The 141,311-nt window shown below is 52.3% G+C and overlaps 2 protein-coding genes and 2 non-coding genes across 4 annotated transcripts; 3 read left to right on the top strand and 1 right to left on the bottom strand.

The window, feature by feature from the left end:
* Positions 1 to 59,045: 59,045 nt before the first annotated feature.
* On the top strand, positions 59,046 to 116,449 carry SYNPO (synaptopodin). Its single transcript, XM_029050430.2, has 3 exons — positions 59,046 to 59,824; positions 103,822 to 106,322; positions 113,144 to 116,449. Exons 1-3 carry the CDS (start codon positions 59,434 to 59,436, stop codon positions 113,900 to 113,902), a joined length of 3,651 nt encoding a protein of 1,216 aa, XP_028906263.1. The 5' UTR covers positions 59,046 to 59,433; the 3' UTR covers positions 113,903 to 116,449.
* LOC114807268 lies at positions 62,484 to 62,621 on the bottom strand. The gene has a single exon (XR_003755319.1). It is a non-coding gene; the product is annotated as a small nucleolar RNA SNORA7 (small nucleolar RNA).
* Positions 78,086 to 78,223, top strand: LOC114806871. The gene has a single exon (XR_003754927.1). It is a non-coding gene; the product is annotated as a small nucleolar RNA SNORA7 (small nucleolar RNA).
* Positions 116,450 to 118,889: 2,440 nt separating the features above from the next.
* Positions 118,890 to 140,089, top strand: MYOZ3 (myozenin 3). Its single transcript, XM_029051725.1, has 7 exons — positions 118,890 to 119,034; positions 121,178 to 121,251; positions 121,737 to 121,891; positions 123,386 to 123,448; positions 124,732 to 124,867; positions 126,196 to 126,367; positions 139,589 to 140,089. Exons 2-7 carry the CDS (start codon positions 121,179 to 121,181, stop codon positions 139,764 to 139,766), a joined length of 777 nt encoding a protein of 258 aa, XP_028907558.1. The 5' UTR covers positions 118,890 to 119,034; position 121,178; the 3' UTR covers positions 139,767 to 140,089.
* The last annotated feature ends 1,222 nt before the right edge of the window (positions 140,090 to 141,311 follow it).

Raw genomic sequence — 141,311 nt, 5'->3', positions numbered from 1 at the left:
TGCAGCCCCGAGGGCACTGAACCAATCCTGGTTGTTAAAGTGGGTGGGATGGGGATGTCACGTGCTTCCCAACTCCTGCCTTTCCTCTGCTAGCCGGGACCAGAGAATGGACACCCTGGGTCCCGGGTCTCAGGTGGAGGTGGTTGAGGGGATAGTCCAGAGCCGGTGCTCCTGCCCCATCCCACCTGTCACACCCCAGACCGTGATTTGACCCTGCCACCGGCCCCTGTATCCAGGCCTACTGGTGCCAGGAGTGGCTTGGAGGGTGACTCATTCCCCCTGGAAGACCGTTTGGGAGTGTCCAAGAAAGGAGAAAACAGGGCAGGAGGGAGGCCACTGCAGGGGATTGGTTGCTCGGGCCCCAAGAAGGCGAAGGGTGCGGTACGTGGTTGGTGGGTCTGAGGGTTTGGCTTGGAGTCTCCTTGCGAAGACAAGAGAGCAGGCTCCAGCTCAGGGTAAGGCAAAGGTGAGGGAGGAGGCCGGGTGGGGCAGGGCAGTCAGCATTCCACCCGGGAATGCCTCTCCAGGTGTGAGCCCCGGGGGGCCACTTGGCTGCAGCCACCAAAGTTGAGTCCGGAAAGCAGAGGGGCAAGGGCAGGGCTGTGCCCGCAGGTGACCACCTCAGCAGCCCAAGAGGACGGAGAGAGACAAGAAAGGCCTCCTGACCCTGCTTGGACAAATCTAGAGTGAGGTAAGCCTCCAGCGCCGGTCTTCAGCTGCTCGGTCTTCCGGTCGGGGCCCAGTCTCTCGGAGCACGGGAGAACCTACGTCCTCCTGGTGGCTCCTCCCCCCTCACCCTCTTGGCCGCCCCTCCCTTCTTCACCTGCCTCACCTAAGAGGTATTGGAGCCTTTTCGCCAGGAAATTCTGGGCTCCTAGCCCAGCCCTGGCCTTTCTGCCCTCCGTTCAGGGTCGACGACTCGCTCTGGCCCGCGAGGCGGGCATCAAGCACTCAACCCCAGGACGTCCTGTCCCCTCCCACTCTGCCCTCTCTCTCTCTGCTTAGCCATCGCGCTGTTCCTATTTTTCCATGCTCTCACAAAACAAGACATCCCAACCCAAAAAGAAGTAGGAAGGCAAAATGGAAGACAATCTTGGATTTGCTGCCTTGTTGACATTAGCCCTGGGCATATGGCCCAATATTCATTTTCCTGGCTGCTTTAGCATCTTACCCTCCCCCACCCCTTTCTACTGGGCAGAGTAGGGAAATAATGAGCCTATGATTTGTCTGAGTCAGTGGCATAGTGGGGCTGGGACACAGGAGTCTCGCAGCCCAGGGAACAACTCTGTTGACTTAGACCCCTCCAGGACCTCAGCAGACTCATTAGAGTCAGCTAGATGTCGGGAGAGCCAGCGGCCCTGGGTGACCTACCCTATCTCACCTTGCAGCCTGGACCGAGCAGCTGAAGATGCTGGTGCTTGACCCAGGAGACAAGGTCCAAGGGAGGGAGAAAAAGGGTTAGAACTCACTCTGGGAACCCCAGGTGAGGGGAGAGCAGTTGGAAGCAGGGAGAGAGGAGGTATAGAGTGACTATGTTTCTAGGGGTTCACTGTGGGTCTGCGGGGGGCGCTGGGCTGGAGCAGAGATACGCGACTAGGCTGGGCTCACGGAGAAGGCCCATCCACTCCCCAGGAAGGTGGCTCCCTCGGACCGAACGGAGCGGAGGAAGCAGCTGGACACCTGGGAAGAGAAGGGAAGCAGAGCCAACCACCGGCCCAGTGTGTGCACCGGAGATCTAGAGAGCAGGAGGCTTCTGGCCAAGTGCTTGAGGGTGCGGAACTTGGAGAGAGAGAGAGAGAGAGAGAGAGGGAGAGGGAGGGAATATGAATGAGAATGAGGGAGAGAATTCATTCACTCATTCAATAGTATTTATTAAACCCTTTCTAGGTGCAGAGCGTGGAGAGAGAAAGGGATGGAGAGACAGAGAATATGAATGAGAATGAGGGGCAGAATTAATTAATTCAATAGTATTTATTAAGCGCTTACTGTGTGCAGATCACTGTACTAACCACTTGGGAAAGTTCAATGCAACAATAAACTGTGACAATCCCTGCCCACAACGACCTCTCCGTCTAGAGGGGGAGAGAATGAGACTACACATCTTGAGACTACTCTTGTTGTGGGCAGGGAATGTTTCTGCTAGTTCTGTTATACCCTCCCAAGGGCTTAGTACAGTGCTCTGCACATAGTGAGTGCTCAATAAATACCTTTCCCCACCCCACAAATCCTCCAGTAGTAGGGGCGGGCTTGTTTCAACCCTCCGGGCCACTGTCAGGATGGAAACTGCCTTGGAGGAAATCCCACTTTACAGTCCTGATGGGGTGCCTGGGTTCCTCCCTGCTCCTGCCCTGGAGGGACCCTGACATAAACTGAGCCCAGGCACGAGGTGGCTGGTGGCTAGTCTTTCCTCTGAGTTCCCACTGGAAGGGTCCTAGCATTTAGAGGTGGCGATGGAGGGGCTGGGCTGGCAGAAGGGAGCCTGAGATCACCGACGGGGTTCCCTCTACTCAAAAACAGGGAATGGCTTCAGTCCCAGCCCTCACTCACAGTGTACCTAAAGGGCACCTGTCATTTTCCCAGCAGGGAGGAAGGCAAAGGGGCAGGATTTTTAGGTGGGATGGGGCTAACAGTCTTGGAAGCCCTCATTTCAGATCTTTACAGTCCTGACCGGAAACTCTCTGGCCTTGTCAGGAACCAGGGGAAAACAAGGTTGTGAGCCCAATCTGTCAGTCATTGTGGTATCTACTGAGTGCTTCCTGGGTGCAGAGCACTCTACTAAGTACTCATGAGAGAACAATAGAGATAAAAGACACAGGAATCAGAATTACTTCCCTTGTCCCCATGGGTGACCCTCTGGGAGTATGTCCTCGTGGGTTTGTCTCCCTGGGGAGCTTAGGAAATCCCCTGGGCAACCCCAGGCTTCAAATTACCGGTGAGGCCACCTGCCTTTGGCTTTTAGACACCTCTCACCTTCCCGATTGGGTCAGGTTGGGTTTGTTTCTCCCAGAAAAGTGTCCCTGAATTTCCCCCTGCCCCCCAGGTATCTGGTGGGTGCCTGACTCCCCTCGCCCCTTACCCTCCCATCCCTCCTGGGCCTCCACCCAGCTTTCTGAACAGTGCTCCAGGCCAGGACCACACGGGAGGGAGGGAGGGAGGGAGGGAAAGAGGAGGGGTGGAAGCTCAGGCATCTGATCTTCAGCTGCTGCGAGAGGGAGTTTCCAGAAGGCCTCCCCTGGGCTAGGGAGGAAACAATGTCTAGACAGTGCAGTTGGGAGACAATGAGATAGACTACCCCGCAGCTCCCCTGGGGTTCCTGGCCAGGGAAGGAGGCTCAGGGATGAGAACGGAGACTCTCTGGGCTTGGGGGGGGGAGTGATCTCTGTGGTGATTTGGACTCCGAAGCCCTGGGTGTGTCCACACTGTCCTGGGCTGTTTGTTCCTTTGCCCAGAGTCCTTGTCTTCACCCCGTGGGCCGCTCTTCCTCGTTCTACTCCTCAACCTGTGGGCTGTTCTTCCTCCTCCTCCTCCTCTTCACCCTCTTCCTCATCCTGTGCTCTTCTCTTCCTCCTCCTTCTCCTCGTCACCCTGCGGACTTCTCTTCCCCCCAAAACTTCTCTTCCTCCACCTCCTCTTCCTCATCCTGTGGGCTTCTCTTCCTTCTCTCCCCCTCCTGTATTCTAAGGGGAAAAGTCATAATAATAATAATAATAATGTTGGTATTTGTTAAGCGCTTACTATGTGCCGTGCACTGTTCTAAGCGCTGGGGTAGACACAGGGGAATCAGGTTGTCCCACGTGGGGCTCACAGGCTTCATCCCCATTTTACAGATGAGGGAACTGAGGCACAGAGAAGTGAAGTGACTTGCCCACAGTCACACAGCTGACAAGTGGCAGAGCCGGGATTCGAACTCATGACCTCTGACTCCAAAGCCCATGCTCTTTCCACTGAGCCACGCTGCTTCTCATAAGTCACAGATCAGTCTGCTTCCCTCCAGTGCCCCCAACCCAGAAGTGGCTGAGTGCGCTGATAGGGTGGGCGTCGGTGCCACCCTCTTCTAAAAACTGTTGGGAGTTTCCAGGGAGCCCAAGCTACAGGCCCGCTGCTCTCCTCTGGCACATCCCTGGTCCCAGCCGTGACCACCAGCACTGTCTCCTCCCCTCTGTTAGGGGCAGATAGGATGGAAATCAGGCAGAAGGACCCCTCCCTCCCACCCACATTGAACACCCCCTGCCTCTCCCTTCTGCCCCTTCCTTGTTTGGCATTTAGAGGGTTGTGGTTGGTGGGGAAGAAATGTGTCTGTTACCCTGTATTCTCCCAAGGGCTCAGTGTAGTGCTCTGCACGCAGTAAACGCTCAGTAAATAGAATTGACTGACTGGGGGCAGACGGTGCAGGCCGTGCCATATGTTTATGTTTCATGAGAAGCAGAGTGGATAGAGATCGGGCCTGCGAGTCAGAAGGATCTGAGTTCTTATTCTGCCTCAGGCACTTGTCAGCTGTGTGACCTGAGACAAGTCACTTAACTTCTCTGTGCCTGCCTCAGTTTCCTCACCTGTAAAATGGGGATTTAATTCCTGTCCTTCCTCCTACTTAGACTGTGAGCCCCACGTAGGACAGGGCACACAATAAGTGCTTAATAAATAACGTTATTATGGGGAGTAGGAGGTGGGAGCGCTTAGTGCAGGGCTTTGCACACAGTAAGCGCTTAATAAATACTATTGAATGAATGAGTAGGAGGGACAGCATTGGGAAATGAGAGTCGTGCCCACATTTGGGGACGGGGGGACTCGTACTCTGTCCGCTATGCCGTGCTGCTATCCCTAGTTAGGATGCACTGTGCCTTCATACATTCTGGAGGTCTGACATCATGGGAAGATGAGTCTGCTCAGGTCTGAGATAGGTGCCCATGGGTCCACCCGCTCTCATTCATTCATTCAGTAGTATTTATTGAGAGCCTATACTAAGCGCTTGGAGTGCACAATTCGGCAACAGATAGAGACAATCCCTGCCCAGTGACGGGCCCACAGTCTAAACGGGGGAGACAGACAGCAGAGCAAAACAGACAACACTGTCAAGATAAATAGAATCAAGGTTTTACAAAGGAGCACAGTGCTGAGGGGAGGGGAAAGGGGAGGAGCAGAGGGTTGAGGGGAGGGAGAGCAGAGGGAAAAGGGGCTCAGCTGAGGGGAAGAGGGAAGGGGGAGGAGTAGAGGGTGGGGGGGAGGGGAGCGGGAAGAGAGGGAAAGGGGGGGATAGTCTGGGAGGGCCTCTTGGAGGAAGTGAGCTCTCAGTAGGGCTTTGAAGAAGGGAAGAGAGTTTGGCAGAGGTGAGAAGGGAGGTCAATCCAGGACAGCGGTAGGATGTGGGCCAGGGGTCAACGATGGGTTAGGCGTGAACGGGGGACAGTGAGGCGGTGAGCGGCAGAGGAGCGGAGAGTACGGGGTGGGCAGGAGAAAGAGAGAAGGGAGGAGAGGTAGGAGGGGGCAAGGTGATGGAGAGCCTTGAAGCCTAGAGTGAGAAGTTTTTGTTTTGTGCAGAGGTTAATAGGCAACCACTGGAGGTTTTTGAGGAGGAGAGTGACATGCCCAGAGCATTTCTGTAGGAAGATGATCCGGGCAGCGGAATGAAGAATAGACTGGAGTGGGGAGAGACGGGAGGAAGGGAGATCAGAGAGAAGGCTGACACAATAATCCAGTCGGGATATGATGAGAGCTGGAGCTCTCCCGGTCAGGCTCTCAGCCTCTGGCCCTCTTTGCCTGGTCCTAAGACTCAGGCTTCCTGAAAGTCTGGAGGTCTCAAGCTGGGTTCGACAGGGAGAGAATGAATACGCTCCCTGGATCAGTAGGTGGTTAAAACCAGCTGGCAGAAAGCCGACAGCCCTGGCACCGAGCATACTCTCTCTTGCCAATCGGAAAGAGTGTCAGTCTTTCTTGCCCCACCTATGCCAGTGGGTAAAGAAGAAGGGTTGATCTCCGGGACCCACTCCCTCTCCGGGCCCTCTCTCTGCAGATTGCTGCCTGCAGCGGAGGCCCGGGGCCTGGCACTCAGGCCTGATGAGAGGGTCTGGAGCAATGGCGGTGTCCGCGGAGAACTGAGATCTGTAGCAGCACGTGGACCACCTCGTCAGCAGCAGGGGTGCAATGCTGCTCCTATTTCCTATACCGATCCTCCGGTCTGACTGGCTCTTCCAGGTGTTTCCCCTGGAGGCCCTTTGTGGGCAGCATCCAGCCCGTGGATCCACCCCACGAGCCCCGCCGGATCCAGATTCCTCGGATTCCCCCATTCTCCCTCTATTCTGAGCTATTTCTCTTAGCTCTGTCAAAGCGGGTGTGGCCCAGGACTCCATACTCATGCGTCACCCCCAAACAGCGGAGCACCCAGCTTGGCTTCACGCTGGCTCTGATCTCCTGCACGTGGGCTGAGGCTGGCCAACCCGTAGCGGGCCCGGGGACACTGCTTGGACACAGCACGGGGCTCCCAGTTCCCTCCTCTGACTCCGAAGTAGTGGCTAGGCCTTGAAGGACCAGCCTGGCCCAGGGGTCATTATCACTTGCCCCTGCTTTTCTTGGCCCAGACTGTCCCTCCTCTCCTGCCCACCTCCTGCCCCATCTGCCTCTAGACTGTAAGCTCATTATGGGCAGGGAATGTGTCCGTTTATTGTTGTGGTGTATTCTTCCAAGCACTTGACACTGTGCTTTGCAGACAGTAAGTGTGCAAAGCACACGGTAAGTGCTCAATCAATACGATTGACTGACTCGCCAGTTATCGGACATTTGGGGCCAAAGAGGAAGGACAGAGTCCTAAACTCCTCCAAGGACTGGAAAGGAATTTTGGGGTGGTTACCTTCTTTGTCCTCCTGCTTCCAGGCAGGTCACCCCGGATACATGAGAATGGTCCCTGAGTCCAGGGTCCTCCCAGAGAAGAGTCTAGTGTCTCCCTCTCTGGCTCATAATATTAGGATTTCACGGATCTGGTTCTTCCTGGAGTCTAACCTCCATCCCTTCTGTTTCAGTTCCATTCCTTCTTGTTCTGCCTTCAGTGGAGATGAAGAGTGGTTGGTGTATCCCGCCCCTTCAAGGGCTGGAAGACTCACTGCCAGAGCACTATTCCCACCCCTCCAGGGCCTGGGGAACCTGTCGGGGAAAGGGCTGCCCGGACTCCAGTGGCCGGGGGTCCAGACAAGTTCCTCTGATGGAGCTTGAGGGGCTGGTTCCTTTCAGCAGGGAGCAGAGGTCTCCTTACCGGGCTGCCTTGAGTCTGATTAAGCCTCAGAGCTGATTAAAGGTTTCCCAATCCCAGGCCATGCCATCTACGGACTTGACGCCAGCCGCCCCCACCTCCACCTCATCATCGTCTGCCCCCTCTTTCTTGGCCCTCCTCCTCCATACCCCCTCCTGCCTCACCTGCCACCCCTTGGGCCGCTGTCCAGGGGAACCTAGGGTCGCTCTTACAAGGCCCCATTCATGCGCCTTCCCTAGCCGCTTATTAAAACCAGGTGTTTGCCCCGGCTCCGGACTGGAGCCGCCCACGCCTAGGCTGCCGTCAACTCTGGGAGGGGGGCGGGGGTGTCGGCCGGGGATGCAGACTTGGGGACTGGGGCCGGGGGAGTGGAACTGGGGATTCAGAGCAGGGGAGCCGGGCTGGGGGACTGACGCCAGGGATGCAGGGTCGGAAAGTGGGGCTGGGGATTTAAGTCTGGTATTTGTTAAGCGCTTACCGTGTGCGAGGCACTAAGCACTGGGGTGGATGCAAGCAAATCGGGTCGGACACAGCCCCTGTCCCTCGTGGGGCTCGCAGTCTTAATCCCCATTTTACAGATGAGGAAACTGAGGCACAGAGAAGCAAAGCGACTTGCCCAAGATCACACAGCAGACAAGTGGCAGGGCCAGGATTAGAACCTGCAATGGGGGAATGGGACCGAGGGAGCGGGACAAGGGCGTGGAGCTGGAGGAGAGGGGTGGGGTTGTGGCCTGGGGAGCAGAGCCGGTGGGGGCAGGGATTGTCCCTGGATTGGTGCCTGATTGGGTGGGGGGGAGGGAAGCATGGGTGCAGAAGTTGGGCTGCAGCACTGTTCCCCCATATATCCCCTGAATAGAGGAGAAGCATGACTTGGTGCAAAAAGTCCAGGTTTTGGAGTCAGAGGACCTGGGTTCTAATCCCAGCTCTGCCTCTTGTCTGCTGTGTGACCTTGAGCAAGTCACTTCACTACTCTGTGGCTCATTTCCCTCATCTGCAAAATGGGGATTCGGTACCCGTTTCCCCTCCTGCTTAGGCTGTGAGCCCCACCTGGGACCTGATTATCTTATATCTACTAGTCCTTAGTACAGTGCTTGACACATAGTAAGCCCTGAACGAATACCACAATTCTTATTATCTTCCATCCTCTAAAGCTCACAGCAGGCAGAGGGCTCTGCCGTTTGGAGAGCTAGTTTGGGCTTCAGCTTCAGGAATGGCCCTGGTCTAGTTAGAGTATAGGTGCCAATCAATCAATCATATTTACTGAGTGCTTACCGTGTGCAGAGTACTGTACTATGCGCTTGGGCGAGTACAGTATAGTAGAGTTGGCAGACACACTCCCTTCCCCCCAGGGTGGAGAGGGTCGGTCGGCCCGGCAGGGAGGCGGATGGTCTTGGAATAGACGACAAGCCCTTTGCCAGGAGAAGAGAGGGTCGCGGGAGCCCCTCCCCACGGCTGGGTCACACCCTGCCGGCAACGCCTTGGCGGCTTCTCGGGAGTGGCCATTAACCTACGAGATCTGCCGGGATCATCGCCGTGGGTCGGAGCTCTCCGACCTTTGAACCCCAAGGACCGATTCTGGCCGGAAGCCACCGGCTCAGGGACGTCAGGGGTGGCCGAAGACCGGCGGCCTCGGGTGCTCAAACTCCCTGGGTTCCCCGGGGCGGCTTTGCTTTCTTCCTTCCAGGGGCAAAGCCAGCGTGAATGAGGTAAGGCCTGGCGGGCCCATCCAATTTTCGCCTCCCCATCCCGCCTGGAATAACAGCAGCCGTCTAGACTTCGACTCCGGGAACACAGCTGGGCATTGTTCGGCTGCAGCCGCCCAGCGCCCAGCTGGCCCGGGGCGCACCCGCGCCTCGGAGGCTCCGACCGCAGGACCGCAGGAAGGCAGCGGAGCGGGCGGAGCCCATGCCCGGGCCCAGATCCGGGAGGGAGAGGAGGAGGAACGGGGCGGGAGGGGGAGGGGCCGCTGTTGTTCCGGCTGGTCGGAGAAGGCTGGGGTCATCCCAGCTGGAGAAGCAGCGTGGCTCAGTGGAAAGAGCATGGGCTTTGGAGTCAGGGCTCATGAGTTCGAATCCCGGCTCTGCCACTTGGCTGTGTGACTGTGGGCAAGTCATTTAACTTCTCTGTGCCTCAGTTCCCTCATCTGTAAAACGGGGATTAAGACTGTGAGCCCCACGAGGGACAACCTGATTCCCCTAGGTCTACCCCAGCGCTTAGAACAGTGCTCGGCACATAGTAAGCGCTTAACAAATACCAACATTATTATTATCATCCTGGCGGGAGCCCCGCGGGCAGGGCCGGGGTCAGCCAGTCCAACCCAGGCGCGGGCTCTCGTGCCAACGGGGGCCCTGGGCTGGAGCAGGGGCGAGAGCCGCTCTGGGGTGAGGGGGCCGTGTGGTGCTAGCAGGGAGGCAGGTGGGCATTCCATTAAACTGCCCCCACCGACTTTAGGTCTCCGGGCAGCTGCCAGTGCCCCCCTACAGTGGAATAGCAGAAGGGGACAGAGCAGAAGGGCCCCACTGCAGGGAAAGAGACCCCACAGAATGTGCTTATGCACGTCCGAGACACACATGAGACCCACTTGTTTTCCCTCCGGTATCTGGGAGGAAAGAATTTGTGTGGGATGCACATGTGGTATTTATTTCTGGGCATTTAGTGAGCCCTCAGCTCTCCCCTCTCAATTACCCTCACATCTTCCTCAAGGCTCAACCTCTCTCCAGCCTCCCCTCCCTCCCCTTCCTTCCACCTCCAAGCCCTCCCCATCCTTTCTGGCATCCTTGGAGCCGAGGCCTCGCTTGGGATAATCCCTCCGAATTCTCATTTGTTCCGAAATATAGGAGAATTAGTGAACCAGAAGTCAAGGCTTCTTTGGAAAGAGGCAGGAAGGGCGACTATGAAGGCTGCTGGTTACAGGTCTGAAGCTGGAGTCGAGGCTCCTGGGTTCTCTTCTTCGTTTGGCCACTGGCCAGGTGACCTTGCGTCAGTCACTGTGGCTGTAATCAAATCTATCAATTCATAGCATTAAATGAGCACTTACTGAGTGTAGAGCACTGTACTAAGCCCTTGGGAGAGTACAATAGAATTGGTAGACGCATTCCCTACCCTCAAAGATTTTCACAGTTGAACTCTCTGGCCCTCAGTCTTCCAGAGAGGAAGGGGAAACTTCAGGAGCAAAGAACTTTGAAATATCACAGACTGAAAGAGAATGTGGTTCAGGAACAGTAGAGTGGCCGGCCTCGTGGAAAGAGCACCGGCCTGGGGGTTAAGGACCTGAGTTCTAATCCCAGCTCTGCCTCTTGTCTGCTGTGTGACCTTAGACAAGTCACTTCACTTCTCTGTGCGTCGGTTTCTTCATTTGTAAAATGGGGATTCAATACATATTTTCCCTCCTACTTAGACTGTGAGCTCCGTTAAGTACCGGGACTGTGTCCCACATCATTGTCTTGTACTTACCCCAGTGCTTATAGTACAGTGCTTAGGTCTAGTAGGTACTTAGTAAATACCACGATTGCGATTATTAACTTGGAAGGAGTATGGCCTGGTGGAAAGAACTCGAGCCTGAAAGTCAGGGGATCTGGGTTCTGATTCACCATCATCACATGCCTGCTGTGTGACCTTGGGTGAACCACTTTTCTGTGCCTCAGTTTCCCCATCTTTAAAAATGGGAATAAGATGCCTGTTCTCCTCCCCTCCCCAGACCTTGATCCTCATGTGGCAGCGTGGTACAGTGGAAAGAGCCCAGGCTTGGGAGTCAAAGGTTATGGGTTCTAATTCCGGCTCCGCCACTTGTCAGCTGTGTGACTTTGGGTAAGTCACTTCACTTCTCTGTGCCTCAGTTACCTCATCTGGAAAATGGGGATTAAGACTGTGAGCCCCATGTGGGCAACCCGATCACTTTGTATCCCTCTCAGTGCTTAGAACAGTGCTTTGCACATAGTAAGTGCTTAACAAATGCCATCATTATTATTATGTGGGACAGGGATTGTGTGTGATCTGATTGTCTTGTGGCAACTCCAGTGCTTAGTACGGTGCTTGACACAGAGTAAGCACTTAAGAAACACCACACCATACTATTATTATTATTAGTAGTAATAATAATAATAATGATAATCTGGTCTGCTGTAGGGCCCCAAACCTCTGGTCCAGTGCTGATTGCTCAGAGGGGTGGCCCTCAGGGACAGGCAGTGCCAGACCTGGGGCTGAAGATGCCTCTAGTGGGTCTGGGGGCAGAGGCACTCTATCAGAAGGGAAGTGGGGTCCCCATCATGCGGCCCCTTGATGTGAGGAGTCACCCCCCTCAACTGCTGCTCCCTTCCTAAGTTTCTCCAGCTAAAGAGGTAGGGAGGATCCCAGTCTTTCATTGGCTGGGACCACTCCTGCCTTGCCCAGGGTTCTGGAGGCAGGTGCATGGTGGAAGGGAGACCAGGAGAAACAGCCCACTCACAGTTAGTCCCCGACCCCAGTCAGGGGCCCCTGGCCCAGAGTGGCGGGATGGGGGAGACATGGCTGCCAGGCACGGAGCCCTGAACTGGGTGCCAGGAGTTTCTGGGTCCTATTACTGACCCATAGAGGCAGAGGGCTGATCTGTTCCGAAAGTCCGGGCTCAGAAGAGGAATCATGCATTCGACAAGGGCGTGGGAGGCGGAATGGGGAGGAGGGGGTATTAGACCCTGACTCCCAAAGGCGATGTACCGTCGAGGGGCTTAGGAGAAAGTTTTCCAGTGAAATGGCACTGGGCCTCTCTTGGGTAGAGCCAGGTTGGGCTTCATCAGAACACTCTCGCCCTGCCCCTGCAGGCTGTGAGGAAAGGAAATATCTGCTAAGATATTGTCTCTGGGAGGGCAAGTCCAGACAGCCAAGAGCAGAAGGGAGGTCTACGAGGGACTCTTCTGTTTCCCATCACTTCCTTGGGGTCAGTGGTGGGGTGGAGTCGAGGGAGAGGCTGGGGGAGAGGATGTAGTGACCTCCACTGATTGGCTGCTGGGGTCTGTGACATGAAGTTGGGATGGGGAAGCCTCCAAGTCCCCCCCTGTGAGGGAGGGCGCAGACCAAAGGAGAGCGCCTAAGGAATGGAATTCAGGTCCGGGCCTCTGGAGGAGAAGATCCCAGACAAGCTTTGGCTTCTCCAGCTGCCCAGGGCCCGGCTCCCATGGCCTGATGGTCCCCAGAGAGAGGCGGGGCCAGCTCTGGGTTTGAAGTCCCCGCCCCCATTTGCCCAGAGAGCAGGAGGCCTGGGGAGAGGTAATAAATGGACAGGAAAGGATATTCCATTCCGCTGGAATGTCTGCGAGGCCTTAGCGCCCCCGCCCCCTCCCAGCCCCGGCAGGGCCAGCAGCCTTTTGATGGATGCTATCGCACTGGCCGTGGGCCCAGAGGAAGGAGGACCCCACCGTGAGGGGCTGGATGCCGGCCAGTAGCCAGATGTTCCTGGGTCTTCTCAGGAGGCTGGGGGCGGGGCTCAGGGGCGGGGGAAGAGGGAGCGGGAGGGGACATTCAGCCAGTGAGAAGCCACCCAGATGTTGAGCAGCCTCTCCACCCCTCTCAGTGGCCTAGTGGAAAGAACATGAGCTTGGGGGTCAGAAGACCTGGGTTCTAATCTCAGCTCTGTCTGTCGTGTGACCTCGGGCAAGTCACTTCGCTTCTCTGGGTCTCAGTTTCCTCTTCTGTAAAATGGGGATTCAATCCTCCTCCCTACTAGAAGAGAGAGTCCTTCTTGCCTTTCTCTTCCCTCTTATTACGGGGGAAACATCTTGGAGCTCTTTTCATGGGGAGAAAACCCAGTGAGCCAGGTTTTTTTTTAAATGGCATTTGTTAAACATTTACTATGAATCAGACACTATACTAAATGCTGGGATAGACAGAAGTTAATCGGGTTGGACGCGGTCCAAATCCCAGATGGGACTCACAGTCTTAATCCTTATTTTGCAGATGAGGTAACTGAGGCCCAGAGAAGTGAAGTGACTTGCCCACACAGCAGACAAGTGGCAGAGCTGGGAATAGAACCCAGGTCCTCTGACTCCCAGGCCTGTGCTCTTTCTACTAGGCCACGCTGCCCCCAGGACTTTGACCTTACACCACAGATACTGTTGGATGGGTTTCTGATGTGATGCTCAGCAGGCCTCCAGTTGTTTCTCACGACGTTTCTCATCTTCTACTCCCGGTGGCCATGACTACAGCGGAGGCCGAGGGACCCTCGAAGCCTCCATTGGCTAATGCAGCCTTTTGTAGGGAGGGGTGGTGGTCCTCTGTCCCCATCTCTCTCCAGGTCTGGGGGGCTCTCTCCCTTCCCCAGTTTACCGAAGCCTCGCCTAGATTCTCCTGAGATGGGTTGGCCGGGTTCTCCTGTACGGCTTGGGCGTACTGGGTCCTGCCTGCTGGGGACTGCAATTATCGCTAAACTGGGAACCGCAGCTGCTGCAGGCTACTGCATGCTGGGGAGAGCAGCTTCTGCACACTGGAGGCTGCAGTTCCCATCCAGTCTGCTGTGTGACTGTAATAATAGTAATGATAAGAAAAATAATTACGGTGTTTCCTAAGCGCTTGCTAGGTGCCAAGCACTGTACTAAGTGTTGGGGTGGATACAGGCAGATAGGATTGTCCCTGTCCTGCAAAGGGCTCACAGTCTTAATCCCCATTTTACAGATGAGGGAACCGAGGTGCAGAGAGGTGAAGTGACTTGCCCAAGGCCACACAGCAGACATGTGGCCGAGCCACGATTAGAACCCATGACCTTCTGACTCCCAGGTCCGCGCTCTATCCGCTACGCCACTGAACAGTCATTTTATTTTTCTGTGCCTCAGTTACCTCATTTGTAAAATGGGGATTAAGACTGTAAGCCCTATATGGGAGAGGGACTGTGTCCAACCTGATTATCTTGTATCTACCCCAGCACTTAGTACAGTGTCTGGCACCTAGTAAGTGCTTAACAAATACCACAATCATCATCATCATTATCACACAGCTCCCCCAAACGCTTCCCAGCAATGGGCCAGAGCTGTAGGGAGGGGAGGGAGTTCCCCTTTGAGAGGGACAGTGGCGGGGAGTGAGGGGGGAGCATGTTCCATCTGACTGTGCCTGAGAGACGCTCTTGGCTGGGACAATAACTTGCCCATTTGGGGGCTGCATTATGTGGTGTTCTGGAGGTCCCTTTTAGCCTGGAACCCTTGGGCTTCTCGGGCCCTGAAGCAAACCCTGTAGCCCTTCAAGTTAAATGGAAAGAAGAACTTTCTGGCCCCAGGGATGATTAAACATTAGGGTAGGTTACCGAGGAGGTTGGTGGAAGCTCGTTTCCCAGAGACCTTTCGAAAGGGTAGACGTTCATCTTTCATAGCTGGTATAAGTACAGACGTGCTAGGAGGTGGGAGGTTGGTTAAGATGACCTCTTAAGATCTTTTTGAGCCTCAGGATGCACAGAAAACACAGTTTTAAAAAATGGTATTTAAGTGATTCCTATGTAACAGGTACTGTACTAAGCAATGGGGTAGATACAAGATAATTGGGTTGGACACCAGTCCCTGCCCTAGATAGGGTTCACAGTCTTAATTCCCATTTTACAGATGAGGTAACTGAGGCAGAGAGAAGTTAAGTGATTTGCCCAAGTTCCCCAGCAGACAAGTGGTGGGGCCGGGATTAGAACCCAGGTTCTCTGACTGCCAGGACTTTCCACTAGGCCACGCTACTTCTCTACCTGTTCTTACATTACATCCTTGCACAAAGACAGCAGCTTTTACTTTCTGTGTGTCAGGTGCTCTCTCTCTCTCTCTCTTTCTCGCTCTGTCTCTCCTCCCCCTCAGTCACTGTCCTTGACCGTCCAGGACAAGCTGCCCACCATGTGCAGGCAGCACCCAGCTCTGCAAACACATTTATACAGACTCAGATTGTGGCAGGGGGGAAGGGTGGTGGCCCCTGGCTAAGGCAAAATAAACACCAGTCAGGAAATCACCACATTTGCTAATTATATACCTTTTTCCAGTTTACAAACCTGCTCCCCTGACCCTGGGAGGGGGTAGGAAAGGGAGCGGCAGCTGACACCTACTTCTCTCAACGGTCCTCGGCCTCTTTCCCAGCAGCCCCCTTTGGGTCCTCTCTCCCCATCTGGGGGTCCAGAGCCTTGGACGCGGCAGCGGGAGGCTCTGGCTGGGCTGTGGCTGAGATGGATGGAGCGCCCCGTTCGGAAGAGGGAAGCTGGCAGAGGGATGCAGACATCTGAGGGAGTCAGGCCCTGCCTCATGGAGAGGTTTAATGGTGCACTCTGGGAAGACAAAATAATCATCTGATTTGGATCTCAACGGGCCTCCAGGGACTCACTGAGACGAAAGAGCAACACAGATCTGGTCCTGGGTCAGCAGACCTGCAGGCCACTCGGGAGGAGGGCCGGGAGGCCGGCAGCTCCGGCTGAGAGGGAGCCGGCGGCCAGTGGTGAGTGGGCCGGTTGGGGGGGTGTTCGACAGCAGGGTTCCTATGGAAGGATTGGTTGTTGTCCTGGGCACGGGGCAGCCATCGCTGTTTCCCGCCAGGGTGTGCTCCCATCGGCGACTGCAGGCTGGGACAGGGGTGGGCCTGGAGCCATCTGGAGTCCGCCCAGGGAGCAAAGGTCAGCTGCTCGACCAAGGAGAGTCGCTGGCTCAGGCCATGGAGCTGTGGAGCTGTGGAGAAGCTGCAGCCGGACCCGTCCCGGGGCTTGGGGAGGTGGAGGAGGAAGAGGAGGAGGAGGAATTGGACCCTGCTGCCAATGCCGCCTGTGGGAACAGGCCAGTCTGCCGGGCGAGGGAGGGCGGGCCGAGGCTTCAGGCAGTCATTTATATTTATTGAGCGTTTGATGTGTGCAGAGCACTGTACTAAGCTCTTGGGAGAGTACAATTTAGCAATAAACAGACATATTCCCTGCCCACCATGAGCTTACAGTCTAGAGCACCACTATCCTCCCTGTTTCACAAGCCTGTGTCCTTGGCATTATCCTAGGCTCATCTCTCTCAGCCTGCCAAGATCTGACCATTATGAACCAAATCCAGGCTTTGGTCGGTCAGTCATATTTATTGAGCACTTTGTGCAAAGCTTGTTGTGGGCAGGTAATGTGTCTCTTTGTTATATCGTATTCTCCCAAATGCTTAGGGGCGTGCCCTGCACACAGTAAATACTCAGTAAATACAAATGACTTACCGACTGTAGTTCTGGGGAGAATATAATCAAAATATAACAGACATTTTCCCTGCCCTCAATGGGCTTAATAATAACAATAATTGTGGCATCTGTTAAGTGTTTTCTGTGTGCTTAAGAGCTGGGGTGGATACAAGCAAATTGTGTTGGACACAGTCCATTTTCCCCATGGGACTTACAGATTCAGTCCCCATTTTACAGATGAGGTAACTGAGGTATAGAGAAATGAAGTGACTAGTCCAAGGTCACACAGCAGACAAGTGGCAGAGCTAGGATTAGAACCCACAAGTTTCTGACTCCCAGGACCATGCTCTATTCCCTACTCCATGTTGCTTCTCACTATTCTGCTCCATATGGCCTCTGGTGGCTGCAGGGTTTGGGACAGCGGGAGGGGCTGAGGGCCAGGGTCAGGATGGCAGAGTTGAGCTCCAGCATCAGCACTCAGGCCCCGAGCCCCTCGATGAGGGGCTGCTGCCGGGGAAGACTGTGGCTCTGAAAAGTTGGAGGGTGTTTGGGGTGATCACAAGCCCTTGACTCTGATCTGGGATCGGCCTCTTCCCCTGGGCACACATAGTCCGTCCTCTACAGGAGGGAGGCTACTGAGTGGGGATAGGGGGAGGCCCACGAGTGGCCTCCCAGGAAAGCTGAGAAGACCAAGGAGAGAAGAAGCCCTGAGGTTGATGTTGGAGGGAAGTTGACGGTGAGCTCTTCCTACCCTCCTGCCAACCCTTCCCCATCTTGCCATCTTTCCATTTTTGCTCCCGCTGGATGGGGGCTTCTCTGCTGGCTCCCCATTGATTCCCCATGGATTCTCTGCTGCCTGGGAGACTTTCTGCTGGTATCACCCCTCTTGGGAGGCAGAATGGAGAAGACCCCTACTGCTGTCCCCCAGATTGGGACCCGGGCAGAAGCTGAAGGCCTGACCCCCAGGGGAACAAGCACATCCCTCTCTCTCTCTGCAGTCTCAACCTGCTCAGTAGAAGTTTTTCCAGTCCCTGAGCTCATTCCAAGTCTGCTTTGAAGTATTTCCTCTTGATCCGTTCCCCCGACTTCAGGACAGACGTGGATTCTGGCTCTGAGCAGTGAGGCCAGAGCTTCCCAGGCGACCGAACCCTTCCACCTCCACAGGGTCTGCCGCAAACCGCTCCTTCTAGGGAGGAATCCGAGCGAGAAGGGGTGGGAATTTTCTGTGTTCCACCACACTCTCCACCCATATCCCAGACCCATTCCCAGAGGAGGAAATGTAAATTTAGTATTGGCCCTCTGAGGAGCTCAAAAACACTGTCAAGGTTAAGCCTGAATGTGGGAAGCAGCTTGGCCTAGGGGACAGAGCTCAGGCCAGGGAGTCAGAAGGTCTGGGCTTCTAACCCCAGCTCTGCATCTCTCTGCTGTATGAAATGATAATAATGTTGGTATTTGTTAAGCGCTTACTATGTGCAGAGCACCGTTCTAAGCGCTGGGGTAGATACAGGATAATCAGGTTGTTCCACGTGAGGCTCACAGTTAATCCCCATTTTACAGATGAGGTAACTGAGGCACAGAGAAGCGAAGTGACTTGCCCACAGTCACACAGCTGACAAGTGGCAGATACGGGATTCGAACCCATGACCTCTGACTCCCAAGCCCGTGCTCTTTCCACTGAGCCACGCTGTTTCTCTGGACAGGTCACTTCACTTCCATGTCTCAGTTACCTCATCTGTAAAATGAGGATTAAGACTGTGACCCCCATGTGGGACAGGGACTGCGTCCAACCTGATTAGCTTGTATCCTCCCCAGTGCTTAGAACAGTGTCTGACGTATACTAAGTGCTTAACAAATGCCATCATTATTATCACTATCATGCAGGCATGTGCAGTTGAAGAGGATGGGGGAAGCCCTGTGACAGGCAGTTTCCTGCTTCACAGAACTGGGGCGAGAACACAGCTATTCTCTCCCTAGTTCCCATAGCCCCTGACTCTTTGGGAGCCATGGTGGAGGGATACTGGGCCGGAAGCTGAAAAGAAAAGTGCCGGACATCAAGGCCCCCGCTGCCAAATCCCCGCTGGACAAGGGGCAGACCCGCTAAAAACTGCACAGTCCCAATCCATCAATCAATCATTCATATTCGTTCATTCGTTCATTCAATTCAATCGTATTTATTGAGTGCTTACTGTGTGCAGGGAACTGTACTAAGCACTTGGGAGAGTATAAAATAATTGAGTTGGTAGACTTGTTCCCCACCCACAACAAGTTGGACCCCTGAACAGCCCGGTTCTAGTTCTGATAGTGGGAATGGGTTCCTGGAGTAGGGTTTTGTCTCATCTATTGATCAATCAATGATATTTATTAATAATCATTGTGGTATTAAAGTGTTTACTGTGTATGTTCTAGAGAAGCTGCGTGGCCTAGGTCAGAGGTCATGGGTTCTAATCCTGGCTCTGCCATTGTCACTATGGGACTTTTGACAAGTCACTTCACTTCTCTGCCTCAGTTACCTCATCTGTAAAATGGGGATTAACCTGGGACAACCTGATTACCTTGTATCTCCCCCAGTGCTTAGAACAGTTCTTGGAATCTAGTAAGTGCTTAACAAATACCATCATTATTATTATTATTCTAAGCACAATGCTAAGTTCTGGGATAGATACAAACAATCTTATTGGACATAATCCCTGTCCTACATGGGGCTCTCAGTCTAAGTGGGAGAGAGAACAGGTATTTCAATCTCCATTTTACAGATGAGGAAATGGATGCACAGAGAAGCGAAGCAAGTTGCCCAAGGTCACCCAACAGGTGAACGGCAGAGCTGGGCTTAGAACCCAGATCCCCTACTCCCAGACCCACTGTCTTTCCATTAGGACACGGTATTGGGTGTTTACTGTGTGGAGAACAAATGAGCTAATTGCACTGGAGAGTACAAAGATGAGTGGGGGGCAAGGAGTTTATCCCTTCTGACCCTGGGTCTCAGGTTGTGGCCGAGCACCCTGCTCCACAATGTTGGAGCAGGTTATGTCCCTCGGTGCTCTGCCATCAGAATTCCAACTTTCACCGATACTGGGCTCTGGGTCTCTGAGCCAGGCATTTGGTCAGCACCGTCTCCAGGAGTGACACTATCACCCTGCCCTAGCAGGGCCTTCAGAATAGCATGGTGCCTCTGAGGCAGCATTTCCTGTCCTTCAGGGACCCTCACATCCTGAGCTGACTAAGCCTCAGGGCTCCTAGAAGCCAATGGCATTAATTAGGAAGGTCTTGGGTTTAACGCAGGGAGGGTTATGAATCCACTTACCCTAGGCTCTAGGCATCAGGTGGGACCACATGGAACAGGAAATATCTGGAGAAGGCCACCCCAAGGACTTAACCCTGTGACCTCAGCCAGGCTGGTGAAAGCTCCAAGGGATGTTTGCATCTGTTTACGCCATCTGGGCTCACACTTCCCCTCCCTGCAGGGCTGCTTGGTTGCCCTGCCTGAGGCCTGGTGGTCCAGCAGATTTTCTCATTTTCTGACAGCAAGTAAGTCCTTGAGCATTTCTGTCTTAGTTCTAAATGGCCGAAAGTCTTCTTCCCCAGAGAGCATTCCTACAGATCCTTGGGCAGCCAGATCATGCATCCACAAAGTGGTGTGAGCCCCTTTTGTGCACCAGCCTAGGTGACCAGATCTTGCTCTCTGTGGGTATTTGCCCCACCCCCTGCCCAACCCCAAACCTCACAGGTCCTTTCCTTCTAAACTGTGCTTCAAACTGCAAGTCGCTCTCCCTCCAGGTCAGTGGGCAAGGGACAACCACTGAGGTGATTAATATAAGCAGTCCAGTCTAAGTTCCACTGAGCTTCTCCTAGGGAGCAGAAGTTGGGGGTTGAGATGGGGTGGAAGGTGGTAGAGGGGTGTGGTCGGGGGGGTGGGTTTACCAGACGGAGCCATGGTGTGTGGCTGAGGACAGAAGCCTGAATGTGGCAGCGTCAACCTAGCGCTCGCTGTTTTAATGGACAAAATGTTGAAGTTTAAGGGGCTATCAAACTAAGGGGCGTGGCCAGCATTGGACCTCAGATCTTGAGAGGCAGGGTTGGAGAGAGTCACTTACAACTGGTCTGTCAAGAGCCCTTCCCCCATTTTGGGTAGGTGGCCAGATGAACTGGCAATCTTGAAAGTCAGGTGAATTTTTAGGGGAAGAAATCTGGTCCAATATAACATTAAATAGACATATTCCCTGACCACAACAAGCTTAAAGTCTAGAGAAGCCCCACGTGGGAAAGGGACTGTGTTGATTTGCTTGTATTCACCCCAGTGCTTAGCCCAGTGCCTGGCACATAGTAAGCACTTAACCAATACCATCATCATTATCATCTTGTTCCAGATTGGTTTTCATGGCTCTATGTTTCCCCCAGGACAGAACCAGGGGTGGCCTCACCCCAGAAGGCCTGGACCAGGGGAGACTTAATAAGAGTTTTGTAGGCAGGTAATGTATCTGTTATTATTGTTGTGTGGTACTCTACTCTCCCACGAGCTTAGTACAGGGCTGAGCACACTGTAAGCTCTCAATAAATATGATGATTGATTGATTGGTCCTCCAAAGGGTTCAGAACCATTAGTCCAGTCCCCAGCCCAGGCTCCTGTCTGGCTGATCAAACAAACTTAGGACTGGGAAAGAGGAGGAGAGTTCTTTCTCCCTTTCCCAATCCCAAGAAAACTGCCAACAGTTGGAATTCTAGCTGGGTCAATCAATCGATCGTCAATGCTATTTATTGAGCTCTTATGTGCAGAGCATAGTACTAAGCATTTGGGGAAGTACACTGCGACAGACACGTTCACTGCCCACAGTGAGTTTACAGTCTAGAGAGGGACAGATATTTATATTAATATAAATGTATATTAATATAAATACATAATTTATAAACACAATTTATATATATGTGCTTTGATGTTGAGGGTGGGACAAACCTCAAATGTCCAAAGGTCACATTTGCAAGCGCAGAGACGATGCAGAAGGGAGAGGGAGCTGAGTGGGAAGAGGGCTTAAATGGGGAAGGCTTCTTGGAGCAGATGTGACCTTAATAATGCTTTTGAAGGAAGGGAGAGTGGTGGTCTGATGTATATGGAGGGGGAGGGAGTTCCAGGCTAGGGGGAGGACATGGGAAAAGGGGCGGTGGCGAGATGGATGAGATCGGGGCCTAGTGAGTAAGCTAGCCCTAGAGGAGCAGAGTTTGAAGGCTGAGCTGCAGAAGATCAGTGAGGGGAAGAAGAAGGTCATTCCCAAGAATCAATTAATGGTATTTACTGAGCGCTTACTGTATGCAGAATGCTGTTCTTGGGAGAGTAAAATACAATAGAAGAGCACTCTGGAGACCTGCAGATCCCCCCGCTTTCCTCTGATTGAGGGCCCCCAAATAAGATGGCACTCACTGACTGTGGGGTCCCTCAAAGCTCCCTCTAGATCCCCTTCTCTTCTGACTCTACACTCTTTCCTTCAAGGAGTTTATCCACTCCCATGGTTTCAACTATGACAGCTTTGAGGGTGACTTGGAAATGGGTCTACCAACTCTGTTGAACTGTATTCTCCCCGGGGCTTAGTAGAGTGCTCCATATGCAGTAAGATCTCAATAAATACCATTGATTGACTGATGACTCTTAAATCTACTTCGCTAGACCTGACCTCCCTCCTTCCCTGAAATCTCGCGCTTCCTCCTGCCTCCAGAGCATATTTACATAAATGTCCTGTCAACACCTCCAGCTCAGCCTGTCCTAAACAGCACTCATCTTCCCACTCTAACTTTCCCATTGCAATAAACACCACCACCATCCCCCCGTCCCTGAAGACCTCTACCTTGGCATTATCCTTGACTCCTCCCTGTCTTTCAACCCTCATATTTATTCTGATGGTAATTGCTGACAGCTTTTCCTTTACATTTCCAAGATCCACCCCTTCTTCTCCAACCAAACCACCACCATGCTGGTTCAAGCTTTTTTCATATCCTACCTTGACTTCTGCATCAGCCTCCTCACTGGCCTCCCTGCCTCCAGTTTCACCCCCTCCAGGCCATAGTTCACTCTGCCCATTACTTACTCCTCTCCCAGTCAAGCAGAAACTTTTAACCATCAACTTCAAGGCACTCGGTTAGGTCTCTTTTCTTTGTATTTATCCCCTCTCTTCTTCCACTCTAACCCCGCTCACACTCTTTGCTCTTCTCAAGCTAACCTATTTTCTGTGCCTTATTCTCGTCTCTCCCACCATCAGCCTCTTGTTCGTGCCTTTTACCCCTGCCTGGAATGTCCTACCCCTTCAAATCTGACAGACCACCCCTCTCCCTATCTTCAAAACCCTTCTGAAATCACCTCTCCTCCAGGAGGCCTTCCCCAAATAACTTTTAACCTCCCACTTTGCGTCCCCCCCAAACTACCACTTCAGTACTTCCTGAGCACCTATGCACTCACAACCTCCCGTAGCATGTATACATAATAATAATAATAATAATAGTATTTGTTAAGTGCTTACTATTTGCTAGGCATTGTATTAAGTGCCGGGATGGATACAAGCAAAACGAGTTGGACACAGGCCCTGTCTTATGTGGGGCTCACAGTCTCGATCCCCATTGTACAGATGAGGTAAGTGAGGCACAGAGACATGAAGTGACTTGTTTGAGGTCACAGAGCAGACAGACAAGTGGCAGAACCAGGATTAGACCTATGACCTCTGATTCCCAGCCCCATGCTCTATCTGCTACATCATACTGCTTCTCATCTTCCATGCCCGTTACTGAAGTACTAACTCATATGCATAGCTCCCTTTCCATCTTCCTCCTATCTTTAATTTACTTTACTGCCAGTATCTTCTGCTGGATTAGAAGATCCCTGAGGGCAGAGATCGAGTTCTACTAACTCTATTTTTTCTTCCAAGTCCCTAGCACATTGCTCCCTCTGTTTATTCTGTACCCAGTCAGATGCTCAATAGATGCTACTGAATGATTAATTGATTGATTGGCTAGGGACACAGGGGGTCCCAATACTGAGCTGTAGGATATTTTTGCCCCAAGCCTTAAAGAGCCACCTCCCTCCATCGCCACTTCCTTGCCCTGGCTCTGGGCTCTTCCAGGTTGAATCCCCTTCCCCAGAGCAGCGGGAAACCCCCGTGCAATGCAGAGCAGTGTCCATCCTTCTGGGACCACCCCTCCCTCTGTCTGTCTTGGTTAGGGGTGTGATCTGCCCCCCCATCCACATCGCTCACCACTGGGTCACCCATCGGGAGTTTCCTTGGTTGGCCGTGAGTAGGGTCGGGCACCAACCCCAGGCTCCAGGGGGGTGGAGGTAGCCCCCCTGCCCCCTGCCCAGAGACTCAGAACTGGATGTCTGGAGGGCGCTGGGGCCGAGGGCTGGGGAAGGAGTTAAGTGGGGGGCTGCCCAGCGGCTCTGGGAAAGAGGCCAGGCCCAGAAAGGGCCGGGTTGGGAGAGACCTAAAAGGGCAAGCCAGTGAGCCCCACCTGAGTCTGAGTCAGGTTTCTGCCCATCTGGCTGGGAGTTGGGGACGTGGAGGTGGGGAGAATGAGTGAGTGAGTGAGAGTAGGTGGGTGGGTGGGTGAGCGAGACATTTTCTGGCAAAGCAGAGAGGGCTTGGATTTGTCTTGAAATCACATTTACATGTCTCCAACCCTATGGGCCTCAGAAATAGTTTATCTGAAGAGAGGCCCTGGGCCTGGCAGCTGTTTGTGTAATGGGCTCTGGAGACCTCTCTGGTGGACGAGAACCAGAGGCCTCATCTTCTGCCAGCCTCCCTCACCTCCCACCTCGCCCCTTCCCCCATCTCCCCAGTCCCCAGCAATTATACCCTCCTCTTTTTCTCTTTCTCCCTTCCCCTCCTCCCGCCAGCCTCCAGTGGTTAGCTGGAAAGACAGAGGGATGGAAGAGCCCTGGGCGGGAGGGGCAGGTGAGTCAAAAGCTGAGAAGTGGAAATTCCCCAGAGAGGGAGAGGGGTTGTCTTCCTTTTTCATGGAAGACAAAGGTGTATGTGTTTGCATGTACATGTGTGAGGGGTGTGTGGAGTGTGTGTGTGTGTGTGTGTGTGTGTGTATGTGCTCAGCATGTGTATGATCAGAAAAGCTTGGGGCTGCTGGACCAATCACAAGCTCCTGATTATAGGACAGTCAATCTCTGTGCCTTCCAGACCTGGAAGCTCCAGGATTGCATCAGAAGGTGAAGATTCAGTTTCCTGCTGATTCCAACCCCCTGCCCTGCCCCACAGCCTGAATTTAGGGAGTTCTTATTTGTATGGAGAATGAGAGAAAGAATGACCGTATTCTGGATCTGGGAGAGATTCCCAGGCTCCTCAGATCTGGGGGTTGGTGGGCGGTGGGCCGAAGGCAGAGCTGACTTTGGACATGGGGCCACCTCAAAGTGGGGAAGCGTTTATTGTCTCCTCCTGTACCAGGTGACTTCAGGACACTACCCTGCATAGTAGTTATCACATCCGTGTCCACCCAAGGCCCTGAAGATAAAGCACTTCTCTAGGGGAACACCAAGCACCCCTTACCCCTCGCTCAGAGCCATTGTGTTCCCTCCCAAGACCCTGTCAACGGAGGGGCTGCTGTTGACTGAGGAGAGGATGGCTGGGCCAGGCCCTGCCCCCCGACAGTGTGCCCTGAGCAGCTGTCTCTCTTACTGGTCCTGGCCACAGAACAGTTCTCTGAGGTGAGTTGGGGCTACTGGGATCCGACACATTGCCCAGGTGCCGGGAGGGAATGAGATGTAAAGAGTCAGGGCGCTCCGTGTGGCTTGGCATGTGCTGTGTAGAGCCCATTTTGACCGGGGACCAGTCAAGACCCTGGTTGAAGCAGACAGCTACTAGTCAATCTCGGGAAAATTCCAGATCCTTTTGGAGCTGGGCTGAGGCAGGACCATTCCAGAGGGATCCCTCTTCTGGTATCGGGGAGCAGTAGGGACTGGACAAGGCATCTGGCAAGGCCAGTCCTCCAGTCCCAAGCTCAAAACTTTGGGAGAGGATCCTGGGTGGGCGAGGGATGGAGGAGGCCAATCAATCAATCAGTCAATTACTCAGTGGTATTTACTGAGTTTGTGTTGAGTTTATTGTGTTTGTGGAACACTTTATCAAGTGCTTGGGAGAGTACAACAATAGAGTGGGTAGACATAATCCCTTCCCCCATGGATTTTACAGATTAGGGGGGTATGAACCTAAGTGCTGTGGGTCTGAGGGAGGCTGTAAGCTCGATGTGGGCAGGGAATGTGTCTGTATGTTGTTATACTGTATACTGTTATACAGTGCTCTGCACACAGTAAGTGTTCAGTAAAAGTGATTGATTGACTATCAAAATGTTTAGGGGATGAAGTCCCAAGTGCAAAAATGATGCAAAAGGGAGGGCTTTAGACAGGGAAGTGAGGGCTTAGTCGGAGAAGGCCTCGTGGAGGATTTTGAAGATAAGGAGAGCGGTGGACTGTCGGCTATGAAGGGGGAGGGAGTTTCAGGCCAGAAGGAGGTTGGAGGTGAGCAGGGCGCACTAACTGGGTCCTGGAGGAGGAAGATTAATTATGTTCCCCCAGCTGCTGGGCACAACACTAAGTACCACAAGGAGGAGGGGTAGAACAGCCAGGAGATAATAATAATAATAATGATGATGGCATTTGTCAAACACTTACTATGTGCCAAGCACTGTTCTAAGCGCTGGGGGGGATTCAAGGCAATCAGATTATCCACATGGGGCTCACAGTCTTAATCCCCATTTTCCAGATGAGGTAACTGAGGCACAGAGAAGTTAAGTGACTCGCCCAAAGTCACACAGCTGACAAGGACGGAGCCGGAATTAGAACCCATGACCTCTGACTCCCAAGCTTGGGCTCTTTCCACTGAGCCATGCTACTTCTCTAGGAGGAGATCCGGCCTCCACCCTGGGGGGACAACCAGCCTAGTCTAGGCCAGACAAATAACTGGGAAACATGGCCAAGGGAGTGGGAACCAGACAATCCCTCCGCTGCCTAATCAGCATGGAGGAAGCCTTCAGCTTCCCTTAGTGATTGAGGAAGCCGGGATAGAGGGCTTGTAAGGGAGGAGATTTCTTTCCCGGCCATGGCCTCTGAGGTCCGGACTACTTCCTATGGTTTCCCGCTGGGCTCCGAGCCAGGGGGACCGGTGGGTCTGAAACACGTTCCTGCTCCCTCCACCCACCCCTGCCTCCTCCCAAGCTCCTCACAGGCAAGATCTTCCTGAGGTTTCTTCCTCTCCGGTAGCCTCCGGAATTATTTTCCGGCCCCTGCCCTACCTTGCCATGTTTTACCAGGGCAGGTGAGATGGGCACAGGAGAGTGTGTGTGGAGAGAGGGAGGAGGAAGAAAGAAGGAGAGAAAGGAGAAGGGTGAGGAAAGGGAGAAAGCAGTGTTGTTTGTACAAGCAGTTGGTCTCTACTTTTGGACTGAATTTTGTAACCTAAAATGAAGAAAAATACCTACTCTTGGACTTGAGATCAGCCAGGTGATATGTTAGCAATCTTTTTCTATTTTAATTAGTAGGGCTCTGTTCTGGGTGCCAGAGAAGTGAATGATAATGATAATGTTGGTATTTGTTAAGCGCTTACTATGTGCAGAGCACTGTTCTAAGCGCTGGGGGAGATACAGGGTAATCAGGTTGTCCTACATGAGGCTCACAGTTTTAATCCTCATTTTACAGATGAGGTAACTGAGACCCAGAGAAGTTAAGTGAGTTGCCCAAAGTCACACAGCTAAGTGGCAGAAACGGGATTGATGATGTTGGTATTTGTTAAGGGCTTACTATGTGCAGAGCACTGTTCTAAGTGCTGGGGTAGACAGCTTGTCCCACGTGGGGCTCACAGTCTTAATCCCCATTTTGCAGATGAGGTAACTGAGGCACAGAGAAGTTAAGTGACTTGCCCACAGTCACACAGCTAAGTGGCAGAGCTGGGATTCGAACCCATGACCCCTGACTCCCAAGCCCGTGCTCTTTCCACTGAGCCATGCTGCTTCTCTGATGACTCCAGACTGTCAGCTTGATGTGGGCAGAGAACATGTCTACCAAATACTGTTATATCATACTCTTTCAAGTGCTTAGTACAGTGCTCTGCACATAGTAAGCATTCAATAAATGCTGTTGATTGATCACGAAAGACACAAGGAGCTTCCATTTTAACAGGTAAGATGACTCCCACAGAACAACCGAACGTCTCAGAACAAACAATTAGAAAGCTTCCCTCGAGGCTGTAAGCTCCTTGTGGCCAGGGAACATGTCTACCAACTCTGTTAGATTGTACGCTTCCAAGCATTTAGCACCGTGCTCTACACAGAGTAAGCGCTCAATAAGTAACACTGATTAATTGATTTATTCAACAGTGACAAGTAACACGATCATCCCAACAGTCCAGGGATCAAGATTTGCCTCTGTGTTTTTAAGGTTTTCTTCAAACGCTTAATATAGTGCCCTGCACACAGTAAGTACTCAATAAATATGCTTTGATGCTTTGATGTTGTGCACAGCATGAAGCTCACTGTTGCTTGCTGGGTGTTGCGGGGAGAAGAGGAAGGGTGGGACATGGGCCCGGAAAGAGGGATGGGTCTTTGGATTCATCTTGCCCTGGTCCCTCCTAGTCACCCGGCCCTGAGCTGGATCCCAGGACCTGTGACTTGACTGTGGGGCCTCAGTCCTGCCCTAAAATGGCTTCCCCCGGGGTCAGCTGGGTAGGATGGGAAGAGCTCAAGGGCTAGGACTGCTGGGTCCCTCCTCTCCTAGGCCCCAAAGTTTCAGGAATCTATGGTTCCTAGAGCCATGTGCCGATCTGGCTGCCTCTCTCCTCACAGTCACATCCGCAGTTCCCTGCCGCACTCCACTTCCCCTTGAGGCCCTCCCAGGGCTCTGACTTGTGAATACTTTGGTAGGACAGGCCTTTGTCTGATCTTTATTCAGGATGGGTCTGGGTTTTGCCCTCTTCCTCCTTCCTCCCCCCTCGGTCCCATCTTCAATCCAGCAAAGGTAGTTTCATCTCAGTACCCTAGGTCTGGCCACGGCCCTTCTCCACGGTTCTCTAACTCTGGTTTTTATTAAGCATTGTGCTAAGCACTGGGGTAGATACAAGATGATCAGGTCCCACATGGGGCTCACAGTCCAAGTAGGAGGAAAAGCAGGTATTGAATCCCATTTTGCAGATGAGGGAACTGAGGCACAGAGAAGTTGAGTAGCTCTTCCAAAGTCACAGCAAGTAAGTGGCACAACAGGATTAGAACCCAGGGCTTCTGACTCTGAGGTCCATGCTCTTTCTAATAGACCACACTATTTCTCTTTGAGGTGGGTTTTCTACCCAGGGCCCATATGAATACCAGCCCCCACCCTCCCACCGTCTCACCCTTCTTGCGTGCTCTTTTCTAAGCACACACTTGCTGATCGACAGATCTACCCACCAGCTCGGTAAAGCTCTCCACGGGTGTCGGTGGGCCCCCTAGCTCCAGGGTTCTCTGCCCACAAAGGCACATGTTTTTGGACATACTGTTTCATAATCATAGTGGTACTTATTAAGTCTTTACTCTGTGCCAGGCACTATACTAACTGCCAAGATCAATACAAGTAAATCGGGTTGGACACAGTCCGTCCCACATGGGGCAGTCTCAATCTCCATTTGACAGATGAAGTAACAAGCACAGAGGAAGTGAAATGACTTTCCCAAGGTCACACAGCAGTCAAGTGGATTGGTCCTTCAGACTCCCAGGCCCCTGCTCTACTCACTAGGCCACGCTGGTTCTTTAAAAGCAGGACCAGCCGTGCTGCTCCACCCCCACTCTGGGGCTATGGAGCTGGAGGGACACTGGCCCTATTGTTGCCAATGGAGGCGGCTTATACAAACTGACTAGAGGTGAAAGCAGGGGGCAGGGGGCAGACGGGGCTGCTCCCCTAGGAGTGAAGTCATTAGAAAATGGCAGTGGGGGAGAGGAAGAGGGGAAAAGTTCCATCTCGTTTCCATTTGTGGAGCTGAACAAAGGGGGCTTTCTGTCTGCCACTGCCCGGGGAGGGGAAGGCTGACCTGCGGATGAGGGGGAGCCCCAGAGTGCGTCATAAGTGACCCCCAAGGGTCTGGCTTCCAAAGCCCACAGCCTTTAGGGACCCCTGGAGCCTTCTAGAAGCCCGAGGGGGCAACTAGACTATCCCCCTGCCTTGGTGCGGGGCTGCCCCGAAATCGGTAAGAAGCAGCTGTGGCTCTCCCATGTTCTTCTAGACCTCTGGAGAGGGAGAGTGCATAGTTTGCCTTGGCCATCTTCCCCCTTCACCAGCTCTCACAAGCAGGACATTCTTCCTTCTGTCAGCCCCACGTCCCTCCTTATGTGTGTATCTGTAATTTATTTATGTATATTAATGTCTTTGCCCCCTTTGAGACTGTAAGCTATTGGATGGGAAAGAGCCTGTTTATTGTTATATTGTACTCTCCCAAGTGTTTGGTACAGTGCTCTGCACACAGTAAGTGCTCAATAACTACGATTGACTGATTGACTGACTCTGCACCTCTACATCCCTTTCCAACCTTCTGCCATCTCATTCCAATCCACTCCATCCCTCTTCTCTTCTTCTGTGGCCAATGTTGCTCAGGGCCTGGCTCCCGGGAGGAGGTAATTACCCTGCTCAGGGTGACTGGTGAGATCATCTCCAGGGTGTTTCCTTTCAGGGAAATGGACAGATTCCTAGGAAGCAGGAGTCTCTGCAACCCTGAGTCATGAGCTCCCACGGTTCTCCAAGGGCGAGGCTTCTCTAGCCTCTCCTGCCACCTCTGTCGTAACATCTGCTGCTCCCTGGAGGGTCTAATCTCCCCTGGGTTCAGCATTGGAGTCTTGGGTAAGAAAAGCAGTGCTGCCAACTGGAAAGAGCCCATCCTGGGAGTCAGAGGACCTGGGTTCTAATCCCAACTCTGCCACTTGCCTGCTATGTGACTTTGGGCAAGTCGATTAACTTCTCTGTGACTCAGTTTCCTCATCTGTAAAATGGGGATGAAATCCCACTCCCTTCTAGTTAGACTGAGAGCCCCATGTGAGACAGAGACTGTGTGCAACCTGAAAAACCTTGTACCTACCTCAGTGCTTAGAACAGTGCTTGGCACATAATGAGCCCTTCACAAATATCATACAAAAAGAGTTTAAAGAGACTGTCACCTGAGCATATAAGTGCTGTTTGGGTGGAGAGGGTATGGAATGAGTAACCAAGGGTTTAGGGGGCATGAACTCAAGTGCATAGGTGATGTGGAAGTGCTGAAGTGAAAATGGGGAAAATAGAGTGGGAAGAGGAGAGATTAATCTGGGAAGGCCTCTTGGAGGAGATGTGATTCTAGAATTGTATCTGAGAAGCAACCCTGCCTTTTGCAGTGGTTAAAGGAGAGACTTTTGGAGTTGAGATGGTGGGCAGTGAGGTCCAGTGAGCCCTGGATCATGATAGACTGCAGACCAGAAGTCAGGTGACCAGGGTCTCCAGTGAGGAAGGGGCTGTCATTTGCAGTGGGTCCTTTCAGACACACGAGCAGCTGGGGAGAGCTACACTTCCAGCAGTCGCCTGTATTCAAACCCAAGTTACACACAGCCTGTGGCCTCCAACCCTTGTAAAGCTGGTATGTGTGTCCTTCCTCCAGTTCCAGCCCCTATGCTGTTAGGGTCAACTCTAGGATTAGGGTTAGGGCCAAGGTTGGGTTAGAGTCAAAGTTGGGTTACGGTTAGGGTTAGGATCAAGGTTAGATAGGGTTAGAGTTAGGTTCGACGTTCCCGGCTGGGTCTGTGAGAGTGAGGGAAAAGGATCTGCCCCCTTGGATCTCAGGTCTGAGCCACAGGCCTGGCCCGGCTTTGGGGGTCAGTGGCCGCCGGGAGCTGGTTGGCAGACAGACTCCAGACATTGGTGCGGCTCAGTCGGCCTGCTGATTAGAGTCTTTCCAACCTCCCCACAATGCCCAAGGGATATTTGATCAAGATCTTATTATTTTTTCTTCCTGCAGACTCTATTTTCTTTTCATGCAAACACGAAATGGCCTGAGAGATAAGGAGCCCTGACGAGTTCGCACCAGCGCAGCCAAAATCCTGAGAAGGGAAAAATCCTTCTCCCTTCCCCATCCACGGCCCCCACCTCCCGCCACACAGGCACGCCTGCACACACACATACACACACTCACACACACACACACACACACACATACACACACAACCTTCCCCACATCTAATGGCCCCACCCCACCCATTTCCTCTCATTCTCTCCAAGTTCTCATGACTCCCACAGCCGACTTGGCTGGCCGGGCTCTTCCTGTCAGGAATCAAGATTTCCAGTCAAACGGCAGAGAGGGGACAGGGAAGGTATGCAGCCAGCCGGGAAGGTTCAGTGAGATCACCCTGAGAATGAGTGCTTGCCCAGCCCTGGGTGGGCGGGCTGAATGGGGAGCGGAGGAGACTCTGGGCGGCTGGAGGGGGGTGGGGGAAGATGGGGTTGGGTGGCTCAGAGGGTCAGACACGAGGTCTTGGGATAATTTGTCTTCTTGACATCTCTTTCCCCACCCTTTGGGTGGCAGGGGCTATCACGGTTTATCCCCTTGCCAGTCTCAACTTCGTCCCCTCAGAGACAGTCTAGAGGTCCAGAAAAAAAGTCTTCCTTCTTCTGTTCCGGTGGGAGGGAGTAGAGGAAGGGTGAAAGTGGTTTATCAGAAGCCATTGGCTCTCTCTGGGTCCCTCAGCCTTTCTCCTTGGCCCTTCCCAGCCCTGAGAAAGCTTTCTCCAGGTCTCCCTGCTCAGCCTCAAGGGACTGCGGCCCCCAAAGGCTTCTCTCTCTTCTTTTCCATGGGATTTGTGAACCGAAAGGGAAAGGCTCAGCCAGGGCACTCGGTAGCAGGTACTTTGGTGGGTTGGTGGATTCTACCCTGGGAAGGGATCCCTTTGGGTAATAACTGTGGCATTTCTTAAGTGCTTACTATGTACCAGGCACTGAATTGGATACATTCAAATCAGGTTGGACACAGTCCCTGTCCCACTAGGCACCCACAATCTTAAACCCTATTTTACAGATGAGGTAACTGAGGCACAGAGAAGTCAAGTGACTTGCCCAAGGTCACTCAGAAGACAAGTGGCAGATTCAGGATTAGAACCGAGGTCCTTCTGACTCCCAGGTCAGTGCTCTATCCACTAGACCTCACTGCTTTGGTTGGAAATCCCAAAGTTCAGGGAATCTAGGGGACAAAGGATGAGGTCGCTTTGGGGACACCCAGTTCCGTGCCCACCTCACTGGTCCTTTGTCTTGCCACTCCTCCCTCATCTTCATTCTCCCCTCACTCTCTGTCCTCCACCAACCACCTCCCTCTCCTCCCCACACCCACCGCAAATCCTGGCTGCCCGGAAACACCAGACCTCCATGCCCGACCCTACCGGACCCGGTGAAGTGACGTAGCCGTAGGCTGAGAAGGGGGAGGGCAGGAGGCCGAGACAGGCGGAGGTGCCAAAAGTCTGATCCCGGGTCATCGGGAGAGGAGAAGGGGGCCGGGCCTATGCGGGCCCAGTCTGGCCTGAGAGTTTTTCCACCACATCTGGATCTGCCAACATCCAATGGCTGCTTCGCAGGAAGCCGGCCTGGTGCTCCACATCTGGATGGAATTTCCCTTTGCAAAGCAACTCAATTACTGGCTATCTGATCAGGGCCCGCTCAGATGTACAAAGGGGCCGGGTTCCCAGCTGCCTGTCACGCAAAGTCACCCCTCACCCTGTCCCCTTCCGTACCTGAGCCTCTGAGGGGCTAGGGTAGACCCCCAGAGGCCTCTCTGGGTGAAAGTGCTTCAGTGGAGCGGTGGAGGACCCCCTTGCAGGCAGACCAATGAGGCCTCCTCCTCTCCCCGGTTCCATGGATGTTCCTCTCTGTCTCTCAGGGTCCGGTGGAGGCCACCCATCGATGTAACGGTGGTGGCTGCTGGCTGTCCCCCCATCCAGACTCAAAGTGGGGCAGCTGGGGGTGCCAGTTGGCTCGGTGTAGACGTGTGTGCGACAGAAGGATTCCCTAACCGGGAATGTGGGAGGGAGAGAGCGTCTCACATACCCTGATGGTGCAACCGCTCACGTGTACCTCACGAGAGTGTGTGCCAGGAGGAGAGAACATGACTTCCCTTGTGTGGCAGCTGTGGGGACTCCTTCCCCCTTCCCCAACCCCATCCACATCCCAGGAACACTGTTGCATGGCAACAGCGGGGGAGTGTGAACGCCTTGAGGCCGGCACACCCTTGTCTCCCAGCATGCTCCACACACTCCTCAGAGAGGGAGACCTGGCCAATTTGTAGGCTGGAGATGGGGTTGCCATGGGGAAAGGCACAGGGCCAGATGTCAGAAGAACCAGAGGCCTGGTCTGTGTTCTGTCACCTCCTCTTCTTGCTCCGGAGCTCAGTTTCCCTTTCCGAGAAATGGGGATGATTGCTTCCCCCTATTCTCTGCGTGTTTTGGTAGATGGGAGAGAAGACATATGTTAAGACCTGGAACATCTTGAAAGCAAGGAGCAGGGAGAGCTGTGTTGGGTTGATTGTTTTCACGTGGGCAAACCCGCTTACACTGGCCCGTAGGAGGAGGAGGTAGAGGGGAGTGACCGATCAGAGGGGTGGAGGCAGAAGGAAGTTAGACCTGAAGAGGGCCTGAGGGAAAGAGAGAAGAGGTCTTGTGAGAGATGGAAGACCTCAGAGTGGAGCCTGAGGTCCCGTCTAGGCCCAGCAAATGGCCTTTTATGAGTCTCTCCTCTGGCCCGGCCCCCTGACCCTAGGTCTGGGGGGTCCAGAAACATCTCTTTTTTCCTCCCACCCCCTAATTCTGTCCTGCCGCCACACCCTCCTCCTCCAACATGCTCCACACACTGGTGCTCTGTTGGGTGAAGAAGAGTGTGGCGAGGAGCAGAGAGGTGGGGTTGTCCCCCAGTCCCTACTCTGCCCTCCCCCCAAATAAAGCTTCCCTTGTTTCACTCCTACCACCGGGGTCTGCCCAGGAAAGCCATGCGCGGACTCCAGCGGAGCTAGTGTTTAGCTTACCCAAATCTGTAATAAATTTTCCTTCCTGCCCCCGGCCCCCCGGCCCCTCTGCTGAGGCCCTGCAGGTTTACGAGCTCAGCAGAGCTAGAAAGTCTCTTCCTAGCTGGGGATTTGATTCCAAATTGGAGGGCAAACTGTCTGGGTTCTGGACAAAAGCTGGGAAAGGATTTAGTTTCTCTCCAAACTCCGACCGTGAACGGGACCAGGGCTCCAGACCGCCTGGTGCACCCACAGTCCTTTCTCCCCTGGATTGAGCCCCAAGGATGATCAGCACCGTCTCTGGGCTTTCTCTGTCCCCTGTCCATCTCCCTCCCCTCCTTTGCCAAAGGTGACTCTTACAGTAGGGGAAGGGGTGGTGTGCTTGAGGAAGCGGAACTGGGAATGGTTAGGGAAGTCCCCCACCTGAACGGCAGACCAAGTAGGAGACCGCAGGGCATGTTAGGAACTGGAGCCTCTCAGGTGGCATCGGTGAAGTGGCTGAATGGTTTGTGGGGAGCGCTGAGGGGGCAGCTGAACCACCTACTGGGGGGTTTTGGCTCCCTGTCCCCGTGTGGACAGTTCTGAGTGGACCACAACCACTTAATACAGTGTCTTAGACCTTAGAGCTCTAGACTGTAAACTCATGTGGGCAGGGAATGTGTCTGCTGTACTGTAATATTGTTCTCTCTCCAGTGCTTAGTACAGTGCTCTGCACACAGTTAGCACTCAATAAATACGATTGACTGGCTGACTGCACACAGTAAGTGCTCAGTAAATATCATTAATAATGATGACCATGTCCTTGGCTCTCTCTGGGCTTAGTAGATTGTGAGCTTGAGGCAAGGGACCTTTGTTGAGTTGCTGTTGTAATGATAATGATAATAATAATGGGATCTGTTAAGAGCTTACTATGTGACAAGCACTGTTCTAAGCACTGCGGGGGGGAGGATACAAGGTAATCAGATTGTCCCACGTGGGGCTCACAGTCTTAATCCCCATTTTGCAGATGAGGTAACTGAAGCACAGAGAAGTGAAGTGACTTGCCCAAAGTCACACAGCAGACAAGTGGCAGAGTCAGAATTAGAACCCATGACCTCTGACTCCCAAACCCGGGCTCTTTCCACTAAGCCCCGCTGCTCTCTCAGTCGTGCCTCCCAAGCCCTTAGTAGATGTGGCGTTAGCACTCCTTGGACACTTTCTGGGTGCCACTGTCTTCATGCCTGCCTGTCTGCCTGACTGACTTGACTGTCTGGCTGCTCCCTGTCATTTAGCCTGAGGGTCAGGATTGCAGTAGCTCCCTGGTAGCCCTGGCCCTGGTCTGATTGATGCCGGCCCCCTAGGCCGTGTCTGGGAGTGAGGGAGAGCTCAGAGCTGCTGTCTTGCTCCTCTTAGGGCCCAACTTGGAGAGGCCCTTGGTGTTAGGGAGCTGGGGAGGAGGGATCTGACCCCAAGTCACTGCAGTAAAGCGGAGCTGGGGGGCCATCTCTGCAGGAGGGGAGACCTTTTCCCCCTGTTCCCACCGGGTCTGCCAGTTAGGGTGACATCTGGCTTGAGGGGAGCATGAATGGGGCACCCTCAAACACCTTTACCTTTCAGCGCCTCTGCCCAAATTAACTCTGCTGGAATCCCAGGTCCAGAGAGGCTCTGACTGAAAACCCCAAATCCCCAAAATGAAGCGACAGGGCAGTGTCCTCCACCGGCAGCAGTGGTGGTGGCTACTTTCAGGCCTGTCGGGATCTGTCCTCCAGGGGATTCCCCTGGGCAGTGCTGCTTCCCAGCAGGGCTGACTCCTCCACGCTGGGACTGTGCCCGGAGACCGGGTGGGGACCTCCAGGCCCTGGGGAAAGCTCGGTCTCCAGAGGGAGAGGGCTGGGATCGCTCACACCTGCAATCTCATTTCCTCCTATCTGGGAGCACCCTAGCTAACCTCCCTCTCCTCCCTGCCCCCCACAACCCACTCCCCTTCCTGCACTCGTCCACCGGCCCAGCTGGGGGCTGAAGCCGAGGTGCACGGGGGTCCTGACCCCTCCCCACAACCCAAGCCGTCTGAGCTCCTCTGAAGCCAAGTTCCTTCTCTCACCATCTCCGCTCCAAACCCGGGGGTCCCAGTCCTCCAGCGGCCCTCCTCCGGGGACCCTCTTGGCCTGGGTTTCCGGGAATCGCCTGGCCAGAGGCAGGGCAGGAGCTGGAGAATTTTTAGGAGTGAGAGGAAGAAGATGGCCCAGGCTTCTGGGGGTTGGAAGAGAACAAGAGCCTGAAACTTGAAAACTTTCTATGTGGCCTGTCGCTGAACGTTTTCTTTCTGGATTTGAAAAGGTCCAGAAGTAGGGACAGGATGAGTGTGTGTGAGAGTGTGTGTGTGTGTGTGTGTGTGTGTGTGTGTGTGTTGTGGGGTTTTTTCGGTTGAATATGGGTTGTGTTTATTCTCTAGGCCAAGCACTTAAAAATATAGACGGCTAATGTCTTCAGCATGTATGAAATATACCATATGCTGGGAACAAAAGGGTCTCTGTGTTATTAAAGTTTCATTTCCACACTCTCCCCCTCCTCTCCCTCCTCTCCCCCTTTTTCACCCTTCCCTCCTCTGATTCTGTCTGCCTGCTCAGAGAGAGCTCAGAGAGAAGGAGAGAGCTCGGAGAGGAGAGAGCTCAGAGAAAGAGTCCAGAGAAAAGGAGCAAGTTCAGAGAGAAGGAGAGGGTGAGAGCCAGGCTAGCTCTCTGTGGCTGGGGCTGAAGTGGATGGAGGTAGAAGTGCCCAGACTTGGCTGTTTCCATCCTGGCTCGGGGATCGTATCCCAGTGGAGGTAAGAGCGGAATGGGACGCTCAAGAGCGAGAAGAGTAAGATCCACCTGGAGGTGTGAAGTTAGGAGGCATCCACCAGATGCCTGCTGATATTGGAGGTTTGGGTTGGGGGTGAGGTAAGGGAGTGTGGGGAAGGAAAGACGAGGTGAGAAGCTTCGCCTTCAAAAGGATCTGGAATTGCCCCGGGCTCCACCACTCCAGTACTCCGGCAGCCCGTCCCCGGGCCGGGCTCTGCCACTTTATGGAGGTCGGGGCCTGGGGCAGCCATTCCCTTGGACCACCTCCTCTCCGATTGGGCTGAGGGGGCCGGCATGCTCCTCCTTCGCCAGGCTTTCGGGGGCTCCATGGATTTGGGGATCAGGGCTCTTTTGGCTCTGGGGAAATTTACCTGGTCCAGCTGGGGAGACTGTGTGTGTACTTGCACATGGGGTGTGTGGGTCTGTGTGTGCACATGGATGTGAGCACATAGAATGTGTGTGCATGAGGGCATATGAGGGGAGTGTGCATATACATGTGCATATGGGTGCATATAAGGCAAGTGTGTGTTTGTATGCATGTGTCTGTGCACGGGAGGGGAGCGTGAGTGTGTACTTATATGTGCATTTGCAGGGAGGGTGTGTGTGTTGGGGGTGATATGTGTGTGTGTGTGTGTGTGTGTGTGTGTGTGTGTGTACATGCCCATGAGGTTGAGGTTGTGTGCTGAAGCAAACCTATGAGAACCTAGGTCCGGGTCTAAAGTGAGGGTGCATGGGAGCTGGAGTGGTTGTTCAGGTTTTGAGCCATTTCATGTCTCCCTGGGTAGGGTGAGGGCAGAAAGCCATTCACAGAAAAGCCCCCTGGGCCTCTGCCCTGCCCACCATCTTCCTTCCAAGGCTCAGCTTCTCTGGAATGGAAAGAAAGACAGGTTCCTTGCAGCTTCCTGCAGCGGATGGCCGGGGGGCTCCCCCAGAGGCAGGTCCCAGGGGCCGGTAGTCAGAGTGTGGGGGATGTGTGCCCAGGGATCAGAGCCTGAGTAGGGGGACTGAGTCAGGAGTGGCTGAGCTGCCTGAGTTTCCAGAGTCTCCATGTGGGCTGTCTCTGGAGGGCAGGACGAGCAGAGGCCAAGACCACCCCCATGGGGGGAGGGTACCATATATCCATTGGTGTGTGAAGAGGATCTCTGCAGCTTGAGTATCCTTTCTAGGAGGCCAGGAGCTCTCTCCCCTACCTCCAGGCCTTTAAATTTTCTGCCTTCAGCCTGCTCCGGAGCACGTTCCATTTTCTGGGGATCATGTGGTGACAGAAAAACTATGAAAGCCTGAATTTTCCTAACTTTTGTCTGTATAAGAAACCATCACCCATCTCCCTTGCCTCTTCTTCCTCTAGTCTTCTTCTTCTTCGAAGATGTTCAGAATACTTCCCGGCCCGTTCCGTCCCCACCTCAGCCCAGGCCAAGGACCAGTCTTGTCACTAGGTAGAGGGGCAATTGGAAGCACAAAATAAAGTTAAATTCAGTTTCTTCCCTCTGCCTGTAATTTATTTTAATGTTTGTCTTCCCTCAGTAGATTATAAACTCCTGGAGGGCAGGGATCATGTTTACTAACTCTACTAGGGGAAGCAGCGTGGCTCAGTGGAAAGATAGCCTGGGCTTCAGAGTCAGAGGTCATGGGTTCGACTCCTGGCTCTGCCACTTATCAGCTGTGTGACTGTGGGCAAGTCACTTCACTTCTCTGGGCCTCAGTTACCTCATCTGTAAAATGGGGATTAACTGTGAGCCTCACGTGGGACAACCTGATTACCCTGTAGCTACCCCAGCACTTAGAACAGTGCTCTGCCCATAGTAAGCGCTTAACAAATACCAACATTATTATTATTATTATTACTAGTGCTTCTAAAGTGCCCTGCACAAAGTGAGCACTCACTGAATACCATTGATTGATTGATTGGAGGTGGTAACTCCACAGCTGGGATATGGATAGAATCCAGGCATCTCGGGGCCCATTCCAGGCTCTGGACCCTCTTCCACTTTCTGAATCCCAAGGAAGCTAATGATTCTGGTGGGGTTGGGATCCCTCTGTCATCATCCCACTGTGGTAAAAAAGGGTATGGTTTAGTGGAAAGAACAGAGTACTGGGAGTCAGAAGACCTGGGTTCTAGTCCCAGCTCTGGACTGCTGTGTGATCTTGAAGAAGTCACTTAAGTACTCCATGCCTCAGTTTCCTCATATACTTGATGACATTTGTTAAGTGCTTACTATGTGCCAGACTGAACTGTGCCAAAGTAGATGCGAGATCATCAGGTTCATGTTCCTACATGGGGCTTACAGTCGTAATCCCCATTTTAACAGATGAAGTAACTGAGCCACAAAGAAGTTAAGCAACTTGCCCCAGATCAAATAGCAGACAAGTGGAGGAGCCAGGATTAGAACCTAGGTCTTTCTGACTCCCAGGCCCTTGTTCTATCCATTAAGCCACGCAGCTTCCCATTTATCAAATGGGATAATGTACTTGCTCTTTTGCCCTCTTAGATTGTAACGGGTGTCTTTTTTAAGGATCTTTTAGCTACCCCAGTGCGTAATATAATAAGTGCTTAATAAACAGTAGTTATTTTTGTTATTATGTGGCTTTGGGTTTACACAAACATTACTGTATCTCCTGGGCTGCCAGATGCACCAGGGAAGAGAGCCCTGTAGAAGCAGCATAGCATAGTGGCTAGGCCACGGGCCTGGGAGTCAGAAGGTCATGGGTTCTAATACCAGCTCCATCACTAGTCTGCTGTGTGACCTTGGGCAAGTCACTTCGTTTTTCTGTGCCTCAATTACCTCACCTGTAAAATGGGGATTGAGATTGTGAGCCCCTAGTGGGATAGGGACTGTGTCCAACCCTATTTGCTTGTATCCACAGAGCCTGGCACATAGTAAGCATTTAACAAATACCATTGTTCCTCACCTCTAGACTGTAAGCTTGTTGTAGACAGGGAATGGGGAATGTGTCTGCTTTTTGTTGTATAGTACTCTCCCAAGCGCTTAGTACAGTGTTCTGCACATAGTAAGCGCTCAATAAATATGATTGAATAATACTTTTGGTTTTTGTTAAGTGCTTACTATATGCCAGGCACTATTCTAAGAGGTGAATGAATTGAATGAATTTAATGGATGACTGTGACCCCGGGATGCTTTCTCCAAACTCCTCTGAACTGTATTATTTCTCCAAACTGGATTTCAACCCTCCCCTGCCCATTTCAAACTGCAGTGGGTGTGCCATGAAATTCAGGGCTTAGAGCTGTACTTAAAATGATTGAGGAGTGAAGGTGGCTTCAAAGCCTCAGAGCTGCCGCTGACTCTTCGGGAGTCTGAGGACAGCGGGAAGGAGAAAGAGAAACCCCGAGCGGAGGGAATCAATCGGTCGAACTGATTGAGTGCTTTCAGTGTTGAGAACACTGAACTAAGTTCTTGGGAGAGTTGGTAGACACCTTCCCTGTCCACAAAGCAGGAAAGGAATTTAGAGGGAAGTGGGGGTGGAGGGCATTATTATCCCTAACCCTCTCCTCTGCAGCATCCTGGAGGGGGCCGGGTGGAGGGGGCTGGGGTGGGGAATGGCTGGGAACACCAAGCAGAGAGGGAAGGAGAGAGCCTGGCTCCCTGACAGACCTGGGGAAAGCGAGGCTGGAGCCAGGAAAGGCCATTAAGTCATCCCGGCAGTGGCAGGGTGGATGGGGCTGTTTGGGATTGTTCCCTGCCTGGCATCTTCAAGCACTTTGTCCGGCTCACTTTAAATAACCCAGGCAGGCTTCCCCCCAACCCCCGCCACCCACCCTGCTTCGCTCCCACCCGCCTCGGGGAGACTCCCTCAGCCTCCACCTCCCTGCACCTTCCTGCTATTCATTGTCCCGCCCTTAATCCTTTCCTGGGCTTTAACACATTCACCCTCCTACCACCCCCCTGCTCAGGATTTTGTCCTCCTATGCTCCCTTCCACTTAGCAGGGAGGAGGGCCAGGGCTGCAGAAGAGAGGCAGCCCTTCCGATGAGTCCTAGCTCCCCGGCTGGGCCCACCAGGCTCAGTCCGAGCTGTCGGGCTGAGGAAGGAGTCGCCCTCATAGCCTTAGAACGATGATATGGTGTTGGTATGAAGGGCCTTTCTTCCAAGCCTTTCTGCCCCCATGATCTCTTTTCCCACCCTTCCCTGGGAAGTGGGGAAGGGGCAAGGGCAATCGAGACCACTTCACAGATGGAAGAACCAAGGCAGAGTCAGGGCAGTGATCCAGGTCTCCATTTCCTAGTTCATTGGTCTCTAGAAGCTTCCTCGTAATGAACAACGTGCACATGATGTGCAAATTTGCCCCTCTTCTTTTGGAGAGAACAGCTTTAGTGCTTTTTTGTAAGGCAGCTTGTGTTACTTGTTGAAGTTAACGAAACCTGCAGCGACTAGCCTTGAGGCATCTGATTTTTGGGGGTGGTTACATCCTTCTGTGTGGGAGGGATGATACAACCCTCCCTCCGCCACAACCCTTCAAGGGCCCCAGCGTTCAGGACTGGTTCCTGAGTGTGAATCCAGCTCAGGGCAAGCCTTTGACCAGCTGAGCAGTGACATGCCGTAGACTCTTAGATTCAAGAAGTCATCCGGTCCAGCCACTTGCCTCTATGCCTGAATACTCTCACAGACTGCACTTAGGATCAGAGGGCAGAGAGAAAAAAAGAGAGACAGGAGCCAAGAATGGGAAAACCAGAGATTTGGGGGAAGAAAGGCTTGAGAGGCATCTCTTCTGGTTAAAGAAATCTTTTGGTCTCCTCAAAATGGATTGGCCTGAGAAAGCCACTGGTGGGCTGGGTGGAGGAAGATTGTGGGCAGAGAGAGGCCATGGGGGTGGGGGTCCCCCTCCCAGCAGAGACCTTGACTTCCCCAGGGCTCACTCTGCCTGGTGGCTGTCAGCTCTGAAGGGGTTAAGGAAGAACAGGAAAGGATCAGGATCAGAATCAGGAAAACAGACTTTGGATGAGAATCCTGGGACTTGGGGTTGCTCGGCCTGGCTGATCCATTACCCAACTGTGGGCAATTCCCCTGCAGCTCCGTGCACACGCACACACGCACACAAACACGGCCCCCTGCCCCAGCGCTATCCCTTGCAGACACACTCTCTGAATCCGTGGGCGTACATCTCTTGATCTCTGTCTCACTCGGTTTCTCTCACTCTCTGGCCCTGTCAGTTTCCCTGTCACTCTCTGCCTTTACACAAGCACACCCCCCAACACCTATTTTATCATCCCCACACTTTCTTACACATGTGTTTGCTGTCTCTCTTACACACACACACACACACACACACACACACACACACTTGCACAGAGACACATGTATTTGTTTTCCCTTCAGATTCTGTGCTGGATCTCATCCAGATGGGGTTGTGGCTTTCCACCTGGTCATCCTGGTGTCTCTTGGTGGCCTCTGGAATGCCATCCTTGCTCGTCCCATGCTGTCTGTCATTGCTCATCCAAGGGATCCAGCCACTGTGCTTACCCAGAGAAGCAGCAGGGGCCAGAGAGGACAGCTGCTGCTGCTGCTGCACCAGGCGCATGTCAGAAGGGAGTTCTGGGGCCAAGGTGAGTTGGCTGGGGCCAAGTTCTCTGCCTAAGGAAATCCTCTACTTGGTCCCACCTGAGTTGGTAACTGGATCCCGGCACCCTTCTGGCTTCCTGCCCTGGGTGCACATGGCTGCGTTCCAACTGGCCTCCAGTTGGCCTCCCCAGCTGTGTGCTCCTGCCGCACCTCAACGTTCCTGGGAAAGAAAGGGAGTGGGGCTGGTTTCCCCGATGGACGAAGAGAATTTCCCGGATCTACGGGGAAGCCTCTTATAATGAAGTCGTGTTACTCTTTCTTCACTCCGGCCCTTTTTCAAACTCGCTCCCATTTCCCCTGAGGGAGGAGCCAGAAACCACAGTGGTAGCCCCGGGATGTTGAGGATCTGGTCTAAGAGTGGGAAGAGGTGAAGGAAGAGAAGCAGGAGGTAAAGCGTGGCCTACAGAACTGTGAGGCTGGAGGGGATGGCCATAATTCCTGGGATTTAGGCAGCACCCTCACATCTGTTGCCTTGTTTTAGCCTTTGCCATGCTTGAGAAGGAAGGACTAGAGATTATTAGTCCCATTTTACTGATGAGGAAACTGAAGCCCAGAGAGGACTATATAGTTACAGCCCCAAGATTACATGGAGAGTCAGTAGGAGCAGCTCAGTTTAGAACACTGGTCGGTTTAGTCTTAGTCTTTGTTCCATTAGGGACCAATGAACAATATCTGTCATTCATTCACTCATTCATTTACTCAATCATATTTATTGAGCGGTTACTGGGTGCAGAGCACCGTATTAAGTGCTTGGGAGAGTACAATGCAACAATAAACAGACACATTCCTTTCCCACAAAGAGCTTACAGTCTAGAGCTGAGGAGTCACACGTCAATACTAATAAATTACATATATGTACATAAGTGCTGTGAGGTTGGGGGCGGGGTGAACAACAAAGGGAGCAAGTCAGAGTGATGCAGAAGGCAGTGGGAGAAGAGGAAGGGAGGGGCGCTTAGTCTGGGAGGGCTTCTTGAAGGAGACATGCCTTCAGTAACGCTTTGAAGTGGGGTAAAGAACTTGTCTATCGGATTTGAGGAGGGAGGCTGTTTCAGGCCAGAGGCAGGACATGGGCAAGGCGCCGATGGCGAGATAGGTCAGATCGAGGCACAGTGAGAAGGTTAGCATTAGAGGAGCCAAATATATGGGCTGGGTTATAATAGCAGAATGGTGAGGTGAGGTAGGAGGGGGCAAGGTGATGGAGTGCTTTAAAGCTAATGGTAAGGAGTTTTGTTTGAAGCAGAGGTGGATGGGAGGCCCCTGGAGTATTTTGAGGAGTGGAGTGACATGTCCTGAACATTTCTGTAGAAAATTTCAGTGCTCCCTTCTGGATGTCCACATGCCCCACGGTGGCAGGACAATAATAATGCTTTGGATGACTGACGACGAAGTCTCCCGTCAGTCGTATTTATTGAACACTTACTGTGTTCAGGGCACTGTACTAAGCATTTGAGAGCATACAGAATAACAATATGACAGACAAATTCCCTGCTCACAATGACCTTAGTTGTCTAGAGGGGGACACAGACATTAATACAAATAAAATAAAATTACACTTATGTATGTTAAGTGCGAGGGAGCTGGGAAGGGAGATGAATAAAGGGGGCAAGTCAAGGTGATGCCGAAAGGAGTGGGAGAAGAGGAAAGGAAGGCTTCTTGTCCACGCATCTGCTCTGAGTTATCGGTGACGGGGCCCAGTTGTTTGCCCAGTGCCACTCACGTTCTGGTTTCTGCCAGCCATGTTTCCGCTAGGGCACCAAGTGCAGCAAGCAAGTAGATGGGCAGGGATGCAGCCCAGTGCAAAACACACTTGAGGACTGCTCCATGTGGGATCCGTTTTCAGCCAAAATGACCCCAGAGAAATGCTGAAGTTTTCTTTGGGCACCATAATCCGGCAGGTAGAGGCAGCAGACTTCACTGCACATGTTAGCCAGGTATTTCTCAGAATTGCTGCTGGCTCTGTTCACCTTGCAGAAGACACTAAGTGATACTTGGGTCAGAAAGCTTCACCACCACTGGCAGAGCCCCAGCAGGCAGAGTCAGGATTGGAACTCAGAGCAGTGCTCTGTCCCGTGGACCATCAGTGGGGCATGAGCCTCGGGGCCCAGAAGATGGGCAGGAATGGGGGAGGAATTATATCTTCAGTTTTTATTTAAATTCTCCTTGGACTTTTTTTTCCCTTATTTTCAATGGTATTTGTTAAGTGCTTACAATGTGCCAGGCACTGTACTAAACGCTGGGATTTCTACAAGCAAATCTGGATGGACACAATCAATGTCCCACATGGGGCTCACAGTCGAACCTGTGAATCCCAGTGAGTTGGTCAGGCAAGCTGAGGAGCCAAAGAAGCGACCACTTCATGACTTTTCAGGCTGGATGGTGGTCAGTTAGTATTCTGTATAATAACCGTGGTATTTGTTAAGCGCTTACTATGTGCCAAACACTGTACTAAGTGCTAAGGTGGTTACAGGCAAATAGGGTTGGACACAGTCCCTGTCCCAGGTGGGGCTCACAGTCTCAATCCCCATTTTATAGGTGAGATAACTGAGGCACAGAGAAGTGCAGTGACTTGCCCGAGGTCACACAGCAGACAAGTCTGTATCGGTGCCCACCCTGGCCAGAGTCCTTGATGAGGCCCTCTAGAGAAAGCGGAAAGAGCACAGGACTGGGTGCTAGGAGAGCTGGGTGTGACTTCAGGCAAGACATTTAATCTCTCTGGGTCTCAGCTTCCTCATCTGTAAAATGGGGATTCAACATCTGTTCTCCCTTAGACCGTGAACCTTGTGTGGGACAGGAACTGCATCAGATCTGGTTATATAGTATCTTTCCCCAGTGCTTGGCACAGTACTTGGCACTTGGTAAGTGGTTTTATACCACCATTATTAAAAATCAAATACAGTCCCCACCCTCGGGGAGTTTACAGCCTAAAGGGAGGACAGGAGAGACCCAGCTCCACAAGCATGCAAATAAACATAAAACACATGTAGAAGAAGCCTAAAACATCCCATACATAAAAACACGAATAACAGGATCATATAAACAAGATGGATTGCTCTATGAGCGTCTTTCAATCAAGGCCCCTTAATCCCAGGGCCTCCATCCAAGGAAAGGAAATCCAGCCAGCACATCTGGAAATCACTTTCAGATGCTCGGTCGGAAAACGCTAGAGGGTTAATTACAACGTTGCCATATTTCCTTGTATAGCTACCGCAAGCTTTCTCCCCAAGTTGGCTTTTGGAATCCCACAGATCAAGTGTTCTGATCCAAGGGTTTCCTTTATGTGGTGGCCACTGGAAGCAAGAAAATATGGTAACAATAAGGGGAAACTGAAGGGTCCCTGGGCAGATTCTCGGAGAGGAACTCCAGAGTCCTGGGCAGATTCCAGTGTCCTGGATCAAAGTCTGTTGGAAAGTCTTGAGAAGGCGGTGCTATAGTTGAGGACAAGTAGATGGACCCAATCTGCACTTTCTCCCGGCTGGTGGAGAAAGGGCAGAAACTGGGATTATGGACTTTTCCATTTAATGAGGAATATGCAAATTGGCAAGGAATTCTTTTGGGGACAACAACCGAGCGCTTTGGTGCTGAGAATGCTGCCCCCGGAGAGCCACGTGATCTGATCCTTTTCCCGGACGGGACGTGCTGCTGTCCTGCCTCCTCTCCCATCCACCGGCTGTCCCCGTTTGCCGGGAGCCCAGGTTATTTATAAACGTGACTTCACTCTCTCCTCTTCTCCAGAACCAGGCTCCACGGCACCCGTATTTATAAACCTGGCTGTGCAGAAATAGATATGACGAGAGAAGGAGTTGGGCGATACCACGAGCGTGTCGGAGTCCGTGAATCTGTTTTGAAATGTCCCTGAGCCCGTATGAAGATGGGGGTTAGGTTTGGGTTACAATGACAGTATGGGGGGGGGTCTCCTTCGTAAATGACTTCACAAGCAGAAGCCCAATGGCAGCATTCTGTTTTGTGATGGAGTATCTGACTCTTTACATCATGGGAGAGGTTGAAAGGCTTTCCTCCTCCCCTCAGAGAAAGGACCTGCCTTAATCCTACTGGAGAATGGGAAGAAGGTAGGGGGAAGAGTAGTAGGATGGAGAGAGAGACAGAAGAGCGCAAAGCTCAAGAGATCAAAGCCAGGCAATGGCAAGAGATGATGAAGCAGCTACAGGGGGCTGTAGGTTATTGATAATAATAGCAATAATAGTTATTGTACTTGTTAAGTACTTTCTGTGTTCCAAGCACTGTTCTAAGCACTGGGGTAGATGCAAGGTAATCAGGTAGGATACAGTCCGTGCCTCACTCGGAGCTCACATTCTTAATCCCCATTTTACAGATGAGGTATCCGAGGCCCAGAGAAGTTAAATGACTTACCCAAGGTCACACAGTGACGTGTGGCAGAGCCAGGATTAGAACACAGGTCCTTCTGACTTCCAGGACCGTGCTCAGTAGCTAATGTCTTAATGCTCCAGGGTGGGCCAGATTTATCTGGGGAGGAAGGACATAGTTGGCGGACTGTATGGAAGGGCAGCGGATGTGGAGATGAATAGTTGTGTCCATGTGGTTCCATCCCTAAATAAGCTGGAGGCTGAGTGGGGGCGGCTTCCTGATGGTGATGGGGCAGTGTAGGGATTTTCTGGTGGCTCAGAGGTGAAGCAGTGGGGTAGAAAGCTGGGCAGGACAGAAAATATCAATCAATTAAAGCCTTTATTGAGTTCCTACTGTGTGCGGGGCACAGCATAAGCACTTGGGAGAGTGCAGTACAGTTAATATCAACCAATTAGTCAATGATCTTTATTGAGCACTTACTGTATGCAGAGCACTGTACTAAGTGTTTGGGAGGGTGCAATACAATAGAGTTGATGGATGTGATCCCTGCCCATAAGTAGCTTACAGTTTAGAGGAGAAATGTCAGGGTAAAAATACGTGTGTCGTGGGACTGTGGGTGAGGTGGATATCAAGTGCTTAAAGGGTACACATCCAAGAGCATAGGCAGTGCAGAAGGGAAGAGGGAGTAGGGGAAATGAAGGTTTAGATGAGGAAGACCTCTTGGAGGAAATGTGATTTTAGGAAGGCTCAATTTTGGTAGACAGGATCTCTGTCCTCAAGGAACTTACAGTCTAGCAGGGGAGAGAGACACTAAAATAAATTTCAAGTAGGAGGAAGCAGCGGAGTATAAAGGCACGTCCATAAATGTTGGGAGGTTGTGAGGGCGAGTCTAATGTAGTTAGAAAGGAATTGCTAAAGAGGAGGTAGTGGAGCTTCAAGGTGGGAAGTTTAGAAACATATCTGGGAAGGCCTCATGGATGAGATGTGATTTCAGAAGGGATTTGAAGATAGAGATCTTAGTGACCTGTCAGATGTGGAGGTGTGAGAGTTCCAGAAACGGACTTGATGTGGTTTCTATGATCAGTCAGTGGTACTGATTGAGTGCTTACTGTGTGCAGACCAATGTACTAAGTGCTTGGAAGAATACAGTATGACGCAGCTGGTAGACACGTTCCCTGTCCACGGTGAGCTGCAGTGAGGACTGTATTGTGTAGTGGTGACCTCCACAAAAACTAGGCCTGCTGGTGATCCAGCCCTGGCTTCCGGTGGCTCAGTATGGTGTTGGTGAGGCTGAACTGGGTCTTCTGATGGAACCAAAGCTGCCCAGGTGGCAGTGACCAGGCAGGATGTGGTGTGTGGGTGTGTGGGTGTATGTATGTGTTGGGGAGGTCTTGGGGACAGGGGATGGAGGTGGAGATTGTTGCGAACCACACTGAGGATTATAGAATTACAGGACAGGTGCCCCCAACAACCAGTTCTGCTGCCCGTGTTCAGCAGGGCCTCAGCCTCTCAATCAATTTTATTTATTGAGCACTTACTGTGTGCAGAGCACTGTACTAAGCATTTGGGAGAGTACAATATACCAGTCGCATTCCCTGTCCCCAACAAGTTTACAGTCTAGAGAAGTATAAAGACACCAATATAAATCAGTAAATTAAAGATAGGTACATCAGTGCTGTGAGCCTGGGAGAGGGGATGAATAACGGGCGCAAGTCAGGGTGATGATAAAGGGAGTTGAAGGAAAGGAAAAGAGGGCTTAGTCAGGAAAGGACTCTTGGAGGAGATATGCCTTCATTAAGGCATTGAAGGCGGGGAGTATTTGTCCATCAGATATAAGGAGGGAGGGTGTTTCAGGCCAAAGACAGGATGAAGGCAAGAAGTCAGAGGCAAGATAGACAGACGGGAATGAAAAGACTGTAGTGTGAATGGAGGGTAGGGTCAGATGTCAGTTGCTTTTTTGTGTCCAGTATTTTTGAGCACTGCCAGTGGGACTGGAGTCACAGGCTGACTCATCCAGCCAGATCAAAGCAACCACCCCTTGGCAACCTTCTCGGGGTACCTTTCGCACCAGGCTGCCCTCAAACATGCCTCAGGGAGCTACTTTTCTATAGTATCCCACAGAAAAGATGGATGGGAAGAGGGAGAGGGAGAGAAAGAGGAAGAGAAGGAAAGAAAGAGGGAGAGGGAAAGAGAGATAAAGAGGCCTCTTCTTTCAAGACACACTGGGCTGGTTTCAGGGCTTGACTTTTTTATGGTTTCTGTTAAATACTTACTATGGGACAGACACTGTACTAATTGCTGGAGTAGATACAAGATCATCAAGTTGGATACAGTCCATGTCTCATATGGGGCTCACGGTCTTAATCCCCGTTTTACAGAGAAACTAAGTGACTTGCCCAAGGTCACACAGCAGACAAGTGGCAGAGCTGGGTTTAGATCTTTGATCCTTCAGAAACCTAAGAAAGCCCCTGTTCTGGGTGGGACCTTCAGGGGCCACCTATCACAGTTTGCCAGGGTGACTAACTAAACTTGGGGCCTGTGCCATCCCACCCCTGTCAAAAAAAGAAAATCAGCAATGACTAGTGGATAGAGCATGGGCCAGGGAGTCGGAAGGACCTGGGTTCTAATGCCCACTTCACCACTTGTCTGCTGTGTGACCTTGGGCAAGTCACTTCACTTCTCTCTGCCTTAGTTCTCTCATCTGTGGAATGGGGATTAAGACTGTGAGCTCCAGGTGGGACAGGGACTGTGTCCAACCTGATTACCTGCATCTACCCCAGCATTTTGAACAGTGCCTGTCTCATAGTAAGTGCTTAACAAAAAATATTTTTTAAAATAGGGGGGATTGGAGAGGACAGACGTTATGGTAGTAAATTCAGTTGGGATAGAATTCCAACGGAGCAAACTCAGAGGCCTTGTGAGCTTGGAGGATGGACCCCAGCCACTTATCTCCAGAGGCTGGGCTGGGCCGAGTGACTAGATAACACCTCTAACCAGGCTTGGCTTGCTGGCCCTCACTGGCCCCTCGATGTTCCTGTCTGTTAAATGGAGCACCACTTCTTGCCTCCCTGTGCCCTCTAAATAAATCAGTACCAAGGGTTCCCAGATCCTCCAGGAACCCTAGGCTAAAAGAAAAGGGGCTGATTCGGGGACCCAGTCTCCAGCCTCTAAGCCCAAGCGGGTGGAAAAGCGGCAATCAGCACACAAGTCCTGCTGGGATTCCAGGAGCACTCTTCCGCTTTCCAGTCCTCTCCCCATTTCTCCCTCTCCACCTCCCCCCACCCCAGGATTGGCAGTGCAAAGGCAGCGCCTGCCAAAAATATTTGTGTAGGAGGAGGAAAGTTAACTTCATTTTTCCTCTTCTTTCTTCTTCACTAAAAACCACAGCCTGTGTCAAATCAAACTAAACAGAAGCCAGGATGGAGGGAAGCAGGATGCTGTGGGGAAGAAGAGAGGAAGAGAAGAGATAGAAAGAAAGAGAGAGAGAAGAGAGAGGGAGAGAGAGGGAAGGAGAGTGAGAAAGAGATGGAGGAATAGAGGGAGAGAGAGGGGACAGAAAGAGTATTCCTCCTTCTCCTTTCCCTTTATTTCTCCCCATTCCCTCGCCCCACCCTACCACCTGGCACCCAAAACCTCTATGTCACTGGGGAAGCAGGAGCTGGCTCTAATCTGCACCCCCCACTTCCCAGTGGCAGAAGGCTGAGGGGGCTGGCCGTGGGAAGGTGGGGAAGAGGTGACGTCACCACTGCCCGCCGGTTCATTAGATGGCAGAGCAGGGAGGGCGTCTTCAGAATGGTCTGGTTTGGACTGGTTCTGCTGCTCTGGAGCCTTGCCTGTCACTCTGCCTGGGGGAGAGAGGGAGAGTTGTGGCCTTTTGGGAGGCTGGGAGAAAGTTGAACCCCATGGGGCCTGCAAAGGTCCTCAGGCAGAGGACTGTGGTCAAGAGGGGAGAGCTGGGGACCAGGGTATCTGGGCTCTAATCCCGCTTTGTCCCTGACACCCTTAAGAATAAGTTTTAGAAAGTGGACATTAGGATAGAGAAGCGTTGTGGCTCAGTGGAAAGAGCCCGGGCTTGGAAGTCAGAGGTCATGGGTTCAAATTCTGACTCTGCCACTTAGCTGTGTGACTGTGGGCAGGTCACTTAACTTCTCTGTTCCCTCATCTGTAAAATGGGGATTAAGACTGTGAGCCTCACGTGGGACAACCTGATTACCCTGTATCTACCCCAGCGCTTAGACCAGTGCTCTGCACATAGTAAGCGCTTAACAAATACCAACATTATTATTATTATTATTAATGCTCTACCCCAGAGCCCTTCATCATCTAACCCCCTGTTCATCCCTGAAACGATGGAGGGTCAGGTATTCTTAGCCCCATTTACCAGATGGGAGCACTAAGAGAGAAGTTACAGATCTTGCCTGACATCACACAGTGGGTCAGGGATAGAGCTGGGACTAGCATTTAGGGATCCAAATTGCCAAGTAAATTAGAGCAAGACAGTGCTATTACTCTGTTTGCCAGGCACTCTTCTAAGTGCTGGGATAGATACAAGGTAATCAGTTTGGACACAGTCCCTGTCCCACATGGGGCTCACAGTTTTAATCCCCAGTTTACAGGTGAAGTAACTGAGGCACAGAAAAGTTAAGTGACTTGCCTAAGGTCACACAGCAGGCATGTGGCGGAGTCAGGATTAGAACCCGCATTTTCTGACTCCAGGCCCGTGAATGAGTAGTCCATCTAGTCCAGTGTTCTCTCTCCACACCACTAGCAGGATTTGATGTTTAGAGGGACTGTGTGATGCTTCTTTCTTTATTAAAATGGTATTTGTTAAGCGATTACTATGGGGTGGATACAAACTAACCATCTTGGACACAGTCCATGTCCCACGTGGGACTCACAGTCCTAATCCCCATTTTACATTTGAGGAAACTGAGGCACAGAGAAATTAAGTGACTTGGCCAAGGTCACACAGCAGACAAGTGGTGGAGCTGGGAATCGAACTCAGGCCCTCTGACTCCCAGGCCTTCCCTCTAGGCCATGCTGCTTCTCTCAGAGGGTGCTTGCTTCTAGGATAGCCCATAGCATCATCCATAGTATTTATTGGGTCCTGTCTGTACCCCGAACACCGTAGCCATCTCAAACACTTCTGCACTCATTTAGAGTCAGACCACCATATATATATATGTTTGTTTATTCAGTTATACATTTAATTGTTTATTTTGATTATTGTTTATATATATTTTCATGACTATCCTGACATTCAATTGTTGATTTTATTTAGTTTGTAAATATTCTTATGACTATTTTTCCTGTTATACATACACTTATACATTCAATTGTTGATTTTGATTACTGTTTGCAAATATTTTTATGACTATCTTTCCTGTTAGAGTATGAGCTCCTTGTGGGCGGGGATCGGGTCCCAGTAGCATCCAAGCAATGCTAATGCTCCTCTTCCTCCTCCTCCTATTGTAGCAGGAATCAAAGTCCTAGTCCCTGTCGTTAAAAACATTTTTTTTAATGATATTTGTTAAGCACTTACTATGTGCCAGGCAATGTAACAAGGTAGATACAGGATAAAGAGGTAGTCACAGTCCATGTCCCATGTGGGGCTCACAGTTTTAATCCCCATTTTAAAGATGAGCTAACTGCGGCACAGAGAAGTTAGAGAAGTTAAAGGTCACACAACAGTCATGGACTGGGAATGTGTCTACCAACTCTTCTATTTGGTACTCTCCCACATGCTTAGCCTAGTGCTCTGCACACAATAAATGCTCAATAAAAATGATTGATTTATTGAAGTGGTGGAACCGGGATTGGAACCCAGGTCCTCTGACTCCCAGGCCCGTGCTCTTTCCTCTAGGCCCTGCTGCTTCTCTAGGTTACAATCTAAAGTCAGACTTCCTTCTTTCAGTGCTCCAATCTTCTCTCCCAGCAGTTCTGAGTGGAGCTGGGTGGTTCCTTCCAAGTTGGACAGGGTAAAAAGGTGCCCATGACCCAGCAAGGGTCCAAGCAGGGTCTCTACTAGGATTTTCTTCAGGTCCACACTCGGATGCCGGAGAGGGTTAGGACGGACAGCCTGGTCATTTTCATGTAATATGCACGCCATTTGCTTGTGCCTACATAGACCTCTGAAGCAGTTCTGTTCTGAAGTTAAAACTGTTTTAATCGCTCCTCTGGATGTTGTTGTTTCTTGGTTTTTCTCTCTTTGTTCTTTCTCACCCACATACCACCATTAACCCAGATTTCCAGCCCCAGAAACGTAGGAGTCACCCAGAGCTAGGAGAGAAGTGATGGGGAACGGGGCGGAAGGGGACCGGGCCTCCTCTCGCCCCTGAGACCCCCACCCCTGGTTAAATGATTTGAGTCATCACATTCCTTGCCTCCCTCTCTACTCCAGCTCCAGATAGTGGCAGGTTTCCCAGAAAGGAAACTGAGGCACTGAACAGAAGAGTCACTGGTCCAGCACCAGCTGGGGCCTTGGGAGTTTCATTCTGGCTCCTGCTGCCCCCTCCTGTGATTATACTTTCCCAAGCGTTTAATCGAGGGCTTTGTACACCATATGCACCTAATAAATATGATTGAATGAATGAATTTTTCCTCCGGCTACAGGCTCAAGTGCCCATGGCCTTGGGAGAGAATCCACCTCAGAGTCCCCGCCGGTGAAGCTAACAGTCAACCTGACCCCTCATGGCTCCATAGCTGCAAAAGTCTGTCAACTGGACCCTGACGATTGGGTCCAACGCCCGGGGTGCCCCCTCGTAGCCCCAAAACCACAGACTCTTAAGTAAGAAGTCTATTCTTCATGGCATTCTCAAACTGTGAGTGGTCTGGACCAAGTCCTCCCCCTTCTCTGAGCCTCAGTTTCCCTCTCTGTAAAGGAGGGAAAACTGTATCCCCACCTTCCAGTGATGAGACAAAGCTGACTCTACAGAGAGTTCAGAGGAGTGAAAGGACTTTCTGGGAAGCAAGATGTTGGAGCTGTCAGCTCTGTGCTCTCAGAAATTTCAACAGGTGGGAGTTCCTTCTGGGGTCCCCTCTGCCAAATGAGAATGTCTCTGGGCCTGTCTGTTAGGGTTATCCCTCGGTTTCCCTTCTGCTTTCTTAACCTTCACCTTGACTCCCACCTCTTCCTCCTCTCCTTGTCTGGTCCAGGACTGGACCCATGGAATGCTGGGCAATCCCAGGGGGCAGAGCCCTTGGGGGCTGCTCAGGGCCACCCCCAACTCTGAAACGCTCATTGATAGCTGTTCAGTGCAAGAGGGAGACAGCCAGAAGAATTCACCGCCCCTCCTCCCTGTAAACTTTCGGAGTGGGGAACTTCCGGGAAGATTTTCAGAGTGAGTTAAGCCCTGCCCATGTCCCGTTCAGATAATTACCTACTCCTTACCCTCCCTCTCAACAGACTGGTTCTTGCTCTCTCCTTCCTGGGAGCATCCCTGAACCTGGACCAGAGAGTCACCAGATCCCAATTGGATCCTGTATCTGGAGTCCTGTCAGCCCCATTTCAGTTCTCAGCTTTTCCCGGAGTCATCCTCTTTGGGCTCAGGCTTTACTTTTAAAGAGAAAACTTGTGAGGAGGAAGGAAATAACAGAGGGAAGGCACCCTATGCTCCTTGGGAAAAGAGGCACTAGGTAAATTCATCCTCAGGCCAGAGTTTCTTGAGGCCTTTCCCCTGCCCACATTTTCCCACTCTGCCGGTCCTGTCCCATCCTACCCTGCCTTACCCATGGGGTGGAAGGATTACAGGATCAAGGGGTCCAGCGGCAAAGCTGTAACCTTGGGGTTTATCTGGTGGGCTGAACCAACACCATTCCAGGAAGCCAAAATCCCTCCCTTCCGTTGTCCCCCTTTAAACCAACTATGAACAGAGTCCAGGTTCTGCCTGGTCCAGAACTCTGCTCAAAAGAGGCATTGAGCAAGGTGGGCAGCTCCAAGAGAAGCCGGCTTGTGCCTGGGCCCTGGAGAGGAGCCACGGGGCTGGGCCTCCTGAAGGTCCCTGTTTTCAGCAATGTGAAGCGGTCAGACAGGGAGAGAGAACAAGGAGCTTTTCACTTCAGGTAGGCTATGAGAAGACTCTGTGGAGGGATCCTGGGAGACCGGCCAGGTAGCCCACTAGGGCTTCTCCTGATGGGCGCCAGTGTTCTATTAGAGCTTCTGGTGATGCCAGGTTAATCAAGGTCAGGAATGGGACCGCTGTTACACTTGACTTTCCCCAGGGGATATTTTATCTTTTTAAAAAAAAAAACCCGACATGTGTTAACCACTTACTATGTGCCAGGCACTGTACTAAGCACTAGGATAGAAACAAGCTAATCAGGTTGGACACAGTCCCTATCCCACATGAGGCTCACAGTCTTAATCCCATTTTGCAGATGAGATAGGCACAAAGAAGTGAAGTGACTGGTCCAAGGTTACGCAGCAGATTCGTGGATGATCTGGGATTAGGATCCGGGTCCTTCTGACTCTCTCAGTTCCCTTTCCTTGGCTGGTGGTCTTCCACTTTTGGCTATCCCTAGGTGGGTGAGGCCTTGGGGTCTGCATTTTGAAACAAATCTGAAAGGGATTTGAATGGCAAATCCAGAATTTTTTTTCTCTCCCCCACCCCCAGGTCCTGGTCCATCACCTTCTTGCTCATTCGGTATCTCCCTCTCCAGCTCTGTGACCTCTCTCCTGACCCCTGCCCTGGCATCCCAGGAGGTGCTACCCCACAGGGCCCATCAGCCCACCCTTCTCCTTAATTCTCCCCCAGGGTACTAATTTGCCCTAGTACACACCTGCTGCTACCATATCAGATATCTGATTATTTTTTAGATCACTTCTTCCTGGAATGGGGTCCAAGACTTTCCAGGATGGGAGAAAGATGATCTTCCTAGAGTAAAAGACAAGTTTTTCTCTGATGCCCACCTAGCATCTAGATGCCAGGTGAGTGGGAGATCATTTCCAAAGCCCAGTGGAAACAAGAACCAGCTAAGCAGCCACATCAACAACACCTTCAAACATCTCTATTCTAGCTTTTCGGGGCTTTGCCCAGTTGGCTTGGTCTTGCCTTAATCAAACCCTTGAACTTACTAACAGTTATCAGCTGATCCCTCACCAGGGGATTTAAGGAAAGGTAATGGAGCAGGGTAACTGGTTGGTTGAATGACCTTATATTAGCCAACTGCTTTGGTTTCCCTTTCCTCTCCATCCCTACCTACCAAACTTTTTACCAGAAGCAAAGTGGGCCTTTTCTATTTCACCTTTTTCCTGTGTACCCTGTTAGGGGCTGGGGTGGTAGTCAATGTTGGGTAGCAGCAAAGAGTTGGAGAAATCAGAGATGTGGATAATGCAAATATTAAAGGTACTCATTTCCTGGCACAAATACACACCCCTTCTCCCCACCTCAATCCCTGGGTAATTCAGAGTTGCTGGTAAATAAACTCAGTGGTATCAGGTTCCTTGATCTGGATTCAGATTTTATTCTTCCTTAGAGTTCACTCTTTTTCCCCTCTAGACTGTATGTTCATTGTGGGCTGTGAATTTGTCTACCAACTCTGTTCTCTTGTGCTTAGTACAGTACTATGCACACAATAAGTACTCTAATACCATTAATTGGTTTATCTCCCTTGCTTCAGTGTAGAGGCAGTTAATCATCATAAAAATAACTGTGGTATTTGTTAAGCACCATACTAAACACTGGGGTAGTTCCAAGATAATCAGGTCCCACATGGGGCTCACAGTCTAAGCAGGAGGGAGAAGAGGGATTGAATCCTCATTTGCGGATGAGGGAACTGAGGCACAGAGAATTTATGTGATTTGCCCAAGGTCACACAGCAGATCTGTGGTGGAGTTGGGAATAGAACCCAGGTTCTCTGACCTCCAGGCCCATGGTCTTTCCACTAGGCAATGCTGCTTTTTTGTTTTTTAGAGGTATTTGTTAAGCACATCCATGTCCCACATGGGGCTCACAATCTTAATCCCCATTTTACAGTTGAGGTAATTTAGGCACAGAGAAGTGAAGTGACTTCCTCAAGGCCACACAGCAGACAGGTGGGAGCTGGGAATAGAACCCAGGTCCTTCTGCCTCCAAGGCCCTTGCTCTATCCACAAGCCACACTGCTTCTCTATCATTCCCCAAAGCCCCCTCCTTCCTCTCCCAAACCATGAGACCTGCAATCCTTTCTGCTATATCCTCTAGGAAACTGGTATTATGGCCAACCCCATTTGGCAGGAGAATGAACCCAGATCCAAAGAAGGCAAGTGACTTTCTCAAGGTCACCAGGAAAAGCTTGGATTTGAATTCAGAGGTATGGAATCCCAGCTGGATGGATGCTGGACCACCTCTCAGACCCCACTTACCATCCCTGTCCACCACACACCCACCTCTGAGCTATTCATTGGCTGAATTATTCTATTATCCACCTCCACACACCTCTTTGCCAACTCAAGTCCTTTCCCTCATTCCAGGCTTTCCCTAATTACCCCCACCTGTTTTCATCCCCTACAATCACAGCCGAAGCACTCAGCACTGATGTATAACAGCTTTACACATTTTTGTGCATCTCTCAGTTGTGTCTTTTGTTTGTTTATGTCCTTGTGTGCTGCAATTACAAGTCCTCCTGGCAACTTCCCAAGGGCAGGGATCCTATCCTATTTTTCCCCGCCACCCCCCACCCCAATCCTTAAGTACATATCAAAACTATTGCTTCCCCTACCTGTAATTTATTTTAACAGTGATCTTCCCCACTAGACTATAAACTCTTTACAATCCTCAAGGGAAGGGTTCTGTCTGCTATCCCTATCAAATTCTTCCTAATGCTTAGTACAGTGCTCTGCACAGAGGAAAGGCTTATTGATAATAATAATAATGGTATTTGTTAAGTGCTTACTATTTGCCAAGCACTGTTCTTATTAATGAGTACAATTGATTAATTGATTGATTCCCTTCCCTCCCCAAAGGAAGGACCTATCCCAAGGTCTATGCTGGTGGGGGCTCCAATGAGGCCATTGCCAAGGTGGCCCACCCACTGCTCAGCTATCCGGCTTACTGATGTCACGCTGGCTCTCAGACTCCAGGAGTTTCTGGGACTTAGGTACCCCACTTGCCCCCTTGCCCTCCCACTCGCTGGCCCAAAACAACAAGGCGGCCCCATGCCCATGGTCTGGGCTCACATGTGCTCAGATAGAGTGGATGGCCGTGCCGGTTTGGCAGCAGCTGGTTCCCCTGCTCCGTGCAGGACGGCACAGGCCCAGGTGGTTTTCCCCTGGCTGGCAGCCAGTCTGTCAATGTCCCGGCCCCATCTGCAGCCTCTGGGGAGCCAAATTCCCCTCTAGGCCCTTCCCGCCCCCATCTGACTCCCCCAGAGGAGGCCCAGCAGAGGGGAGGGGAGCCTCTGAGGGAACGCAGTGCTGGGGCAGAATGTGTGGAATTTCCCCTGGGTCCCCGAGTTCTCCACAGAGGCTCGATCCAGCCCCGAGAAGCCACGAAAAAGAAGCGGGGGAGGTTGGGGACAGACCCCAAGACCTGGCAAAGAGGCTGAATTAACCCCTTCCTCGATCACTGAGGGAAGAGGCGAGGGCAAAGGGAGGGTAATGGGGAACCTCTGAGACCCCTTTAGACTGTAAGCTAGTGTGGGCAGGGAATTTGTCTGTTATATTGTTACAGTATACTCTCCCAAGTGCTTAGTACAGTGGTCTGCACACAGTAAATGCTCAATAAATATGATTACTGACTGACTGACTGACCCCCTGACCCCAGAAGGCTGCACAGGCCAGACTGAGCCCTCAACCCTGAGATCCTCCTCTCTCTTGTTTCGGTCTAGGTGGTCTCCTGTGGCTGAAAGACGCCTGCCCCTGTCCTGGGCATAGGGGGGATAGTGAACTGGGGGGCGGGGAGAAGATGGGAGACATAGACTGTAACATGAGCTCGTCGGGAGGGGGAGAATGACTGACAGCAGCCTCATACCTGGCATGCTTCTTTTCTCCCACACAGGTCCACTTGCTTTGAAGCCGGGCCTGAGACGCCACTCGCCGTCGGGAAGGCGGGGGAACCCCTCCTCAGGATTCCCCACCTCGGCACACTCCTCCCTTTTGAAGCTGCCCTCACCTTCTTCCGGAGGAGCCGAAGAGAAGGAGGTTGCAGAGCACTGGAGGCGGGAGAACGAGAGACTGACCTGGAGTGACATCTCCTGAGATTGGCCCCCCCAACCCCCGGTTAACAGGCTAGTAGCCCCCCTGCACCGGAGGCCCCGACAGCGGCTTCGGGCTTAGGGTGTATTTCTCCCAACAGTGTTGGCAGAGTCTCTGGGACTCCGACCAGCAGGACGACCCGGGCCCCGGGTCCCCTGGCCTACATCCCTGCAACCCCTGCTCTTACTTCCAGGATGCTGAAAGCCTCCCTCATTCAGCCCCACCTCCAGCCTCAGCCCCTCTGCTCTGGCCCCAATGATGGGGCTCTCCATTCTTGGGACTTCGGGGCCCCTGCAGAGGGCTACGGGCCCTTGGCTCAGGAAGATGGGGCCCGTGCAGACTGCCCCAGGGCCCCGGCTCTTGGGGACCCGAAGGGAGAGGAAGGGTGGGGACTCCAGGATAGAGACAAGATCCAGCTGGAGTCCGGCAGCGCCAATGGAGGCCCGTCCCCGCCTCCACCCCCACCCTGGGGCCTTCCCGCAGCCGACGGCAGGAACGCACCCGTGAGAGACCCTGACCAGGACTGGAGAATGGTGAAGATACAGCAGGTCATGATTTCCAACCCCAGCCCCACCCTGAAACCAAGTAAGCATCCGCTCTTTCCCCGCTGCCCTTCCTTTCCGATTCCGCCGGGAGGCTTTTCTCTCTCTCTTCCTCCACTTTCACCCCGCTGCCCTCTCCCACACCCTGAGCTGGCTCACCCAGGCTCCCGTGTGGAGTCCCCTGGGCACGAGGGCGGTAGGCCAGCTCTCCGGGGAGGCAGGGAGAGCAAGCTGACTCACTCCCAAACTGCGGGAGCTCATGGAAATGCCTTCCCAGAGGAAGAGACATGTGTGGGGCCCAGGACTCCTGCCAGGTGGTTCTCCAGGGAAAGGAGTCAGGGCTAGGGAGGACACCACCAGTCCTATCCACAGAATAGAGTGGATTCACTCTAATCTAATCTAATCCACTGAGAAAAGAAAAAGGGCATTTTATTATCGACCATGAGCTGGCACCCCTGTGCTCTCTTCCCAGGAGGACTTCCTTCTTTGGAATTTTAGGCATCCCTCCTGATGCTGATGGCAGAGGCCTCTCCTCTCCTGCTTTCTTGGTCATCGGGAGGGCCGTTGGTACAGCGTGGCCTAGTGGATAGAGCCTGGGCCTGAGAGTCAGAAGGACCTGGGTTCTAATCTCAGCTCTGCCACTGGTCAGCTTTGTAACTCTGGGCAAGTCACTTCTCTGTGCCTCGGTTAACTCATCTGTAAAATGGGGATTACAACTGTTAGCCCCATGAGGGACATGGACTAGATCCAACCTGATTAGCTTGTATCTATCCCAGCACTTAGTACAGAGCCTGGCACATAGTAAGTGCTTAACAAATACCATAAAAAAATAGGTGTCTAAGGGAGGCTGGGGAACTCGGCTTCTTGGAAAGTAGAGTATTTGTCTTCCTGGAATGGTTTTAGTCATGCTCCTGTCCAGAGGCAGGAGGATGTACTGGATGGATCCCTCGTTATCTGGTTCAGCCCCGGGATTTGGTGGTCTGAGCCCTCCTGCTGGAAGAAGGGCATTAGGAGAAGAGGAAGAGAAGGAGGAGGAGGAGGGAAGGAGGAGGAAGAAGGAGGGGGAATGAAGAGGAGGGAGGAGGAGGAGGAGAAGGGAGGAGGAGGGGGAGAGAAGGAGGAGGAGGGAGGAGGAGTCCTATAGTCAAAGTTGGTGGTGGAGGGTCTTAAAAGTGGAAATGCAGGAAGCCTGGAACCCAACACCTGCTTGTGAGTCTCTCTCCCAGTACAGGGAGTTGGCCAAAGTCCGGCAAGAAGAGAGTCACGATCCATCTACGGAGATCCGGAGGTGGAAGGCGCAGGGTCTTGTTATAGACTTACACAAAGCGTAACCAGCCTTGCAGATCAGAAGTGTCTTCAGACAATTACACCCATCCTGACACAATTATAACTGCCTCCTCAACATTATAATCATTGTGCTGGGATTCTAACCACCCTTATGTTAATGCACCACCCTGCACAGCTACCGCCACCCCCTCAGATTATAAGAGCCTCAGAGCTCAGAGAGGAGGAGCCCGGGGAGGTGGACTTCATTCTCCTGCCACCCCGAGGGACCCAATTCCAAGCCCCTCCACCCCCACAGAAGATTTAGGGGAGCAGAGGAAGGGGAGGAAAAGGGGACCCCAGCTCCGGTCCCCATCCAAAAGGCCCCTCTAGGAGCAGCTCCAGAGGCAGGCAACGATTAAGAGTCCCTGTGGTTGCCGATCTCTCGTCACGGTCGCTGGCAAGTGGAAGATGTGATGTGGGCGTGAACTGAACGAGTGGGAACAGTTCTGGGGCCTCTCCCTACTCTTGGGTAAATCAGCTAACAATCTACAAGAGATCTGCAGTCCCACTCCTCCCAGGGCCCTGCATCCACCGTGCAAATCCCACCCGGGAACACCCCCGGCTTTCTCCTGGTCTGATACATCACGAGAGCCCCCACCCCTAGAAGATGGAGAGATGGAAAGCCTGAGGACTTCCCCAACCCTCCCCCCTAAACTGACCTGAGCTGTTCTTCCCTGCATGAGGATGGAGTTAGAAATGTGGTCACGGTATCCCCATGTATTTTCAAGCCCAGACTGGTAGTGCTCAACCCCACTCCCATCTGTATTTGTGCTTCTGAAGCATCTTTTAGGGGTTTTTTTCCTAAAGTGCTGGGACTCATCTTGCAATGCCTGTACTGCTCCCCAAAACTGCTGGCCCAGTCTTGAAAAAAAAACAACCCTTGGCTGGTCTAGATGCCATCTGGAAAATCAGCAAAAACAAAGCCAGACCCTGCCCTCTCGGAGCTTACGGATCAGAGAGTCTAGACAAGAAAAAAGTATAAGGCGGTAATGGAAATGGGCCCACCCCCAGCTGCCCATCGTGGAAAAGTAATTAGGTGCGGCTGGAAGGAAATCAGGCAGCAGACTTAAAAGAATTTTAACAGCCTCTTCTTCCCCTATAATAACAATGATTTTTTTTTTTTGCAAGTGCTTTCGGTGTGCCAAGCACTGGGGTCTTGTCTTATGTCGAGTCATCTCCGACCCATAGTGGTTCCAAGGACACATCTCTCCCAGAACACCCCAACTCCAACTGCAATCATTATGGTAGTGTATCCATAGAGTTTTCTTGGTAAATATGTGGAAGTGGTTTATCATTGCCTTCTTCCACGCAGTAAACTTGAGTCTCCACCCTCCACTCTCTCCCATGCTGCTGCTGCCCAGCACAGGTGAGTTTTGACTTGTAGCAGATTGCCTTCCACTTGCTAGCCACTGCCCAAGCTAGGAATGAAATGGGTAGGCCTCTGCTTGACACTCCCTCCCATAGCCAAGACTGGTAGAATACTAGAAATTCTCCAGGTGTGATCCTGAGAGGGGGGAGCACTGGGGTAGATACAAGATAGACATCATTTTTATCTCAACTGGGGCTCAACGCCTAAGACGGAGGGAGAACAGGTATTTAATTACCATTTTTCATATGAGAAAAGTAAGGCACAGAAAAGTCAAGTGACTTGCCCAGGGACCTACAGCAGACAAGTGACAGAGCCAGGAATAGAAGCCAGGTTTTCTGGCTCCCAGTTTTATGCTCTTTCCACTAAGCCTTCATTTATTTTCCTTGTTGGGGAGGAGTGGGGGTTCTGAGAATATTGATTCCCTGCAGAAGCTTGGGTTCTCTCTGCTGGTGAACTGAGGGGAAGGGTTGTGGGGAGAGGAAGGGGCAGCAGCAGAGAATTGTGGATGGGACCCATGTAGACCGAAAAGAATTTCTGCAGATTTCACTGACTTTGTCCAAATATGTGCAAGGCTGGCAAAAGGAAGGATTAAAAGCAGAAGACGAGGTACAGAAATAAACAGATAATAATGGTAATAATTATGGTATTTGTTAAGCTCTTACTATGTGTCAAACACTAAGTGCTGGGATAGATACAAGCTAATCAGATTGGACACAGTCCCTGTCCTGCATGAGGCTCACAGTCTTAATCCCCATTTTACAGATGAGATAACTGAGGCCAAGAGAAGTGAATTGACTTGCCCAGGGTCACACAGCAGACACGTGGTGGAGGCGGGATTAGAGCCCAAGCCCTCCCAGGCCCATGCTTTAATCACTAGAGCCAGTCTGCTTGGTAGTCCTTCAATCCTCACATCTTCTAAATCCGCCAGGGCTCTCCGGACCACTTTTCCCTACTTTCATTCAATAGTATTTATTGAGCGCTTACTATGTGCAGAGCACTGTACTAAGCGCTTGGAGTGTACAATTCGGCAACAGATAGAGACAATCCCTGCCCAATAACGGGCTCACAGTCTATCTACCCCAGTTTGTTCCGGAGAAAATTAGAGTATTCTGCTCTGGATTCCCCAGTGAGCCCAGGAGACATCAGAACAACAAAATATGCAAGGAGATCTTTTCACTTATGAGCATCTTCAGCCTTTTCACTTTGGGTTTCAAAATAAGAAGTTGTGTTTCCCCAGGAGAAAACAATTCCAGCCTCTCACCCTCAAGTTTTCAGAGGGTCTGGACTCCATCTTTCCCTCAGTTCCACTACCTCTTGACAGATAAGGGACAGGAGGGAAGAAGGGGGAAGCTCGACAGATAAGGAGAAGTGGTCCTCTTGCAGTCAGTTTGAGCCGTAAGGAAAAAAGGGACTTCGTCTTGGTGCTTCCCCTGAGGTCCATGTCTGAAAGTCGGTCCATCTAGTGACTCTAGCTTCTGCTTTTTATCCTGCCTCTTACTGAGTGGAGCTTTTATCTCTTTCTCGCCCTTCTGCGGGTCCTGTTCCTGAGAGAAAAGAAGTAGATGATGTGGAGCTTGGGAAGCCTGGTCAGAGGGAAGCAGAAGGCATTGGAAATTCTCAATACTGTGCTTTCATCTTTTCTGATTCTCTGTTCACCTTCTCTAGAGTAAGGGTCTTAGGGATATTGAGAAGCAGCAGCAGAGGCTAGCGGAAAGAGCACGGACCTGAGTCAGAGGACCTGGGTTCTAATCCCGACTCTGCCAAATACTTGCTGGGTGACTTTGGTCAAGTCCCTTCACTTCCCTGTGCCTCAGTTCTCCTATTCTCCCTCCTACTTCTGTGAGCCCCATGTGGGACAGGGACTGTGTCCAACCTAATTCACTTGCATCTACCCCACTGTTTAGACTAGTGTTTGGCACATAGTAAGTGCTTAACAAATACCATTAAAAAAACGAATGAGCTGATATGCTCAGGAGTGAGATATCAGAAAAATATCTGGAATGGTTTGGCGGTGTTCAGAAAAACCTGAGTCAGGAGTAGAGTTGAAGAATCCCTAAAATCAAGGACCATGTAGTCAGCAGAGACAGGAGACCTGATCCCTGTCTTGAAGCAGTTGATGTTTGGATAATTTAGGGTGGAGTCTCTGGTTGTAAAGGAGCGGCAATCAGCCTAGGTCCAGTCATAGAGACTTCAGGGCTGAGAACTTGCCCGAAGGAACCGATTAAAGTGCTAGTGATTTGACCAGCCCCGCCCTGCACTTCCCAGACCCGTGCCTGTCAGGGCCGTGTGTGGTGAGCGAGTAGTTGTGCAGGGGTGAAGCCCTTTGAGGAGTGCACGCAACAACTTCAGGTACAAAACCCATTTACTTAAACCGATGGCAGCATAGTGCCGCTGCTGGGTCATAGCACCTCTGGGGTGCCATGGTCAAGCAGGCGGAGTAGCCGCTTTGGGTTGCCTTCCTCCTCTCTCTGCCCCTCGCCTCCCTCCCCTCCTCTTCCTCCACCCCACCTTCTTTTCTCGGATCCCCCCCAGATTTTGAAGATGGCCCTTCTCCGTCCTGCTGCATTAGCAACTGAGGGCCAGGGCCATGTTTATTCTGGTCTACAGGTGGCATGGTGCCATCCCCCCAGGGCATTGACTAGGCAGGATTTAGTGCTGCTGTTCTTGCTGCAGAAATGCCTCAATTCAGGTTGCCCCCCAAACAACAGGGTAGTGACCTGAATTTGGAATGGAGAGCCAGTTGCCAGCTGGTTCCCCCCTTCTCTTCCCTTCCTTAATATTTATGGTACTTGTTAAGTACTTACCATGTGCCAAGCACTGTTCTAGGCACTGGAGTAGGTTCATTCCTGTCCCACTTGGAGCTCACAGTCTAAATTGGAGGGAGTAAGATTTAATCCCCGTTTTACGGACGGGGCAACTGAGGCACAGCGAAGTGAAGTGACTTAATAATAATAATGTTGGTATTTGTTAAGCGCTTACTATGTGCAGAGCACTGTTCTAAGTGCTGGGGTAGATACAGGGTCATCAGGTTGTCCCACGTGAGGCTCACAGTTAATCCCCATTTGACAGATGAGGTAACTGAGGCACAGAGAAGTTAAGTGACTTGCCCACAGTCACACAGCTGACAAGTGGCAGAGCTGGGATTCGAACTCATGACCTCTGACTCCCAAACCCCTGCTCTTTCCACTGAGCCACGCCAAGAAGACATGTAGCAGGGCCGGGATTAGAACCTAGGTCCTTCCGACTCCCAGGCCCATGCTCTTGCCTCTGGGCCATGCCACTCTCCTTGTCTGCTTCCCCTTTATGCCTGAAAAAGTAGGGGAAACAACCCCCACTGGCCACCCCGACTGCCCCTGGACTGCAGTAGCATGATAATCCTCTCCCAGGGCCATTCCACCCAGCAGAGCCCGCAGCCTCAGAGGAATGAAATGCAGAGCCATGAGGTCATTTTGCATTCTGGTGGCAAAGAATGAGTGAGCGAGTGAGAGAGAGAGAGAGAGAGAGAGCAGTATGTACCCAATGTCATGGAACATCATAAAAACCTTCTGCATCTCCACCACCACCCAACTCCGCACCTTGCCGATTGGGAGGAAAGTTCGGCTAGGCTGGCTTTGCCCACCCAGATCCATTTCACCTGTTTTTTCTCATGCTTCCCGCTGCCTTGCCCACCTCTGGCCCCGCCAAGGCTCCGGCCCTTCCCAGCCCACCCCACCTCGTCCTCCAGAGGCAGGCAGCGAGGCGTCGACAGCCTGATTCCATCTGTCCTTGTCGACACTCTCCATCTCGGCCAGGGGAGAGAGTTCTCCCCCATCCCCCGGGAGCTACCCGGAGAAACTCCCTCCCAGCCAAAGCGGAAGCGAAAGGGCAGACAGGGTCAAAGGAGTGGGCAGGGGCAATGAGTTTTGGTCATCTTGAGACTGACGTGAAACAAAAAGAACGCACACACTCACACATACAAAGCCAAACCTAGGAAGTTGGGAGTGTGTAGGGGGGACACAGTGATAAAAGAGGGATGGAGAGAGTGGGAGGGGTGGAGAAATCAATAGGGGACAGTGGGAGGGCTGGGGAAATCAAAGGGGGAGAGAGGGAGAGATGGGGAAAAGAGAAGGAGAGAGGGTGACAGAGGGGTGTGGGAGAAAACGGAAGGGAAGACAGAAGAGAATGGGAAGAATGGAGGGGATGGGGAGAGAGGGCAAAAGAGTAAGGAGGGGCAGAGATCGGGGGAAAGGCAGTTCCAGAGAGACAGAAGGAAACCCAGGAGAAAGAGGGAGAAAAAGGAAGGGATGGGGAGGAGAGGCAAAAGAGTAAAGAGAGGGGCAGAGCCAGAAATAGAACGAATGAGATCGGTGGAAAGGCAGTTCCAGAAAGAGAGAAGAAACCCAGAAGAAGGGGGCAGAAAAAGGAAGCCGTGGGGAGGAAAAGCAAAAGAGTAAGAGAAGGGCAGAGCCAGAAATAGAAAGGAAGAGATCGGTGGAAAGGCAATTTCAGAAAGAAAGAAGAAACCCAGAAGAAGGAGCGAGAAAAAGGAAGGGATGGGGAGGAGAGGCAAAACAGTAAAGAGTGGGGCAGAGCCAGCAATAGAAAGAAAGAGATCAGGAGGAAGGGCCGTTCCAGAAAGAGAGAAGACAGCCCAGAAGAAGGGGGCAGAAAAAGGAAGCCATGGGGAGGGAGGGCAAAAGAGCAAAGAGAGGGGCAGAGCCAGCAGTAGAAAGAAAGAGATCGTGTGGAAGGGCAGTTCCAGAGAAAGAGAGAAGGAACCCAGAAGATGGGGGGAGAAAAGGGAAGCCACGGGGAGGGAGGGCAAAAGAGCGAAGAGAGGGGCAGAGCCAGCAGTAGAAAGAAAGAGATCGGGGGGAAGGGCAGTTCCAGAGAAAGAGAGAAGAAACCCAGAAGAAGGGGGGAGAAAAGGGAAGCCACGGGGAGGGAGGGCAAAAGAGTGAAGAGAGGGGCAGAGCCAGCAGGAGAAAGAAAGAGGTCAGGGGGAAGGGCAGTTCCACAGAGAGAGGAGACCCAGAAGAAGGTGGAGAAGAGGGAAGCGATGGGGAAAGAGAGAGGCAGGGGGGAGAAAAAGCGAGAGCGCGGGGCCGGGCGGTGGAGAACGGACTGGCCCCGGCCGCCGGGACGGTCAGCGCGCTAGGACCTCCCGGGGAGCCGCCGGCCCGGGGCAGAAAGGACGGGCGTGGGGAGGGTCGGGGAGGGGAGAGGGGAGGGTCGGGGAGGGGAGGGGCGGGACGAAGGGCGGACGGGGGGTGGGGAGGGGCGGAGGGGAGGGGCGGCCGGAGAGAGGGGCCGCGCTGCGCTGCGCTGCGCTCCGCTCGGCTGCGCTTCCAGGCGCCCCGCGCCGGTCCGGGGAGAAGGGCGCCCTGCCCACGGCTTTGACGGACACGGCCAGTTGCTGTGCACCGGTCACCCGACCCTCTCCGCCCCGACCTCGCCCGGCCACAGCGCTCAGCGGGTCCGGAGCCGCTGGGGCCAGGTAAGGACCGGCCGGACGGGGAGGAAGGGGGCCCGGGGGCCCCAGAGAGGCGCGCGGCCGGAGCTGGGCAGCCGGGGCGAGAGGACCGGGCGAGGGGCAGGAAAGGGGGGCTCCGGGGGGCTCGGGGGGGGCTCCTCCAGCCCCTTGCATTCGAGCCGTCCCGTCCGACCTGCCTTTCGGTCTTCGTCCCCGAGCATCTCAGCGGAGGGAGGGACTGGTGCCCGAGCTGCCCGCTGGAGAGACGAGGTGGTGGCCTGCGTGACCCCCGGCAAGTGGCCCACGGCTCGGTTTGGCGGCCACTTGGGCCGGAATCTCCTTGGCCGCCCCCGGCGCCCCCGTCCCCAGCTGGGGCGGGTCGAACCGGGCCCGGAACACCGGGGGTCGGGCCACTAGCCCGGCAGGAGGGGCTTGGGGGTCCTCGCCCTCCCCTTGCCCGGACGGTGCCCTCGGACCCCGGAGGGGCGGCCTGGGGCTGAGAAGCAGGGTGGTCTGGTGGCAAGAGCCCGGGCTTGACAGTCAAGAGGCCGTGGGTTCTAATCCCGGCTCCGCCACTTGTCGGCTGTGTGACCTTGGACAAGTCGCTTCGCGTCTCAGTGCCCTCATCTGTCAAATGGGGCTGAAGACCGTGAGCCCCACGTGCGACAACCCCGTGTCTACCTCAGCGCTTAGAACAGTGCTCAGCCTGTAGGAAGCGCTAAAGAAATTCTCTTATAATTACTATTTATTATTATGTCACCGGCCGGACCTTGGGGCGCATTCGGGGGGAAGCTGGGGGACGGGGAAGCGGGGACGGGGGAGGGGAGAGGGTTTGGATAAATTCTCTGTCGCAGCACATGGGAGACGAGCGAGCTACGGCTAGACTTTCTCAGAAAGCCGCTCCTTAGAGGGACAGCCCGAGGGGCGGGGAGGAGAGGTGCCGGAGAGATGACCGTTGGCCTTCTGAGGTTCCTCGGGCGGCCTGTAATAATGCTGGTATTTGTTAGGCGCGTACTATGTGCCCAGCACCGTTCTAAGCGCTGGGGTAGATACAAGGTCATCAGGTTGCCCACGTAGGGCTCACAGTCTTCATCCCCATTTTCCAGACGAGGGAACCGAGGCACAGAGAAGTTAAGTGACTCGCCCAAGGTCACACAGCTGACTAGCGGCGGAGTCGGCATTAGAACCCATGATCTCTGACTCCCAAGCCCGCGTTCTTTCCACTCAGCCATGCTGCTTGGCCTGTGCGACCGAGGAGGTGGCCACCTGGGCGGGAGGGTCCGCGTGCCACTTTCCGTGCTGTCAGCGAGTCCCGGGGAAACTGAGGAAGGAATGCAGCTGGTCCCCTCGGGAGGAAAGCGGGGATGGGCTCCGTTGCCTGGACACCGGGATGGAGATTTGCTCTCACTGCTGGGGGGGGGGGGGGACCAGCGTGGGGCGGTGGTAGGGTTCCGTGGGGAACCACTGGGGAGGGGGGAGTTGCTAACGATAATAATTACTATTATTATGTTATTTGTCAAGCGTTTACTATGTGCCAAGCGCCGTTCTAAGCGCTGGGAGGAGATACAAGGTAATCAGGTTGTCCCGCGTGGGGCGGTGGTGGGGCTCCGAAGGGAAGCCCCCGGGGAGGGGGGAGTTAATAACAATAATAACAATTATTATTATGTTGTCAAGCGCTTACTATGCGCCAAGCACAGTTCTAAACGCTGGGGATTTATCAAGGTAATCAGGTTGTCCCACGTGGGGCTCCCAGTCTTAATCCCCATTTTACAGTTGAGGTAACTGAGGCCCAGAGGAGTGAAGCGTCTTGCCCAAGGTCACACAGCAGACAAGTGGCGGAGGTGGGATTAGAACCCAAGTCCTCTGACTCCCAAGCCCGGGTTCTTGCCTCTAAACCACACCGCTTCTCGGTGAGGGAGTTCGCTGTGCGGGTGCTGAGTGCTGCAGTGTGGGGGTGGACGGAGCTAAAAGATGTTAAAGCGAGAAGGAGTGAAGTGCGGGCCTGGGTGGAGGGGGCGAGGTGCCCTCTCCGAAACCAGGGGATCTGCTCTCTCCTTTCTGCCTGGCATCCGGCCCAGGGGTTCCGAGGGCACGGGGCGCATGCTTCAGAGGGCTGTCAACCCCCCAGCTGGCTCTACCGGGCCGGAGGGGGCGAGCGGCAGGTCATCTGGGCTAAAACCCTGCCCCGAGTCGGAGGTGGAGAGCACCCCTCCAGCCCAGGGTCTTGGCACGGAGACTGCGGATCCTGACCACGGAATCTGCGGGGCCCCTTGCGGTTTGTGCAGACAGAGAGAGGGGAGTGCGGGGAGGCAGTGAGTTGGAGGGGGCACGAGTACAGGGAGAGAGGGGTGAGGGTGCAAGCACATGGAGAGGGTGAGGGGCGGTTTGTGCCCAGGCAGAGAGAGGCGTTCAAGGCGTAGTCCAGCCCCATTTAACTCGACTAGCCGCAGCCCCGCCAGTCACCTACCCTGGGCTTCCTCTGCCAACATATGCCCTTCCAGTCCCTGGGGGTCTGGACTTAATAATAATTATGGTGTTCGTTAAGCACTTACTATGTGCCAAGCACTGTTCTAAGTGCTGGGGTAGATGCATGGTAATCAGGTGGCCCCATGTGGGGCTCACCGTCTTAATCCCCATTTTACCAATGAGGGAACTGAGGCCCAGAGAATTTAAGTGTCCACCAAAATCACACAGCGGACAAGTGGCGGAGTCGGGATTAGAACCCACGTCCTCCGACTCCCAAGGTCGGGCTCTCGCCACTGAACCACGCTGCTGCATCTCAAGGGTTAAAATGAAGGTGTCGGCCCATCCCCATTTCCCTAGCCCGACCGCCCCCTCCCTCCCTACCACCCTGGGGTGGGGGGACCCCTCCCCATTCGGGAGACAGATGGCGGCTCGAGTCCGGTGGGAGGGAAGGGAGCCCACCGGGGAAGCGCGCGTCCGGAGGAGTGGATTTGATTCAGCTTCCTCCAGTTGCCTTGGTAAATGTACTTCTGTGGGAGGAAGCAGAGCGTGAGTGACAGGAAAGATGGGGCGGTAGGGGGGAGGCAGCTCCAGGCCTCCCCCTCACCACCTGCCGGAAAGATGCGGGTCACCCCACCTTGTGCCAGCGCAGCGGCCTTATCAGGCTCCCTCCCGGCATCCGGGGGCGGGCGGAGGAGGAGGAGGCAGCATTGGAACCCAGGACGGCCGACTCACCAGCCAGAGGGCTGCCAGAGCTTGGGGAGAGGGTGGGGGACTGGGGCGATGCAGCAGAGAAGAAGACCCGAGTCCTTTTCGTCCACCCCCTCCACCTCAACGGGTTTCTCCCCTTGGTCTCTTGGGTGAGGAGGGCGAGGGTCCTGAAGGTTTCGAGGAGCAGCGTGGCTTAGTAGATGGAGTACGGGCCTGAGAGTCAGAAAGACCCGGATTCTAATTCCACCTCCTCCGTACGTCTGCTGGGTGGCCTTGGGCAAGTCACTTCGCTTTTCTGGGCCTCAGTTCCCTCATCTGTAAATTGGGGATAAAAGACTGTGAGCCCCCTGTGAGACAGGGATCGTGTCTTTCCTGCCAACCTCGTACCTACCCCAGCGCTTAGGGCAATGCTTGGCACAGAGTAAGCACTTAACAAATGCCATTTTTTAAAAAAATGAGCAAACAAACATCTCTGGACTCCTGGAGGCCAGAGATCATCACCTCTGTTGTCCCGGAAAGTCCCAAACACAAAGCAGTGCCCTCCGTGACTGTTGGATACCAACCACCAGTGTTCTGGGAAAGGCCAGTTGAGTCCCTGGCCCTGTGGCCTCCTGCAGCCAAACCCAACTGGGTCCGAGGCTCCCAGTTGGACGCCCCTCCCCCTTACCCACCCAGGACTTAACTCTTAGTCCTCTCTGGGGTCTGGGCTGCAGGTGTTGGACTGAGTGTCACTCTTCAGGCTAGTAGTATGCCAGGAGAACCAAGGGCTCTCGGTGGCCAGGGAAAGCACCCAACTCGCCACCCAACCGGCCAGCTAGCCCCTGGGGCTTGGCTCCAGGTAGTCTGTGCTGAATCAGGAGGGTCTGGGGCTCAGTCTGTAGTTACTAGGGCCACCTGGTCGTCCGTAGACCCCATCCTTTTAGGCCGAGATCCCCGCTTTGTGCAGGCAGCTGAACTTGGCCAAGAGGGGAGCCGGCTCCATAACAGGGCTCTGGGCCAAGTCCTGCAGCAGCAGCTGCTGCCAGTCCACCCCCCACCTCGCGCCCCCCACCCCCCCGGCATCAGGGGAGCTGCCTGGAGTTCATTAAATAGGGCCTCTTTTGAGGCAGAGCCCCCACCCCCTGCTTCAAGCCAGAACCCATGGGGATGACTGTTTCTCTGCCTCCTTTGGGTTAGGGGTGGGAGGAGGAGGAGGGCTTGGGCTGAGGCCTGGGCTCTGGCGGGGTGGGGGGGCATAGGGGGAGCTTTGATCTAAGGGGGGGAGCATCTGGAGCCAGAGAGCTCTCTAACCCAGCAGGAAAGAGTTTCTTCCTTGGGTAGTCACTGCTGCGTCCCAGCTGGAGCAGGGAGGAGGTGACCAAGCTTGTGGGTGATGGTCCCCAAGCCCTCCGGTGGGTTAAGAGTGAGACTTGGGCCAGAGTTTGATGTTAAAGCCAGCCCAATGTCCGAGGAAGAAGCGGTTCCTGCCACCTGATCTTTGGGTCGGCACGCCTGCCCGCCCTGGGTGCCGGCCCCCCATCTGGGGATAAGATCAAGCTACCCTGGGCGGCGTTCCGGGCACCAGACACCTCATGCACACAAAGCAGGAACCCACACCTGATCCTGGCTTGTTCTTACCAGAATGGAATCCAGACGGTAATCCTGGCAGGCATTGTCTGATGCCCGGGCTAGGTGGTGAGCATAAACATTTATCAGGATAGAAAGCAGACAGCTTAGAGCTGTTGCTGCAGGGCCACCCTCTAACCCCTTGCCCCGCCCTTAGCCAGAGGAGAGAGCCAGGGGGGCGCTCCAGCAGCTGGATAATCTAGGGGGGAGGGGAGGAAGCCCCATCTGCCCAAACATCTGGTCCCATCTGGAGAGGATGACGTCTCTTCGGGACCACCCCCCCCAAGCTCCTTTGAACCTGGGTCCCCAGGGCCCGGGGAAGCTTAAGGAAGTTGCTAATCAAGAGGACATGAGCCGGCCTCTCCTGCCATTTCCTCAGGAGGTGGGTCAGCCACTGCCCTTGGCCATCAGCTAGACTGGGTGCAGGGGACCAGAGGATGTCGATGGCAGCTTCTTTGGGCACAGCAAGAGGGAGTACCTTCACACACGGGAGTCGTGGGTGAAGGCAAACTCCCTCCTCCCACTCCCTTATTCTCTGTTGGGAGCAGGCCTCTGCCTGCTGTTAGCAGAAAATCACTACTTGGGCGGTAGCTCCTTGGCGGAGCTGCCCACTCGAAGCCGAGCCGTGACGTCACGGGGCAGAGGAGCCGTTGGTCCCTGCTGATGGCAGAATTGTGCCCTCTGCCCTGGTCCAGGCACTCCTGGGAAATGCCTCCACCTTGGAGTGCCTGCCCCACCCAGAAATGTTCCTGGGCCCCGAGGTACAGAGCTCTATACACAGCAAGCACTCAGTAAATACCATCGATAATGATGTTGAAGATACCCGTTCTCCCCTGAGATCACATAACCAGGAGACTTTCAAAAACCTCATGAATAGGCTACATAAATGCCCACGTTGGCATAAGCATAACTGTAGAGAAATCCAGTAATACTGATCTGCCTGTATTTTCAAAGCCTCTCATCCTGTTTTAAATTTGCAGTTCCCATCGTGTGTGGGTGTCGGGGGGATGGGAGGGGGAGGATTAGTTCCATTTCACGGAAGAGGAAAAATGAGGTCCCAATAGCTGTGATGTGGCAGCTTTTGATCGTCCTAGTTGGGTATTTAGAAAGGACCTCCAGGAGGACAAAGGGACTCCTACCCTGGGAAGGTCTTTAGAACTTTTTTCAAGCACTCAAGGACCCTTTTGGCTTCTGAGAACATTTTTTAGACGCCAGTAATGAGAGTCAATAAGAACTTGGCTCCGGGGACAGGAGCCCAGGGCAGTAGTAGTTACGATAGCTGTGTGACCTGAGGCAAGTCATTTAACTTCTCTGTGCCTCAGTTACCTCATCTGTGAAAATGGGGATGAAGACTGTGAGCCCTACGTGGGACAACCTGATTGCCTTATATCTACCCCAGTGTCTAGAACAGTGCTTGGCACATGGTAAGCGCTTAACAAATACCAACATTATTATTAGTAATAATAATGGTATTTGCCACACTTGGTGTGGTGCATTGTTCTATGCACTTGAGAAGTTCACAATAACCAAGTGACATGTGCCACGAACACAAAGAGATTACATTCTATTGGGGAGACAAACACGAAAATATTTACAAAACTGTCTAAACAAATGAATTGAGTGACATATAGATATATGTTTCTATGTAAGTGCTAAAGAGGGTGGGATGTGTGAGGAGACTAAAAGATGGCCCAGCCACTAATACTTGCCAGCTGGCTCTCCTGCACCCGGGCGCCATGCTTCCTATTTGGGATTCCCACTCGGACTTGTTGCCCTCCCACCTGATTGATCCCCTCTCCCCCTCCTAATTCCAAACAAACATACCCACGGGACCTAAGTCACTCTCACCAGGACCAACGGTCTGGAGAGGGGGAACGCCAGTTGACTGACTGCCCTGCCAGCCCAACTCTCTGCCACTTTCCCCAGCACGACAGCTTCCATTCACTGAAGAGGGCGGGGGGTCCTTATCAGCGGGTATGCTGGTGGGTTTTTGTGCTTGTTTTTGAGCCTAGAGAGGTCTGGCTGAAAGCAGATCTTGACAGTTTAGAAGCAGCTCCTTGTTCAGAGCCAAACTGTTGATTAAAATGAGGGAGTCAGATTATTTGTCGAATTCAATTCTCCTCCTCCCCAACCCCATTCCCCTGTTCCCCTCAGATTTGGTGGTCATAGAGAGTTGACTAGAACGTGTGTGCGTGTGTGTCCCTCCCCAAGCTCCAGTGTGGACAGCTGTGCCTCAGTTACCTCATCTGTAAAATGGGGATTAAGACTGTGAGCCTCTTGTAGGATAGGGACTGTGTCCAACCTGATTAACCATCTTGCCGCTTAGTACAGAGCCTGGCACATAGTAGGCGCTTAACAAATATCATTAAAAAAAGGGAAATGTGGTGGGCTTGTGTGGTAAAATAGTAGTGCCTGGATCAACTACTGCCCGACCCAGCTTCCGCCCTTTGCATGCAGCATGCCCCTCAAATCCATTAGACTTGTGATATTTTTTCACTGACGAAGGGAGATGGGAAAGGGAATGCTGGTTCCTCTGAGGTGGGATAAGCAGGGTGGCTTAGTGAAAAGAGCACCGGTTTGGGAGTCAGAGGATGTGGGTTCTAATCCCATGCTACTTGTCTGCTGTGTGACCTTGGGCAAGCCGCTTCACTTCTCTGTGCCTCGGTTACTTCATCTGTAAAATGGGGATTAAGACTGTGACAAGGTAGATTGTCCTGTATATACCCCAAGGCTTAGAACACCGCTAGGCACATAGTAAGCGCTTAATAAATATCATAATTATTATTATAAAGGGAATGGAGTGGGTGAGCTTCTGGGATTGATACGCAGCAACAGCACGGCACTGTTTGAATCCTCGTCCCTGCTGACGGCAACACATTGGCTTCCTTCATCTTCTTCCCCAAGCCTACCCAGGCAGCCTGCTGGACCGCAGCCACCACCCTCCCCCGTCCACACCCTTCCATAAAAGCATCTCAAGTACTGCTGGGGCTCCCAGAAAGCAGGTCTTGACACTGGAGAGAGGGTGACGGGGTGGGTGCCTTGGATCTGGTTGTGGCCAAGCTCCGTTACCTGGGATAGAAAGAGGAGGCATGGGGAGTGTTACATTTCTATCCAAAAAAGATCCTGGAAAGGTGGACTTCAGGGCCGTCACCGATTGGGATGCCAGGGGGCGGTGGGGTTGTGTGTGAAAGGCGGTGGGGCACTGAAGCCCTTGCCCGACAGAGGCCTGAGCCCATCCTGTTCCCTCTGAGTGGAGGTCAAATCACGCTGGGACTTCTCTTGGGGCCCGGGTCCACCCTACTTCATGGCACTAGTGGGGCAGAGGAGGGAGGACTCAGTCTGTGGGAGAGTTGCACATTTTTCCTCTTCTCCAATAGAGCAAACTACCTCCTTCATGGAGCTGGAGCTTGGGTAGGGGTGGCCCCTCAATGACTGTTGGTGGCAGCAGCGTGACTCAGTGGAAAGAGCACGGGCTTTGGAGTCAGGGCTCATGAGTTCGAATCCCAGCTCTGTCACTTGTCGGCTGTGTGACTGTGGGCAAGTCACTTAACTTCTCTGTGCCTCAGTTCCCTCATCTGTAAAATGGGGATTAAGACTGTGAGCCCCACGTGGGACAACCTGATTCCCCTAGGTCTACCCCAGCGCTTAGAACAGTGCTCGGCACATAGTAAGCGCTTAACAAATACCAACATTATTATTATTATTATTATCACTGGGATAGGATGTATCCTTAAAAGAATAAACACCTTTTACCCCTCCACTTACCCTTTCTAGCCTACTCTCTTGCGTTCAGCCTTTGTCTTTCTTGAGCAATCAATCAGTATTTATTGGGCTCCCACCCAGGGCAAAGTATCGTACTAAGCCCGTGGGAGAGTATTACAGAAGCAAGGATCATGCTTCCTGCTCTCCGGGAGCTTACAATCTCATTTCATTCATTCATTCAATCACATTTATTGAGCGCTTACTGTTTGCAGAGCACTGTTCTTAGCTCTTGGGAGTGTACAATATAACAATAAACAGACACATTCCCTGCTCACAATAAGTGTACAGTCTATAAGATAATGATGGTATTTGTTAAGTGCTTACTCTGTATCAATCACTGTTCTGAGTGCTGGGGTGGATACGAACTAATCAGGTTGGATACAGTCCCTGTCTCACATGGGGCTCACAGTCAGAAGACACTCAGGTGGGAATGGAACAGAGCTCTTAATGGGTGCATACAAACACCTAAGAGGAGTAGAAGACAGGGTTATCTAATTTTTTTTAATGGTATTTAAGTGCAGAGAAGCAGCGTGGCTCGGTGGAAAGAGCACAGGCTTGGGAGTCAGAGGTCATGAATTTGAATCCCAGCTCTGCCACTTGTCAGCTGTGTGACTGTGGGCAAGTCACTTAACTTCTCTGTGCCTCAGTTACCTCATATGTAAAATGGGGATTAAGATTGTGAGCCTCATGTGGGACAACCTGTGGGACAACCCTGTATCTACCCCAGTGCTTAGAACAGTGCTCTGCACATAATAAGCGCTTAACAAATTCTTTTTTTTTTTACTATGTGCCAGGTACTGTACTAAGCACTGGGATAATCAGTAATCAGATTGGACACAGCCCCATCCCACATGAGGCTCATAGTCTCAATCCCCATTTTATAGATGAAGTAACTGCAACACTGAGAAGTTAAATGACTTGCCCAAGGTCACACAGCAGACAAGTGGTAGAGCTGGAATCAGAACCTGGAACTTCTGAGTCTCAGGCCTGTGCTCTATCCGTTTTGCCATCCTGCTTCTCTAATTGACAGGACTGCCAGAGACGATCTAATCAGCTACAAGTTTCCCGGTCTCTTCCCATTTCGGAGCTAACAGAACTCCAGGCCTAGGCATTCTCAGAAAAATAAATCCCTGTTGCAGAAGACTAATTTTGGGAGCGTTTCTCCCACTCCCTTTTCTCTTTCTCTCCCACTTCCTATCTTTTTTAAAGCCATGCTTATTTTTATCAAGGTTCCACACAGGGGAAGCGTATGTACTGATGCATACTGCATGCCTGGCAGCCATCAGGTAAATGCTACTTAAGATTCCCAATATAAATTATAATAGTTGTCGTAATTGTTAAAGTGCTTGCATTGTGCCAAGCACTGTACTAAGACCTGGGGTAGATACAAGGTAATCAGATAGAATACAGACCCGATCCCACATGGGGCTCACTGTCTGGTGGGGAGAGGAAGAACCCTATTTTACATATGAGGAAACTGAGGCACAGAGAAGTGAAGTGACTCACCTAAGGTCATGCAGAAAGTAAGTGGAAGATCCGGATTAGAACCCAGATCCTCTGACTCAAAGGCCAATGCTATTTTCCACTATATTTTTTTCCTCACTAGGGTCACTCTGCCCCTCTCAGGATCTCACCTGGAGAGTTTCCAGTTCTCTACCAGTCTCGGCTATGGGAGGGAGAGTCAAGCGGAAGCATACCCATTCCATTCCTAGCTTGGGCAGTGGCTAGTAAGTGGAAGGCAATCTGCTACAAGTCAAAACTCACCCGTGCTGGGCAGCAGGGGCATGGGATAGAGTCAAGGGTGGAGAGTCAAGTTTACTGCGCTGAAGAATGAGATGGTAAACCAGTTCTGTATTTTTACCAAGAAAACCCTATAGATATACTACCAGAACGACTGCAGATGGAGGTGGGGTGTTCAGGGAGAGATGTGTCCACGGAGACGACACGACACCATAAGACAAGGGCCACTTTAAAAGTTTTGCGAAGCCATGGGTTAGAGCAAGCTGGACTTGGGGCTGAATTCCAGAGCTTTGGTTCAGCCCCTGATTCTCTTAGGGGAGATGTCTCCCCACTTTTTTCAATTGTAAAATGAACATAGCCACCAGCCCCAGGCTGGGAGGCTTAATCAATCAGTGGCATTTGTTGAGAGCTTCCTGGGTGCAGAGCACTGTACTAAGCCCTGAAGAAAGCAGAATATAACAGAACTGGTAGACACCATCGCCGCCCACAAGGAGTGCAGTTATGTACGTTATGCAGCAGAGGCAGAGATGGAGGTGGAGAGGCTGCAGAGGGTAAGGCCTTATAATAATCCTGGGCTGCTTAACAGTCACACGAATTCCCTGAAATAGTGACACCCAGGCAATGGATCGCATCACCCTGCCTGGTCAGCTGAGCACCACGGCTCCTGCTCTGGCCAGGAAGGAATATTTGCTAGGTCGGGGGTCGGGGCGGAGGGGACCCCAGAACCACCGGGGGAGAAATCAAACACTCTGTGACTGTTCCAACAGAGCTGGAGTCCTCTAAGAGATGGTTGTCTGGAGTAGTAATTATCTATGTGCTGTTGCAAAAAGGTTTCAAATGCAAAACCAGAACTCATTCTCCCTCCACCACCCTCCTGACACTCTGAATTAGAGTGACTCGAGGGAGTGTTGTCAACCAATTTATTCACTGGGCTAGAAAGACCATCATCCTCGGGTTGGAAGGGAGCACCAGGGCTCATCACCCCGCCTCCAACCAGCACAGCACCTCAAAGTACTGGATGATGGACCAACTACAAGAATGCCAAACAGGCTCAAATCTCCTCCCCTCCCTGCCCCCTCACTCCCTAGGGAGTAGGTGCCCTTAGCTCTCCTGGCCCTGACCCCGATGGGGCTGTTTTAATCTACACAGTGACATTGGAGGTGGTACGAATGGGGACAAAGTGGCAAGCTGATGGCCTGAGAGGAGTAAGCCCTTTTTCCCCTTCCTTAAAGGGGTTTGGCCTCCTTGAATGAGCATGGATTTAAGAGTAAGGAGACCCTTCACCTCTTACCTGCTGTAGGACTTTGGACAAGTCACTTAGCCTCTCCGGCACTCAGTTTTCTCATCCGTAAAATGGGGATTCAAAACCTGTTCTCCCTCCCGCTTAGACCATAGGATAGAGACTGTGTCTGAGCTGATTACTGTGTATCTACTCCAGTTCTGAGTGCAATTATTATGATGATCTCCTAAATCAAAAGTGGATTTTTGAAACCTTTCATCTGTCTTCATTTTGTCCTCACCCCTTGTCAATCTCTCCCATTTCCCGTGTTCCTTACCTCACTCTTTTTCTTCCCTGAGATTCCCAGAGGACTCTGGGGGCTGCATGGGGACCAGCACTGGGTGGCTGAACCAAAGAGACAGATGGTGGAGCTCTCCAAAGAGGTGGGCCCAGGGCTGGGAATATTAAAAGTCAAGTCAAATGCACCCAGACTCTGGGTCCTCCAGCACCCACAGGAAGAGGGGCAAGGCTGGACTACACATGGGTGGTCTTTGCTCTGACCCAGAGCAATAACAGAAGGCTCAGGGGACAACCAAGGTTGGAGTCTGCTCAGAGGCAGTTGCTGGGTCCCAAACCAGTGCCAGCTCCTCCTTAGAGTAGGGTTAATTCAGTACAGGATGGATCCCTGGAAGTCTGGTGAAATTGGTGGATGTGGAGGTGGGGACAGAGGAAGGGAGGGAGAAGCAGGGAAGGAATGAGGGAACGTTTCTCTGGAGTCGGAGAATGGTCTGAAGAAGGTGACGCAGCAGAAAGTCCCTGGGCAATGAGGGCTCCTCTCTCCAGGGTTCCACTATGCCAATGATCCTTTGTTTTTTGTCCTCAGATTCATTGACAATATTGTTCAGGGGACTAAGATCATTTTCCTCATTTGCAAATGTGAAGAAGACCCAAAGATCTATTATTGAAGCTTGGCCCTGGGGGGGAAGAGGGCCAGAACAGTGTCATTCTCAGGCTGGCAAGCGACTCACTCACTGTGGCTGTGGGGTCAGTGGGGCTGTATTCGTTCATTGTCCTATTTATTGAGTGCTTACTGTGTGCAGAGCACTGCACTAAGTGCTTGGGAAGTACAATTCAGCAATAAAGTGAGACGATCCCTGACCTCACCAGGCTCACAGTCTAGAAGGGAGAGAGACATCAAAACAAGTAAACAGACATCAATATAAATAAATAGAATTATAGATATATACACATCCAAACAAGTAGACAGGCATCAATATAAATAGAATTATAGATATATACCCATCGAAACAAGTAAACAGGCATTAATATAAATAGAATTATAAATATGTACATATATACACAAGTGCTGTGGGGCTGGGAGACGCGGAGGGGATGGGGAGCTGAGGAAAAGAGGAAAAGAGGTCTTGGAAGGCCTCTTGGAGGAGATGAGCCTTCAGTGGGGCTTTGAAGGGGGGAAGTGCGATTGTTTAGTGGATTTGAGGAGGGAGGGGGTTCCAGGCCAGAGGGAGGATGTGGGCCAGGGGTCGACGGTGGGACAGGAGAGAGGGAGGCACAGTGAGAAGTTTAGCACCAGAGGAGCTGAGTGTGCAGGCTGGGCTGTAGAAGGAGAGAAGGGAGCTGAGATAAGAGGGGGCAAGGTGATGGAGAGCTTTGAAGCCGATAGTGAGGAGTTTTTGTTTGATACGGATGTTGATAGACAACCATTGGAGATTTTTGAGGAGGGGGGTGACATACTCAGAACGTTTCCCTAGAGAGATAATCCAGGCAGCAGAGTGAAATATGGTCTGAAGTGGAGAGAGACAGGAGATTGGGAGGTCAGAAAAGAGGCTGATGCAGTAATCCAGTCAGGATAGGATGAGTGATTAGATTAAGGTGGTAGCAAGCAGTGTGCCCAGTGGATAGAGCATGGGCCTGGAAGTCAGAAGGACCCGTGTTCTAATCCCAGCTCTGCCACTTGTCTGCTATGTGACCTTGGGCAAGTTATTTCACTTCTCCATGCCTCGGTTACCCCATCTTTAAATAATAACAATAATAATGGTATTGGCTAAGTGCTTACTATGCGTCAGGCACTGTACTAAGAACAGGGGTGGATACAGGCAAATCGGGTTGAACACAGCCCCTGCCCCACACGGGGCTCAGGGTCTCATTCCCCATTTTACAGATGAGGTAACTGAGGCATGGAGAAGTCAAGTGACTTGCCCATAGTCACACAGCGGACAAGTGGAGAAGTCACGATTAGACTGTGAGCCCTATGTGAGACAGGGATTTGGTCTAACTTAAGTTGCATTTACCTCAGCGCTTAGTAGAGTGCTAAAGCTCCTAACAAATACCATAAGAAGCAAAATGCACCCTGGGAGTAACCCAAGCACTGGCCGGGCGGGGCAGACCGCAGGTGACTCCGGCCCAGCGATGACCCAGGCCCCGTCCTGCGGCGATGTGCGGCGGTGCAGAGCGTCGCTCCAGGAAGCAAAGCCGCCCTCAGCGGGCTCCACGTCACTGGGCTGGCCTGCCCCGCTCTGCCCCGAGCACAGACCTGGCCCCAATCCCTGCAGAGCCTCGTTGGCAGCCCCCGAGGCCGGATGGGCGGTACTGGAGAATGAAGCAACCTCCCACCTGTCGGAGAGGAGCCGGGCCAGGGCCAGCGGAGGGGAAAGGCTGCCTTCCCAGCCGCCCAGAGGTGTGAGCTGACGGAGAGAGCAGGGTGCCAGAGTGGAACAATGACCTCATTCCCAAGTTGAGAGTCACCTCCCACTAGGCCTCGGAGAAGCTTTGGGCCTGAGGGTGCAGGAGCTTGGGAGGACCCCTTGTGCCGGTGAGGGTACAGTGGGATGGTTAGGCCTGCTCAGAGCGAGCCCGTGGACATACCCAAGGGGCACGTGCTGTGGCGATTGTGGGTGGGCATGAACACCCATGTGTATGTGTTTAATGAGACTGAAAAGGCCATTACTGGGAGTGTTTCTGTATGTGCATGTGAGTGTGTGTACATGTGTGAACAGGGCTTAAATTGAATGGATTCGTTCAGATCTAGATGGCCTTTTTGGTGAGACAGGGACTTCTATTGTTCTCTATTCCAGTGCTTAGCACAGTGCTTGGCATTTGGTAAGCACTTAACAAATACCACGATCATTATCATTATCACTATTATTATTATATGCAGAAATTTCTTAGTGAGGATCTGGAGCAAAGACCAGGAACTGTACCCACAGATGGCATGGAACAAAAGGAATCCAGAACACTTTTTTCAAAATCAATAGGGTGTGTCCCTGGATGACTGTGTGTTTGTGGGGCTGGTTGTGTGCTCGCGAGTGTGCGAGCAGTCTGCATTTGTGTGTCCAGGTGAACCCAGCCTCCAGTTCAGGTGACGTGTCCAATTCAAACCGGGCACAGCCCCAGCGCCAGACAGAGAGTGTGAGTGAGGGGGAGAGGGAGAGAGCGTGAGCGAGAGGGAGAGAGAGCACAAGCGGAGCCACTAACGGCCCGGCGGACACCAGAAAACCCGGTAGCAGGACCAAGCTCTACATCTACGAGCTCAGGGAGGGCCTGGCTCCTCGGGGTCCCATGAACACAGAAACTTGGATGTGCGTGGAGCGGTTCTGTCTTTTAAGCGTGAAATCCACAAACATCTGGCCTCCACAGCCTGTTTCCCCACAGCTCCGGCATTCCAGTTCCAGCTTTCTTCCTCCAAGCTCCTGCGGGAGGGACCCTGCTGCGGAGGGGACCCAGGCTGGGGCCAGTTCTGGGCCAGCCCGGGCGGGAGGGGGTGGGGGGCGACGCTGGCTGGGTCCCCGTGCTTGATTTTACTCCCTCTGTGCAGCTGCCAAAACAAAGTAAATAAAATGTTTGTTGCATATTTTTTTTTCAAGAGAAAGCCAGAGCCAAAATGTTTAGCACTCCAATGTTCCTGCTCTGGTCAAAGGTTAACCAGCTCCGAGAAGCACACACAAAAGCGATTTCTTTTTCTGCCTTTTCTCATCTCTTTTCCCACCCTCTCCTACTCTCTCTGCTCCCTCTCCTCCCCTCCCCACTTTCCAAACCCTTTCTTATTGCCTCTTATCCCATTTTCTCTTATTCTTCCTTTTTCCTCACACTTTCATTCTCAACCCCCTTTTCCCTTCATTCTAGTTTCCCCTTTCTCCCTCTGCTTGCCTTTCACCTTTCCTTTCCTTTTCTCTCTTTTCACCATCTCATTCTTCCTTCCTTTCCCCCCTCTTTCTCTTTCTCCCCTTTCCTTCCCAATTCTCTTTCCTCTCTCACTTATCTTTACTCCTTTCCTCAATGTCATTTCTCAAACTTTCTTTCCTCTTATCCTTCCTTTCCTCTCTCCCCTTTGTCTTCTCCTTTCTCATTCTTTCCTCTCTCCCCTTCCTCTTCTTCTTCCCCTCTCTCCTTCTCTGCCCTCTTTCCCCATCCTCTTTCCCTGTCCCCTTTCGGAAAGAGCACAGGCCTGGGAGTCAGAGGACATGGGTTCTAATCCTGGCTCTGCCACATGTCTGCTGTGTGACCTTGGGCAAGTCGCTTAACTTTTCTGTGCCTCAGATACCTCATATGTAAAATAAGGATTGAGACTGTGAGGCCCATGTGGGACAGGGACTGTGTTCAACACAATATGGTTGTATCCACCCCGGTGCTTAGTAGATTTCCTGGCACATAGTAAGAGGTTAACAAATACCATTATCATTATTATTATTCTAATCCTGGGTCTGCCACATATCTGTTGTGTGACTTTGTGCCTCAGTTACCTCATCTGTAAAATGGGGATTAAAAGTGGGAGCCCCATGTGGGACAGGGACGTGTGTCCAACCTGATTACCTTGTATCTACCCCAATGCTTAGAACAGTACTTGGCACATGTAAGCACTTAACAAATACCACAATTAGTAGTAGTATTATTCCCCTTTTCCTCTTCTTTTTCCCCTTTCTTCTCTCCCACTTCCTCTTCCCCCTTTTCATCATCCTCCCTTCTCTCTCCTCATCTTCATTTCCTCTAAGTGAGCCCTCCTGACCCTAGCCTGGTTGTCCTGCAGAAATCTGCCCCTACTTATTCTCCTGCTTCTCCAGAGTACCCTTCGTTGGGGTAAAGATGTTGGGGATTCAGATGGGACCAAATTTTTTTTTCAGGCTGGTGTTCTATTGCTCCCTAAAAAGGATCCAGGGTGCCTGCAGGTCCAAGGTGAGGGGATACTTAAAAAGGGTCTTGTCTGGGAGTCTGCCTCTCCCTGGGGAACTGATCTTCTATGTGACTGAGAGATCCTTGCAATTTCCAGGGCTGACCTGGAGATGGGTCAGGAGGAAGTCAGAATAATTTAATTTTGGTTGGAGAAGCTAAAGAAAGGAGGGCGCCCATGGCAAAGTGGGTGTCAGCATGGGGAGAGGGCTTTGTCTCGGCAGATGGAGACTCCGCTTTGCGGATGGAGGGCAACAAGCTCAGAGCTACTGAAGCACCAGACAGCAAGTGTCAAAGTGACAGGTTTTTGTCAGGCTGGGTTCTATCCCTTCCCACCTCTCTCCCTGACTCCGAGATACTCTCTGGGGTTCAGAGTAAGTGTCCAAAGGGGACGGATCCCAAGTCTGGAACCGCGCTTTCCACCCAACAGGCACTTAATACTGATTTCTTCCCCAAGGGCTAGGATCATTCCACCAGTGACATTTATTGAGAACTTCTGTGTGTGGAGTGTCGTACTAAGCCCTTGGGCTTAGCGCATAGTGAGCATTATATAGCACATGTGCCAGTGCTTGGCACATAGTAAACACTTAACAAATACCATTATTATTATTACAATCCAATAGAGTTGGTAGCTGTGATCCCTGCACTCAGAGAGTTTCCAATCTAGTTGGGGAGGTAGATAAATAAATGGAAGTGGGGAGAAGCAACAGAGCTTAAAAATAAGTGCGCCTAGTGAGGGTGGGGAGGGAATGAATGAAGAGCTTCTAAAGTACCAAATATAGGCTATTTTATACAAAATCGATTAAACTAGATGTCAGCAAATCATTAGAACTGGATGACAGTGACAGGAGAATTCTCCCAGAATACAAAGAGGAAGTTGTGAACTCCTGCCGGGAGTGTGTGACAAATGGCCACTCTACCAAGATAGGTGGTCAATCAATCAATCAATGATATTTATTGAGGACTTACTATGTGCTGAGCACTGGACAAGGCACTTGGGAGAGTGCAATACAAAAGAATTAGCAGTCATGTTCCCCACCCACAAAGAATTTATAGCCTAGAGGACAGGTGGAGTGCTAATGTAGTTCCCATCTGTAGAAAGGATTCTATATGGAGAAGCTCCAGGCAAGAGTGTGTAACCTATTTTTACTTGTCTACTGGCCCCCTGTGTGACCTGTGCCTCAGTTTCCTCATCTGTAAAATGGAGACAAAAAACCTGTTCTCCCTGCCCCTTAGATTCTCCCTCCCCCTTAGTCTGTGAACCCCATGTGGCTCGGAAACCAGGTCTTATCTAATTATATCTCCGTCAGCACTTAGTACGGTGGTTGGCACTATATAAATGCTGAACAAACACCACTATTACTATTATCGTTGTTGTTGTTACTAATGGCTCTCCTATCAGAGGATTGGTGAGTTGCTAATGTAACTCCCATCTCTAGGAAGCCGATTCCGGGAATTATCACCCAGTGAATTTTTTTCTGTACTCGACAAATCGGAAGAATCTTTAATCAAGATTAGGATCAAGGAGCACTTAGAAAAACATAGCGTATGGGGAGAAAGACAAAACATGAAGTCTAAAAGGAGAAATCATGTCTCATCAATGAGCTGGCATTCCTTGAAGGGGCCAATAAACATGTGGAGAGACATAATATTTAGAGTAAAAGATCTTTTACTACGTTTCATGCCACAGTCTTTTCAGAAGACTGAGGCATCATGGGACTGGGATGGGAGGAATCTGTCGTAGATAGACTAGCTAGGAGATGGAGAATAAAGGTGAGGCCAGCCGGCCACTTTTTTAGGTGGAGAATCGATCCGTCGTATTTATTGAACATATACTAAGCGCTAGAGAGAGTACGACACAACAGAGTTGGTAGACACGTTCTTTGCCCAAAAGGGGCTTCCAGTCTAGAGGGAGAAGAGTAAGTAATGAGACTCTCCATGTTTGACTTAACATTTCAGAAATGATCTGGAAGGAAGAGAACACAATGAAAGATCCAAGTTTTCAGATGACATTTAGGTAAGATGCTGTGCAGATGGGGGTAGGCTGCAGGAAGGCTCAGAAAGACGAGGGAGTGGGCAGAAAAGTTGTAGATGAGCGTCAGTGGGTGCAAGTGTAAAATAATCCAACCAGGGAAAAAACACCCAAACTCCACGAAAATGGGCTGTGAGCTATCCTTTTCAGCTGAGCAAAGAGATGTTGGTGTCAATTGCTCCTGCTAATGATTGGCTTAAGCGTGCAGCAGCTGCCAAAATATGCCCAACCATAATTTTGCATCAGGAAAGGTTGAAAAACAGCAGAGTATCGTTTTTACCCTTATATAAAGCCATGGCTTGCTCACACCTGGAGTACTGAGTGTTTCCTCATACCAATCAGTCAATCAACAGTATTTGTTGAGCACTTATTCTGTGCTGAGTACTGTTTTGGGAAGAGTCCCTGCCCACACTGAGCTCACAATTTGGAGGGGGGAAATGACCCTAAAGTAAATTACAGGTAAGAGAAGCAACAGAGTTGTAAAGCTCTGTACCTAAGTGCTCTCTGGGAGAAAAGGGGTGGGATAATAATAATAATAATTGTGATATTCGTTAAGCACTTACTATGTACCAGGCACTGTACTAAGCTCTGGAATGATAACCCAAGTGAATCCTAGTGAAGGTTTTTGGTGAAGGTTGTTGGTTTAGGTTTTAGTAGATTGGCTAATGGCACCTAGCGTGAACAGGGAAGGAGGCAACTCCCAAGCCCGGGCTCTTTCCACTGAGCTACGCAGCAGGGAACATGTCTACCAACTCCGATAAATTATATTCTCCTAAATGCTAAGCAGCGTGGCTCAGTGGAAAGAGCACAGGCTTGGGAGTCAGAGATTATGGGTTCAAATCCCGGCTCTGCCACTTGTCAGCTGTGTGACTTTGGGCAAGTCACTTAACTTCTCGGTGCCTCAGTTACCTCATCTGTAAAATGGGGATTAAGACTGTGAGCCCCATGTGGGACAACCTGATCACCTTGTATCCTCTCCAGCGCTTAGAACAGTGCTGTGCACATCGTAAGCGCTTAACAAATGCCATCATTATTATTAATACATCACTCTTCCCACAGTAAGCCCTCAATAAATACGACTGATTGGTGGATTTGGGATAAATTTGCCGGGGGGCCACAACAGAGGGAGAGATGGATGTGTTGGTAGGCCCCAGGAGCTTTCAGTAGTGACGCAGATGCAAGAGGGAGAAGCGAAGCATCCATTGGATGGTCCATGTATCAGGGAGGTTCTTAGGGCGGTTGAATAGGTGTCACCCCGTTGCCCCGGTGGAGGTGGAATTCTGAGCGGGGTGGACGGTCGGCATCCTCCTGGAGGACACTGCTTCTGCCCTTTATGGATAGCAAGGGGCTGCCACGTTGGGCAGAACTGAGAGGAGGCTAGAGAAAGGTCTCCCTTGGCTGGGCAGGGAGTGCCCAGTGTGAGGCTCCAAGGTGACAAGGGGATGGCAGGTACAGGGGGCTTTCTTATCCTGGCCTGTCTGCAGTGTGCAGAGGGCCAAACAGCATGGTGTAGTGGATAGAGGATGGGTCTGGGAGTCAGAAGTTCATAAATTCTAATCCCCAGCTCCTCCACTTGTCTGTTGTGTGATCTTGGGCAAGTCTCTTCACTTTTCTGTGCCTCAGTTACCTCATCTGTAAAATGGGGATTAAGTCTGTAAGCCGCGTGTGGAACAGGGACTGTGTCCAACCCGATTTGCTTGTATCTACCCCAATGCTTAGTACAGTGCCTGACACATAGTAAGCACTTAACAAATTCCCCATATTTTATTATTATTATTACTTATCTGTACCTTGGGGGTGTGAACTCGGGAAGGTTGGTGTGGAAGTCAGTGGGGCAGGGAGGGAAACAACCCAGGCAGAAGCAGTGAGGCCTACTGGAAAGACTACAGGGCAAAGGCTTGGATCTGTATCCTTTGGGAATTAGGTCATCACCCCACCTTCAGCCCCGAAGTGCTTAGGTATTTACCCACAATTTATATTAATGTCTGTCTCACCATCTAGACTGTAAGTTCCCTGTGGACAGGGAACATGCTTACAGACTGATGTATTATACTCTTCCAAGCGCTTAGTACAGTGGGCAGGGATTGTCGCTCTTCGTTCCTGATTGTATTTTCCAAGCGCTTAACACAGTGCTCTGCACACAGTAAGCACTCAATAAATACAATTGAATAGATGAATGAATGCAGTGCTGTGTACACAGAGAGTGCTCAATAAATATGATTAATTGATTGATTGAGGACTTGGTGTGGCACTTAGTATTTAGTGCAGTGCCTGGCACAGAATTAGCACCAAATAAATCCCATAAATGGGGGAGTCATGCGATCTGAGTTCTAATCCCAACTCCACCACTTGCCTGCTGTAGGAAACTTGGGCAGCTTCAGTTTATTCATCTATAAAAATGGGGATTCAATACCTGTTCTCTCTCCTGCTTAGATTTTGAGTCCTTTGTGGATTGGGGAGTTTGTTTGATCTACCCTAATGCTTAGTACAATGCTTGGCGCCATAGTAAGGATTTAACAAAGAACACTATTATGATTCTTACTGTCATCATTATTATTACCATCTTGGACATAGTTCTTCAGGATCAGTCAATCAGTGGTATTTATTGAGCACTTACTCCCAGCACTTAGAGCAGTGCTTGGCACATAGTAAGTGCTTAACAAATACCATTATTATTGTTATTATTTTAATGTGCAGAGCACAACACTAAGCGCTTGGGAGAGGATAATACAACAGAATTAGCAGTCACATTCCCTGCGCATGATGAGCTAATAGTCTAGAGGGGAAGACAGACATTATTATGAATAAACAAGTAATTTATAATAAATAATTTAAAGATAAGTACTGTGGGGTTAGAGGCGGGGCAAATATCAAATGTCCAAAGGGCCCAGATCCAAGTAAAATGGCCTCTATTTAGGTCTCAATTTAGGTGAACTAAATCAGGCTGGCCACACTGTCCTGAATTCCCAGGCCCTGTGACCTAAGCTAGGAAAAGGGCAGGGAGGCCAACCCACCTCATACTCCTGTTTAAAACAACACGGGGAAGGGAATTTTTTTTCCCCTTCTTTTGTAGCATAAAAAGGGCCCAAATGATTCAGTCCTTCCCTTGGCAGAGGCCCATTTCCGAAGGAACGGAGTTAGACACATCCATTAATTAAGTAATAGCGGAAGGTGGGTGGTTGGGCTTGTCTTGCTGCCAGCACACTCGGGTTCTGCCCATCGGAGAAACCACAAGGTTGCCAGTAAACACCAAGAACAAATAGAAGGGGCAGGAGGCTGTCGGGGGACACACCGGACCCCAGAGAAGGCTGGGCAACAGCCTCTGCAGGTATGGACTGGGGAGGGAAGGCAGGGGTTGGTGGCCCCAAAGGCCAAGCCAGGGTGGTCATCGAGCCCCCAAAGCGCAGGGGGGAGGGGGCTGGCCTCAGAGGTGAGAGGTGGGTGGAAAGCAGGAAGTCCTATAGGATTCGGGTGAGGAGGGAGGAGGAAGAAACCTAAAGGAACTCTGCACAGGGAGGTAAAGACATCACTTGTTTACTGATGGGGATGGTCCAGGAGTTCGCGGGATCTGGCATTGGACTGGGGGAGGCCGGGGTTTCCGTGACCACAAGAATCAATGCATCTGTAAACCCACTTGTATAGGGAGCATGGAATCACATAGGTGCCTCAGGAACGTTGTTGAGATGTGCCATAGCTGAGGGTGGGGGGATCTGGTGCATACCTCTTTGGGAAAGAGGGGTAACGAAAACTTGAGGTGACGATATTAATGCTATATCGCGATTTTTATGAGCCACTGTTGCTCAGGACGCCTGTAGGTTGTTATTCTCACAATTTAGGCTGGTGAGAAAAAGGAAGTAGGGGCTCAGGCCAAAAGTGGGAGTAGGGAGTTGGGGGCTAGGTGAGAGCGATGAGGAAATAGGGGCTCAGGCTGGGGGTGAGGATGGTTTGGAATGAGGCCAAGGGAAAGACATCTGCATCAACCCCACCCCAGTAAATCCAGGGACTGCCCCCCAGCTCATGCTTCAGCTCAAGACTCGAGACGTGCTGGGAGCCCAGAGAGGTATGGTAATCCCTAGAAGGTTTGATTTAAAAAAAAATAGTATTTGTTAAGTGCTTACTTTGTGTCAAACAATGTTCTAAGCACTTGGATAGGTACACGTTAATGAGGTCGGAGGTCACCCAGTGAACAGTGACAGAACTGGCATTGATTTGGATTCTGGGCCTCCGGCTTTGTTCCTTAGCCTCAGAGTGACCTGCTGTTTCACAGGGGTGTATAGGAGAATGGCTGTGACCATAGTCTAGAAATCCCCTTTGAAGGGGCCAGATTCCCAGGGGCAGGTACTATTTACATTGTGGTATATTCGGTTTAGATTGCAGTCAAAAGCCATTATGTGTGTTTTCCGGTTATTTATTTTCTGTGAGCAAAAATGTGAAGCATTTACCACAGAACACTGCCCTGGTGTTCGGCTGCACATTGGCTTGTTTCTGTGCCTGGAAGAAAACCTCTGAGATAGCAAAGGAGCTATATCAGTCTTCTTCCAGGTTTCTGGGTGCTGAGGGAAGCACTAGGAGCTGGGATGGGAAGAGAGGGAGAGAGGGTGGGACAGAATTAGAGGGGAGAGAGGGAAGCAGGAAGAGGGAAAGGGAGAGAGACAAAATAGCAGGATTTTCAAGTCCTCCAAAATAATGGCACAGAGTTGCACATCGGACTTGCTTTGAAAATGGCAGCAGACGGCGTGTTCAGTATTTTATGTACAGTTATATAATGGATCCAGATCGCCAGCAGGTTGGCCGTCGTGGGAAGCTTACAATCAGTTATTCAGGGTGGTCTACTGAAGAGAGACCATGGGTCTTGGAGTCAGAAAGGCTTGGCTTCTGATCCCGGCTCTACAGATTGCTTGCTGGGTGACCCTGGGCAAGTCACTTAACCTATCTGCATCTCAGTTTCCTCAACTGTAAAATGAGGATACTTGTTCTCCCTCCTACTTAGACTGTGAGCCCTGTCTGGACAGGGATTGTGTCTGACCTAATTAACTTGTACCTATTCCAGTGCTTTTAACAATGTTTGACACATAGTAAGTGCTTAACAAATACCATTAAAAAAAAAATCAATCAAGAAGCAATGTAGCCTAGTAGAGAAGCAGCATAGCCTAGTGGAAAGAACATGGGCTGGGGAATCAGAGGATCTGGTTTCTAATCCCATCTCTGCCACTTGTCTGCTGTGTGACCTCGGGCAAGTCACTTAACTTCCCTGGGCTTCAGTTCCCTCATCTGTAAAATGGGGATTAAGATTCTGAGCCCCTTGTGGGACTGTGTCCAACTTGATTATCTCATATCTTATATACATATATATATATAGCCCAGCCCAGCCTCCTAGTACCCCAGGTCCGGAAGAAAACTCCAAGAGTCATCTAGTCCAGCCCTCTGCCTCCACACCTGGCTAGAGTCATAACTAGATCTGAGTGATTCAGGGGCTGATTGTCCAGGCCTCTCAATTCTCCCCCTCCTTCTCCACTTCCCTTCCACCTCCTCTCTCCCCCTCCCCTCTGCTACTTACCTTTCAGTCATTTCATTCTAGAACAACCCATGCACCTGGAAAGGGGTAAAACTTTCCATCTAAGGTTACGTTCTGAGATTACCTACCAATATAACCTGCCTCAGTGCCATGGATCACTATCGGTGGGTTGAATTTCTAAAGAACTTCATGGGGAGGAGATGGCAGATCCGTGTTGGAAACCTGTCCCAGCATCTCACCGACTCTCACAATCCAGTTTTTCCTCCTGTCTAGCCTAAATCCCTCTTGCTGCAATGTAGTTAGGGGCCTGGTTGGCCATCAACTTCTTGAAAGCAGGCCTTCTGCTCTAATATGATAATTCCCTGTTGAGACCGTGCCTTTCAACCCCTAGTCAACTCGTTGCACAAAATAGACACAGATTGAATTAGCACTCCTTGTCTCTCCTTTCCCAGCTCCTGGATTCGAGGCCTTTGTTTCTGGAGGAGTTAGAGAGACCTCCATGTTGGGATCTGATCTGTGGGAGGGAAGCCCAAGCCGAGGAAATGGTTTCCCTGTGGACAGTCACCAGTACGGTCTTTGCAGATCTGCCCTTTACCTACGTCTCTTCCCCCAGACTGAGGGAAAAAGCAGCTGGGGATAGAGATCATAGAGACAGGGCTAGTGCTTTGTGGGTAGCAATGTATGGGACAGCAGGGCCCGGGCTGGTCTTGGCTTGCGGAAACCTCTCAGATTGAGTACCAACCTCCCCCAACTCCCAACTTGGCAGGGAATGACAACCCTCCACACCCTACCCTGACAACCTGGCTCACCCCTTCTGTTGGCAGCAGTCACCCTAGATACTGCAGCTCAACATCTGGGCGGTGAGTCCGCTTCCGATGAGTCCGCTTCCGGTGATTTTCTGCCTGCCGCAAACATCTCTGCTCTCTGAGGAGAGGCTGGGCAGGACCGGGGCATGGGGGAGTGGTTGCAAGGTGGGTGGAGGGACGACGAAGGGAAAATATGGAGGCAATAGGGGTGGGAAGATGTGCTTCCCTCCCCCCACCGTTACCCCTCGCTCTGCCTCAACATCCCTCACCGATGTCCCAAACCCTGCCTTGCTCTCTCTGTCTGGATTACATTTGCTCACGGGGAGGGCGCGGTGAGCTGGTCATATCCCGTTCTCCTCATACCTCTAGGTGCTGGGGTGAGGAAGAATTCAAATCTGAAAAGTGTTTTGAGTTCATTGAATGCTTGTCCACAGGGAGGCAAAGAGCTGATTTGTAAGCCACTTGCTTTTTTATTATTCATACTAGTAGTTTTTCTCGGTGGGAGGCCGGCCGTGGGAAGCTGTTCTTTCTTCTCTCCCTGAGCCATGCCCAGCCCAGCAGTAAGTGACCCCCAGCTGTGGGCAGATGTGGAGGCTCTAAATGGAGGGGCAGGGGAGGATGAGGTTTTTGACTGAGACAGTGGGGAGGTAGGCACTTCTCCCTGTGATGGAATGAACCCCCACTTTCCCCAGCCACAGGGATGGGGGGGACCCTCTCCATTCTCTGCCCACCCAGGAAGGGTGGGTTGCAGTTTTGGCCCTCTGTCCTGGGTCCCGGTCAAATAAGGTCCCTCCTGCTTAGGAAAATCAGCTTCTGCATGGTTTTTGACCCGACTCCTTTCTCTGCCATGGATAGAATATTTAGGACTTGATGCATGATCCTGTCTTTCTCCCCCTTGGGTTTGGGGATTTGGGGGGTCCTGGTTGTGGGTCTACCCTGGGGATTTCCCTTCAGGTGTATGACGGGGCTCTGTGAGATGACCGGCCCCTGTCATCTCACTATGGCCCAGGCCAGGCTGGTGTTCCTGCCCATCACAACACCCCTGCCTTTGCTTCCGGGGTCCGGATAAGAGAGGGGCAAGCTGCTCTCTGTATCTGGTCCAGAGCCTGAGAGCCCACCAGTAGCAGAAAAATGGTCTCCCGTGGTCCCTTGTACTCGAGGTACAGTGAGTAGGTTGACATTAGAGGAGTTAAGTGAGTGGGCTTAAGTTGGGGGGAGTTAAGTGAGTGGTTGTTGGTTGCTACCCTCTGGCAAGGTCTGGATTAATACCTGGATAGGGCCTATGCTGGGCAGGCTCAGGGAGCCGAGCCATTCTCCAAAATCCTCTGGTGATGCTCCAGCCAGCACAGAAGGCAAGAAAATGAGAAACATACCAAGCGCCTAGGAGTTGCTGTTGGAAGGACTGGGAGAAGCAGGTGCCTGTAGTGACTGCAGCAGCCACCCAAGACTAGCTTTCCAGGCCGGGACCCTCTTCTCATCCCCTCTCCCTCTCCCTCAGACCCTCACTGTCCCCTATGCACTGGACCGTCAGGAGATCCCTCTGGTCAATCTTCCAGGAACATCCCAGGTGTAGAAACAACTCCAATCCCTCCTAGAAGGCTTTCCTCCCATTTAGAGTTCTGCTAGGGTAGATGAGGCACCTTCCATTCACAGACACATCCCTGTCTTGGACATGTGTGCGGGACTCTCCCCACCCCACCCTGCCTCTTAGGAGCTCACCTTTCCTGATTCACTTGCTCCTTGGGCCTTTTGGTAGCTAATCAATCAATCAATTGTATTTATTAAGCACTTACTGTGTGCTATGCACCTGAGTTGGTAGACAGGTTCCCTGCACACAGAGAGCTTACAGTGTAGAGAGAGAAAGAGCCCACTGTCACTTCAAACTTAATGTTTTCAAATCAGAGCGCCTCATCTTCCCACCCAAACTCTGTCCTCCCCTGTCTTTCCCATCACTGTAGACAACAGCAGTATCCTCCCTGGATCACAAACCCATTACCTTGACATTATCCTTGGCTTATACTGTAACCTCCCGAGCACTTAGTACAGTAATCTGCACAGGGTAAGCACACAATAAGTATGATTGACTGATCGATTGACTCCTCTCTCTCATTCAACCCACAGATTCATTCTGTTACCAAATCCTATTGATTCTACCTTCCCAGCACTTAGTACAGTATAAATTGTTGATATGTCCACAAGTGCTGTGGGGCTGAAGTGAATATCAAGTGCTTCAAAGGTACATATCACTTCACTTCTCTGGGCCTCAGTGACCTCATCTGTAAAATGGGGATTAAGACTGTGAGCCTCATGTGGGAAAACCTGATTACCCTGTATCTCCCCCAGCACTTAGAACAGTGCTCTGCACATAATAAGTGCTTAACAAATACCAACATTATTATATCAAAGTGCATAGGCTATGTAGAAGGGAGAGGAAGTAAGAAAAATGAGGGCTTAGTGGGAGAAGGCCTCTTGGAGGAGATGTGACTTTAATAAGACTTTGAAGGTGGGGAGAGTAGGAGTCTGTCGCATTATACAGCGGGAGGGAGTTCCAGGCCAGAAGCAGTACATAACCAAGGCTTTAGTGGTAAAATAGGCGAGATCAAGGTACAGTGAGTAGGCTGGCATTAGAGAAGTGAAGTGAGTGGGCTGGGCTGTAATAGGAAATCAGTGAGCAAGATAGGAAGAGGCTGACAGTGCTTTTAAACCGATGGTAAGGAGTTTCTGTTTGATGCAGAGGTGGCTGGGTAACCACTGGAGGTTTTTGAGGAGTGGGGAGAAGTGAACAGGATGTTTTCTTAGAAAAATGATTTGTGCAGCAGAGTGAAGTAAGGACTGTAGTGGAGGGAGAAGAAGGGACCAGAAGGTCAAAGGGAAGGTTGATAGAGTAGTCAAGGCGGGATAGGATAAGTGCTCGGACCAGTGAAGTAGCAGTTTGGATGGAGAAGAAAGGGTGGGTTTTTGTGATGCCGTGAACGTAGAACTAGTAAGATTTGGTAACAGAATGAATCTGTGGGTTGAATGAGAGAGAGGAGTCAATCTATCAATCAATCATGCTTATTGTGTGCTTACCATGTGCAGATTACTGTACTAAGTGCTTGGGAGATTACAGTATAAGCCAAGAATAATGCCAAGGTAATGGGTTTGTGATCAAAGGAGAAGAGTGCTGTTGTCTACAGTGATGGGATAGACAGGGGAGGACAAAGATTGGGTGGGAAGATGAGGTGCTCTGATTTGAAAATGTTAAGTTTGAAGTGACAATGGGACAGCCAGATAGAGATGTTCTGAAAGCCAGAGGAAAAGCGAGACTGCAGAAAAGAAGAAAGTGCTGGGGTGGAGATGTAAATTTGGGAATCATCCATATAGAGATGATAGTTGAAGCTGTGGGAGTGAATGAATTCTCCAAGAGAGTGGGTGTAGATCTGGGCCTTGAGGAACCCCCACAGTTAGAGTGTGGGAGGCAAAGGAGGAGCCTGCAAAAGAGACTGAGAAGGAGCTGCTAGAGAGATAGGAGGAGAACCAGGAGAGGAGAATGTCAATGAAACTACGGTTGGATATTTCCAGGAGAAGGGGCTAGTGAAGGCAGTTGAGCAGTCAAGGAGGATTAGAATGGAGTTGAGCCATTGGATTGGGCAAGAAGGAGATCACTGGTGATTTTAGAAAGGGTAGTTTTCATGGACGGAAGGGGCAGGAGCCAGATTGGGTGGACCACCCACATCTTGCCCTGTGGCCACCACTCTGATGTACGGCATTTCCACAAGGCTGTCCTGGAGTTAATGTTGGAGCCCAACTAAAAGTTCTTACCGGCTGCCTGCCCAGAGAGACCCTTGGGAAGGTGGATCTCTAAGGAAAATCAGTAGGGATGGGGAAGGCCTGGAGGGAAAGAGACAGGGAGTAGAAGGGAGGGAGAGGGGTTGTTCTCAGGACATCCAGCAAGACCAGACAAATTCCTAACATGACATGCCTCTGGGATGGGAAATGCCTGCATTTCATTTTGAGGGGTTGGTGCTATAGCAGGTCGGAGGGTCTCCCCACCTTCCACCTAAGAAAGATGCAGAAAGTGAAAAAGTGCAGCTCCACAGGTTCCCCAGAGACCCAGTCCAATTGCCTTTCCTGAAGCCTCTCTACTTCTCCCCACCCTTTAACTGGTGTTTGAAGCCAAGTGGGTTCTATCCATCTCCAGCCTCTTCTGAGGCAACAGGCAAGAAGGAGGGAGAACATCTTGGCTCTGGAGACTGAGGGGGGCCCCAGAAGTTTCCAGAAGTCAATATTATGTGCATTTTGACTAACCAACATAGTGGTAAGTCGGGGTCTTCTATTTGTGCATCACCTGCAAGGGGGGCTCAACTCACAGCAGGACTAACTCTGAAAAGAAAGGAGAATGGGAGAGAGGCTGGAGAGATGATTGGTTCCTCCACTGGCAGGCTTTTTTTTCTAGAAAGCCAGGAAGTAGAAAAATGCCATGAGGTAATTGGACAGGTGTTCACTGACAGGTGCATCTGGCCCCTATTCCAGGGTCCAATTTTCAACTGGCTGAGCCAGCTTGAGGGCCCGGGTGGAGGTGGTCCCGGGAGATCCAACCATATCCCTAGTCTGGAGGACAGAACTTGGCCTCCAGTCCCACCCTCAAGGAGGCCTCTGTTGCGTGGTGACCACTCCCCAGATGGGGGTGAAAACAGGGGAGTCGGGGGCAATATTTTTCTTAGGGGAAGCAGCATGGCCAAGTGGATAGAGATGAGTCTGGGAGTCAGAAGTACCTGGGTTCAAATCCTGGCTCCATCACTAGTCTGCTGTGTGATCTTGGGCAAGTCACTTAACTTCTCTGAACCTCAGTTACCTCATCTGCAAAATAAGAATTTAAAACTGTGAGCCCCATGTGGGACATGGACTGTGTCCAACCTGATTAGCTCATATCCACCCCTGCTTTTGGTACAGTCCCTGGCGCATAGTAAGCATTTAACAAACACCATTACCAACTGACTGGGGGATCAGTGGTTCCTTGGGGGAATCCTGCCACCCTCTCTGGCTCCGGCCAGTTTAATGTTGGAAGACAAGTAGAAGGAGCAAGTGCAGTGGTGGTGATGCCTTGGAAGGAATCCATTTCTCTGCTGCTATTGATTCATTCCCCTGGTGCCTAGAGGGCATATCTGAGGGCACCTCTGGGCAGGGGGAGCCATGTGCCACTTCTGCTTCCCTGGGCTGAATGAGCTGTCCATTGCCTAGAAGTAGGGGGTCAAACTTGTAGTCTTTCCTGGATCAGCCAGGGCAGAGGGCCTGGTGCCAGGGGTGCGGCTGAGGGAATTGGAGGCCCTGCAGGCTCTGGGGAGCTCCAAGGAGAAAGGTACCAGGGACTGAGAGGGTTTGTTGGGAAATTGCAAGCAGAACGGTATGCAGATTGCCACTTTTGCCATCTTTAAGTGATCAAGCTCAAGCACCAGCCACCCTGTTAACGCTTTGCCTGGGATTTTCAGATTCCCACCCAGAGCCTGCCTTTTGGGAAACCGGCTCGCATGCGGCTTCCTAATTAAACGATAAATAGAGTGTCAGTGAGAACACAAGGGCAGCTATGGTGGGGAGACCATTATTCAGTCTGTCCAGCTCAGCATCCTGCCTTGTCTGCAGCCAGGGCGGGGGTGGGGGGGAAGAGAGACGACTAAACAAACAGAGAGGTCCTGCTGATAGGCCCCTGGGGCAGCTCTCTATTCCTTCCTGACCTCTGCAGGTGGCCAGTTTACTCTCAGGAACTAGAGTCCAGCCCTGTTTACGGACTCCACTGCCATGGAAACGGGTGTGATTGCTGGTCATGAGCTAATCCAGCCCCGTTTTCGTACTGGGCTCCGGTCCCTCTTATTCTGACCCCCTGCTGGCTCGGGTTCCCCAGCTGAACTGTACCCTTGGGTAAAGAAGTATTTCCTTTCATTCTTCGCCTCTTGCCCTTCTCCTCGTCCCCCACCCTCTTTCTGAGTGGGCCTGGGGCCCAGGGTAGGGGTCCGGGCAGGACCCACCGTTTCTCTCAGGCCTCAAAGGAGCTGCCCTCCAGTTCACTCGGCTCCCCGGAGACCGGGCCTTATTCCTTTCCCGAGGCCTCTCTCCCTCTTCCCACCCTTCTGCTGGAGTTTGAAACCAAGTGGGTGGACAGATCTATCCATCTCCAGCCTCTGCTGAGGCAGCAGGCAAGAAGGAGGGAGAACACCTTGGCTCTGGAGGCTGAGGGGGCCCCCAGAAGTTTCCATAAGCCAGGCCAGGTACTGAGGTGGGAAGTTTCATTCTCAAGCAGAGATATTTTTCCTTTGCCCTCTCCATCTCTCCCCCGCCTTCCATCCTGCAGTAAAAAAAAGCCTTCTCTCCCCTCTCTGGTGACAGTTTGAGCCATGACACTTTCCAGCTGGCTACCTAGACTGTAAGCTTGTTGTGGGCAGGGAATGTGTCTTATTGTTATATTTTACTCTCCCGAGTGCTTAGTACAGTGCTCTGCACACAGTAAGTGCTCAGTAAATACGATTGAATGAATGAAAGGTGGGGTGACAGTAAACCAACCCCAGCCCTGGGCCCACTCCCACGGGGCTCTCAGTGGACAGATGGACTTTATTGTGAAGGAGAGAAGTTGACCACAGGTCTTTTACTTGAATCAGCTCTTTGGAGCAGTGGGTGGGATGTCCCAGCTGGGTCTCCTGGTATTCCCAAGGAGCAGGTGACAAGCTGTGAGCATCCATTAGGGTCTCCTGTTCCCCTGATACTTTCTGGTTGTACGAATGAGGCCATTTCACCCCCTACGCTTGCTGAGGTCACCTGTCTCCACCCATATCTTCATCATCTGACTCCTCGTACACACATGCTCCCATCCCCTGTAGTTATTTTGGATTCTGCCCGGGCACTGACCAGCTAAAATGCATGCTAGGGGAGGGAGGGGTGACAAAGAGGGACCTTCATATGGTGAAGGGAGTGGGGGCTTCACCCTATCAATGAGATCCTCTTCCTCCTAGGTGACCAGAATGGGCTTCCTCAGAACCCAGAGGCCTAAGTCTTCTGAATTCACCCGCCACAGGCACCGGGGGCAGTTGTTGTGTCTGCTTCCACTAGCCTCCATTTGGAGGTCCAGGTGCAGGGCACTTTTTAAAAGCTTATTTGGTAAGCGCTTACTGTGTTCCAAGCACTGTACTAAGTGTTGGGTTAGATGCAAGATAATCAGGTCAAACATAGCTCTGTCCCACAGATGGCTCACAATCTAAGTGACTCGAAACAAGAACTGGAGGTTGGAGGTAGCAAGAGGGATGGTGGCTGGGGGAAGCTGAAGTAAAGTGAGGAAGGTGGAAGGAAGAAAAAGTGAAAGGGAAGAGGCTGACGGTGGTCTAGGGGGCTGCTTGTGGTTTATTCAGACCCCTCAAGATCCCTTGGGTAATCAGTCAGTGGTATTTATTGGCATTTTCTAAGCGCTTGGGAGAGTACACAGAGCTGGCATTTTACTCACTTCCTGGCGGTACAGAGACTAAGCCGAGGAGCCCTTGGAAAAAAAAAAAAGCACACCAAAGAAGCATCCTCCTCCAGGGTTCGTGGGTTTTATGAAGCTGTAGTTCAGGCCAGCACATTCCATGCCAGAGGTTGGTGTCTGAAAATGGAAAGGGTGGGGCCCTGGGCCATTAAACATCAGGCTTCAGTGGAGAGTCTGGGGAGAGCCGCTCTTTCTGTCCAATGCCTTAAGGTCTTGACCCTAAGGAGGTCCCCTTCTCCCTTCTCCAGTGGGGTTGGAGACGAGGGCTCAGCTAGGAAACATTTCCTGGAGTTTGCTGCCATCTTCTGTTGCTCTGCAATGAAGATACCCAAAGGTCCAGCCTTGAACCTTGGCCTGCCTGCAGGGCATTTTCAGTTTCAGACCCTGAGGTCCCTCCAGTTTGGGAGGCCAGAGACCGATCTTGGGAGCATCCAACCCGCCCATATTTCCCAGGAGAAAAGGGGACACTCTGGGACCGGTCATGGTTTGCCAGCTCTCCTACTCCAAGCGTGTTTGTGCAGAGTGGTGGAAACAGAATGAACTGCTGCAACCTGAGATCTTTTCAAGCCTTTCACTGAATTCCTTTCTCATACAGTCACCGCAGGCTGGGAGAAAAGAAGTCCCACAGTAAAAAGAGCAAAGCACAGTTAGCCAGGGCCCTTTCCTTTCTTTCCCTTGTTTTTGAAGGAAGTCAACCCTAGTGATTCAGGGATGGACATGCTCCATAAGGGTGGCTGGACCCCCTCTCATGAGGTCTGTAAACCCCTGACTGTAGGATCTGACTTCCAGAAGGGTCTGGCTGGTCCTGTGATTCGGAAGAAAGATACTGGATCCTTACCCCCACCTCCCAAACTCCCTCCTGCCCTCCTCCAGGAATTGTCACTGGGTGACCTCAAGAAATAGCCTCTCCTCCCCTCTTTGTGGGCAGGGAATGTGTCTGTTTATTGTTATATTGTACTCTCCCAAGCACGTAGTACAGTGTTCTGCACACAGTAAGCACTGATGGACTGACTGCTTTGGATCATCATTTTCTTGGTGGCTATGTGAGCTTTATATATATAATGGTATTTGTTAAGTGTTTATTATGTGGCAAGCACTGTACTAAGCACTGGAGTAGATGCAAGATAATCATATCAAGCACAGTCCCTGTCCCATATGGGGTTCACAGTCTAGGAGGGAGAACAGGTACTGAATTCCCATTTTACAGAAGTGGAAACTGAGGCTCAGAGAAATTAAGTGACTTGCCCAAGGTCACACAGCAGGCAAATGGTGCAGCCAGGATTAACACCCAGGTCCTCCGACTCCTAGGGCTGTGCTCTTTCCACTAGGCCTTGCTGCTTCTCTAGTGGGTTGATCACCCACTGGATATGAGGCACGGTAGGGTCTTTGGAAGAACAGAATGTTCTGCACACAGTAAGTGAACAGTAAATATGATTGAATGAAGGGTCTTTGGCCCTAAGGAGCCTACAGTTGAATAGGGAAGACAGAGCAGACCCAGATACATATAAATAGGCACCTAAGATGACCTGAATTAATTTATTCATTCCACTGTACTAAGCGCTTAAGAGAATACAGTATAATGATAAACAGGCACATTCCCTGCCCATATGACTCCCACACACAAAAAGAAACACAAAACCACAGAGGATATAAATATAGAATATATTTATATAGAATATAAATATAGAGGGCTCTTCACACAGTAAGCCCTCGATAAATACCACTGATCGATTGATTCATCTCAACAGCAGGGGATGCAGGCTGGAAGAACAATTGTGGCTCAGCAGATCCAGGTCAGTCCAGAACCCCTCACGTCACTTTTGGAAAAGTCCATGTTTTCCTCTCGCCCCTTCGGCCTAGGTGACCGGAACAGCCGGAGCTGGACTGTTTGGTCCATATTGTTGAGCTCCCATGGACACCAGGAAGGCCTGGATGGCTAGGCCGCTCTCCACTCCCAGGCCAAGGTCAGAGAGATTTAGAATGACATTTGTGGCTCATTTCCCCCGTGCTGCTCCCAGATACCCAGCAGATTGATTTCTCTGTTGGACCAGCTCCCCGGGGGAAGTCGTGGTCTCGTTCAGAAAATCTGGTCTTCTCAGCCAGACACGCTATTGTGGAGATCATCGCATCCATCACATGTCTCGTTCAGAGTTTGAGATCTGAGCTGAGTTCTTTAATTTCCCGCAAGAGCCCGGAGAATCCGGGCCCTGGTGGTGGGGAATGGCGGAATAGAGTTGAGAGAGAAAAGGTCCTCAGAGAGTCTTTCAGGCCCCTTCCGAGATTGCATCCACCAAGGAGCCGCTGCCCACCGTCTATCCACATTTCGTTAGCGTTTACGGTCCGTCTCGACTTGACTTAAACTTGCACTTCTTCCCCATTTATCCATCTCTACTTCCACCATCAGCAGCAGGGGCACAGTTTCTTTTTCCTGCAGCTAAGCAGGAGAAGCAGTGTGGTCTAGTGGATAGAGCACGGGCCTAGGAGTCAGAAGAACCTGGGTTCTAATCCCAGCTCTCACTTGTCTGCTCTGTGACCTTGGGCAAGTCGCTCACCTTCTCTGTACCTCAGTTACCTCATCTGTAAAATGGGGATTAAGACTGGGAGTCCCATGTGGGACATGGACTGTGTTCATCCAGATTAGCTGTATCTACCCCTGCACTTAGTACTGTGCCTGACACACAGTAAGTGCTTAATACCATTTAAGAAAAAAAATCTATGTGGGAATGAGTTGTGAGCGAGTCTTTTAGATTATAAGTTCCTTGAAGGCGGAGATCATATCTCTTCTTGTCTGTGACTTCTCCCAAGAGCTTAATGGAGAGCTCCACACACAAGAGGAGCTCAATAAACTCTACTTTCTGGTGGAGGTGAGTAGTTCTGTTGATGAATGGCTAGGGTAGTTCTGGTTATATATATACTGAGCAGGGAATCTGAGTAGAGAAGCAGCCTGATCTAGTGGAAAAAAGCACAGGCCTGGGATTCAGAGGACGTGGCTTCTAATCCCAGCTCTGCCACGTGTCCGCTGTGTGTCCTTGGGCAAGTCACTTCATTTCTCTATGCCTCACTGACCTCGTCTGTAAAATGGAGATTAAGATTGCAAGCCCTCTTTGGGACTGTGTCCAACCCGATTACTTGTACCTACCCCAACGCTGAGAACAGTGCTTGGCACAATTATTAATTATTATTATTAAATCACAAGGCAGGGGTGATTGTAGAAGGCAGTCAGAATCAGATGGGAGAAACATGGACGTGTGTGGGTGTGTATTGCTTACCCACACCGTAAGCAATCCTCTCTGCAGAGAGCGGAGAGAAGTTACGGGCCTCTCTAACTTAGCCTTCCTTGCTGCTAAACTCTCTTGTTTCTCACCTTCAGATCTGTCCCGGAGTGCCAGCTTCACCGAGAGAGATCTGAAGGAGGCCAAAGCCCAGAGTCAAAGGATCGCCGCCCAGCTGACCACCCCGCCCAGCTCCAATTCCCGAGGGGTCCTGCTTTTTAACAGGCGCAGGCAGAGGGTGAACGAGTTTACCTTTGAAAGCCACGGGAGGAGGGAGCAAGCCCCCGCACCCAGGGTCGGCCCAGGGGCCCCTCCCCTGAAGAGCTTGGGCAATGCCCCAGCGCTCCAACTGAGACCAGGATTGCAGAGCCATTCAGAGCTCAAAGACTCACTCGTCTCCCAAGGTCCAGGGGTCAAGGGGCAAGGGGGCAGCATGGAGGAGTTTAGAGAAAACCCGGGAGCCCTTCGAAAGGCGGACGAGCGGAGAATGGAGGACAACTCGACCCACGGAAACCTGGAACGGTCCTCCAGCGAAGAGGCCGATGAGATCCCCTTAGTGGTGTATTTAAAAGAAAACGCAGCCTTGCTGACAGCCAACGGGCTGCACCTGACTCAATCTAAACAGCTTCAGGACGATCCTCCACCTGCCGACGCCAAGATGAATTCTCCAACCACGGCTTTGGATCAGAGTTCACCCGTTGTCAACTCTAACACCACTGACATCAATCGGAACCCACTGGCGACCGACAACAATCGGAACGTGGCAGGGCCCGACAGTCAGACTCCACCTGTGGCCAACCTACCGTCGAACGCCCCGCTGGCCGACGCCCACCCCAGCGCCCTGGTCGTCGACATAAAGCCCCACGCTCCGGTCACCGAAATCAAGTCCAACGCTCCCGGATCCGACCTAAAACCCAACACGTTGGTTATTGACGTAAAGCCATCCGCCATCGACGTGAAGCTCAGCGCCCCCATTCTTGACCACGGATGCAACGCCCCGGCCTCTGACATCAGATCAAACTCCCTGATCATAGATGTCAAATCCATTGCCCTGGTGGACAGAGAGCAGACTGGACCCACCACCAACGAAGTGCCCCACAAACAGTATAGCGAAGTCCACCTCACCCTGTCTAAACCTCAGTCCGTGGTGAATAGGACGGCGAGGCCGTTTGGGGCTCAGTCTCAAGCAGACATTACCCAGCTGGAGCGGAGTCCCAGGTTGGAGAGACGCACCGTGGTAGAGAGAAGCCCCATGGTGGAGAGACACACGGTGGTGGAGAGACACACGGTGGTGGAGAAAAGTCCGGTAGTGGAGAGACATTCTGTAGTGATGGCAGCGAGCACTCCCATGGGGGAGAGGACGGCCGTGAGGGAGACGAGACCCACGTCAGCGAGGGGCTCGGTGGTGGAGAAACGCCCCGGAGAGGACTTTACTCCACCGCCCACCTACGCAGAGACCTTGTCCAGCCCTCCTCCTGTCTCCAGAGTCAGGTCTCCTCCCTCATACTCGGCCCTCTACCCCAGCGCCGAGCACAGGGCTCCCGTTCTCAAAGGACTGACCTACGGCGAGAGTGGCCCCGTCCCGGCCGGCAAAACCGGGATCCTGGAGGAGGCCATGGCCCGCCGGGGGAACCGGAAGTCCATGTTCACCTTTGTGGAGAAGCCCAAGGTGACGCCGAACCCCGACCTTTTGGATCTGGTTCAGACCGCCGACGAGAAGCGCAAACAGAGGGAGCAGGGAGAGGCGGGCCCCGACGAGGAGCCCTTTGAGCTCGGGGCCGAAGCGTCCAACTTCCAAAATGAGGCTCTGCCTAGGGAGAGGGCCAGCCCCTCCTCCGAGGACACCCTCCCAGAGTGGTCCTCGTGCCTCAAGTCCCCCAGCATCCGGGCTAGGCCCCAGCTGAAGCCGAACCAAAATCTGACCGAGGCGAGCGGGAAAGGGGCCGAGCTCTATGCCCGGCGCCAGTCCAGGATGGAGAAGTACGTCATCGAGGCCCCCGGGCAGGCCGACCCGGCCCGCTGCCCCTCACCCACCATGTCCCTGCCTCCCTCCTGGAAGTATTCCACCAACATTCCCGGGTTCCCACCGGGGTTCCCGGGAAGCTTCCGGATCCCCGCCCGGAGCCCGGCCAGGACGCCCCCGGCATCACTGTACCAAGGCTACATGCCAGAAAACGGAACCTCCCGCCGCGAGGCGGAGCCCCCCAAGCAGCAGCCGTCGTACCAACTGCAGCCCTCGCTCTTCGTCCTCTCCCCATCCCGAGAGCCCTCGAAGGTCCGGCCGAGAGCGGCCTCCCCGTGCAAGCCGGGCTCTCTCAACCTCGACGCCACCGGGGGGCTGACGCCCTGCCCGGGGTCTCCCTTTCCAACTTCTCCGGCCCTCCCCAGGGCCGCCCGCTTATCACCTGGTCCTTACGCCTCCCCGGCGGGCTCGGGGTCGTTCACCCAAGATTGCCTGACGCCTGCGGACGGCCTGGCCTACAGCCGCGACGTGACCCCGGTGTCCCCCTCCAGGGCCTGGTCTCCTCGTGCGAAAGGGCCCGTATCCCAAGCCCCCCGGCCGTCCTTCTCCACCAGAAACGCCGGCATCGAGCCTCAGGTGTGGAAACCCTCCCTCTGCTTCAAGTAGCAGGGATGGCCGCGGACCCGAGTCGGGAGTCTCGCAGCGGCCGCCTCCGATGGGTGGTGGATGGAGAAGGAAAGCCAAAAGCCGTTTGGAAGTGGGGAAATGCAGTCGCCCCTGCCCTGGGGGTGCCACCGGGCTGTCTGCACCAGCGGGGTGAAGCCCTGTCCTAGGAGAGAAAGCTGTAGTTGGAGCACAGGGTCTCAGCCGGGCCTGGTGCGGAGCCCGCTGGGGGCTCGGCCCGGGACTTTGCAACGTCTCGGGGGGGAGGGGAGGTGCCGACGGAAGGTACCCGGGAGGCTCGCGGGGCACGGCCTGGGCAAGCGGAGCGAGAGCCCGGCCCCAGCCCCGAGGGAGAGGCTGGCAGAGCACGGGCTTCTCCCCCGTCCCGCCTGGCAGTAAAAATAGAACTGAAGCATGTGTACCGTGGGAGCACCTGACCGAAGCTTCTCTCAAGGCCAGAAACTTCTGGTGCCTTTTCTGTCTTCTGCCGGAACCCTGCACTCTGTTCCTGTCGTTTTCGCCACCTTCAACTTTTGCTCTGTGAACTGTTCCTTTACCCTCTGGAGACCTCGGCTGAACCCTCTCCCTTCCTCCTCTCCGCTGACTCACCACCTGCAGAATTGACTGGGGGGAGACCCTGGGATGGGGTCGGGAGCGGGAGGGGGCAAGAGGGGGTTCCTGCAACTCTGCTTTCCTCCTTACTCTGCTTTCCTCCTTCCTGAGCCGTTCCTTTTCCTCCCGGCACCCACTCCGTTTGGCCCTAGCACAGCGCCCCTGGCCACTGCGTTAAGCAGGGAGGGCGGCGGGGAGCTTGGGTTTGCACGCTCCCGTTCTTCCTCTCTCAACTGTCCCCACTAGCCTGCTATTTGAGGGGAAGGGAGTCACAGAGAGGGGCCCCTAGACTGCAAACTTTAGGAGCGTCCAGGGAGAATCCTTCTGCAAATATTCTTCCCCGGGAGAAACAGTGTCCGAGTGAAGGGCCCAGAGTTGAAATGAAGGCCAGGATTGGGTCTCCGAGGAGTCCGGGGCTTGGTTGTTCCCCATTTAAGTTTTTTCCACTCACTGGTCAGCCAAGGAGACCGGGGATTAGCAGAGCAGCTGGGCCCATGGCTCCTGCGAAACCTCAGCCTCCGCAGCAGCGTAAACTCGGTCCACCCCCTTTCCCCAAATGGATGTGGCCTGAGGGGGGATTAGCCAGGCATGTGGACGTCTTGCCAGGAACACCGTGCCAGAGGAGACTAGTCCAATCCCAGGGGAGGAGCCAGACATTGCCAGGCTGGGCTTTTAAAATTGGCTCTTGAAGCCAATTGCCGGTGGCAGTTGTGGGGAATTTTAAGTGGCAAGGTAGTGGTCTGGAGGAAGAGTGAGAGGAAATGGGGCAGGAGAGGGTACGTTGATCTGTAAGAAATCAATCAATCAATGGTATTTACTGAGCAATTACGATGTGCAGAGCACTGTACTAAGCATTTGGGAGAGTACAATAATAACAGAGTTGGTAGACATGTTTCCTGCCCAATTACGATGTGCAGAGCACTGTACTAAGCATTTGGGAGAGTACAATAATAACAGAATTGGTAGACATGTTTCCTGTCCATAAGGAGCTGACAGTCTAGAGGAAAGAAGAGTTTCCCAAGCAGGAGAGTTAGGACTGAAATGGATTACCCCAGCAGGTACTTTATATCTCCTCACGTTGTCATAATAGTAGAAAGAATGGTCCTTATTGAATACTAGGAGAGAATTAACAGATGGGAATTAGGCATGGTCCCTTGGTTTTCTGGGGACTCACAGTCTAAAATTATGAATGGAATCCCTTCCTTTTCTAAAAATCTTGGGATTGCTTGTTTCAGGCCTGCCTGGAGGCAAGAGACTGATTCAGTGACCTTCATAGGTCCCTCCCAGACGGGGGACTTTTTTATTTCCATGGTAAGCAGGCCTTATGGAAAATGAGAGGGAACTGAGGAAGGAGTGATGGAAGTGGACAGTAGAGTGAAATGGGCTTGCAAAGAGTGTTTCCAGAGGAAGCAGCGTACAGCTAGAGGAAGAGGAGAGCCTGGGTGTCTTGGAGCAGAAAGAGCGGGTGGGTTAGCGGAGAATCCCGGGAGCAGTGTTGGGATTGAGACACAGGAAGGCATTTGAGAGTCAAGGCCACCCACTAACAGGAAACCCACTGCCTGCGGTAACCCTGAGGGGATGGCTGGACACATGAATATGTTCCGGCAGACCGCAGTCCAGATGAGGTGGTGGTTAGGGCTGGACCGATGGTAGCTAATCACCAGCCAACGTACAGGGCCTTCAGGTCGGCTCTGCGTCGTCCTCCACCTCGGAGTCCTCCTGGCCTTGTGCTCCCAGATTTACCCCCAGCAGCCCTAGTGGACGCTTGTTTCCCACAGCTAAGCGGGGACCGCGTACCCCCTCCCCGCCTCCCCGGACTTGGCTCGTCCTCTCAGGGCAGGGTTCCCACAGGCCAGGAACTCTATCTCCAAACTTTATCCCTCCTACCCTCCCAGTCCTCAGCAGACCTGGCCTTTACCACCCCCAACCGGCCACTGGATCCTGGCTCCCCAGTCCCGGGAAAGCCTTCACCAATTTTGACCAGGTGGCCTGGATTTCAGCTTCTCAAAGTCCCCAGACCATCTCCAAGGCAACCGGGGTGGGTTTCCTAGTGAGCTCATTCCACCTTGAAAGGATGGTTTTGGTGTCTCTTCCTGGGGAAGTGAGGGAAGAGTTGGCTCAGAGCACATCCGGAGGCTGACTTGCTGAAGTCACGCCACCACCCTCACTCCCAGGACACCGAGAAACACGTCCCTCTGCTGAGGTGCCTCCCTTCCTGCGCCCCTCCACTCCCCACTCCCTAAAACTCTGGGCTCCTCATTCAGGACTCATTTCTTTCTATCTCTGTCTCTTGCACTCTCTGCACTAACAGATCTGCTTGTGGCTGTGACCGCCTTCCTCTTCGCCTGGATTTTTCTCTCCTGCTTCTCAATACAAGACTCCATCACACCTGTCTCGGCTCCTTCCTCCTTGATCTCAGGGTCCTGCGTGTGCCCCTTCGCTCTCTCCTCCTGGGCTTAAGATGGGTGGGGAGGGCCGAGGGGGTGGGAATTCCTGCATCTCCCTGCTTACTGAGAACCAATCAAGGTCTCCCTGGAGACCTGAAGGAGGGAGGGGCGGAGAAAGAGAGCGAGAGTAAAGAGTGAAGGACCAGCAGAAACTCATCTAATTCCTAGGCCCCCGGATGAATCTGAATCTCCGGCCACTTCCTGGGAGCACGATAGCGGGGGATCCTCAAGCACTTTTTGGGCACCATCTGACTAGGGCAAAATTGCAGAGTGTTCTCCTCTTCATACCAAAAGTGGCTTTCTGGCCCTTCCTGCTCCAGACTGCTAACTGAATTGGAGCTTTTCCCTCTCTCCCCTTTTCCTTTTCCACTCCCCCCACCTTCCCCTTTCCCCTTTTCCTCCACTCTCCCTTGCTCCCCTCCTTTTCCCTCTGTCTAGTCTCTGCTCTCGGCAGGCAGGTTTGCTAGGCACCGAGGATAGGGGCTGTCTTCCTCCCTTTCCGGTCCCATGACTTGGATTAAAGGTGTGTTCAGTACTTTGGGATCGTCTGGGCAGACTCAGTGCCTGTCTTATAGGGCCTGAACCTCTAGTCTTGACTCCACTAGCCCTGAATCAGTCATGGTTTCCGGGGAATCGGGAGGAGTTTGGCCCAAATCTGGGTGAGGTGTCTAGCTCCTGGAATGTGTGTAGGGCCAGCCATATGCACAGCCCACACACAGATTGTCCATGCCTTTCGAGCAGATCTCAACATGTGTGATTAAGTGCGGTACTCAACCTCCGCACAGCTCTGGTCGCCGCTGTGATGACTGCTACTTTATTTGTCAGAATCTATTTGGCCAACTCCTCCACTTCCTTCATTTGGAAGCTATTCCTCTTTGGAGCCAGGCCCTCCTGGCTCTCCCCTAAAGCAGTCCCAGTAGCCCCATAGAGTGGCCTAGATGCTACTCTTTTCTCTAGTTTATGAGGTTCTAGGGGGCTACACACACACACACATTTCATACGGTTGGGGAAGTGTTTGCACATTTGTGCCCACAGTTAAAGAATTACTTGGCACCTTTGAGCAGGGTAGCGAGGATTCTCTTTGGTTTGTAAGCAATGTTGTTGTTGTCCTCAAGGAAAGTAGTCTTACTTTCCCTTCCAAGACTCAAGATGATGATGATGATGATGGTATTTGTTAAGCACTTACTAAGTGCCAAGCACTCTTCTGAGTGCCGGGGTAGATACGAGGTAATCAGGTTGTCCCACTTGGAGCTCAGTCTTCATCCCCATTTTACAGATGAGGTAACTGAGGCGCAGAGAAGTTGAGCGACTTGCCCAAAGTCACACAGCTGATAAGTGGTGGAGCTGGGATTAGAACCCACGACCTGTGACTCCCAAGCCCCTGCTCTTTCCACTAAGCCAATCAAACTATGTCTCAATCAGAGCCAGTCTGTGTCACATGGGGTCTGTAGCGGAAAGGAAGTACCGACTAATCCGAGGCATTTCACTCGCGGTACTTCCCTAGAGAGCTCAAAGGTCATTTTACTTTCTACATTCACTGGAAGGAAGAGTGAGGGGGCAGAGCCGGTTGTCAGAGGCCGGACTATTAGGGATTGAGAGCGTCTTCCTTGGAGAGCTTCTGATCAGGTAGGAACCCAACTGACTGAATGCTGCCTGAGGTCTCTTTCATTCATTCATTCATTCAATCATATTTACTGAGAGCTTACTGTGTGCAGAGCACTGTACTAAGCGCTTGGAAAGTACAATTCGGCAACAGACAGAGACAATCCCTACCCAACAACGGGCTCACAGTCTAGACAGGGGAGACAGACAACAAAACAAGACAAGTAGACAGACATCTGTACCATCAAAACAGATAAATAGAACCATAGATAAATGCACATCATTAATGAAATAAATAGAGCAATAAATATGTACAAATATATCCAAGTGCTGTGGGGAGGGGCAGGGGGTACGGCAGAGGGAGGGAGGAGGGGCGGTAGGGAGGGGAGGAGGAGCAGAGGGAAAGAGACGGCTCAATCGGGATTCTGTAAGCAGGCCATTTTTGTCTCGGGTCTTCTACTTCCCATCCTGAGGGCTAAGAAATGAAGCACATGGTGCAGAATTGGTCATTAGGAAATCAGTCTTGGTTTAGCAACTGCTGGGTTCTGATTGGATGAGCTGCTTCCTGTTGCTTCTAGACGTCAAGGTGGGAAGCGCCTGGACAGGAAGGCTGAGTAGGAAGCCGTGCTGCTCTTTCCCCTCAGACTTCCACTCCCATAAGCTCCGACTGATGATTCTCCAAGCATCCTTTAATGCCCTAAGTGGGGAGAGGATGCTGGGTTGGATGAATAACTTTTGGTCTTACTAGATCTTTGGTCTTACTAGAATGACTTGTCTTCATCATTATCAGTGGAATTGACTGAGCGCTTACTGTTTGCAGAACACTGAACTAAGTGCTTGGGTGAGTTCAATACAACAGAGTTGTGTTCTTCCCTGGCCACAGTGAGCTTCTGGCTTGCCTATTGCTGAAATCTGATCCAGGGAGCTGCCCAGTGGCCTTTCTGTGGGTAGTGTAACAGGTTGAGATGCTTAGATTGCTTTCTCTGTTCTGACTGGCCTAATGGCTTGGCCAAGACTGGCCAAGAGGCTGGCTGCTTTGTTCTGCGGTTGCTGTGTTTCTGACTCAGAAAAACCTAGGATCCACTTGCCCTAGACAATCTCGTTTCAATTTCCAGTAAGATGATGCTGCAGATAATGCCCCTAGCCCAGACCTGGTTTCCCTTCACCACATGGAAGCAGTGGCTGTCCCAGCAGAGCCAGCTGAGGTCGCAGCCACCCCTCGACCCCGGAGCCCATCTTCCTGGGGGAGGCACAAGGCTTCCTTCTGCATTAAGGAAAGAGCGGGGCTGATGGGAGCAGAAGTCCGAGGGGAAAGAGCAGCACGGCTTCCTACTCAGCCTTCCTGTCCAGGCGCTTCCAACCCTCTGCCATCTTGACTGTAAGCAGTGACGTCAGTAGAAACGGCGGATGTCTCCAAGGCAGGCATGCAGGCAGCCCTGGTCGGGGCAGGAGAGTTGGGTGGATTGTGGCCCTAAGGGAGGGACAAGTTACCTCCTTTCAGGCCTGGTCGAAACCTCTCTTGGTCCTCAGGGAGGCTTCCCTAATTGAATTGAAGTCATTGATCACTCCCTTGCTGAAGAGGACTATGAATGGATCCGAAAGATCTGGAAACCTGAGGCTGGTGGGGTGGGAGCAGGGAAGATCAGGAAACTGGAGCGGAAGGAGGGTGTGGGTTACTGGGGTGGGGGCACCTGGAAGACCAGGGGAAGCAGTTTGGGGGAGATCTGGAGGGCAGAGGGGAGGAAGCAGCTGTGGGGAGATCTAGAGGCTGTGGATGAGAGGAGCAATTTGGGGCAGATCTGGGTGCGGGTAGAGAGCCATCATGGGGGATCTAGAGAGCAGAGGGGAGGAAGCAGTTGTGGGGAGATCTGGAGGGTGGGGGGAAAGGGGCAGAGGAGATCCAGAGGGCAGAGGATAAGGAACAGATTGGGGGAGATCTGGAGGTAGGAAGAAAAGATGGGGAGGCAGGAGGAGGAGGTCTCAGGCTGTCTCGGTCCCCCGAGGGAGATAGGAACAGACCCCTCGGGCAGTACTGGGCATAGATTCCCCTCACCCCGAGGACCCCCCCGTCCAGGCAGGACACTAACTCTCCCTCCCCCACCCTCCCCCCCGCCCCATTTGCTTTCTCCCCAGGAGAGATGTGAGCCTGTGCCCGCCTCACCCACGCGGTCGCTCCGCCTCTGGCGGCCCCCCAGCAGCCTGGACGGCTGGGTCAGCCCGAGCCCCCCGGAGCGCCCACCGGTGCGACGGCACGGGTCCCCGTCCCCCAGCGAGCGGTCCCTGTCCCCTCCGCGGCCCGAGGCGGAGCCCAAGATGGCCAGCCGGCAGCTCCAGGCCCTGCTGGCCCGCAACATCATCAACGCCGCCCGCCGCAAGAGCTCCTCGCCTGCGCCCTTGAGGCCCCGAGTGTCCCCACAGGGCCCCCCGGGGCTTGGCACCTGCGGGGACCCCCGGCCGGGGAGCAGCCCCTCCTCACCCCCCCGGAGCCCCATACCGTCCCCGAGGGCCTGGGGAGATGGCCTCCGCCGAGGCTCTGGCTCCGGGGCATCCCGGCCAGCGGGTGGTGGCCGCTTCTCGCCCATCTGCAAGAGCCCTCTGCCATCCCCCGCAGCCCCCCGAGGTGGGGAGAGCCCCCGGCCCTTCCCGCCGGCCTGCAGTCCCAGGAACCCGGCCCTCGGAAGCCCCCTGCCCTCGCCCGGCCCCGGGGCACGCGGCCCAGCCCGGGCCTACGGCAGCCGGTCCCCGACGGACTCGGACGTGTCCCTGGACTCGGAGGACTCTGGGGCCAAATCCCCAGGGATCCGCAGCTACAATATCTGCCCGCGCGGCTGGAGCGGGGCCCTGCGGCTCAAGCGGCCCAGCCTCCCCTCCCAGGCCTCCTGCACCTCCTAGGCCGGCGGGGAACCGCCGGGCTGCAGAGCCGAGAGCGGGGCCTCGTGGGCCCGGACGGCCGGTCTCATCCCGGGCCGGCCGGTGTCCGGGCAGGCCGATCCCCGGGCCGGCTGGTCCCTGGGACAACCATGTCTGGGCAGGCTGGTTTGGACAGCTGTGACCTTCCAGTTCCCCCCGCACCGCCCTATGCTGACTGCACTTCTGGGCAGCTCTGGCCTTCGGTGAGGATGACTCCCTGGACGAAGGTGCCTCAAATCCCTTGGGTGGGGATCTGCCCTTCCTCCCAGCTGCCCCCTCGGGCCAGACCTTCTGACTCTACGGTCCCTTAGGCCGAGCTGCCCTGTGAATCTCTGCCGGGGGGTGTCCTCCTGCGGCCTCCCGGCGGATGGGGCCTGCCATCCCCCGGGGTCACCATCCTGAGGTCATGGCTCTGCAGACCTGCAGGTTGCGCCCCAATTGGAGAGCTGGGCGAGCCCATGGAAGGAGACAAGGGCCAAAAGCTGCCCATGGCCAGCCTCAGTCTGCCGGGCTTGACTCCTACCCCTGCCTCCCAGCCGGGCAGGAGGCCTGGCCTGGCAGAAGCACGGCTCGGTGTCGGGTGTTTTCCACACACTCGCCCCCTCCCGCCCCGAGCTCTATTTTTACACCCTTCCCTTTTAAAGGCAGGGGAGCCGACCAGGCCCTAGCCCAACGTGCCCTGTCGGTGGGTCTCATTGCCCCCGGCTCCTCCCCCGAGCACCCCTTCAGTCCCGGCCCCTTTCTGTTGCTGCCACCTGCGGATTTCATCGTCACCTTGGGCACCCGGGCGGGCTGGGCTAGCCTTCCCTGCGGGAGGAGCAGCTGGGAGAGATGTCCCAGAGTCGCCCGAGGTGGGCAGAGAGAAGCGGTGGAGTCAGCTCGTAGGTGAGGAGGCACTTTCGCTGAGAAGGATGGAAACTCAGCTGTTGGCGCCGCTGCCGTCACCACCGCTGATGTGTGGGAGACGGTCTCAGCCCCACCTCTGCACCCCCCCACTCCATCCTGCTTCTCACATCCATCAGCTAAAGCCCCTGATACCCTGGAGGAAAAGGGACTTGGGGGGGGGGCAGGAATGGGGGGACGGGGGCCACTCACCAAAGTCATCTCTCCCCCCTCCCACCCCATCCCCGTGAGGTCCAAGGCTCCTGCACCTCCCACTGCCCCCACTCCCATGTGATTGCATACGTGCACACACACACACGTGTGCTACTGGTAGCCGCTTCCCCTGGCACCCACGCCCTCCCCCGCTCCCGCCCCTGCCCCAGGAAGGACTCCCGCTATGCACTGAGCCACGCAGGGCCCAGGGCCCATCACCCCACCTAGACGGAGAGCGAGGCTCCTGTCCCGCCGCTGCCTCTGAAGTTTTTCGCGTCTGTGACCTTGGTTAATCCGGCTCATGAGAGTGGCAGGGAAGTCCAAAGGACACCAAGTGGGCTGAAAACTAGCCCGAGCCCATGGCGCCCCCTGGAGGTCCAGCCTGGCCACGGGGGACGGGGGTAGTCACGGATACAGGACTGAGCAGCAGTGACCCGAGCCCATGCTTTAATCCCTGGAGGGGAAAGGTGCCCGAAAGGAGAGGTTTGAAAAGATGCGATCCCAACCTACTGGGATCACTGGACTGCAAGTGGACAGGAGGAGGTCGGGAATGTAGCTAACAGTGAGAGCGAGGGGCTGACAGGGGTAAGAATTTGGGGGCTGTCTCTGGGCCTCAGCCTGGAAGGACAGTGGCCTCAGAGAGAGGTCTCTGAGGGATGTAGCCTGGGGGACCTGGAGAGGAGGGAGGGAAGGCCAAGGCAGACAGACAGGTGGGAATGAAGGAAAGAAGGAAGGAAGGCCTGACCTAACAGCCCAGAGGAGGGAATCGTGGCCTCCTTTGGATGTTAGGGTGGCATCAAATGGGACAGAGGGGATAGAGGGAGAGCTAGCAGCCTGGAAACCCTGTAGGGAAGGCGGACCTGCCAGAGGTGGGCAAAGAAATTAAGGAAGCTAGGGCCGGCAGGTTGAAGGTGAAGAGGGCATGGGATAGAGGAGGAGCTATTTGGATCTTCTTAAATGGTGGAAGTTTGAATTAAAAGGGCGAGCACCCCACCCCCAGTCACCCCAAGTCCCCTGAGGAGAGGTCAGGGCAGAGCAGAGCGGCGAGGGGCGTGGGAAGCTATGCTTTTCTCCCAGCTGCTCTACCCTCCCTGCAGGGTCTTCCTGGGGAGGAGGGAGCTCTGCTGCAGGAGTCCAGAGAGGTCTAGAGGCTGAGGTGTCACGATCTCCAGGGCTCGGATCAGTTGGACCCGACTGTCTTCTGTGGCTTAGAACTAAGGAATACGCTGCCCGTCCACAGTTCCCACGGTAGTCCTGGTCTCCAAACCCTGGCTCTCTGCTGTGTCCTCCAGAGAACTGGACTCTCCCTCCTGGGGTCTTCTCCCCTTCCTCAAGCCTTTGCCGCTCGAGGAAGAGTTTCCCAGGGGCTCCTGCCCTGAGTTTTGCTGCAACGTTGTACCCCAAGCGCCTCAATAAAACTCAGCTTTATCCATGCTCCGTGACTTCCCGGGTTTCATTTCCATCCATGCAGTGAGGTGAGGCAGCCCTGGCAACCCAGCCCACCACTTCCACCACCACCAGGTACTGACCCAAGGTCCAGAGCCTGGGATATCTCCTCCTTCGGCGACCCAGCGGGCCTGGATTGATTTGAGTCCCGGTTGGAGGGGTCTGACTTGAGGTTTATCTGTGCCGGGGAGTCTGTCGAGCCCAAAGGTGTCGTCACATCTATGGAGTTTACCTGTGGGCGTGTGTGGAGTTGAAAAGGTCAACGGGGAAGCCAGAGTCCTGACTGTGAGGTGTCCACACTAGCTATCTGTCTTTGGTGATGCTGTCGGGCTGGTTGTTGGCAGTGTCTGTAGCTGTTTTCACCATGTCTAGGATCGACTGAAGGACTCTGACCTAATGGCCTCACACACCCTCTGGGGGTGAGGGAGATCCTTAGGGCAGCCCAACTCGGGGAGAGACCCAACCCCCCAACCTCTCCAATCCCCCGGGGGCAGAGGGGTGGAGTTGATTCTGGTTTGAGAGGTACTCTCCCAGCACTTAGTACAATACTCTGCACATAATAAACCCTCCGTAAATTCCACTGACCGATTGATTGACCCTCAGGACCTCAGCCTTCCCTCTCCAGCCTGACTTAGCATGAACAGGAGTTCATGCCCATCACAGCAGCTCTCTCTAGGCACCCGCTGCACCCAAGAGCATCTATAAGACTGACAAAGGTAAGATCCCAGCCTTCCTCTTTCCTTCCCATGGAGAGTGCTGCCATGAAATCCTCCAAATGCCCGAGGTCCCAGAGGACGGTCAGGGAAACTCCAGGCGGTACAGCCCCCCCCTTCTCATCCTGATCCCCAGTCTCCCAAGAATCAGCACCCCAGGGACAGCCAGGAGAGCACGACGGGCAGGGTGTCATTGATGGCATTCAGGAATACCAGACAAATCGAATTAACACAATTGAAATACAATTGAATGACTACCAAACCCCCTTCTGTGTGTCCCCCGCTTCCCTTCCCAACCACACACATTGGAAAGCAGACTGTCAGTTCTGAAGCCGGAAAAATGAGCCCTCTGATGATGGAATGGAGATTCAGAAGGTTTGGAGAAGGAATCAGTACAGACTACGGTGGTCGAGGTCAGGCAGAGCAGGGTGTCTATCAATCAATCCATCATTCAATCATATTTATTGAGCGCTTACTGTGTGCAGAGCACTGAACTAAGCTATTGGGAAAGTACAATATAACCGCGTTGGTAGAAACGTTCCCTGCCCATAATGAGCTTATAATCTAGAGAGGGATACAGACGTAAATATAAATAAACGATGGATGTGGACATAAGAGCAGTGGGGCTGAGGGTGGGCTGAATAAAGAGTGCAAATCCAAATGCAAGGACGATGCAGAAGGGAGCGAGAGAAGGGGAAATGAGAGCTTAGTCGGGGAAGACATCTTAGAGGAAAAGTCCTCTGTTCCAAATCTGGGGTATTGGCTCTCTCAGTCCTTCCTCCAGCTCCTGTTGATTTCTGCATCCGATTTGGGATGAACTGTAGTAGTGCTGAGATGTGTAAGAAGTCGGGTAAACACTTCATACCAAGCAGCCCCTGGGAATGGAAGGAATGCTGTGTTCTGGGAACACTTGGGCTTTGGGAATGCTGGGAATGTTGGTTTTCGGGAACCCTGGGAATTCTGAGAATGTTGGGTTCCGGGAATGTTGACCCAGATTTCTTTCCCTGAGCTCCAAGATTTAGCTTGGACCCTGGCAGTCCCTCTGGAAATTTTTTCAGCTCCCTTCGGGGCAGGTTGGTGTCTCGGCCCGAAGGCAGGCCGGGGGCGGCTGGAGTGTGCTGGGAAGGGGAGTGCGGTCCCCGAGGGTTTCCGGGGCAGACCAGGTCAGGCATGTGGGGTCCCCCTGGCCCCCTACCAACTTCCTTGGCAGGAGCTGCTCTTGGAGGTTGGTAGCTGAATCCTGAACGATCTTCCGGTGCTCTCTGGTTTCTCCCAGGGAGCAACAGCTCTGCCTCGGACAGCTCTTCCCTCATCCTCCTAGAACCTTTCCCCTGAGCCCCAGATTCCGCAGCCTCCAGCGAAGGCCCAGTCCTCTAGGCCAGGCTGCTTCCCTGGTGAATACATATGGGAACTCCCTTATGGGTTTAGCTCTGCACAACGCCTATGTGTGTTTGTGGCGGTATGCTTGTGGGTGTGGGGGCACCCTTAAGTGCCCCTATAAGCTGGCGAGTGCACACCTGCCCTGGGAGGCGGCTGGCTCTACCCCTGCCTCCCTCCTCACCTCGCCCCTCCAGCATCTGGCCCAGTCACGCTTGGCTCCCAGCCCCCTTTTCGCAGTCAGAAATAAGCGTGTGACAGAGCAGGGATTAGGAGGCCGGAGCGTCAGCTGAGCCCCCAGAGCGGGTGGGTGACGGGGAGCGGGCGGCAGGCCGCTGGCTGGGTGAGGCACCAGGGGCCGCTCGGCCAGAGAGCCAGGGCTCGGGCTGTTCCTCTCAGAGCCCAGCAGGGAGCCCGGCCCTGCCCAGCCCAGCCCAACCCGACCCAGCCCGGGCCTGCCCAGCCGGAATCTCCCATTTCCAGGTACGGGTTGTGGCAGGTGGGGAGGAGGCTGCTGGCAGGAGGACGGGATTGTTGGGGGCAGGCAGGGGCAGGAACTGAAGAGGTGGGGGTGGGGGCCCACAGGCTCTGGGAAAGGAGAACTGGCCCGCATTGACCCTGGCTCTGGAGAGGCTGGACCCTGGGGGCTGGGCGCTGTTAGATCCAGAGAGGGATGGGGGAAACGGTCAGGGGCAGTGGAGCAGAGAAAGTAAAGGGACTTGGAGGCAAGAGCGCTTCTAAGCCCCAGAGGAGCCCCGATCAGGAAAACCCACCAATATCTTCAGAGAAGGAACTGGGAGACAGGGGGCTGGCTGCTTGTGGGTTTGTGGCCAAGTTCCTGCCCTTCTTTGTGCTTCAGTGACCTCCCTGGGGACAGTTGAAAGCAGTGTGGCCCGATGGATAGAGTATGGCCCTGGGAGTCAGTAGGACCTGGGTTCTAATTCTGGCTCTGCCCTTTGTCTGCTGTGTGATCTTGGGCAAATCCCTTCACTTCTCTGGGCCTCATTTACCTCATCTGTAAAATGGGGATGAAGACTGGAAGCTCCATGTGGGACAGGGACAGTGTCCAACCTGATTATCGTGTAACTATGCCAGCACTTAGTACGGTGCCTGGCACAGAGTAAGCACCTAACAAATCCCATTTAAAAAAAAGAGAGGTGAGAGAAAAAATACCCGGACTGAGGTTTGAGATCCTCAGTGACCTCTAGTATGAGAAGAGAATTGAAAAGAAGGAGGAGGAGGAAGAGAGGAGAAGAGAGGAGAGGAGGGGAAGGAGGAGGAGGAGATGGAGGAGGAAAACAAGAAGGAGGGGAAGAAAAAGGATGAGGAGAAGGAGGAGGAGGAGGAAGAAGAAAAAAGATGCCTAGGACTATATCCTCTCGATTGTAAAATCAGCTGAGTCCTTTTAGACGCCCCCCACCCCCCGCCCCGAAAGGGTAGGAGCCCTTAGACGCCTTTGGTCCTTGAGAGAAGCTCATGTGATCAGAGTTGCCAACCCCCTGCACCCCCACGGGCTTTCTCTGCTCCCAACCGGATCAGGTTTTCAGTCCCCAGATCGGCAGCTATAAATAGCTGCAGAGTCCAGTCCTCCAGTCCCAGCTCTACCTGCTGTGCCCCCCCGCCCCAACTTCCCATCCTCTAGACTCTAGCTGCTGGTACCCCTGCTCCCCTATCCCCTGGACCCCTGCTAATGTGAGGCAGCCCGTTCTGCCCCCAACAGCGCCTGGAGCCTGCAGAAGGAACGGGGACTGGGGCAGAGGGTTTGGGAGGCCTATCCTGCCCTGGGAAATGGACTTACTTCCAGACTCTGAGCAAGAGGTGACCACACTGTTCAGCCATGTGGTCCCAGAAGGTCTCGGAGGGTGCCCTGGCGGTGGTGGCGGTGGGGGGTGGTGGGGAGGTTGGAAAGCTGTAGGCCCTGTGTCTCTAGAAGAGTTCTTCCCAGACTAAACCCCACTTTTCCTCATCTCCCACTCCCTTCTGCGTCTCCCTGACTTGCTCCCTTTACTCTTCCCCCCCCCCCCCCACCCCACAGCACTTAGGTCTATATCTGTCATTTTATTTATTTATACTAATGTCTATTTGTATTGATGTCTGTCTCCCCACCTCTAGACTGTGAGCTCATTGCGGGCGGGGATCGTCACTCTTTATTGCTGTATTGTACTTTCCCAAAATGCTTAGTACAGTGCTCTGCACCGTAAACGCTCAATAAATATGATTAAATGAATTGAATGAATCAGTGAAAGAATGAGGGCTTGGGAGACCTATCCTGCCCTGGGAGATGGACTCAGTTCCAGACTCTGAACATGGGGACCAGGTGACCCCATGGTTCGGCCAAGTAGCCCCAGCAGGTCTCCGAGGGTGCCCCGGTGATGGTGGTGGGGGGGGGGGTGGGGGTTAGAAAGCTGAAGACTCCCTAAGCCCTGCGTCTCCAGAAAGGATGTGGGGATTAGGGGGACAGGGGCACTGGGGACTGGTGACGGCAGGGGTTGGGGAGGCCGGAGCTGGGGGCTGTGACGGCGGGGGGCCGGGGAGGCCGGGAGAGGGTGCGGGCCCCGGGGGGCCAGACCAGGCGAGAAGCCCAGCCAGGAAGCCTAGCTGTGCCCCTGCCTCTCTCTCCCAAAAGGATGGTGCCGGCAGACGTGGAGAAGGAGCGGAAGCAGCAGGCGATGGACATCGTGAGGGAGATGACGGGGCAAGGTGAGCCACTTCTTGAACTCAGCTACCCCACCTGCGGGCGACCGGCTACGGGGGTCGGGGAAGGCTTGCTCCCAGGGCCTAGGAGGCCCCTCAGCTCTTATGTACATTTCTATAAGTTATTTATTTATTTATATTAATGTCTGTCTCCCCCTCTAGACTGTAAGCTCATTATGGGCAGGGAATGTGTCTACTTACTGTTATTATTTAGTACTCTCCCAAGAGCTTAGGACAGTGCTCCTCACACAGTAAGCACTCAATAAATATGATTGAATGAATGAACGAATGAATGAATGAACGGTTTCCACCTTCTGCCCGCCGTGGCCCAGCCCCTCAGAGCTTCCCCCTGGCTGGCCAGGACGGAGGGAGCCATGGGACCCCTGGGTCCTCACCCTCTTCGTAGCGGAGAACCAAGCACTGGGCATCTAAGGGCTCGGCCCGGCTCGGGCCAGGCCGCCCAGGTGACCCGGTGCCCCCACCCTGCCCAGATGTGTCCCTGGACCTGGGGAAGAAGATGAGCGTCCCACAGGACCTGATGATGGAGGAGCTGTCTCTGCGCACCAACAGGGGGTCCCTCCTCTTCCAGAAGAGGCAGCGGCGGGTACAGAAGTTCACCTTGGAGTACCCTGCTGGGCCCCGCAGAGTGAGTTTTTCCTGTGGTTGGGGTGTGGTGGGGGCTCCCCTCCCTCCCCACCGCCACAGAGGGAAGATTCGCCAACACCGGGCCAGCAGAGCAGCCCAGCCAGGACACTGTCAGGGCTCGCGCTATGGGCCCTTGGGTGGGGAGGGGTCACCTCTGGGCTGAGTCCACGGCTGAGTCCACTCGAGGTGTGGAGCACTGGGGTGGGAAGGCAGGAGGCAGCGATCCCGCTCCCCGAGGAGCCCCCAACTCTTTGGGTTGTCTCCCTTCTCTGGGCCTCAGTTTCTCCATCTGTAAGCGGGGAGGATAATCTGGTGGTACCAGGGGCGACGAAGGCAGCAGGGCCATGCCAGGCAGAGTGTCCTGGCTGGGGAGGGAGGTGGCAGGGGAAGGAAGGAAGTGGGGCGGGTGCAGAGTGGGAACAGCACAGCCACCCCATCCGGGAAGTGCTGAGAAGTACTTGTTGTCTGAGGTTACTGATGATGGTATTTGTTAAGCGCTCACTATGTGCCGGGCACTGTTCCAATTGCTGCGGTAGGTACAAGATAATCCGGTTGGACACAGTCCGTGAACCTGCAGCATGAGTGTGGCCTAGTGGAGAGAGCACGGACCCGGAAATCAGAAGGACCTGGGTTCTAATTCTGACTCCGCCACTTGTCTGCTGTGTGACCTTGGGCAAGTCATTTTGCTTCTCTGTGCCTAAATTACCTCATCTGTAAAATGGGATTGAGACTGTGAGGCCCACATGGGACAGGGACTGTCTTCAACTCAATTTGCTTGTATCCACCCCAGTGCTCAGTACAGTACCTGGCACACAGTAAGCACTCAATGAATACCATAATGATTATTTTATTATTATTATTACTTATATATCTACCCCAGCACTTAGAAGAGTGCCTGGAATATAGTAAGCACTTAACAAATACCATAAAAACCAAAACAAAAAACATCAGTGTTTTCAGTTAGGCTCAAATATCCATCCGGGGTATCCTGAAGTGGACACCCAAGGAGAAGGGTGGAATAATGATAATAATGTTGGTATTTGTTAAGCGCTTACTATGTGCAGAGCACTGTTCTAAGTGCTGGGATAGATACAGGGTAATCAGGTTGTCCCACGTGAGGCTCACAGTCGTAATCCCCATGTTACAGATGAAGTAACTGAGGCCCAGAGAAGTGAAGTGACTTGCCCACAGTCACACAGCTGACAAGTGGCAGAGTCGGGATTCAAACACATGACCTCTGACTCTCAAGACCGGGCTTTTGCCACTGAGTCACGGGAATCTTCTTACCCAGATGACTGCTCAGCTGACTGAGATGGATTAGGGATGGGCTTGGCTAGAGACAAGGGGCTGACCTCACTGACTCTGAGGGGGGTCCCTTGAGGATGGAGGATTCAGCCCCGAAAGTCTGGGGGCCACTGGGTCTGGAGACAATGGGTCTCAGTGGACGCCAGGCTCCAAGCACCCCCTCATATCGTTGTTGGGTTCCTTTCTGCAGGGAGTGACCGGAGAGGCCGGAGGGACCGAAAGTCACGACACAAGAGCGGCGCAAACATGGGAGGTGACTAATAATAATGTTGGTATTTGTTAAGCGCTTACTACGTGCAGAGCACTGTTTTAAGCACTGGGGGAGATACAGGGTAATCAGGTTATCCCATGTGACGCTTACAGTCTTCATCCCCATTTTCCAGATGAGGTAACTCAGGCACAGAGAAGTTAAGTGACTTGCCCACAGTCACTCAGCTGACAAGCGGCAGAGCCGGGATTCGAACCCATGACCTCTGACTCCCAAGCCCGAGTTCTTTCCACTGAGCCACGCTGCTTGGGAAAGACTCAGAGGGCAATGCCGGGGAGGGGGTGTCGGCAGTGTGGATGGAGGGGGAGGGCAGGGGCTGGGCGGGAATGAGGTGAGGCAGGGCTCTGACACTCCCCAACCTCAGGGTTTCTCATCCAGCCTGAGCTCACTGTGGCATGAGCTTTGGGAGGACATGTCTGGTGGAGATGATAACATGGACGGAGTTTGCCAGGCCCATGGAGGGACCCTGGTAACAGGGTGGAAACTCCGCTCCACCCAAGCCCCAGCGAGCTGTAAGCTCTCCCTGGAAGGGCTGGACTCGCATGCCAGAGAGGAAAGAGAGCGAAGGGTGGGTAAATGAGCAAATCAGGAAGCCCTTAAGCACCAGCTCCCAAGAGAGAAAGAGAGAGAGAGTGTTTTGGGGGTCAGGGGTGGGGAGGAGGCATGGACACGGTCCTGTACTGTGGGACAGCATAGCCTAGTGGAAACAGTGCTCGCCTGGGAGCCAGAGAACCTGGGTTCTAATTCCATCTCCACCATTCCCCTATTGCGTGACCTTGGATGATGATAATAATAATAATCATGGTATTCGTTAAGCGCTTACTATATGCCAAGCACTGTTCTAAGCGCTGCAGTAAATACAAGGCGATCAGGTTGTCCCACGTGGAGCTCACAGTCTCAATCCCCATTTTACAGATGAGGTAACTGAGGCACAGAGAAGTGAAGTGATTTGCTCAAGCTCACACAGCAGACAAGTGGCGGAGCGGGGATTAGAATCCATGACCTCTGGCTCCCAAGCCTGTGCTCTTGCTCCTAGGTCTTGCTGCTCCTCTTAAGTCACTTATCTCCTCAGTGATCCAGTTTCCTCAATTATAGAATGGGGATTCAATACCAGTTCTCCCAACCTCTTAGACTATGAGCCCCATATGGGCCAGGGACTGCGTCGGACCTGATTATCTTGTACCTACCCCAGTGCTTAGCACAAAGTAAGTGCTTACCACAATCCTTCTTCTTCTCCCCGGACCCCTCCCACCCCACCCACACCTCAGGCAGCCAATGGCCCAGAGGGGAAGGAGAGCTACCGCACAGAAATCCACATCACCCCATCAGGCCAGGTAATCCCGACTTCAGGGCCCGTAGGAACCAGCCAACTGTCCTCAGCCAGCCCAAGCAACCTGGCTCCAGGTGAGTGTTTACGGTCGACTACTTCCCACCCCGTTCTCCCTCCCGGGACCGGCCTGGCATCTCAGTTGCTGCTGGGTGAGGGAGGATTGGGGGGCGGTTGGTGGGGAGGAATCTGTGGGTAAAAGGGAGGTCAATAGCTAATAATAATAATCATGGTATTTGTTAAGCGCTTACTGTGTGCGAAGCACTTTTGCTACCATCTGGAGGGTCTGACCCCCTGCAGGAGGGGATCTGCCCGGGATGAAGGCCAGAGGGCAAAGGTTGGGTCAGGTTTGACTTAATAGGCCGTTTCAGTGGCAAGAAAGACTGTGTGGGGGAGGCAGCGGAAAGAGTGGAAAGGAGGGCTGTTTCCCCTAGATCCTCCCCTAGCTGCCCACCCTCCGACGGCGTTCTTCTTGTCATCAGTGGCAAAAAAGACTGTGTGGGAGAGGCAGAGGAAAGAGTGGAAAGGAGGGCTGTTTCCCCTAGATCCTCCCCTAGTTGCCCACCCTCCGACGGCGTTCTTCTTGTCATCTGTGCCCCACCATAAAGGCAGCATGACTCTGCTTTCCGCTGGAGCCGGATGTTTCCGTGGTCACCTCTGTGCTGGTGTCCTGGGGTCAATTACTGTGCCTCTCTGGTCCTTAGTCTCTGCTGTGGTGGGATACAACCCACCTGGGGGGAGGTCTCCACTAGAGTGTTCCTGTTTCCTTGTTTTGCTTTGTTGTCTGTCTCCCCTCTTCTAGACTGGGAGCCCGTTGTTGGGTAGGGATTGTCTCTATTTCTTGCTGAATTGTACTTTCCAAGCGCTTATTACAATGCTCTGCACACAGTAAGCACGCAATGAATATGAATGAATGAATGAATGAATAAATGGATGTTCTGGAGGCCGGGACCCAGGTGGGTAAAGCAGGAGACCACAAGCCCATCAGGCTCCATTGGCAGCACATGTTGTTTCTGGTTGGCGTGGACCCACCCCCCAGGACCAGCTGAGCCCAGGGAACTTCTGATTTTGCATTAGTTTGGTTCTAGGTTAGGCTGCCAGATTTTGGGCTTGTTTTTCCCTGTTCCTTCTCTGTCCCCAACCCAAATCCCCTCCCTAGAAGTCCCCAGAGTAGCAGTGGGCTGGGACATCCAGTAGGAAGTGTAGGGGAAGGAATTTCCAGGGTTCCTAGAGGGCTTTGCCGAGCTCCTGGGCCACAGCCTCGTAAACCCCAAGGATGGTCAACAGGAACAGGGGGATGGGGCAGGGAGTGGGGAAGCTGGGGATGGTTGGAAAAAGTCTGTCCCCCTGTAGCCTCCCCAGGACCCCTCAATTCTTTCCCAATTCTGGTCTCCCCCGTCCCCAGGCTATTCTGAGCCCCTGAAGGGAGTCCCGCCCGAGAAATTCAATCTCACGGCCATCCCCAAGGGGTACCAGTCTCCCTGGAGGGAATTTATCAGCAGCAAGGACTATCAGCTGCACAACCTGAGCTTCCTGCCCAAGATGGCCAGCCCCACGGACTACAGGAGCTTCAACAAGTAAGGGCCCGCGGCGGGTGAGGAAGTTTAGGGGCCAGGCTGTGTGTGCTGGGCCCCTCTGCCCAGCCTGCCCAGCTTTGGGGTTTGATGTGGGAGCAGCCATGGTTTCTCAGGGCTCAGTCTGGACCCTTGTGTGGGCTGGGCCTGATTGGGGTCGGGGGGCAGGTCGGGGAGCATTTGGATTTGGGTTTGGATGCTGTTCCACCATTTAGGGTTGGGGCATCTGCAGGGTGGTAGCTGGAAGGGTTCATTTCCCGGGGGGAGCACTTTGGGAAGGGGAAGGGAGGCTCAGTCTTCTTAATCAATAAATGGATTATGAGAAGTAGCATGAGCTAGTGGATAGAGCACAGGCCTGAGAGACAGAAGGACCTGGATTCTAGTCCCGGCTCCACTACTTGTGTGCAGCGTGACCTTGGGCAAATCACTTCTCTGTAATTTAGTTCCCTCATCCATAAGAGGGAGATTAAGACTACGAACAGCAGACGGGACAGGGACCGTGTCCAACCTGATTACCTTGTGTCTACCCCAGTGTTTAGATCAGTGCCTGGCACAGCATAAGCACTTAACAAATACCATTAAAAAAATGGTATCAAAGTGTTTGGGGAAGCAGCGTGGCTCAGTGGAAAGAGCCCAGGCTTGGGAGCCAGAGGTCATGGGTTCAAATCCCAGCTCTGCCACTCGTCAGCTGTGTGACCGTGGGCAAATCACTTAACTTCTCTGTGCCTCAGTTACCTCATCTGTAAAATGGGGATTAACTGTGAGCCTCAAGTGGGACAACCTGATTACCCTGTATCTACCCCAGTGCTTAGAACAGTGCTCTGCACATAGTAAGCGCTCAAATACCAACATTATTATTTACTGTATGCAGACCACTATACTAAGCAATCAGTGGCATTTATTGAGCACTTACTGTGTGCAGGGGACTGAACTAAGCACTTGGGAGAATGTACAATATAAGCACCTTAACAAATACTTGTTTTTTTTTTAAAAAAAGTTAGTGGGCATGTTCCCTGCTCACAGCGAGCTTACAGTTAAGCACTGGGGAGAGTAATAATAATAATTGAGGTATTAAGAGTTTTCTATACATCAAGCACTGTACTAAGTGTTGGGGTAGATGTAATATAATCAGGTAGCACAGTCCTTGGCCCACATAGGACTCAGAGTCGGGAGACACGATCCCTGCCCTTGAGGAGCGAACAATCTAGGTGGGGAGGCAGTCAATAAAATAAATGACATATAGAGGAAGCAGCAGATATGGATATGGACCTAAGCGCTATGGGGCTGGGGTGAGTATCAAATGGCTTAAAGTACAGAACCAAAGCAGAAAAAGGAGTGACTAGGGTTGGAAATTCTCAGGGGAAACTTCTTGGAAGAAATATGATTTCATCAGCTCCTGTGGCCCAGGGGCTGGCCCTGGCCCACAACACACTCTCTCTCTCTTTCTTCCTATTCTTCTCTCTCCATGCTCAGCATTGGATCGAAGTGGGGCAGGGGACAGGGAGTGTGGGTGATGCAGTGGAAGCCAATACCATTCAAAATCCTGTTAACTCGCAGCCCCTCGGGTTGCTCACCGATGACTAAGCAACGGAAGACCTTCCGAGAGAGGCTTGAGTCGAGAGCTTCAGCCATTGGCATCTCTCCGCTCAGCCCCTCACATTCATTCATTCATTCAATCGTATTTATTGAGAGCTTGCTGTGTGCAAAGCACTGTACTAAGCACTTGGAAAGTACAATTCAACAACAAATAGTGACAATCCCTACCCAACAACGGGCTCACAGTCTAGATGCGGGGAGGCAGACAACAAAACAAGTAGACAGGCATCAATAGCATCAATATAAACAAATAGAATTATAGATATATACACACCATTAATAAAATAAATAGAATAATAAATATGTACATATATACACAAGTGCTGTGGGGCGAGGAGGAGGGTAGAGCCGAGGGAGGGAGTCGGGACGATGGGGAGGGGAGGAGGAGCAGAGGAAAAGGGGGGCTCGGTCTGGGTGGGCCTAACGGAGGAAGTGAACTTTCAGTAGGGCTTTGAAGGGGGGAAGTGTGTTAGTTTGGCAGATGTGAGTAAGGAGAGCATTCCAGGCCAGAGGTAGGATGTGGGCCAGGGGTCGACGGTGGGACAGGCAACAACGAGGCACAGTGAGGAGGTTAGCAACAGAGGAGCGGAGAGTGCGGCCTGGGCTCACAGGCAACTGCCTGCAGACCCACCCATCATTCTGGAGGAACTTCAGTGAGTGGGTGCAAGATCTGGTGTCAATCATCATCATAATAATATTTGTTAAGCAGTTACTATGTGATAGGTGCTGTAAACCTTGATATTAGATTCCCCCACCACCCTGCAACCCAGCATCTGGCTTGGGTGCTGAGTAACATCCTCTTCACCCTCTTAAGTGCCCCAAGGAATGAATATCTTCAGGAAGATGATATCGGAGGGAAGGGTAAACGTGGGGAATGCTATAGCCGTAGTCTCACTGTGTTCAAAAACTCCTTCCCACTAATTTGTGCTCAAAAGTGAAAATGCAGCCCTAGACCCTGGCCAGAGGTAACTAAGGTTTGGCCAAGATTCGAAGTCCTGTTTGGGTTACAGTCATTCCTCTCTAGTGGTGTCCAAGAAGCCTTCCCAGACTGAGTGACCCCTTTTCCCTCTGCTCCCCCTCTGCTCCTCCCTCTTCTCCCCTTCACCTCCCCTCAGCTAAGCCCCCTTTCCCTCTGCTCCCCCCGCCCCCAGCACTGTGCTCATTTGTATATATTTTTATTACCCTATTTATTTTGTTAATGAGGTGTCCATCTCCTTGATTCTATTTATCGTGATTATGTTGTCTTGTTTTTGTCCGTCTGTCTCCCCCGATTAGACTGTGAGCCCGTCTTTGGGCAGGGATTGGGTCTATCTGTTGCCGAATTGTACATTCCAAGTGCTTAGTGCAGTGCTCTGCACATAGTAAGCACTCAATAAATACTATCGAATGAATGAATGAGAACCTGTCACCCCTGGGAGGGGAGTCTGGCGGAAAGTTGGGGGTGTCATCTCTGTCAGGGAAGCAGAGGAAGACCCCTGGAGGAGAAGGCCCCGCTTTGAGATTTTCATTGCTCCATCGTCTGCCAGTTCTACTATTGGCTCACTGTGAGCCCCAGAACAAGGTTGTTCAGCTCTCTGGGCCTCATTTGCCCCTTACCCCTCTATATCACCCAAGGAGGTCACAAGAAACTAGTGGGAAGGAGATTTTGAGCAAAGGAAGACTACGGCTACAGCATTCCCCAGGGTTAGAGCAATCCCTATTGTTATAATGATCCCAAGACGGAACCCTGGCCTCGATTCAAGCCCCACAGCTCCCTCACACCTCTCATTTCCAGGAAGACTCTTGGGTGTTAGGGACGGAGGGCCTTTCTTTAGGGATATCCTGCTCTCTTATCTGGGAGTAAAGGCCTTGAGAACAAACACATGCCAAAAGTATAGACAAGACCCAAGCAAAACCTGTCCCTGGCCCATCTAACTACACTATTTCCTCCAGCAGCGGGACCTAGTGGAAAGAGCGCAGGCCTGGGAGTTGGAGGGCCTTAGTTCTAATCCCGGCTCCGCCACTGGGTGTCCTTGGGCAACTCACTTAACTTCTCTGTGCTTCAGTTTCCTCATTTGTAAAATGGAGATCCACTACCTGTTCTTTCCTCCTACTTAGACTGCGAGCCCCATGTGAGACCGATTAACTTGTCTCAACCCCAATGCTTAGAACAACGTTTGGTATATAAGTGCCTAACGACTAACGTAATAATTATTATCTAGATGTCTAAACTCGACGTGGGCAGGGAACGTGTCTACCGACACTGTTGTGTTGTACTCTCCCAAGAGCTCAGTACAGCGCTCTGCAGCCAGTAAGCATTCAGTAAATACAACTGACTGGTAGCCACAGCGAGAGGGCTAGTGGAGACCAGGGCTCTAGGCTCTTTCTAGGAACAGGCCCAGGGTCCGGTCAGGACTGGCAACCCTGGCGTTTTGCGGCGTTATCATTATTGATGTTTATTAAACGTCAACAATGCACCAGACACTTCCTCTCCAGTAGCCGCAGATGGGAGTTGCCTCACTAGGAGGAAGGAATAAATCACGACCCTGTCGCCGGCAGCTTCCCCTCCAGCCGGCAAGGCCCAGCGGGGAGAAGGGACTGAGCCAGCACGAGCCAGCCAAGGTCACCCCGGGGGCCTCCAACCTTCCTTTTTCAGAAGGAAGCACAATCTCACGGCCCATTTCCCTGCTGAAGGGAAAGCCGGGCTCTAATTTGCACGCGGGAGTTATCGAAAGCCAACTCTCCCCAGTCATTTCCCCAGGCCCCGGACAGGCCCTGCGATTATCTGGTCTTGATTCAGACCGTGAGCCCCGTGTGGGACGGGGACCGTGTCCGGCCTGATTAGCTTGTTTCTTCCCTGGCAGCGTGAGAAGTGGCATGACCTAGTGGAAAGAGCACAGGCCTGGGACTCAGAGGACTTGGGGGCTAATCCCGGCTCTGCCAATTGCTCTCCTATCTGTGTCACCTTGGAAAAGTCACTTAACTCTTCTGTGCCTCAATTTCCTCAACTGTAAAATGGGGATTCAATACCTGTTCTCCCTCCCACTTAAAACTGGGACCCCCATGAGTAACAGAGACTGTGTCCCACCTAACTGACTTGTATCTACTCCAGTGCCTAGAAAGGTGTTTGTCACATAGTGAGCTCTTAACAAGTACCTTAAAACAAAATAAACAACCCCAGTGCTTAGAACGGTGCTCGACACCCAGTAAATACATAACAAATACCACTATTATTATTATTATTGTTGAGAGGAAGGGGCATGGCAACGTCAGAACACAGACAACGTCATCCCTTAGATCAGCCCAACCAGCCCAGGATGCTGGGAGGTACCATCAGTCAGTCAATCATATTTATTATTTACCATGTGTAGAGCACTGTACTCAGCGCTTGGAAGATACAACCCAAGAATTGGAAGACCCGTTCCCTGTCCACGGTGACCCTGTAGGAGTTTCCCTCCTTGACTTGTTCATCCCAAGCGCTTAGTACAGTGCTCTGCACATAGTAAGCGCTCAATAAATACTATTGAATGAATGAATGAATGAACATCCACCCTAATGATGCTGGATGGACCAATCAAACAATGGTATCTATTGAGCACTCCCTGTGGGCCGAGAACCGGACTAAGTGCTTGGTAGAGTACAGAGAGCTTGCAGTCTAGCAAGGCATTTACCATCTAACACGGTGAACTTTCTCTTCTAATAACCCGGCAACTACGAGCCACAAATTATCCAAGACTTTCTCCAGTCTTCTAACTTCCCAACTTTCTATTGGATGATTTAACTTTACATCCATAAATTTAGGCAGTAGTATTGTCAGGCGGAAGGAGACGATGGTAACCCACTTTGGTATTTTTACCAAGAAAACTCTTTGGAAATGCCATCAGAACGATTGCAAATAGAGCTGGGGTGTACTGGGAGAGATGTGTCACGTGGCTTAGTGGAAAGAGCACGGATTTGGGAGTCGGAGGTCGTGGGTTCTAATTCCGGCTCCGCCACTGATCAGCTGTGCCTTTGGGCAAGTCACTTCACTTCTCTGTGCCTCAGTTACCTCATCCCTTAAATGGAGATTAAGACTGTGAGCCCCACGTGGGACAACCTGATGACCTTGTATCTACCCCAGCGCTTAGAACAGTGCTTGGCATACAGTAAGCACTTAACAAATACCATAATTATTATGTGTCCGTGCTGTCACTATGGGTTGGAGATGACTCGAAGACATAAGACAAGTATTGTAAGGATGATATATATATATCTATATATATAGATATATATATGTGTGATATATGTGTGTATATATGTATATATATATGTATATATGTATATATATATATATGTATATCACATATATATATGATATAGATGATATATATGTATATATAGATGGTGTGTATGTATATTTTAATGTGCATGTGTATATATATATATGTGCATATATATACATATATAAAAATATACATATATATAATCTGGAACATATATACAGAGAGAGCTACTGTTGTTCATATTTGAAGACGACACCTTTGTTTTGAAATGCACCTAAGATTGGCTGTGCGGTTGACACAACTGATGTGGGATCCACAGTCTCAGGCAGTCAGGTTGTACGTACTGAGCGCTTACTGTGTGCAGAGCCCTGAACTAAGTGCTCGGGAGCAAACAGTGTAACAATACAACAGACACATTCATTCAACAGTATTTATTGAGCGCTTACTATGTGCAGAGCACTGTAATAAGCGCTTGGAATATACAATTCAGCTTCCCCGTTGTGCACCCGAAAAGTTGTCCCTTGTTGTGTTGTCAGGCCTGATGTTTGCAGCACCAGGTTCAGGTTTCCCTCCTTGACTCAGGTCTTGCAAAGCTTCTGCTCGGTGAGCACCACCCCCTTCTTGACGGTAGAATAAAATATTGAATATCCATATGTGCTGAAGATGGATATAAAAGTATTTTGTTAATGAAATGTACATCAGCTTGATTCTATTTAGTTGCCATCGTTTTTACGAGATGTTCTTCCCCTTGACTCTATTTATTGCCATTGTTCTCGTCTGTCCGTCTCCCCCGATTAGACCGTAAGCCCGTCAAACGGCAGGGACTGTCTCTATCTGTTGCTGACTTGTTCATTCCAAGCGCTTAGTACAGTGCTCTTCACATAGTAAGTGCTCAATAAATACTATTGAATGAATGAATATAAGTGCTAAGGGGGCTGTTTAGAGTGGCATGACTTGAGGTGTTGGGAATTTTGTGGGGGAAAGATTCCAGGAGAAGTGATTTTACTGGCTTTGGAGGCAGGGGAAGGCTGTGGACTTGAGTAGTGGTTTGGAAGTGGGAGAGGGTGACCTAATGGATAGAGCATGGCCCTGGGAGTCGGAAGGACCCGGGTTCTAGCCCCGGCTCTGCCACTTGTCTGCTGCGTGACCTTGGGCAAATCACTTCACTTCTCTGTGCCTCAATTACCTCATCTGTAAAATGGGGGTTAAGACAAAGACTGTGTCCAGCCTGATTACCTTGTATCTACCCCAGAGCTTAGAACAATGCCTGGCGCGTAGTAAGTGCTTAACAAATACTGTTTTAAAAGAAAGAGCAGCAGATTGAAGGCTGCAGGTTTGCAAGGTGGGGGAAGCTGCCGGAGAGCCTTGAAACTCCTTTCCGTTGGCTTCTGCTTGACAGATGTGCAAAGGGGTGAGTCCCCACGGGAGGTTTCTGAGCAACCATGTTTACTATTAACAGAGCGGAAAGATAGAACAAAGAATCAGTCGATCAGTCAGTGGCATGTGAGTGCTCACTGTGTGCTGTACACTCTACTGAGCACTTAAGAGAATACAATAGAGTCGGTAGACATGATCAACCAACTTGCCCATTCCTACCAAACCTCTCTAATTTCCTACTACACCCCAGCCCACACACTTTGCTCAGCGTGGCTCAGTGGAAAGAGCGTGGGCTTGGGAGTCAGCGGTCATGGGTTCGAATCCCGGCTCCGCCACTTGTCAGCTGTGTGACTGTGGGCAAGTCACTTCTCTGTGCCTCAGTTCCCTCATCTGTAAAATGGGGATTAAGACTGTGAGACCCAGGTGGCACAACCTGATTACCCTGTATCTACCCCCGCGCTTAGAACAGTGCTCGGCACATAGTGAGCGCTTAACAAATACCAACATTTTTTTTTTAATACCAACCGACTCTGTACCTCAATCTTGCTGCTGACCTCTTGCCCATGTCCTGCCTCTGGCCTGGAACTCCCTTTCCCTTCATATCCAGCAGATGATCGTTCTTCTGCCTTCAGTCTTATTAAAAGCACATCTCCTCCAAGAGGCCTTCCCTGACTAGGCCCTCATTTCCTCTTCTCCCACTCCCTTCTACGTCACCCCCGGACTTAGATTTGTTTCCTTTATTCACTCTACCCTCAGCCCCGTAGCATTCATGTATATACCCGTAATTTACTCATTTATATTCAGTGTCTGTCTGCTCCTCCAGACTCTAAACTCCCTGTGGGCAGGGAACATGCTTACCCACTCTGTCGTTTTGCACTCCCCCAAGCATTTAGAACAGTGCTCTGTACACAGTAAGCACTCATCAATCAGTGGTATTTACTAAGTGCCGTGGGGCTGGGGATGGGATATAAAAGTGTTTAAAGGGAAAAGGCCCAAGTGCGTAGGTGACACCGAAGGGAGGAAGAAGTCGGGAGATGATATAGGTGCCAACCTTCTGAAACAGGGGCCACGCCACCTTAGAGTGGAGGGATATTCTCTTCCTGGTACTTTAGCCGATTACTAATAATGCTGGTATTTGTTAAGCGCTTACTATGTGCAGAGCACTGTTCTAAGCGCTGAGGTAGATAGAGGGTAATCAAGTTGTCCCACGTGAGGCTCACAGTTAATCCCCATTTTACAGATGAGGGAACTTAGGCCCAGGGAAGTTAAGTGACTTGCCCACAGTCACACAGCTGACAAGTGGCGGAGCTGGGATTCGAACCCACGCCTCTGACTCCCAAGCTCGGGCTCTTTTCACTGAGCTTTTCTACCTCTTTTCTGAGGGTTTTCCCCCTCCCACCACCTCCGTGTGAGGCTTGTTCTAGTGAGTCTTCTAAGTGCTGGAGTAGATACGAGTTAATCAAGTTGGACACAGTCCCTGTCCTACACGGGGCTCACACTTTTAACCCCCATTTTACATATGAAGTAACTGAGGCCCAGAGAAGTGAAGTGACTTGTCTTAAATCACAAGCAGACACGTGGAGGAGACAGGATTAGAACCCAGGTCCTTCTGACTCCCAGGTCCATGCTCTACCCACTAAAATAAAATAAAATAAATGTTGGTATTTGTTAAGCGCTTACTATGTGCCGAGCACTGTTCTAAGCGCTGGAGTAGACACAGGGGAATCAGGTGGTCCCACGTGGGGATCACAGTCTTAATCCCCATTTTACAGATGAGGTAACTGAGGCACCGAGCGGTTAAGTGACTTGCCCAAAGTCACACAGCTGACAAGTGGCCGAGCCAGGATTCGAACCCATGACCTCTGACTCCCAAGCCCATGCTCTTTCCACTGAGCCACACTGCTTCTCTAAGCCATACTGCTTCCCAATCAGTGGTATTTATTGAGCATAAACTATGTGCAGAGAACTGCACTAAGTGCTTGGGTGTAGACAGTAGTGGTAGACATAATAATAATGATGGTATTTGTTAAGCACTTACTATGTGCAAAGCACTGTTTTAAGTGCTTGAGGGGGGATACAAGGCAATCAGGTTGTCCCACGTGGGGGTCACAGTTTTTAATCCCCGTTTTACAGATGAGGGCACTGAGGCACAGAGAAGTTAAGTGACTTGCCCGAAGTCACACCACTGTCAAGTGGCAGAGCCGGGATTCAAACCCATCATCCCTGCCATGGGGGAAGCAGCGTGGCTCAGTGGAAAGAGCCTGGGCTTTGGAGTCAGGGGTCATCGGTTCGACTCCTGGCTCTGCCACTTGTCAGCTGTGTGACTGTGGGCAAGTCACTTCGCTTCTCTGTGCCTCAGTTACCTCATCTGGAAAATGGGGATGAAAACTGTGAGCCTCACGTGGGACAACCTGATGACCCTGTATCTACCCCAGCGCTTAGAACAGTGCTCTGCACATAGCGCTTAAATACCAACATTATCATTATTATTATTATTGTCTCTATCTGTTGCCGAATTGTACTTCCCAAGTGCTTAGTACAGTGCTCTGCACACAGTGAGCGCTCAATAAATACCATTGAATGAATACTAGGTTATAATCTAGTAGGGGAAACGGACCCACAGATAAATCACAGCTAAGAGGAAGACGGCAAAGGGGATAGGAACATGAGTTAGTGCTTAAGTAACAGGGTATGGGAGTGTGTGTTACAGGAGGTTGTGAGATGGTGCGGAACTGGTAGTTGGGAGATTAATCGGGGAGATGCAATGGCTTTGAAAGATGGGAGAGTTGTATTGTCAGATTTGAAGGGGACTCCAGGCAGCAGAGAAGGTTTGAAGATAAGGTGAAGGGTAGGAGAGATGAGAATGAGGCACAGTGAGTATGTTAGATTAAGGCGAACCAAGAGTGCTGGCCAGTGTGTGGTGGGTGAAGAAAGTGGAGAAATGAGAAGGTCAGAGGACTAAGTTCCATGAAGCTACTAGCCAGGAGTTTCCGCAGAGAGAGATGGACAACCGCTGGACGTTTTTGAGGAGTGGGAAGATGGGAGCAGAACAACACTTCATTCATTCAATAGTATTTATTGAGCGCTTACTATGTGCAGAGCACTGTACTAAGCGCTTGGAATGTACAGATCGGCAACAGATAGAGACAATCCCTGCCCACTGACGGGAACATCCTCCAGGCAGCCGCATGAGACGAGAGACTGGAGGCTGGGAGAGCAGTGAGGAGGCCGATCCGGCAGTCGAGGTGGGATGTGACAATTCCCGGACCGGCGTGGTGGCACTTCAGATGCAGAGGAGGGGCCGGATTGTGGAGGAACAAGTGTCAGGGTGTAGCAACAGATTGAGCGTGGAGTTGAGAGGAAGGAGTCAAAAATAACGCCAAGGTTTCGGACTAGAGAGATAGGGAGGATGGTGGCGTTGTCGGCTGTGACTGGAAAATCAGTGGCGGAGCAGAGGCTCGGCGAGGGGAGATGAGTGCGGTTTTGAACGTGTCCAGGCAGGGAGAAATGTGAAAGTGCGGAGAGGAGAGAACCGACCGTAGGTGGCCCAGAGAAGGCGTGGTGGATGGAAAGCGAGCCTCGGGCAGGGGCTGCAGACAATCGACAAGATTCGTTCATTTAGTCAGTCATATTTATTGAATGCTTACTGTGTGCAGAGCACACAGTACACTACAACAGTAAGCAAGGCAACACTTTCCCTGCCCACCATGAATTTACAGTCTAGAGGGAGGAAGATGGACATTAGTATAAATAAAAATTACAGATACATACGTAAGTGCTGTGGGGCTGGGGAAGAACAAAGGGAGCAAGTCAGGGCGACGCGGAAGGAAGCGGGAGAAGAGAAGAGGGGGGCTTAGGGACGGCTTTTGGAAGGAGATGTGCCTTCAATAAGGCTTTGAAAACGGGGGGATAGCTCCTTGTCTTTGTGTCTTTGGAAACTCTTTACTCCTCCCTTCCACGGGGCCATATAAATGTTTAAACAGATATCTGATTCCTCCAGCCTCGTTCCAAATGCCCTTCTCGGAGGCTGTGTCAGGTCTGGGTCGCACTCTACCTCAGCCCTCAGGAACGACAAGCCCAGACCGAGATCACATTTCTGCGCTGCACAAAAGTTCCCAAACAACAAAATCGTAGCTTTCATTGGACTGTTTGGAAGCAGAGCAGCTGTGGAACAGCTCAGCCCTCTCCGGCCGAAGCTGTCGTGGAAAAGGACCAGGCTTCCCCTTTAGGCCATGGCAGGTCCGGCCTGGAAACTAAACCGGGCTCACAATAATAATAATTATGGTATTTATGAAGCGCTTACTATGTGCTGAGCACTGTTCTAAGTGCTGAGGTAGATATAACTTAAACCCCGCTGCTTCCTCCCTCTTTTCTCTGCTACTGAACTTTGTTCTCTCATTTTGGGAGTCAGGGCCTACTGGCCCATTTCTAATTAAAAATAATAATGTTGGTATTTGTTAAGCGCTTACTATGTGCAGAGCACTGTTCTAAGTGCTGGGGGAGATACAGGGTGATCGGGTTGTCCCACGTGAGGCTAACAGTCTTGATTCCCATTTTACAGATGAGGTCCCTGAGGCACAGAGCAGTGACTTGCCCACAGTCACACAGCTCACAAGTGGCAGAGCTGGGATTCGAACCCATGACCTCTGACTCCCAAGCCCAGGCTCTTTCCACTGAGCTAGGCTGTTAATTAGCCAGCCAGAAGGCAAACAGCCTATTTGCCTACTCTCCTGGCCTGCCAAGAGGTTGGGTTAAACGTAGGTAATGCATTTTCTCCCCTTTTCTTTCCTCTCCGGGGATTTTGTTGTTGATTTCACTCAGGGGAGATGGAGAGCACAATAATAACTGTGGTGTTTGTTAACCTCTTCTATGTGTCAGACACTGCTCTAAACGCTGGGGTAGATAAGGGATAATCGGGCTGGACACAGTCCCTGTCCCACAGAGGTTTCACAGTCTTAATACTCATTTTAGAGGTGAGGGAACTGAGGTAGAGAAGTGAAGTGACTCTCCCAAGGTCACACAGCAGAGATAAGTGGTGGAGCCGGGATTAAAACCCAGGTCCTTTGGACTCCCAGGACTGGGCTGTATCCATTAGGCTATACAGTTTCTCTAAGAGAGCCCCTTCCAACAATTAGTAATAATAATAACTTGGTATTTAAGTACTTACTATGTGCAGAGCACTGTTCTAAGTGCTGGAATAGATACAGGGAAATCAGGTTGTCCCACATGAGGCTCACAGTCTTAATCCTCATTTTACAGATGAGGTCACTGAGGCACAGAGAAGTAAAGTTGCTGCCAGCTTTAGACTGTAAACTCTTCTCTAGACTGTGAGCTCGTTGTGGGCAGGAATGTGTCTGTTGTTGTACTCTACTCTCCCAAGTGCTTAGTACAGTACTTCGCTGACAGTAAGAGCTCAATAAATACGATTGAATAAATGAATGATAGGGAGTGTGCCTGACTCGGTTCTCCTAGGCATTTAGTACAGTGTTCTGCATACAGTTAGCCCTCAATAAATGCCATTGATTGATTGATTTGATTCAATGAGGGCTTCAAATTTACCAAGAGATGGTCTGACTGGTCAGTAGTGGTAGTAGTGATAGGATTAAGCACTTACTGTGTGAAACAGCGTGGCTCAGTGGAAAGAGCCCGGGCTTGGGAGCCAGAGGTCATGGGTTCGAATCCTGGCTCGGCCACTCGTCAGCTGGGTGACCGTGGGCAAGTCACTTCACTTCTCCGTGCTTCAGTTACCTCATCTGAAAATGGGGATTAACTGTGAGCCTCAATCTGATTCCACTGTATCTCCCCCAGCGCTTAGAACAGTGCTCTGCACATAGTAAGCGCTTAACAAATGCCAACATTATTATTATTATTATTAAAGTGACTTGCCCACAGTCACACAGCCGACAGGTGGCGGAGCGGAGATTAGAACCCACGACCTCCGACTCCCGGGCTCTTTCCACCGAGCCACGCTGCTTCTCTTCCAACACTTCCCCTTTCCTTGTTTTCCCAGGACTCCCATGCCATTCGGAGGGCCCCACTTCAGCGAGACGTTCCCCGGACTGGACACCATCTACCCTCTGGCCGAGCCTCTGAGCGGCCTGGAGCTCCTCCAAAGCCGGCCCAGTTTCAACAGAGTCCCCCAGGGCTGGACCCGGAACCTGAACCTGCCCGAGTCCGAGGACCTGTAGCTCGTTTACCCCTCCGCTCCCCTTGGGCTTCAGGGATCAGTCCCGTCCTTCCCTCCGCCACTTTAAAGAGCAGGCCGGAGATCCCGCCCAGAGCTTACTAGCCACGTTGTGCTCTGCCACACTGTGATGGGGTTGTGTGTCCCCGTCCCCCCCGATCTTTCTCTCCCCTACTTTGGGGCTGGGTGAGGCCCACCGGTGTGAAATAGGCCGTACGTCCCTCGCGTGAGGCTTTCACACATCCTGACCCGTCGTATGTTCTTTCCTGAGTGCGTAGTCCTGTCGTCTCCACCCAGTAGGTGCTCAATAAATATTAATAATGATGATAATGCTGGTATTTGTTAAGCGCTTACTATGTGCAGAGCACTGTTCTAAGCGCTGGGGTAGATACAGGGTAATCAAGTTGTCCCACGTGAGGCTCACAGTTAATCCCCGTTTTACAGATGAGGGAACTAATAATGTTGGTATTTGTTAAGCGTTTACTATGTGCAGAGCACCGTTCTAAGCGCTGGGGGAGATACAGGGTCATCGGGTTGTCCCACGTGAAGCTCAGGGTTAATCCCTATTTTACAGATGAGGGAACTGAGGCCCAGAGAAGGTAAGTGACTTGCCCACAGTCACATAGCTAAGTGGAAGAGCTGGGATTCAAACCCATGACCTCTGACTCCCAAGCCCGGGCTCTTTCCACTGAGCTACGCTGCTTACTGACTGGTTAGAGAAAGAGTAACTGGTCTACGGGAAATGGAGTTTGAAAAAGGGTAAGTGCCACCCAAAACCTACCCTTAACTTGAAGTCCTCTACCCTGGCTCCCGGTGAGTGAGCCATCCCTACTTCCCCGACAATGTAGCCCTTACCCTCCGGAAGGCAGAGCCACTCAGTAAGTGATGATGATGAGGGTATTTGTTAAGCGCTTACTATGTGCAAAGCACTGTTCTAAGCGCTGGGGGTGGATACGAGGTGATCAGGCTGTCCCACGTCGGGCTCACAGTCTTCATCCCCACTTTCCAGATGAGGGAACTGAGGCACAGAGTAGTGACGTGGCCAAAGTCACACAGCTGACAAGTGGCAGAGCGGGGATCAGAACCCATGACCTCTGACTCCCAAGCTCCGGCTCTTTTCACTGAGCCACGCTGCTTCTCGTGCTCTGGAGGGGATCCCGGCAGGTGAGATGGGATGAAGGCAGCTCCCGAGAAGTGCGGAAGTCAAAGGGACCCTATCAATGGTATTTATTGAGCACTTACTGTGGGCCGGGCACTGTACTAAGCACTTGGGAGAGAACAATACAACAAATTTAGCAAATTTACCCCTAATGAGCTTACAGTCTAGAGAAGCACCTATCAAAGGTCAAACAGGTAAAATGTATTTCAGCCTCCTGCAGCTAAAAGAGAGCAGCAGGGGAGCCACTTTATTAAGCAGCGTGGCTCAGTGGAAAGAGCCCGGGCTTGGGAGTCAGAGGTCATGGGTTCGTATCCCAGCTCTGCCACTTCTCAGCTATGTGACTGTGGGCAAGTCACTTCACTTCTCTGTGCCTCAGTGACCTCATCTGTA

The sequence above is a fragment of the Ornithorhynchus anatinus genome, chromosome X1 (assembly GCF_004115215.2).
Source record: "Ornithorhynchus anatinus isolate Pmale09 chromosome X1, mOrnAna1.pri.v4, whole genome shotgun sequence".
Lineage (NCBI taxonomy): Eukaryota > Metazoa > Chordata > Mammalia > Monotremata > Ornithorhynchidae > Ornithorhynchus > Ornithorhynchus anatinus.
Note: the sequence above shows the minus strand (reverse complement) of the source record. Positions and strands in the feature narration are given on the sequence as shown.

Excerpts from the sequence above, each read along its gene's own strand:
- SYNPO (XM_029050430.2), top strand. The coding sequence starts at position 59,434 with ATGCTGAAAGCCTCCCTCATTCAGCCCCACCTCCAGCCTCAGCCCCTC. Across the intron at positions 59,825-103,821 it reads CAGCCCCACCCTGAAACCAA|ATCTGTCCCGGAGTGCCAGC; the intron begins GTAAGCATCCGC and ends TCTCACCTTCAG. Across the intron at positions 106,323-113,143 it reads ACGCCGGCATCGAGCCTCAG|GAGAGATGTGAGCCTGTGCC; the intron begins GTGTGGAAACCC and ends CTTTCTCCCCAG.
- MYOZ3 (XM_029051725.1), top strand. The coding sequence starts at position 121,179 with ATGGTGCCGGCAGACGTGGAGAAGGAGCGGAAGCAGCAGGCGATGGAC. Across the intron at positions 124,868-126,195 it reads CCCAAGCAACCTGGCTCCAG|GCTATTCTGAGCCCCTGAAG; the intron begins GTGAGTGTTTAC and ends CCCCGTCCCCAG. Across the intron at positions 126,368-139,588 it reads GACTACAGGAGCTTCAACAA|GACTCCCATGCCATTCGGAG; the intron begins GTAAGGGCCCGC and ends TTGTTTTCCCAG.